The sequence below is a fragment of the Bufo bufo genome, chromosome 8 (genome assembly GCF_905171765.1).
Source record: "Bufo bufo chromosome 8, aBufBuf1.1, whole genome shotgun sequence".
Classification (NCBI taxonomy): domain Eukaryota; kingdom Metazoa; phylum Chordata; class Amphibia; order Anura; family Bufonidae; genus Bufo; species Bufo bufo.
Genome location: NC_053396.1, coordinates 205,070,170 through 205,190,124, shown reverse-complemented (window position 1 = coordinate 205,190,124; position 119,955 = coordinate 205,070,170). Strand labels below are relative to the sequence as shown.

The 119,955-nt window shown below is 43.3% G+C and overlaps 2 protein-coding genes across 2 annotated transcripts; both read left to right on the top strand.

Moving 5' to 3' along the window:
* Window positions 1–31,751: 31,751 nt before the first annotated feature.
* On the top strand, window positions 31,752–84,282 carry LOC120978194 (complement factor B-like). The gene is made up of 13 exons (XM_040406416.1): window positions 31,752–31,871; window positions 34,581–34,784; window positions 35,095–35,280; window positions 45,107–45,241; window positions 59,367–59,506; window positions 66,204–66,342; window positions 66,883–67,017; window positions 67,359–67,454; window positions 79,475–79,613; window positions 79,926–79,987; window positions 81,843–81,943; window positions 83,697–83,814; window positions 84,134–84,282. The coding sequence occupies exons 1-13, from the start codon at window positions 31,817–31,819 to the stop codon at window positions 84,280–84,282; spliced, it is 1,659 nt and encodes a 552-aa protein (XP_040262350.1). The 5' UTR covers window positions 31,752–31,816.
* A 6,884-nt stretch (window positions 84,283–91,166) lies between these two features.
* Window positions 91,167–109,951, top strand: LOC120977483 (complement factor B-like). The gene is made up of 5 exons (XM_040405447.1): window positions 91,167–91,265; window positions 97,360–97,492; window positions 98,840–98,889; window positions 109,632–109,830; window positions 109,864–109,951. The coding sequence occupies exons 1-4, from the start codon at window positions 91,197–91,199 to the stop codon at window positions 109,785–109,787; spliced, it is 408 nt and encodes a 135-aa protein (XP_040261381.1). The 5' UTR covers window positions 91,167–91,196; the 3' UTR covers window positions 109,788–109,830; window positions 109,864–109,951.
* Window positions 109,952–119,955: the final 10,004 nt, after the last annotated feature.

Sequence of the window (119,955 nt, the reverse complement as noted above, 5' to 3'; positions counted from 1 at the left end):
TTAGCCCCCAGTGCCTCTCACCAGCCCAGTGCCTCTCCATTGGCCCCCAGTGCCTCTCACCAGCCCCAGTGCCTCTCCATTGGCCCCCAGTGCCTCTCACCAGCCCCCAGTGCCTCTCACCAGCCCCCAGTGCCTCTCCATCAGCTCCCAGTGCCTCTCCATCAGCCCCCAGGTCAGAGCATCTCCATCAGCCCCCAGTGCCTCTCCATCAGCCCCCAGTGCCTCTCCATCAGCCCCCAGTGCCTCTCCATCAGCCCCCAGTGCGCCCTCCCCGGTATTAAAATCATTGGTGGGCAGTGCACCCTCTCCCCCCTCCCCAGTATTAAAATCATTGGTGGGCACTGCGCCCTCCCCGCCGGTATTAAAATCATTGGTGGGCACTGCGCCCTCCCCCCCCATCATTGGTGGCAGCGGCAGTTCTGATCGGAGTCCCAGCAGTGTAATGCTGGAGCTCCGATCGGTTACCATTGCAGCCAGGACTCTAGCGGTGAGTACAAAGCCTTCACCGCTTCCTGGTCCTTTTGCCCGGCGTTAAAGACGGGCGGCCCTAAAAGGGAACGGCGTTCCTGCTATGAAAAAAGTGCAGGAACGCCGTTCCCGCAGGACTCGAGCCCTGGTGGGCATCTACCTGCTCCCTGCCAAGAGGGTATTGAGAGAAAGCAACCTGCAGAGCTCCTGCTTCTGTTACCTAATCCTCAGATGATCAAAGATATAAAGTGTCAACTAAATCCTTGAGGATAAAGCCAGCAGAGTGAGCAGCTACAACAGCATTTACAGACAATGCTGTAAGGTGAGGGACTACGGCTAAGGCACCCATCACCCAGAATGTTACTAGACCAGTACTAGCTTAGTGTATAACTGCAACCTGCCTCCAGATTCCTTGCTGGTGCCAGAGAGTAAATTGCACTTGAAATCAGCTTCTATTGAATGTATGTTAAGTTCTACGTTGCACTTACTAAAAAAAAGACTTTGTAACGTTTAACTGTGGCCTCATTCTTCAGTACTTTGTTTTCACTGCATTGATCCCCAGGGAACAATGGCCTGAGGGAGTGCACTGTGCCACAACACTTCATCAGGGCCACTAACACTCCTATCCTCTACACCAGCTCCTTAGAAGGCTGGTGCAGATCCATTTTTCTTTCTACATGGCTCCCTCTCTTCACAGAAAACCATGCAAAGAGCATGCAACTCCAGGGACATCTCTCCATTCTATTCTACAAGGGGTGACTGATCAGGTGTCGTGCTCTCTCATGACATTGGTTCAATGTAAGGGTGCTACCACACGTTCAGGTTTTCTGATGCAGTTTTTTAAGTCAAAACCAGGAGTGGATTAAAAAAGAGAAAAAAACATATGTATCCTTAACCCCTTCAGGATATCTGCCGTACATGTAGTGGGTGCCATAACCACCAGGTTTGTACACAGTGGAGACCCAGGGCTAATGTCTGCGATTGGCAATAACACCAGCTGAGATTGTGGAAGTTGTTACATTGCAGTGATAGCCTGGAGTTTGCTTGAGGCTCCGATGCCTATCACTGGTATATTCAAATACAGGCCTGCAGTTGGCAGCACTTCATTGGAATATACTAAATGCTGTATTCTGTAATGGATAAAAATACAATGATTGCTTCTTATAGTCACTTACGGTGACTTAACCCCTTAAGGACCCTCGCTGTACATGTACGGCGCTGGTGGACGTGACTTAAGGACCGGCGCCGTACATGTACGGAAGGCTGATCGGGCGGCACGGACCCGGCAGTCACTGACAGCCGGGCCCCTGCTGCATATGCCGGCATCGGTGAAAACACAGAAGCCTGAGAGATGCAGCGATTAGGCTGACAGCTATTGCAGGTTGTATTGCAATGCATTTCAGAGGGGATCAGACCCCAGAAGTTGAAGTCCCAGAATGCGGCAAAAATAAAAAAAAGTTTAAAAAAGTGTTTTCCATAAAAAAAAGTTTCAAGTAAAAAAAAAAAAAAATCCCCAAAATAAAACACAGAAAATTTAAAAAGAAAATGGAAAAAAAATAAAACCAGACATATTGGGTATCGCTGCGTCTGTAACGACCTGCTTTACACAAATATTACATGAGCCACCCCCTCACCTGAACGCCGTAGAAAAAATAAAATTAAAACTGTGCTAAAACAATAATTTTTTTGTCACCCTACATCACAAAAAGTGCAACACCAAGCGATCAAAAAGGCATATGCCCCCAAAATAGTACCAATCAAACAGTCACCTCATCCCACAAAAAATTAGCCCCTACATAAAACAATCAGGCAAAAAACTATGGCTATCAGAATATGGAGACACTAAAGCATGATTTTTTTTGTTAAAAGTGAAAAAAATAGAAAAGAAGACATATTAGGTATCGCCGTGTCCGTAACAACCAGGTCTATTAAAATATCACATGACCTAACCCCTCAGGTAAACACCTTAAAAAAAAAAAAAAACGGTGTAAAAAACGCCATTTTTTGTCACCTTACATCAAAAAAAGTGTAATACCAAGCGATCAAAAAGTCATACGCACCTCAAAATCATACCAATCAAACCGTCATCTCATCCCGCAAAAAATTAGACCCTACCTAAGACAATCTCCCAAAATATAAAAAAAAACTATGGCTCTTAGAATATGGAGACACTAAAACATGTTTTTTGTGTAAAACTTAAATAAATAGAAAAAGTATACATATTAGGTACCGCTGTGTCCGTAAGAACCTGCTGTATAAAAATATTACATGAACTAACACCGCAGGTAAACACCATAAAAAAAAAAAAACTGTGTTAAAAAAGCTATTGTAATACCAAGCGATCAAAAAGTCATATGCACCCTAAAATAGTACCAATCAAACAGTCATCTCATACCACAAAAAATTTGACCCTACATAAGACAGTCACCCAAAAAAAAATAAAAAATATGGCTTTCAGAATATGGAGACACTAAAAAATATTTTTTTTTTCAAAAATGCTTTTATTATGTATAACTGAAACAAACAACGAAAAAAAGTCATATTTGGTATTGTCGCGTCCATAACAACCTGCTCTATAAAAATAGCACATGATTTGACCTGTCAGATGAACATTGTTAAAAAAAACAAAAGGCCAAAACAGCTATTTTTTGTTACCTTGCCTCACAAAAAGTGTAATATAGAGCAACTAAAAATCAGATGTACCCTAAAATAGTACCAACAACACTGCCACCTTATGCCGTAGTTTCCAAAATGGAGTCACTTTTTTGGAGTTTTTAATCTAGGGGTGCATCAGGGGGTCTTCAAATGTGACATGGCAACTTAAAATTATCCCAGTGAAATCTGCCCTTCAAAAACCATATGTCATTCCTTTCTTTCTGCGCCCTGCCGTGTGCCCATACAGCAGTTTACGACCACATATGGGGTGTTTCTGTAAACTACAGAATCAAGGTAATAAATATTGAGTTTTGTTTGGCTGTTAATCATTGCTTTGTTAGCGGGGAAAAAATGGATTAAAATGGAAAATCTGCCAAAAAAGTGAAATTCTGAAATTTCATCTACATTTTCCTTTAATTCTTGTGGAACACCTAAAGGCATAACAAAGTTTGTCAAATCAGTTTTGAATACCTTGAGGGTGTAGTTTCTAAAATGGGGCAATTTACGGGTGGTTTCTATTATGTAAGCCTCACAAAGTGACTTCAGACCTGAACTGGGTTTTGGAAATTTTCAAAAATAATTTAAGATTTGCTTCTAAACTTCTAAGCCTTCAAAAAAAAGAAAATGTCATTCACAAAATGATCCAGTAGACATATGGGAAATGTAAAGTAATAACTATTTAAGGAGGTATTACTATCTGTTTTAGAAGCAGAGAAATAAAAATTTTGAAAATCACTAAGTTTCTCAGATTTTTGGTACATTTTTTAATTTTTTATAAATAACAATGAAATATTTTTACTAAAATTTACCTTTGTCACGAAGTACAATATGTGACAAGAAAACAATCTCAGAATGGCTTGGATAAGTAAAAGCATTTTAAAGTTATCACCACATAAAGTGACACATGTCAGATTTGAAAAAAATGGCCTGGTCCTTAAAGGGGTTCTCCGGGAATTAAGAAAATGAAAATACGTAAATATAACTTTATTATAAATATATTCCCAAACACCTTTCATTAGTTATAATGGTTCGTTTTGTCTGGAGAGCAATGATTAGGAGAAACAAAACGGCCACTGTCCTATCAGTACACACAAAACCTGTCCTAATCACACAGGAGGACAAGTTACTTTACACTGAGCTAAAGAGCTGCCTCATCCTCCTCTCTGCTCTGCTTGTCAGGGATTATGATCCTGAATACAGTTTAATGTGATATTTAGCTGAATCTTTGTGGGAATGGAGTTCATGAGGAGACATGAAGTACAGAGAGGACAGACAGGACAGACTGTGATAATATGGGGCTGTGGTAATGGAGACTGCATACAAGAGCTGCTGCTCATTAGCCTTATCTGCTCATGAACTCCATTCCTACAGAGATTCAGCTGAAGATCTTATCTGTATTCAGGATTATAATACCCGACAGGAAAAGCAGAGAGGAGGCAGCTCTTTACCTCAGTGTTGTCAAGTAAAAGTCCTCCTGTGTGATTAGTACAGGTTCTGTGTGTACCAATAGGACAGCGGCCATTTTGTTTCCCCTAATGATTGCTCCCCAGACAAAACGAGCCATTATAACTAATGTAAGGTATTTGGGAATATATTTATAATGAAGTAATATTTAAGTATTTTCATTTTCTTATTTCCCGGAGAGCCCTTTTAAGGTGAAAAATGGCAGGGTCCTGAAGGGGTTAAAAAAGTAAAAATAAATATATGTGTATCTATACAGTAGTGTTGAGCGAATCTTTCGTGCTGGATCTTCAATCAAGATAGTGCCGCCTGCCTCTTAATGATCAAATGGATGAGGTAAGTATGATTTTATTTATTTTTTTATTATACACTTCAATATTAAACTCAGATGCAACGATCCGTTTGGTTGCATGGGCTCAACTAAACCTGCAGAATGCGGATTGTCGATGGTTGGTGCAGCGACCCGGTCCGCAGAGGCAACACATGAAGCTACGGTGGGCCGATGGGGGTAGTAGTCCATTTACTCATGGTTAGCAGAGCCTCCCCGGGCCGGCGTGCAGTGATGAGGAAGACGGCACTAAATCCTCCGGGGCACTCACTATTGCAGGGAACACCAGCCAGGTGAAAGTTGAGGTGCCCTTGATGGTATAGGGGTTTAAGGTGCTTTGGTGGCTGGGCCCCTGTGTCCTTGATGCCAGCACCGTAAGGTGCAAATGTTGAGAGTAGTAGAAAGGATGAGGAGTCAGTTGTAGTAGAAACAGTTGAACATTTACTGAATCAATCATCTCAGGGCAGTTGATACAGTTCATCAATACAGCAAAAGCAATAATCCAGATGTTGGTTTAACTGGAATTTACTTATAATGGGTCTGGCAATTGTCAGTTGAGGAGTTCTCTTAATGCTGTTACTTTACAGGCAAAGAATGGGTAAATTTGCACTAAGTCCACTTTCTAGCACTCAAGTACTGAATATAATGGTTTCCTTACTTTTATATTGAGCAATCCAATAAGGGCGTTCTTCCTCGTGGCAGGCAAACTCTCTGCTACATTATTTCCTGCAGGATGCTCTCCTGAAATATTCAGGTCCACTATGTCCCAGAAGGCGTTTTAGTGGAAAAGTATAATTCTGCGCACTAATTATCCTGTTGTGTCCAGGTACCTTTGAGTTCCCCCCAGTCATTGCTGCTGGTGAAGTCCCTTGGCTAGACTCAGCTCTAATCTTCACTAGACTTGCTTTATATTCATACTTAGACTTATTATCCTCTGCTGGGCTGCAGTAAACTCTTGGTTTGTCTTCAGGCTTGATCAGGGCCCAGAAGAAAGAAAGGCAGCTACATTGTGGAAGCTAGCACACCCCTGGTTATATACACTGCTCAAAAAAATAAAGGGAACACTTAAGCAACACAATGTAACTCCAAGTCAATCACACATCTGTGAAATCAAACTGTCCACTTAGGAAGCAACACTGAATGACAATCAATTTCACATGCTGTTGTGCAAATGGGATAGACAACAGGTGGAAATTATAGGCAATTAGCAAGACACCCCCAATAAAGGAGTGGTTCTGCAGGTGGTGACCACAGACCACTTATCAGTTCCTATGCTTCCTGGCTGATGTTTTGGTCACTTTTGAATGCTGGCGGTGCTTTCACTCTAGTGGTAGCATGAGACGGAGTCTACAACCCACACAAGTGGCTCAGGTAGTGCATCTTATCCAGGATGGCACATCAATGCGAGCTGTGGCAAGAAGGTTTGCTGTGTCTGTCAGCGTAGTGTCCAGAGCATGGAGGCGCTACCAGGAGACAGGCCAGTACATCAGGAGACGTGGAGGAGGCCGTAGGAGGGCAACAACCCAGCAGCAGGACCGCTACCTCCGCCTTTGTGCAAGGAGGAACAGGAGGAGCACTGCCAGAGCCCTGCAAAATAACCTCTAGCAGGCCACAAATGTGCATTTGTCTGCTCAAACTGTCAGAAACAGACTCCATGAGGGTGATATGAGAGCCCGACGTCCACAGGTGGGGGTTGTGCTTACAGCCCAACACCGTGCAGGACGTTTGGCATTTGCCAGAAAACACCAAGATTGGCAAATTCGCCACTGGCGCCCTGTGCTCTTCACAGATTAAAGCAGGTTCACACTGAGCACATGTGACAGACGTGACAGAGTCTGGAGACGCCGTGGAGAACGTTCTGCTGCCTGCAACATCCTCCAGCATGACCGGTTTGGCATTGGGTCAGTAGGTACCTCGCCAGAGGTAGCCTGACTGCCATTAGGTACCGAGATAAGATCCTCAGACCCCTTGTGAGACCATATGCTGGTGCGGTTAGCCCTGGGTTCCTCCTAATGCAAGACAATGCTAGACCTCATGTGGCTGGAGTGTGTCAGCAGTTCCTGCAAGACGAAGGCATTGATGCTATGGACTGGCCCGCCCGTTCCCCAGACCTGAATCCAATTGAGCACATCTGGGACATCATGTCTCGCTCTATCCACCACAGACTGTCCAGGAGTTGGCAGATGCTTTAGTCCAGGTCTGGGAGGAGATCCCTCAGGAGACCGTCCGCCACCTCATCAGGAGCATGCACAGGTGTTGTAGGGAGGTCATACAGGCATGTGGAGGCTACACACACTACTGAGCCTCATTTTGACTTGTTTTAAGGACATTACATCAAAGTTGGATCAGCCTGTAGTGTGTTTTTCCACTTTAATTTTGAGTGTGACTCCAAATCCAGACCTCCATGGGTTGAAAAATTTGATTTCCATTTTTTAATTTTTGTGTGATTTTGTTGTCAGCACATTCAACTATGTAAAGAACAAAGTATTTCAGAAGAATATTTAATTAACTCAGATCTAGGATGTGTTATTTTTGTGTTCCCTTTATTTTTTTGAGCAGTGTATATTATGTGGCGCCAGCACCAACTAGGGGTGAATACATTTAATGACAATGCCAGCCTGATATTAGGAAAATACAAGACATTAAATACATTAGGGTCCATTCACAAGTCCGTAATTTGGGTCCGCATTCGTTCCGCAATTTGCGGACCCATTCCCTTTCAATGGGGCTGGAACGGATGCAAATCCGCATTTTTTGGGATCTGCATTTTTTCGGGATCCACATCCGTTTTTTCGGGATCCGTTTTTTCGGGATCCGCAATTGCGGACCAGAAAAGGCATTTTCTATTACAGTGTCTGTGATGTGCGGATCGCACATTGCAGGTGTCCGTGTTTTGCCGACGTGTGAATGGACCCTAAATATGACAGTTAATAGCAAAAGTTTAAAGTGCCCACATATAGCACATGTTCATCTTTCAAAAGAACTGTCCCAGAACTAGAGGTCCACTTTAGAAACAAGGAAAATAAAGGGGTTATCCTGTGGTTGATGTAAAAAATTAAATTCAGGCATCATATAGCAAAGGTACAACCAGCGCTGTACCTCACATGGGTCCAGAGTTCTCCCCTTTGATTGCTTCAATTGCTCTGCTAGATTTGTTTCAGAATGGCAGCTTATGCGGCATGCACTTGCTCAGGTGGAGTGTCTTGTAACTATCATAGCTTCTATGAAGATATGGCTGCTGAAAGTTGGAGCTGAGCATGTCTGTTCGCCTCAGTGAGGTGGAAAGAGAGATGGGAAAAATAACAACCGCAGGAGGAGCTATAAAGATACATTTTATTGCATAACTTATTTTCAATTGTATTCAATTATAAAATAGTCAGATTCAGGAGCTGTTTTAAAAAATGAAGAATATTTTTTGTGGGACAACCCTATTAAATCAGCAAGGATCGTGGGTAGATGATGAGTAGAGATGAGTGAATTTTTCAAAAATTCGATTCGGACACTTCAATGAAGTTTGGCAAGAAATTTGATTCATTCCGAGTTGATTTGTCAGGGATCGCAATTTTGTATATCCAGCCCGCTGTGGCTAATTATACACATCCCACCTGGTGGCCCAATCTCAATGTAGAGGCTTGGCGAGATAAACGGGAAACAAGGCGCTCATAGGGTAGTAATTTTTAGTGAATAGTTTTAGAGAGAGTACTGAATTAGAAGTTACACTCACCTTCTGGTGTTGTGCTTGTGTCAGCACAACACTTGCAAAGGCGGGGGGAAGTAAAAGTTCAATCCAGATGAGGTATGCTGCCGGTATCTTTCTCAATCCTAGGAGTCGCCAGTACTCCAGAGGAGTGATGTAGAATACTGTGAAAGGGCTGTGTGCTAGCTTGTACACACTGTGATACCTTTTGGCGCAAAACCACAATAGCGAATGACGTCTTTTTTAGAAATATTTATTTGTTCAGGTGACAACGCGTTTCGGAGTAAAAATACTCCTTTATCAAGTCTTAGGGACCGGGTATACACAATTGGCAGGGCTGGTCCAATTACTGGTGCTGGGTCCTGTTTGTGTATAGCGCGGCAGCAGTAGTAGTGGCCCCATGACAGAGAGGTGATGGTGATGGCAGCAGTAGTAGTGGCCCCATGACAGAGTGGGGAGGGGGGGCAGCAGCAGTGGCAGTAAGGCTGTGTTCAAATCACTGTTTATGTTTCCTTTCTTCTGATCAGTCATTTTGAACATCCATCAGGCCTGTTTCAGCTGGTCAGTATTTCGTCAGTGTTTCGCATCAGTATTTGTAAGTCAAAAACAGGAATGGGTCCAAAACAGATATAAAATATAATGGAATTCTTTGTGTTTTGGACCCACTCCTGCTTTTGGCTTACAAATTCTGATCAAATACTGATGGAAAACGCTGACCAAACACTGACTAAAAGAACGTATTAGCTACGATGAACTTGGGTCAAGTTGGATGAGCGATTTATGTGGTTCATTCCCATAACCAACGAGACTCCCAGGCGGTCAAATAACCAGCAACATCCCCTGTTTTGTCACCATTTTATATTGCAGCTACTTTTCAGGCTCCTGTGTCTTATGGCAATAATCCAGCTGCCATCTTTGAGCCATCCAGCAAGTTCAGCCCATCTGGTTTTAACCCAAATATGAGTTATTTGACCCCAGGCGGTCCGCGTCCAACCTCCAATGATATGTCGCCCGGTAGCTTGCTATTAGGTTGACAGAATGTGTAGAAAGATAAGTGCTGTAACATTAAATCACAACAATTAACTCGTTAAAGGCTCATGCACACGAACATATTTTTTTCCATTTAGTTTTTTTACAGGTCCGTATGCGGAACTATTCATTTCAATGGGTCCGCAAAAACCCTGAAATGACTCCGTGTGCATTCCGTTTCCGTATGTCCTATTCTTGTCCATTTTGCAAAACATGGATGTCACATGGATGTCGTCCTTTTTTTTGCGGATCCGTGTTTTGCTGACCGCAAAATGCATACTGTTGTGTGCATGAGCCCTTAATGAAACCTTTTAGCTTTGGTTAACCCTTTGCAGTATTTGTATTTTTGTTCGTTTTTGTAAGGTTTAGGTGTTTTCTATTTGCACTGACTTCATTTCTTCTTTACCGTTTAGGTGGGTGTTATTAGTTGGGGGACGATCAACAGCTGTAGGGGGCGCAGAAGAAATAAAGGTCCGGTGCCGGCGCTGTCTCGGGACTTCCATACTGACCTGTTCCACATGATGGATTGGCTAAAGGAAAAGGTGGATGATTTGGAATTCTTGGAATAAAGCTTCCAGGCGATGGCGCCGTGCTTCAGAGAGCTTTCGGAAATGTTACGAGCAATCATCTGCACAAATACAATAAATGTACTAGTGAAATTATATGAAATTAGCTCTGACCCTATTGACCCTCTGACTTCCTAATGATATGTAAGATTTATGGCTCATGTATAATAAGCAGTGCAGTCAGTAGGTGGCGATGTTGCTCCCTTCTGATATCATATAAGAGCTGTAATCTGATTTGCTCCTGATGGTAATGCAATGTGCGCCTCCCCCCAGGGCCCTCTATATCGCGTCCCAGGTTTAGTAAGGAATGCTGAGTGGTGTAGTGCGGCCTAAATGTCTCTGTGTGTCACGGTGCTCCTACCTGGATAGCGCTGGACCGCAGGCTTTGGCTCCTAAGCAATAAAAGGGGGGCATAATTGAGGGATTTGAAAGAATACCTTGAGTCCAGACCTTGAGGTGAAGTTCAATGGCAGCTTTACTTGAATAAACGTTTCTCCAAACAGTTTTAGGCTTTATTTATAAAGGATAAAACAGGCACCCACCATCTGTATCATAAGCTCCAAAATTAAAATACATTTATTTAAAACATAAATAACCATTAAAATGCATACATTCAGACCAGATTTAGCCCAATAAAAACTCCCTGGGGGGAGTGGCCGGGAGCCGATGGTGCAGGACGGCTGAAAGCTGAGCTCCCTGTCGACCAGCTCCATAAAGCCTAGAATTGGCATCCCCCTCACTGCCATGGGGAAGAAGAGAACAGGGAAGCTGCCCAACCAGCACACAGACGCCCTAGAACTTCCAGCGTCCCTGACTATGGACGCGTTTGTGTGCAGGGACAGAGAGGACCTCGGAACCAAGATGGCGCCTTCCCGCCGTGCCGCACAGCTCAGGAGCGGGACTGCATTCACCTCCCAGCCGGCGTCCCTCACATCGCCCATTTTGCTCCCCGTGTGCAGTGGAGCACGGAATACACCTCAGCTGGGGCCTCCTTCAATGGAGAACGGAGTTCCTTCATCAAACATAGATGTGGGACAGCAGTCAGAGCTCGTGGAGCCAGGGATTGTGGGGGAGGGGCATGAATCTCACACAGCAGCGCTGCAGTCTCCTTCAGCCTCTGCTAGGAGTACTCTCCAGGGCCAACTTCTAAACCCCCACGTGCTTACTCAGCCGGCAGCTGCATTTTTATTGCTACAAGTGAGGTCTTTAAGCCCTCCTGTGCCGAACATGTCAGTGGACACTAATATTGTACGGGGACACATGTCCTCTCAAGGAGAGAAGCCGTGAAAAGCTCCCCCTTCAGAGGTTCTATCACCCCATATAACTTCTGGCTTTGAGACATCCCAGCAGGAGTCAGCTCCGCTGCCGTGGCGAGCTCCCAAGGCCACGAGGTTGACAGACCCTGTACCTGTGCAGATGCCCCTACTTCAACCGGCAGACTGTATAGATATTCCGCAGATCTTATGGTCTCGGCCTCCTTCTAGACGCCGGTCGTCCTCAACCTCCAGTTCTGCAGCCCCAGACCCCCTCCGGATTGGTGGTCCCACCTGCAACAGCTCCCAACAAAACAGGACTTTAAAGCCCTTTTATCAGAAGTTAAGGAGGCACTTAAAGCTGAGGTATCAGACATAATGTCCAAAGTATAGGACTTTGCCTCAACCTGCTGAAAGAAGACTACAATGCGGCTAGATCAGAGATACGCCATGTCCAAGACCGCGCTACCAAACATACCATTCTTCTGCGAGACCTGCAAAGACATGTCGAAGATCTAGATAATAGAGGTAGACGTCATAATATTAGGGTGAGGGGGGTCCCTGAAGCCCAAGAGAATGAAGATGTTACTGCAATACTACATCACCTTTTTAACACTATTCTTAAACGCCCAATCTCCCACCCCATCAGGATGGATCGGGTCCACAGGGCTCTTCGCCCTAAATCTATGGGTGGACCTCCACGGGACATAATATGCTACGTCAATGACTTTCTATTGAAGGAGGATATAATGTCTAAAGCCCGATCCTTGCGCAGCCTAGATTTCAAAGGCTCACAAGTTTCCATATTTCAAGACTTATCTTGGATAACTCTCCAGAAACACAAAGCATTGAAACCACCACTTGACGTGCTTCGCCAGAACGCTATTCCATTTTGGTGGGGATTCCCCTTCAACCTCTCAGCGAGGAAGAATGGATCTACAGTGGTTTTGCGCTCACCTGAGGACCTATGGGACTTCTGCATGCATCTGGGCATCTAATCTCCATCTTTGCCTATGCACAAATAAATTGATTCAAAAATCAAAAGAAAAAAGTCTCAAACCACAATCTTGTTTGGAGTGCAGCAGGTCTATGGTGAGGTAGGGTCACATTCACACTTAGTCCTGAATTTCATAGAAGAGACCGCACAGCTCCTAAACATCCATAGGAAAGATGGTGATGAAAAAGGTACGCAGAGAAAGTTCCTTCAATATGGTCAATCACTGGATCCAAGGTACGGGCTTTTCCCACAGTCAAGGATTCTCTTTTTTCCTAGATGTTATTCAAGAAAACTTGACATAGCGAAGCACCACCAGACTGGTATAATTCACGCTTGTTTTAATATACTTACAAAATAGAAATCACAAATCGCGTATAAAATCACATAAGTTCACTGGTTGTATCACCTGCCTGACCCGGGTTTCGCTTTTGCTTGCTTCGTCAGGGGCAACTCTATACTAAATTCACAACCTGCCCTTAAGTAATCAAATGGGCGTAACCTAAAATGGTTCTTAACCTATCTAGCTTAAAACTAATCTTTATCATAAATATACTAAAAGGATGACCCCTAAAACCATTTAAAACAAATAAAACATGTAAAACATTAGATAAACATTTATCCAACCAATATCACATATTAATTCTGCCTGTCTGTCTAAACAGACCTTCATGCCTGAGAAGAACCTCCCTCCTGCTGCTACACGCACACTTCCTTCTCTTGGGCGGTGTTCACACTGGCAGAACAAATAGTCATATCAAACTCCAACAAAGATGTTTTTGAAAAAAGCGCTACTTATTAGGTTTTATATAGTAATTAGTTTTAACCCTTTAGACAAGTCTTGATGTCAAATTCTACATTAAACCCCTCAGGCTGTAAAGTTCCCATACGGTAAATCCATTCCACCTCTTTTTTGTTTATCTGCATAATCGGATCTTCCCCTCTCCATTTTTTTCTCACTTTTTTTTCAAAACCGACAAATTTCAGACCCAGTGGATTTTTATTATGTGTATTCTTGAAGTGTGCTGAGCAGCCTGGAGATGGACCTGTTGGGACCCAAAATGCGAGGTGGACATCACATACCCCTCCTTCATTTGCAGTTCAGGTCATGTGTATTTCAGCATGGTGAGGTTTTTGTCTCCTGAATGTTAAGGTGCTGAACTCACCCTCCAAATGGAGACTCGCTCTTCAAGAAATGCGTAGGTCTGGGGCTGAGATAGTTTTTCTCCAAGAGACGCACTTATCAGAACGGGGTCGCTGGTGTTTACTAAACACTGGTTCCCCATATCCTACATGGCGAATGCCCCGACTAAAACTGTGGGAGTCGCCTATATTAGTAGCTAGGATGTGCCCTCTTCATATTAAGAAGACTGAGGTTGGTGCACAGGGCCGTTACCTTATCCTTTATGGCACCTTGTATGGCATGAAGGTAACTTTATGTAATGTATATTCACCCAACTCAGGTTCAGATCTCTTTTCTTTCCTCTGTCTTCTCAGTCTTGGAGAAGTATCATAATTCTGCCTTAATACTAGGGGGTGACTTCAATGTCCACCAGACAGGGCTGTCCCTTGTGCCCGCTTCTTTTTATACTGAGTATTGAGCCCCTGGCTTCTCAGATCAGGACAAACCCAGACATCACAGGCATTAAATTACGGGACAGGTCCTTCACCATTTCCCTATTTGCAGACGATGTCCTTTAACGTTAACGAACCCAAATATCTCGCTCCCGAACTTACACGCTACTATCGCTACATATAGTAGGGCCGGCTATCGGGTTTATAAAATAAATAATACAAAGACGGAAGCTTTACCCTTAAATATTCCCCCACAACTCTGTCAGCCCTTCAGCACTCGTTTAAATACGCCTGGCAATATAAAATACTTGGGAGTTCATATTACCCCTACCTACCCTGCCTTATATGGAGCTAACTTCCCTCCGGTCATAGCTAACATTAATACGCTCCTCAATAAGTGGAGACCACTGCATATATCCTTACTGGGTCGTACAGCAGCAATCAAGATGTCAGTCTTACCCAAATTGCTATACTTGTTTGAAACGCTCCCAGTTAGAGAACCGGCGGGAACTTTGCGCCAAATTCAATCTGACTTCCTAACTTTTGTGTGGCACAACAAACGACACCGTATTGCTAAATCAGTCCTGACCTCAAAGAAGTCTCAGGGCGGCTATTCCCTACCAGATATAGCCTTATACTACCAGGCCACACATCTCAGACACTCCTGGACTACATTAAATTCCTTTAATAAGTGGACAGAGATAGAGAGGCTCTGGTTAGCCCCGATACATATGGGAGCTATGATATGGGGCCATCCAGCGGACATAACTCCTCAGAGACTTCTTGGCCCCATGACATTTACCAAAAACCTATGGTTGACCTGCAAGATTAAATTTGGCCTCTCTACATTACACTCCTCTCTTACACCGTTTTTATTTACCCCACACCTGGGCAATAGTAGTGAATCAACTATGGCGGGCCCCTGGATCAGAAGTGGACTTTTTCGTCTTCATGACTTACGAAATCCCCTAACGAACCATCTTCTGTCTTTTACAGATCCTACACCCCTCCACTAAATTATCACTTCCACCAAATAGCCATTTCTGCCACTCGTCCATCAACTCGAGATCAACCTCTTACCCTCATTTGAGAAACTGTTTGTCCGAGGCCCATCAGTCAGAGGTCTCATTTCAGATATATATGATCTGCTTATCACCCAGACTTGCTTACTAGGGGGGGAAAACACTTGTATATGCTGAAATGGGAAAAAATGGCTAGATAAGGAAGTCCCGTTAAACTTTGGAAGGGTGGTGTGGTCCAGGGCTTTTACTAGTTCATCCTGCATAACTTATAAAGAAACTCAACTGAAATAACTGATGCACTGGTACCATACCCCAGAGGTGCTACTGTCGGGTGATAATAATTCAATTAAGAATTATTAATTATGGTCATAAAAATTATTAACCATAAAAAAATAAAATTTATAAAATTTGTCATAAATTCTTAAAATCATGACCTGGTGACTTGTAGACAACCTAATCAATACAATTTACATCTGAGTCAGACTATTTCCTCAGATAAATAAGTTATTTTGACGTGAAATGACGTTAATGATAAAATGTAGTCCTACATTATACAATAATACACAGGTATTATTAAAATATGCAAATGTATTGGTTATAAGGTTATAAACCTATATAAGTAAATAAACACAATGATACATGCAAATTAATATATATAGCATTGATATAAAGCATTACAAGCTTAACAATACATGTGAGTGGAAATAACTTGTCACAGTATAACAAAGCTCTTATTAGGTTAGGATATCAAAATAGGAACATAAGTTATATACATTACTTCTGTTCAGAGAAAACCTCATGCTATCAGGATGGGCATGTCTAATCCTAGACATCAATATAGAATGCTAAATACATTCCGCCTCCTTCTAACCAACTACACATCACATGACTTCAGGAATGGGCAAATCCATTCAAGGATATAACTTAGAAGAGATAATTGTATCCTTCCGCCCCATCCTGGACTATTTTCACACATATGACTTTGGTAAGAATATTAAGACAAATAACAGGGATCTAGGATCTTTGCTAGACCATATCTTAAATGAGAAGGACTTGAAATAAGTCTTTCCTGTGGGAACCCATCATTTAGCTTGGCAAATAATATTTTTAATATCAATATATATATCTATGTACGCAATCATTTAATGCTTTGCTTGATTATGAGTCTTGATTCTTCTGCAGGTAGAATGAAGTCTCACAATATCCTAAGACTACATCTCAATATGGAGATGATCAATTAATTTATTTATTTATTTTATTTGCCAATCCTAGATGGTATAATTTCACCCACACTATCCAATTAGTCTTAATAAATTAAATATCATTTTCTGTGTCTGTTACCAAGTCCTAGTAGGAATCTCACTTCTGCTCCTAGGAAAGCTGGGTGGTCAATCATAAGCGCATCTCACCATGGCTTTCATCTTGATAGACCCCTCTAGAGAGCTTTCACTTCTCCTTCCTTTTTCTCTCTCTCTCTCTGTGTGGTTTATGATCCCCAAACTTATCAGTTAGACACACCTTCCTAGTTTGGAACTTTCCAATCATTGTCGGATGGGTGTGACTATTGATAAGAAATATGACATCATAATCTTACCAGAATGCACTTTTGCTACTGTTGTAATGTCACCTACTCATACCTAGGTGGCACTGCTGTTTAAGCTATTTGCATCATAGTATAAAGAAGTTAACTTATGTAAGTCTGAATAAAACATATTTTATACATTTGACCTTAGAAGCTTTAATTCAAAGCTATAGGGATTAATTCTAACACTTGTAGCAATTAGAGACAGACCTCTAGGTGTCTCTTTGGATGTTTCTAGCACTGTTGATTTTATGGACCGTAATGATATGAAATGGCCTTGTTTTCTTACAGAGATATCCGTACCTCCTGTCATACCAAAGATGTGATTCATTGTTACAAAACACACATCTTTACAGACACTCTTTTAGAGACGAATATTCTCCTAATGAGAAATACACTGCTCAAAAAAATAAAGGGAACAAAAAAATAACACATCCTAGATCTGAATTAATTAAATATTCTTCTGAAATACTTTGTTCTTTACATAGTTGAATGTGCTGACAACAAAATCACACAAAAATTAAAAAATGGAAATCAAATTTTTAAACCCATGGAGGTCTGGATTTGGAGTCACACTCAAAATTAAAGTGGAAAAACACACTACAGGCTGATCCAACTTTGATGTAATGTCCTTTAAAACAAGTCAAAATGAGGCTCAGTAGTGTGTGTGGCCTGTATGACCTCCCTACAACCCTGTGCATGCTCCTGATGAGGTGGCGGACGGTCTCCTGAGGGATCTCCTCCCAGACCTGGACTAAAGCATCTGCCAACTCCTGGACAGTCTGTGGTGCAACGTGACGTTGGTGGATAGAGCAAGACATGATGTCCCAGATGTGCTCAATTGGATTCAGGTCTGGGGAACGGACGGGCCAGTCCATAGCATCAATGCCTTCGTCTTGCAGGAACTGCTGACACACTCCAGCCACATGAGGTCTAGCATGTCTTGCATTAGGAGGAACCCAGGGCCAACCGCACCAGCATATGGTCCTCACAAGGGGTCTGAGGATCTCATCTCGGTACCTAATGGCAGTCAGGCTACCTCTGGCGAGCACATGGAGGGCTGTGCGGCCCTCCAAAGAAAATGCCACCCCCACACCATTACTGACCCAATGCCAAACCGGTCATGCTGGAGGATGTTGCAGGCAGCAGAACATTCTCCACGGCGTCTCAAGACTCTGTCACGTCTGTCACATGTGCTCAGTGTGAACCTGCTTTCATCTGTGAAGAGCACAGGGCGCCAGTGGCAAATTTGCCAATCTTGGTGTTCTCTGGCAAATGCCAAACGTCCTGCACGGTGTTGGGCTGTAAGCACAACCCCCACCTGTGGACGTCGGGCCCTCATATCACCCTGCATGGAGTCTGTTTCTAACCGTTTTGAGCAGACACATGCACATTTGTGGCCTGCTGGAGGTCATTTTGTAGGGCTCTGGCCAATGCTCCTCCTGTTCCTCCTTGCACAAAGGCGGAGGTAGCGGTCCTGCTGCTGGGTTGTTGCCCTCCCTACGGCCTCCTCCACGTCTCCTGATGTACTGGCCTGTCTCCTGGTAGCGCCTCCATGCTCTGGACACTACGCTGACAGACACAGCAAACCTTCTTGCCACAGCTCGCATTGATGTGCCATCCTGGATAAGCTGCACTACCTGAGGCCACTTGTGTGGGTTGTAGACTCCGTCTCATGCTACCACTAGAGTGAAAGCACCGCCAGCATTCAAAAGTGACCAAAACATCAGCCAGGAAGCATAGGAACGGAGAAGTGGCCTGTTGTCACCACCTGCAGAACCATTCCTTTATCTGGGGTGTCTTGCTAATTGCCTATAATTTCCACCTGTTGTCTATCCCATTTGCACAACAGCATGTGAAATTGATTGTCATCAGTGTTGCTTCCTAAGTGGACAGTTTGATTTCACAGATGTGTGATTGACTTGGAGTTACATTGTGTTGTTAAGTGTTCCCTTTATTTTTTTGAGCAGTGTATATATAATATACTGGATTACATGTTGTCTTCATAACATATAACAATATAATATAAAGTTATTTTTATATATATATATATATATATATATATATATATGTGTGTCCTACTGATTGTCTTATGCTAAGGACTAACTAAGGCTCATTAAATTAATACATGAATATTATATATTTTGCTTTATTAATAAATACCTAATTGTATAGGTAATTATCACCAGCTGCATAGAGCTTATCTTTATCTCCAGTCATAAATTTATAAGTAGACAAGGAGGCCTCTTCTCAGACCGGTACATTAATGAGAAGAATAACACTGAAGAGTTAGAAACCTTTTTACACAGAAACCTTTGTGCGACCTTACTTTGGCCTACTCAAGACATACAAAATTGTAAATATAGTCGAGCATGGCTCTTAAAGGCAATGAACATCCATCTTGACTAGAATATTTGGATATCAATGCATTTACCTATGATAAGGCACAACACTACACACCTTAAACAGGAGTATCCCTAATGTCTGTTGGAGATGCTCAGCCAATGGTGCTTTCATATACCATATATTCTGGATGTGCCCTTCTGGAGGATAGTAGCTTCTGTGCTGCAGGACGTTCTGGGCCGTTTGGTGAGGTTGGACCTCCTTACATACCTATTGAATATCCTACCTAGGTCACGTCTCCAGGCTGCTCTTGCATCTTCTCACTGCGGCGAAAGGTTTGATTGCCCTCTTTTGGAAAAGAACCACTCCTCCATCTGGCGGATTATTATGCCCGCATCCAAGAGATTCGCTCATTAGAATATTATACAGCCGTATCACAGGGGACTGTAGACAAATTTCTGCAGATCTGGTCTGCTGGGATACCCACCATGATTGTGCTGCACTTGTAATGAAGGAGAGATCTCTGGGCTAACTACTTTCCTTTCCCTCCCCCTTACCCTTCTTTGTTTTCCCCCTTCTCTTTTTACTTTTATTATTTTTTTCTTTTATTTTTTCTTTTCTCTAAATGGAATATGGATCGGTTTTGTCTATTTTATATGGCTGCTGATATTCTGTTATTCTGTATTTTAGATGTAATACCAAAGACATGATGTCTGTAAAAGTTTTTCTTTTTCTCTTTTGTTGCATATGTTGCATATATGGAAAGTGAAAAATGTTTAATATACATAAAGTTGGGGGAAAAAAAAACTCCCTAGGAAAACATCCCTAGAAAAATATATACATAATCTATTTAGTACTATACTTCTTTTAAAAAAAAAAAAATTATATTCTTTATTTAAGCATATATGAATGACAAAAAGTGCATCAGAAAATTAGACAAAATACATTGCATACTTCTAAAACATTGCACTACAATGAGAGGTCATCATAATACAGTCATCATAATAATGTATAATAGTAACTGCAGTGTGGGGTGAGGTACCCCTCAAAATCGCATCTGATTTGTCTAAGCAGGTACCCTGCAGAAAGACACTGATGACTGACAATGATCACAAGAGGGAGGGGGGGAAGCACGGAAGAATAAAAAGATTGAAACGCCCAGCTTCTCACTACAAAAGGGTCCAAAATTCCTGGGATTCTGGAAGATAAACCACATGGGCCAAGCATCAAGAAAGCTTTATGTTTAGCTCGTAACTGCGAAGTAAGTTCCTCCATTCTCCGGATCTCCTCCACCTTTTGGATCCAGCAGCCAATTGTCGGAGGTAAAGAGAGCTACCACCTCGCAGGGATGCACGACCTAGCCGCTATCACTAGGGAGCACAGACAAGACTCACCAACCACTCTCATTGGCAGATCCGATAAGAATAATAAGAAAAAAACAGGAGTATTTGGTAGCGTAAACTGAAAAATTGAGGACAGCGCTTTATGGATCGACTGCCAAAAGGGGCTGAACAGATCTGGCAAATAGTATGCCTACTGCTCTCGACCCTGATCCCAGAAGGCAGCTATGATAGGTATCCGGATGCCTAGGGGATTTAAGCGATGGCATAGCATCCCTACGGAAGTGGGTCTCTTAAATAAAAGCTACTTGTACCTTCTTGCTCCATAGGAGCCAGAGAATGGAGGAGCGCCTCCCAGGAGTATTCAGCTCATTGGTGTTGAAGACGCTAACTGGACAGTAGTCATCGATTCAATCTGCGAAGAAAGGAGAGAGTGAAAATACAAAATGACAGACAGAGGAGACAAAAGGTAGGGGGGAAAGACAAGACAAACAGAGAAGACTTTACAATATAACCCTAACCGGCTACTCCAGAGAGGTAAAACAAAACCTGCAGAGTCGAACTCCGCAAAAAAGGTGGGAAAAAAACCCACTATGTGATTCTTGGGAGGCTCAGAGAGAGTCTACCAAGATTCGCTGACCTAGTTGGAGAGAGGGAGAGCAATCAGAAAATGCGTCCCAGTCCCTGGACCCAGGTCATATAAAATCAGAGTGGCCATTTAAGTGCAACACCGCTAATGGGTAACAATAACAGCATACCCTCACAACATGGGTGAGAGAGCAAAATTAGGAAAATCCCGCACAGTGGCTCTAGAAGAGCCAAATACTGGCTATGACAAGAAAGTCCTTCAAGACCCATCACAGGCTCACTAATCCGGAACAGAAGGGGGAGTACATTCACGTCCCCCCACTGCCACATCTTGAGGCAATGCCCGACTGTCACCATAAAACTGGAGACTAGATGAGACCGAGGCAGAAGATGTAGGGATCGGGATGTCCCACCAGTTCGGTAGTGATACAGTAGGTACATCCAAAAAGCGGGACAAGTCCTCTGCCTGGTCCGGCGAGAGAAGAGCAAATGGGGTTCCATTCCTGCGAACAATCAAGTGGAAGGGATGTCCCCATCGATACGTGGCCCCAGCATCAATGATAACTTGGAGGATCGGCTTCAGAGTACGCCTCATCATCAAGGTTCTCCTAGACACATCCGGTAAAATGCTGGAACAGGAGCGGCTGTACACCAGGTGGGAGGCCCCCGATGTCAGCCTGTATACAAAATAGTCTCCTGTGAGTAGAGACTTATAAGCTAAGTAACTAATAGACTCACCCTAACGATTAACCATACGGCTCACTAAACAGAAAACCGCACTATATTTCTTTGGAATTGGTTACCTCAAAACTTTTTATCACTAATCACAAAGTTTTTATGTAGTCAATCCTACACTCAGCCAATACAAAATTATATGTCGGTCACTTCAATCTGACAAAATATAAGAGGACATTGGTATTTTGTCAAAGCCACTTTTGAATATCTCTATGTACTCAGCCTTTATGTATTCAGCCAATATAAAGTTATATTTGCTTACTTCAGTCTGACAAAATATAAGAAGCCATTTCGTCACAGCCACCTCTGAATATTCAATATCACCTATAGAGTTTTTTTTCAGGATTTTTACTTTTTCTTTTGTGTCACTATCGCGTATTCCTATTTTAATATAAAGGTTATACAGGGAGAGCAGAATTATTAGGCAAGTTGTATTTTTGAGGATTAATTTTATTATTGAACAACAACCATGTTCTCAATGAACCCAAAAAACTCATTAATATCAAAGCTGAATATTTTGGAAGTAGTTTTTAGTTTGTTTTTAGTTTTAGCTATTTTAGGGGGATATCTGTGTGTGCAGGTGACTATTACTGTGCATAATTATTAGGCAACTTAACAAAAAACAAATATATACCCATTCTATTATTTATTTTTACCAGTGAAACCAATATAACATCTCAACATTCACAAATATACATTTCTGACATTCAAAAACAAAACAAAAACAAATCAGTGACCAATATAGCCACCTTTCTTTGCAAGGACACTCAAAAGCCTGCCATCCATGGATTCTGTCAGTGTTTTGATCTGTTCACCATCACATTGCCGTGCAGCAGCAACCACAGCCTCCCAGACACTGTTCAGAGAGGTGTACTGTTTTCCCTCCTTGTAAATCTCACATTTGATGATGGACCACAGGTTCTCAATGGGGTTCAGATCAGGTGAACAAGGAGGCCATGTCATTAGATTTTCTTCTTTTATACCCTTTCTTGCCAGCCACGCTGTGGAGTACTTGACGCGTGTGATGGAGCATTGTCCTGCATGAAAATCATGTTTTTTCTTGAAGGATGCAGACTTCTTCCTGTACCACTGCTTGAAGAAGGTGTCTTCCAGAAACTGGCAGTAGGACTGGGAGTTGAGCTTGACTCCATCCTCAACCCGAAAAGGCCCCACAAGCTCATCTTTGATGATACCAGCCCAAACCAGTACTCCACCTCCACTTGCTGGCGTCTGAGTCGGACTGGAGCTCTCTGCTCTTTACCATCCAGCCACGGGCCCATCCATCTGGCCCATCAAGACTCACTCTCATTTCATCAGTCCATAAAACCTTAGAAAAATCAGTCTTGAGATATTTCTTGGCCCAGTCCTTGACGTTTCAGCTTGTGTGTCTTGTTCAGTGGTGGTCGTCTTTCAGCCTTTCTTACCTTGGCCATGTCTCTGAGTATTGCACACCTTGTGCTTTTGGGCACTCCAGTGATGTTGCAGCTCTGAAATATGGCCAAACTGGTGGCAAGTGGCATCTTGGCAGCTGCACGCTTGACTTTTCTCAGTTCATGGGCAGTTATTTTGCGCCTTGGTTTTTCCCACACGCTTCTTGCGACCCTGTTGACTATTTTGAATGAAACGCTTGATTGTTCGATGATCACGCTTCAGAAGCTTTGCAATTTTAAGAGTGCTGCATCCTCTGCAAGATATCTCACTATTTTTGACTTTTCTGAGCCTGTCAAGTCCTTCTTTTGACCCTTTTTGCCAAAGGAAAGAAAGTTGCCTAATAATTATGCACACCTAATATAGGGTGTTGATGTCATTAGACCACACCCCTTCTCATTACAGAGATGCACATCACCTAATATGCTTAATTGGTAGTAGGCTTTCGAGCCTATACAGCTTGGAGTAAGACAACATGCATAAAGAGGATATGTGGTCAAAATACTCATTTGCCTAATAATTCTGCACTCCTGTATTGGTCCGTTATTCACTGTTTATTGAATGTAAAGCGTTCATTTTCAACATTAGTGCCTAACAACTGATTTTTTTGGGTGAACAAAACAGATATATTAACTTTGCGGTTTAGGGTGGGTTCACACTAGCGTTATGGAGTCCGTTATGGCTTTCCGTTATAACAGAGTTATAACGGAATCCATAGGATGGAATGCAAAACGGAAGCCTTTAAGAGGCATTCCGTTTTGCTCCGTCTTAATAGAAGTCTATGGGAAAACATAACTGATCCGTCTGGGTCCCGTTATGCAAGACGGAAAACAAAGTCCTGTCAACAGGACTTTGTTTTCCGTCTTGCATAACGGGAACCAGACAGATCCGTTTTGATTCCAATAGACTTCTATTAGGACGGAGAGCAAATGGAATGCCTTTTAAAGCAAGTCTATGGGCAGCAAAAACGGATCCGTCATTCCGTCTTATGGATTCCGTTATGTTCCGTATAACCCTGTTATAACGGAAAGCCATAACGGACTCCATACTGCTAGTGTGAACCCACCCTTAGAAGTATAGTACTAATAGATTTTGTATACTATTTTTTTAGGGATGTTTTCCTAGGGAGTATTTATTGGGCTAAATCTGGTCTGAATGTATGCATTTTAATGGATATTTATGTTTTAAATAAATGTATTTTATTTTTGAGCTTATGATACAGATGGTGGGTGCCTGTTTTTTCCTTTATAAAATATTTCTATTGATGTTTTGTGACGGGGTGAGTTACTAAAAAGCAGAGCACCTTATATCATAGTTTTAAAGAGGGGGTGAGCCACTATACAAATTTTTTGTATCTATAGTTTCAGGCTTTGTCTTGGTTCCAGCAGGCTTTGGCAATAAACTGGCAGGCAAACTCAACTCTGCTTTCTCTCTTTCTCTCTGCTGTACTGACAAGCCTGCTTCGTAACTTTGATTTCCTTCTTTATGCTGCTCTCCACTCTTTAGTCTTAGTTTCCTTAGTTTCAGCCAAGGAATCGGTTAGTGTCCCGTCAGCTCCAACATGGAGTCTAAACTGGAATAAACTAGGACTGCCACCCCCTCCTTCTGGTAGCAAGCAGGATTGGCCCACTTCTGCCCAAAGGGGAGGAGGATGGAATGGTGAGTTCCATTCTGTCTAAGATAGCTTTGCCAGAAATGCTGCCACCTGCTGGTGAACCCGTCATATTACATGTACACTGCGTGCAGAATTATTAGGCAAATGAGTATTTTGACCACATCATCCTCTTTATGCATGTTGTCTTACTCTAAGCTGTATAGGCTTGAAAGCCTACTACCAATTAAGCATATTAGGTGATGTGCATCTCTGTAATGAGAAGGGGTGTGGTCTAATGACATCAACACCCTATATCAGGTGTGCATAATTATTAGGCAACTTCCTTTCCTTTGGCAAAATGGGTCAAAAGAAGGACTTGACAGGCTCAGAAAAGTCAAAAATAGTGAGATATCTTGCAGAGGGATGCAGCACTCTTAAAATTGCAAAGCTTCTGAAGCGTGATCATCGAACAATCAAGCGTTTCATTCAAAATAGTCAACAGGGTCGCAAGAAGCGTGTGGAAAAACCAAGGCGCAAAATAACTGCCCATGAACTGAGAAAAGTCAAGCGTGCAGCTGCCAAGATGCCACTTGCCACCAGTTTGGCCATATTTCAGAGCTGCAACATCACTGGAGTGCCCAAAAGCACAAGGTGTGCAATACTCAGAGACATGGCCAAGGTAAGAAAGGCTGAAAGACGACCACCACTGAACAAGACACACAAGCTAAAACGTCAAGACTGGGCCAAGAAATATCTCAAGACTGATTTTTCTAAGGTTTTATGGACTGATGAAATGAGAGTGAGTCTTGATGGGCCAGATGGATGGGCCCGTGCTGGATTGGTAAAGAGCAGAGGAGCTCCAGTCCGACTCAGACGCCAGCAAGGTGGAGCGTGGAGTACTGGTTTGGGCTGGTATCATCAAAGATGAGCTTGTGGGGCCTTTTCGGGTTGAGGATGGAGTCAAGCTCAACTCCCAGTCCTACTGCCAGTTTCTGGAAGACACCTTCTTCAAGCAGTGGTACAGGAAGAAGTCTGCATCCTTCAAGAAAACATGATTTTCATGCAGGACAATGCTCCATCACACGCGGCCCAGTACTCCACAGCGTGGCTGGCAAGAAAGGGTAAAAAAGAAGAAAATCTAATGACATGGCCTCCTTGTTCACCTGATCTGAACCCCATTGAGAACCTGTGGTCCATCATCAAATGTGAGATTTACAAGGAGGGAAAACAGTACACCTCTCTGAACAGTGTCTGGGAGGCTGTGGTTGCTGCTGCACGCAATGTTGATGGTGAACAGATCAAAACACTGACAGAATCCATGGATGGCAGGCTTTTGAGTGTCCTTGCAAAGAAAGGTGGCTATATTGGTCACTGATTTGTTTTTGTTTTGTTTTGAATGTCAGAAATGTATATTTGTGAATGTTGAGATGTTATATTGGTTTCACTGGTAAAAATAAATAATTTAAATGGGTAATATTTGTTTTTTTGTTAAGTTGCCGAATAATTATGCACAGTAATAGTCACCTGCACACACAGATATCCCCTAAAATAGCTAAAACTAAAAACAAACTAAAAGCTACTTCCAAAAATATTCAGCTTTGATATTAAGGAGTTTTTTGGGTCATTGAGAACATGGTTGTTGTTCAATAATAAAATTAATCCTCAAAAATACAACTTGCCTAATAATTCTGCACTCCCTGTATAACAGTTGCATAACTATATTATAGATGCACATTGTGGTGAACCTGGAACAGAGTACCTCACTCTGGGTTTTTACAGTAAACTCCCCCACTTATTGCCTGAAACTAATATTTATACATGAGGCCCTTAGTTTTACCCGTATTTCTTAATAGAATACGTTTTCATCTACTTGTTTAACTTGTGAGAGATAATTTCTAACAAAAAATAAAAGTTCCGTTTTTCCTGGAACTTGAAGGGTTTGTATTTTAATCACCATCCCCCAGGTCAGAGCCGCCTTCAGAATCAGGGCCTTGTACAGCCAAAGAGTCTCCCCCTCGTCCGCTACCATACCATTACAACTTACCAACACTGAAGATGATAAATTCTGGAGGGTGTAATCTGGCCCCCAGGAACGCATTCAAAACCAGATGGGACCTCCCATTCATGGGCACGGCTTACATAAGCCCCACCCATTTTCAGATCGGGACAGACAGAATTTGTAGGGACTGTCTCAAAAATTATGGAGTCCCTACAAATTTGGGATTGTTGGGACTACGCAATTAAAAAAATGGAAGGGTTCTGAGGGCAGTGGATGGGTGGGGGGAAGCGCAAATCGGCAATTGACGCAACAGGGAGGACACAAACTGTAAGGGGGCTTCCTGGATGGTAAGAGATGATAACTGGCAGTGGCTTTGCATAAAGGGGGACAGGTGAACCAGCAGATGACATTAGCTCCCTGACCTCCCTGCAGGGTTGCCAAACAGAATTTTTCTTTTTTCTGGATAACTTATCTCAAAATCACTGACAGCCAACATTTTTTACGGACAGTTTGGAAAACCATAACTAATGATAAAGATTATACGTAATACATGTCCATAGCTCAATATACTGATAAGAACTCATTACCAGCGTTTACTATGGACTGTAAAATGATGATAATTACCACCAAAATAATCTAGTCAGGTACCACCAGCCTAAAAAAAAAATCATGAACACATCTATTTTTTTCACAGACACAAATTAAAAAGTCACCTTTGTACAGACTGTCCAGAAATTTCTGACAGTTGCAACCCTGTTTGCAGATAGTGGGCTCACAAAATTCCTACCATGATGATCCATGTGAGGGGAGAAGAGGACTCCTCTGTAATCTTGGCCTCCAGGAATGCACTCAAACCTACATGGGAGCACCCATTTATGGGCATGGCTTACATAGGCCCCATCCGTTTTCAGATCAGAACAGCCAGAATTTGAATGAACAGTGTCTGAAATGTACTGCAATAGTCATATGAATTAAGTTTAAAGGGAATCTGTCACCTATTTTGAGCCTATATTACTGTTAACATAGCAATGTGCAATAAAGTACCTCATTCCTGCATGTGTCCTCTTTCCTTTTATAAACTTTTCATTCAGATGAAAAAGCGATTTTTCTGATATGCTAATAAGTCTCAAGGTGCCCAGAGGGGCGTTATTACTCTGCTCTAGTGCCCAGTAACGCCCCCCTGCAGTGCCCAGCCCGCCTTTCTTCCAAGCCCAGCACGCATCCTAAGAAATAAATGTCCTCCCACATCCTTACCGAATGGCGCCGCCCCCTCCACTACATCATTTAATTTATTCACTGCACCATCCTTGCTTCCTCCTCTCTTGGCCTCCGAAATCCCGCGCAGGCGCAGTATCGCTGAGTGCCTGCGCCTGTACGATACGTCCTGCTCTCAGAGGCAAAAGCGCTCTGATACGTCACTGGGCTCGGCGCATGCCCAGTGACACTATTGAGGCTGTTGCCCTCTGGAGCAGGAGTATCGTACAGGCGCAGGCACTCAGCGATACTGATGAACCATTTTCTTTACCACTAAAAGTGCATAATTAGCATATATTAAAGAGGTTCTCCGGGCTTTTGATATTGATGACCTATCCTCAGGATTATAGGAGCCCCTGTAGTAACTTCCACAGGGCAGACTCCTAGGGAAAGAGGATACTGTCTCTCATACCTAGACGTCATCTCAGCCAACCAATGCCTCTGTACTAAAAAATTGGGTAGTCTGTTAACCTACTCCTTTTTTTTTTTTATACGAACATAAACTGGTTGAGATGCTGTGCATGTGGTGCAGTCAATGTGCTATGTCATGTGCAGGCGTGCACCTAGCCTTCCTGCTGCCTGAGGTGAAAACTGAAACGGTCCCCCCCCCATGCCAATTTCTTAACCTAACACCTTTGCCACCTTTGCCACAATGAAAGCGCTCATTGCCCATGGCCCTTCCACTGCCCCCCTCTTGCCCCTACCTGGTGGTGCCTGAGACGATCACCTCACTTGGCCTCATTGGTGGTGCACCCCTGGTCATGTGCCCCTCCTGCAGGTGGTCAGGGACTAGAGGCCTACCAGGGGCCAGTCCGAGGAGAGGCCATCAATATAGATTTATTACATGATATCTGGATTTGATTATGGTAGAGGGTCTCTTATCTTGATGCAGGGAATTTGTTGTGAAGCTCCAAGCTTCTCCAAGTCTCTCAGGGTATCAGGGTATGACCCCCATGGAGTGGCTGAGCTGTGCAAGGGATACGGTCATTACTAATGACAAGAAAAGAGACAATGTTAATAGAAAGCAGCTGCGATCCAGCGCCAGACCTGAAATTTCTAATACAGCGTTTGCCATGTTACATGTATTTCGCCCGTTTTAATACACGTGAACCAAAGTCTGGTGCAAGCTGGAAAAAAAAGTAATTTTTTTTGGCTGAGAATTGATTGCACAGAAGGGAAAGTCCATCAGAAGGAAACTAGCAAAAAATGACTGGTGATCAGAGGGGAGGGGAGGGGAAGTTCTGGCTGCAAGTGAAAAAAGCTGAAGGCATTTATTCCATAAAGTGAAGGAACCTCTTCCTCCTTAACCCATTGTGGCCACAGAGGGCACTGATAGGAGTCAAGTCAATTCATTTGAGCTCTGGAGCGAGGCCATCAGGAAATCACTATGTGAAAATAAGGGAACAATAGCCACCTCTTAGCTTCCCGGGAAACCTCAGTACACAACACAATCAGCCCACGCTACACCAGGGCAGAGCAGCTGCAGACTCTGGTATGCCAAGTCCGGGATTCATGCAACGTCTAAACGTAACAAGGTGCAAAGTGATCTGCAATCCAAACCTAATATTATGCAAATTCCAGATGCCTCACTTCAATCATTAAAGGGTGTTTTAATGGGGGTTTCCCATCTCAGACAATGGGGCATATCGCTTGCATATTTCTACATTGTTTGATAGGTGCAGGTCCTACCTCTGGGACCCGCACCTACACGAGAACTGAGCCCCAAAAGTGGTGGAGGGCGCACTGCGCATGTGCAGCCACCCTCTATTCATTTCTATGGGGCCGCCGGATATAGATGAGAGCTGGCTCGGCTATTTCCTTCAGCCCCATAGGAATGAATGGGAGTGGTGGCTGCGCGAGCGTGGTGTGCTCCCATTTACTACTATGGGAGAGCACCTGGGGTGGCTGGACCTGGGGAAACTGGGGTCCGCCGGCCACCACCTTTCCCACTTCCGTTCTCAGTGTAGGTGCAGGTCCAGAGGTGGGACCCGCATCTATCAGACAATGGGGGCATATTCTAGTGATATATATCCCCATTGTCTCAGATGGGAATACCCTTTTAATGATGACCTATCATCATTAAAAACTGTTGAAAAACCTCTTTGGTACCTCCAGCTTCCACTGGGGGGGAAGGGGGGGTAACTAAACAGATATTTATATACGAGCTATTGATGTCCACTGGGATAATATAAGTGCGTAGACTAATTAGCCAGATCATTAAATCTAATGAAAGAGCTGATTGCTGAATAAGTTCCTGCTGGAGATGATAGAACAGTTTCAGAACACACAGGACATTGCAGTGTATGGGCCTGTGTAGCTGCAGACTGGTCATAGTGGTCATGTTAAAGCCAGTGCACCACCATCAGCATCTACAATAGGTATCTCAGCATTGGAACTGGACAATGGAAGAAGGTGACCTTCTACGTCATTCGGCCATGTGCTTGTGCATCAGTTGGGGAGGAGATGGTGCAGTGCTCCAGAGGACGACTGCAAAAGGTTAATTATTGCTAAGAGAGTCAATTCCTTGTGTTCTGTATTGCATGTGATTCCAAGAGCTGTCTATAAGTAGCACTATTTAGTTAGTGTGCCATAACTCAGCAGAGGTAGGCTAGCTCTGCCGTCTCTTAGGGAGGAGCTGTGTAGTTGGATTGCATCAGCCAGTTGAGTCTAGCTCTGCCTGTGAGCTTGTGTGAAGCCAAAGCCAAAGGATGGAAGGATGGAAGCTGTCAGGGAACAGCAATTGTACTAGGAAACTAGCCCTGAGGGAAAGAGAACAGATACGGATGTAGTAGAGTTAACACTCATGATTTATGAGATATGTTATCTAAACTAAATGCGTTAAGCAAACACCTTCAATTGCTTTTCAATGGCTTTTGTCTCAAGATAACGCGATGAGTTAAGAAATTTGAGTTAAGAGCTTGAGTGCTAACCCTGCTACATCTGTATCTGCAGACTGGATCCCAAGGCCATGCGTGTATGGTTATTTATGGTTACAGACTTTGCTGCTTCGTGGAGAGGGTATGTGCCAGGAGCGCCCACCACACTTTCATACGGAATGGACATCTGGATCTTGAAATCTGTAGCCTGCAATGGGAACTGCAGTACTTAGTGTAGGAGTTTTGCACGCCTTTGGTCAATTTGAGAAGATTGTATAGTGTTTAGAGAGAGACTGAGGGACTACTACTACTACTACTACTACTATTACTACTACTACTACTACTACTACTACTACCATTGCTGCCTATTCACAGCTGTTGGGAAAAGCAACCTCAGAACTGTGCCTAATATATGTTTGTACTGCATCACCCATCATCTGCAGTAAAAAGACTGTTCTTTGCTATCATGAAACTGGACCTGGTTTTTGACTACCCCGTTTGTCCCTGTACTTGACCTCCTGAATTGCACACTGACAAATATCCACCATCAAGGGTAACAAACCTACCAGCAAGCAGAACCCTGAATACCAGGGTGTGATGGAGGATATGCAATAAAAGGCTAAGATGGGAATAATGCAGATAACGTGATGATGCTAGATACCAGAATAGATCTTCAGATGTCTTGTGCAGTTCCTCATCAGGTCAGAACTCTTTTGATGGCACAAGGTGGACCTACTCAGTGGTTTTAATATGGCTGACCAGTGCATACATCCAGCATTATAATGTTCTGATAACCCCTCGCCTGCAAATCTCAACGATTTTCAAAGTAAACTAGAAGGAATCTCCTTGTTTTCTGGTAAACTGGGCAACATGGCCGGCTCCACCTCTCTGCAAATACCTGTTGTGACATCTAATAGTTTTTTTTCTCATATATAGGAATTCACTTGTCATCAGCACCAGCTAGATACATAGCAACGATCCCTCAGCGAGGCTCAGATCACAGGAGGAGAGGGAAGCAGAAGGACGTGTATGGGAGACAACCGCTACAAGATGTTACCTCTGATTCTCCTCAGCCAAATGGCACGTAAGTAACAGGAGATCCCAGCAGGAGAAGGATGGGGGTTTACAGATGGAGCAGGCTTTATGGCAGCAAGAAATACATTATAGCAAGGGCAGAGTTTCCATACAATGGTGGCAGGGGTGCACCTAGCCTTTCTGCTGCCTGAGGTGAAAACTGAAATGGCACCCCTCCCTCCCCAATGTCAATTTCTTAACCTAACCACTTCCCTTCAACCCATGGCCCTTCCGCTGCCCCTCTCTTGCCCCTACCTGGTGCTGCCTGAGACGATCGCCTCACCTGGCCTCATTGGTGGTGCGCCCCGGAATGGTGGATGAAAGAAGTAACAGCGCGGTCACAACAGCGAGATGCAGGACCTGATTGAGAATTGCACATCCGGGTGATCTTGATATTAACAAGGATCATCTGAAAATCAATCAATAAATCAATTTTAATAATAATAAATTTTGATAATCCAGAATATCTGATAATCTACCACTAGAGATAAAAAAGTGACAAAATTTGCTTCCTCATCATCCATCGTCTTCTATGTAATAGGGAATTTGTGCCCAGTGCCTGTTAGGTCCTAGTGATGCCGAATTAAAGGACTTTTACAATAAATGATAGGAAATAGACCTGCAGCAATATGCGATGCAATAAGAGTGATTTTTAATTGAAGGTGCAGCAATTTTACATGTGATGTTTTGGCCATAAGAATAAGCCTTCATCAGACTAAAGCCTCTTTTTGGTACTGCCTGGGCGGTGGTGATCGTCGGGTAATGCGCCGAAAATATCCGCTGCTATGAGAAATCAGCAGCAGCGGCTGATTTCTCATAGCAGCGGATATTTTCTGAGCATTACCCGACGATAATTATAGTCAATGGGGACAGAGCGGCAGTCCGCGGGCACACGTGAACTAGCGGCAGGACGGATCCGACAGGCTGCTCACCTGCTGGAGTCCCCTGCCGCTAGTGTGAAAGTACCCTTATGTAGACACTATATTGTAGTATTATGCAGATACTAAATAGTGGTGTTATATAGGCATTATATGGAGATATTTTTATACGGTAATACTATTCATTATATAGCGGTATTTGAACACTTTTTGGGGCAGGGATGGTAGTATTGAGAGGTAAATCTATAAAAGCATGTGCATACTATATGGCAGTATTTTATTGAATTATATATAGATGTTATATGGAGGTACTCCTATTTAAAAAGCAAATGGCAGTATTGTGTTGGAAATAGTTGTGTTAGCGTTATACATCCTATACAGGGAGCTCTGCGCCAGAGACGTCTGCTAGCGGTATTTTATTATGTGACCACCGTATAGCGCTATGTAAACGGAAACAGGGGATTTGGAGCCATGAGTCATCAAAACCGAGCTCTGACCCGCAGAAGGAATTTTCAAATGATTTAGATTAAATAGAAATAATTTATAACATTTTCCTGTCGTAACTTACCCCCACTCAGCCCTGCACCAACCCAAACCACCCGGAATATCAGGAGGTATACACTGAAGTGATGAGCGAAGTTAACAAAAATTCGATTCAGCTGCTTCGCCAAATTTCATGAAGAAATTCAATTTGTTACAAATTACTTCCTCGTGAATCGCATTCCATAGTATCTATTGGACTAAATGACGGCCTGAGATGCCGCATTCATTGTTGATCGTGGCATCTGATTTTAAAATTGAGGCTTTTCAGGGGTTAATCAGGATTAAAAAAAATATACATAATCACCTTGTCCATTTGCTCTCAGAGAGGCGGTCACGGCCATCTTGATTGAAGAAACCGTGCAAAATCTTGTGTGGTGACGTAATTACATCATCCCGTCATCACATGTCACCGTGTGCAGGATTTCACGTGGTTTCTTCAATCAAGATGGCCGATACTGGCCTCTCCACAAGCAAATGGATGAGGTCAGTATGTATATTTTTTTACTGGCATATTTCAGGAAAAATAGATTCGTTACCACAAAGCGCAAGGAAATTCGGATTTACGGCAACTCAAATTTTTCCTGAACGTCAAAAACAGTACAGAATAGTGTAATTAGCACATTTTAAAATCACTTCATTTAAAAAAAAATCTGCCTGCAATCACCTGAAAAAAACGCCATGAAGTCATGGCCACTAGCAGTCTCCCGTCCACCTAATTTGCAGTCCACTGCCTGTTGTTAGGAAAGATCTGTCTCCAGTAAGAGACAGTTCATAGGAAATGGGGGGTGTCCGAACAAGCCGAACTTCTGAGCCTCATAAAAGCACTGCCTCTAAACAGCTTTTCAGGATCACAAGAGTGTCCTGTGTGTCTATAAGTTTTTTCTCCCTCCCCTCATCTGCTGTGTGCACCCCCTAGATGAAAACAAACATAATAGGAAGTAAGGGAAGAGAAGTCACTGCCACTATAGTACTGGCAGATTCCATAGAAGGGAGATGCCCCTACTTCTGAGAGAAATGCACCTAGTCATGCAGGTGAAACAATTATGAAATAATTTAGCTGAGGAAAACATTAGGGAAGCCCCAAAAAAACCTGCCCCTTCACAATTATTATTGTATAATAAAGCACTGCCATTATGCACACTTTGGAAACTCATGTAAGCTTTAAGATTGGGAGGTGTTATCATGTATATTGAGCAGAAATGGCCACAATTGTACAAATCTCTGTTCATATGAATTGATTTCTTCTGTTGCTCTTGGAATGTGTGTTCTTCATCACCGCCATGTCTCTTTGTTTTTAGTGTCCATCGCCGCCCCCGCCATTCAGTGTGATATTAGTAAAATAGCCATTGCTGGTGGTAAATATTGTCTGAACAATGGGACAAAAGTTGGCAGTAAGTTGGAGTACACCTGCCCTGAAGGAACATACCCGTACCCATTCCCGTCCCGAGAGTGCCTCTTCAATGGTCAATGGTCCAATGAGAACGTGAAGGCCCAATGCAGAAGTAAGTGACGATGTATCTGCTGACAGATCACTGATTTATAGGAAATAATCAGAGGCATATAGGGAGCGGAGAGGTAGGCGTAGCACCTGGGCCCTGGTGCCTGTTGGGGCCTGAAGGCTCCTCTGCCACATGAGATGACACCAGTATTATAAAGGACACATGGTAGGTGGGCTGCACAGGATTTATATTTGGGTCTAGAAGTTCCGAGTTATATTACTGGCATTAAAGAGTATAATATATGTCACTGTAATATTGTTAAGCAGGGCATCCATATTGAGCATCTTATTCTGTGTTCCCCCCACACCCACAGCCGTGCAGTGTACCACACCAGGCAGGTTTGAGAACGGAGAGTTCTATCCCAGGAAAGCAAAATATTTTATCGGAGACATCCTGTACTTTGAATGCTGGGGAGGATTTAAAATGTCTGGACCTGAAAACCGCATCTGTCAAGCAAATGGAAAATGGAGTGGAATTGATACGACATGTGACAATAAAGGTACAAGTATGAAAAGTGTAGAATAACATGATAGATAAGAAAAGGTTAACCCCTTCCTTCCCTCCTGTCCACTTTCACCAGATGCCAATCTTTTTTTTTTTTTTTTTTTTTCAGCTCTGCACTACATATTCTGTGTGCAAGCTGTGACCAAAATTAGTGTTGAGCAAAGCGCACTTCTGATCAAGATCCGAAGTTGCTTTGTTCAAAGCTTCATTTGAATGCAGTATGGTGTATGGGCTTCGCGAAGATAAAATTCATCTTGCGGAGACATTCGTTGAATAACTTCGCCATTCAATTATTCAACTTGAAAACCATTTTAAAACTGGAAGTGATAACAAGGGTGTTCTAGTGGTGATAGATAATCAGTTCTCACCTCTCTTGTGTTCTCTGTTGTACCTTATACTGTAAACAGTGATAATTAGGGTGTTCTAGTGGTAATAGAGAATAATTTATCACATCTCCTGTGTTGTCTCCTGTGCCTTATACTATTAACAGTGATATTCAGGGTGTTCCAGTGGTGATAGATAATCAGTTCTCACCTCTCCTCTGTTCTCCCCTGTCCTTATACCATAAAGAGTGATAAGTAGGGTGTTCTAGTGGTGATGGAAATCAGTTCTCACTTCTCCTGTGTTCTTTCCTGTCCTTATACTATAAACAGTGATATTCAAGGTGTTCTAGTGATAATAGATAATGAGTTCTCACTTCTCCTTTATTCGCCCCTGTCCTTGATACTATAAACAGTGATAAGCAGGGTGTTCTAGTGGTGATAGATAATCAGTTATCACTTCTCCTTTGTTCTTTCCTGTCCTTATAGTATTAACAGTGATAAGCAGGGTGTTCTAGAGGAGATAGATAATAAGCTCTCACCTATTCTGTGTTCTCTCCTGTCCTTATGCTATTAACAGTGATAGGCAAGGTGTTCTAGTGGTGATAGATAATCAGTTCTTATCTCACATGTGTTCTCTCCTGTTCTTATACTATATACAGTGATAAGCAGGGTGTTCTAGTGATGATAGATAATCAGTTCTCACCTCTCCTGTGTTCTCCCCTGTTCCTATACTATATAAAGTGATAAGCAGGGTGTGTACTATATACAGTGTATACTATATACAGTGATAAGCATGCTCAGTAATGAAGTTCTTCCTCTAAAGACCAGAGGAGGATGTTCACTACTGGACATGCTTGCAGTCATCTTAGAACTGCTAGACACACCAGGAGGACAGCATTAAATGGGTTGTCCTGGAATAAGTAACTTTTTAGAGGTGCCCACAGCCTGCCTCTACTATGGAAAGAATCATACTTACCTACTCCCTGCCGCTCTGGTCATGTATGCTCTCTCCTGTATGTTCATCTTCCAGTCTGCAGCTTGTTTTATTTAACCCCAGCACAGTTATGATTTGCGGTTCTGCTTCTGCCAATAACTGGCTTTAGCAGTGATTTGTCTGCGTGGACACTTCACCGCTAAATCCAGTCATGGGCTGCAGTGGAGCAGGTGATCATGCCAATGGCGGTGAGGAAATAAACCATAAGATAGACACATGGGAGTCAGTGTGCAGGAGCGGAGCTGCGGTCAGCAGTAAGTATGAATCTTTCCATAGCGGAGGCGGCTGCGGCACCTGTGAAACGTTATTTATTGCCAGACAACCTTTCTATGGCGAGCACTGAATATAGCAGCTCCACTTTTTACATGTTTCTTTTATTCCCATTTAGACTCGCACATGATTCTCTGCATTTCCAGGACATATATATAAAAGCTTTTCTAGCTTCTTCTTAGGACAAATTCATAGATTTCTTAAAATTTTTGTTTCCAGTTATTAAATGCATAGTGCGTTACATAATTACTTCAAAATTTTTTAGGAATTTCAGAAATTGTATTGCAATAAATATCTTAGTAGCCTGATTACTTACATGATAGCAGGAAAAAGCCCAATGATACCATCTTACTGCAGTCAATTTGTCATTGCTAAACCATTGGCCATTTATGAATGAGTCGGAAACAGAGTCGGAGTCAGAACTTTGGCTTACTGACTCCACAGCTACGGTGCTGCCCCAGCTATGGCTTATAATTCATATTACCATATTTTCCACTCCACAAGACAAACTTTTTATTCCCTAAAAGTAGGGGAAAATGGCAGTGCATCTTTTGAAGCGAATACCATGAGCACTTCCATTATGGAAGTGCTCACTAATACACAGTAGGACCTGGAAGCCGTGAATATAGCGGATGCTGGATGTGCTCACCACTCCCTAGTCTTCTCTGGGCACTGTGCTCTTAAAAAATACTGTAATTTGATTATGTTATATCTCTTATGCACTATGTTTAGCACTTTGCTGCTATATAATGCCCATTGTTGTATTTGGTATAAGTGGTCTGCAGTTGTCATTCATCCTGTAACTCCTCGTCTTCTGCGAGCTCATATCCTGTGTCCTGCAGTTCTTTGTCTGTCAAATATGCATCACAGAGCTGCAGAGAGGATTTTCACAGAGCTGCAGAGAGCTACCAGTCATGCTACAGACATCTATTCTGTACCAAACATAGTTGTCTATTTCATTTCTAATTCATTCTGCTGCAATTTCTGTATTCCTGTAGTTATTAGTTAGGCAACATCACCATCTAGCGGTGGTACAAAATGTATTGCACCTTGTTTTCTTGTTAATAAAAATGATTGCTTTGTTGGGAAATGCTAGGCATGGTGGGTAGTGCAAGGCATTGTGGGAAGAAGCAGCCAGTCTCCAATCTACATACAGACTACAGGACATCAGCAGAACTGTTCCATGTAGTTCTCCTTTTTAAACTCCACCATCTTTGTGCATGTATATCTGGTGAGTGACATTTACCTTTTTTTTCAGGGACAGTATGTTATCCAGAGCTGTTCAAGTAGTTGTAGTGTCACTCAGGGAGTTATTTCTGTTAGCTAACCATGCAATCTATGTATAGGCAACCATTTTGGACATGTACTCAGTGTTATGCAAATGTTATAATACAAACCGGATTCCAAAAAAGTTGGGACACTATACAAATCGTGAATAAAAACTGAATGCAATGATGTGGAGGTGCCAACTTCTAATATTTTATTCAGAATAGAACATAAATCACGGAACAAAAGTTTAAACTGAGAAAATGTACCATTTTAAGGGAAAAATATGTTGAATCAGAATTTCATGGTGTCAACAAATCCCCAAAAAGTTGGGACAAGGCCATTTTCACCACTGTGTGGCATCTCCCCTTCTTCTTACAACACTCAACAGACGTCTGGGGACCGAGGAGACCAGTTTCTAAAGTTTAGAAATAGGAATGCTCTCCCATTCTTGTCTAATACAGGCCTCTAACTGTTCAATCGTCTTGGGCCTTCTTTGTTGCACCTTCCTCTTTATGATGCGCCAAATGTTCTCTATAGGTGAAAGATCTGGACTGCAGACTGGCCATTTCAGTACCCGGATCCTTCTCCTACGCAGCCATGATGTTGTGATTGATGCAGAATGTGGTCTGGCATTATCTTGTTGAAAAATGCAGGGTCTTCCCTGAAAGAGATGACGTCTGGATGGGAAGCATATGTTGTTCTAGAACCTGAATATATTTTTCTGCATTGATGGTGCCTTTCCAGACATGCAAGCTTCCCATGCCACACACACTCATGCAACCCCATACCATCAGAGATGCAGGCTTCTGAACTGAGCGTTGATAACAACTTGGGTTGTCCTTGTCCTCTTTGGTCCGGATGACATGGCGTCCCAGATTTCCAAAAAGAACTTCGAATCGTGACTCGTCTGACCACAGAACAGTCTTCCATTTTGCCACACTCCATTTTAAATGATCCCTGGCCCAGTGAAAACGCCTGAGCTTGTGGATCTTGCTTAGAAATGGCTTCTTCTTTGCACTGTAGAGTTTCAGCTGGCAAACGGCGGATGGCACAGTGGATTGTGTTCACTGACAATGGTTTCTGGAAGTATTCCTGAGCCCATTCTGTGATTTCCTTTACAGTAGCATTCCTGTTTGTGGTGCAGTGTCGTTTAAGGGCCCGGAGATCACGGGCATCCAGTATGGTTTTACGGCCTTGACCCTTACGCACAGAGATTGTTCCAGATTCTCTGAATCTTTGGATGATGTTATGCACAGTTGATGATGATAGATGCAAAGTCTTTGCAATTTTTTCGCTGGGTAACACCTTTCTGATATTGCTCCACTATCTTTCTGCGCAACATTGTGGGAATTGGTGATCCTCTACCCATCTTGGCTTCTGAGAGACACTGCCACTCTGAGAAGCTCTTTTTATACCCAATCATGTTGCCAATTGACCTAATTAGTGTTAATTGGTCTTCCAGCTCTTCGTTATGCTCAAATTTATTTTTTCCAGCCTCTTATTGCTACTTGTCCCAACTTTTTGGGGATTTGTTGACACCGTGAAAATTGGAATCAACGTATTTTTCCTTTAAAATGATACATTTACTCGGATTTAAAACGTTGATCTGTCATCTACGTTCTATTACAAATAAAATATTGACATTTGCCATCTCCACATCATTGCATTCAGTTTTTATTCACAATTTGTTTAGTGTCCCAACTTTTTTGGAATCCGGTTTGTACATGCTGTTCTATGTTTTCTGCTGATACATGTTATATCTTATACTTATACAAACCATTTGTATTCTTGTAGTTTTACCAATTCACAATCCTGTTGACCAATAAACAAGTTAGACTACAGAAAACTGTTTTCTTATTTGGAAGACAGGGATGGTTTATGCTGAATGTCAGACTGCACCCTGTGTGAACGTGTATGAAGACAGAACAGTAAAACAGATACTAGTCACCAGCCATAGTGGATCTGACTATAGCGAACCACCATCACACATGCGATCCTGCGTACAAGATTGCAGCAGCTGCCATACAGTCACAAGAAGTGAGAGTGCAGCCACCAGCAAGTGCAGCATGATCCAGACCATGCTGAAGTCCTTTTCTACATAGACTGAGTCTGCACAGAGACATTAAGCAGCCAGCAAAAGGCACACAATGTCCGCTAGCCAAGCATCATCATACAGGACCAGGTCACGAGCAAGCTGCTCTTGCAAGTCCTCAATGAGAGAAAAGGCTGCTCTTGTCCGTGCAGAAGCTTAGGCTGCAAAAGTAAGGTCTTCCTTTGCTGCACAAGACATGCAACTAAAGAAAGAGAGAGCGTTAAGGGAAAAAGAGAGAGCATGCCTGCAAGCGTCAAAGGAAAAAGAGAGAGTGTTACTGGAGGAAGAGAGAGCATGCCTGCAAGCAGCGCTGGAAGAAGAGAGAACATGCCTGCACGCATCAAAGGAAAAAGAGAGAGCGTTACTGGAAGAAGAGAGAGTATGCCTGCAAGCGGCACTGGAAGAAGAGACAGCATGCCTGCAAGTGTCACTGGAAAAACTCACCGCAAAGAAAGAAGTGGAAGCCGCAGTGGCCAAAGCAGAGTTCCTATAAGCCTTGGAGTTTCCCGAACCCGAGAAACACAAACAAGTACTTGGGCCAGACCTAGATGAACAAGATCCAGCACAGCGCGTCTCAAAAAATGTCCATCAGCATCCCAAGACAGATGACAACTATGATCCAGCATATCAGCCAGCCTATGCAGAGTATCAATGATCCTACCTTGGTCCACAGTACCTCAAGCAGGACGGTATACGACAAGGCGATGCTGACCACAACTACCCTACATAACAAAAGCTACAACCTTCGCTTCAACGTAAATGGACACCCTTCGCGTCAGAATGGTATCATACAGACTGCCCTAAGCCAGAAACCCCTAAAAGGTATGGTGATACACCACACATGCAGCATACCAATAACACACTGGGTAGTATTGGTGCTAACCATGGACTTCACTAAGTTCTTTGCTAAACGGGAGCTGGTTACCAAAGGACTTATAAAGTTCACTGATCGCCCCGAGAACTACAGGGCATGGCGAGCCTCCTTCCAGAACGCCATAAGAGACTTAGATTTTTCCTATAGTGAAGAGTTAGATCTCTTGGTAAAGTGGCTCGGAAGTGAGTCTGCTGAACATGCCAAAAGAATCAGAGACATTAACATAAACTATCCAGGCAAATGCCTAAAGATGGTGTGGGAAAGACTTGATAAGTGCTATGGGTCAATGGAAGCTATAGAAAATGCTTTATTCAAGAGAATTGATAATTTTCCAAGAGTAGTGGATAGGGGTTACGAGAAGCTCAGGGAACTCAGTGACTTGTTAATAGAGGTACAGATTTCTCAGGCAGAAGCAGATCTGCCAGGGCTAGCATTCCTGGACACCGCCAGAGGTGTCAATGTGATTGTCCAAAAACTCCCTTACAATCTACAGGAGAAGTGGATCATGCATGGTTTCCATTATAAACAGGTTCATAATGTACCATTTCCCCCCTTTGTGGTGTTTGAAGACTTTGTTACTCAACAGGCGAGGATCAGAAACAATCCCAGTTTTGACTTGTCATTTTCCACTACCCCTGGTGTCAAACCTCATAACACACCAGTGGAAGTCCACAAAGCTAACGTTGCCTCCACAGGTTCTCCTTACAGGCCATTTAAGTCTTCTCAGGAAGAGAAAAAACTCAAAAGATCTTACCAAAAGAATGCCCCCTGCACAAGAAACCACATTTTCTACTAAAATGCAGAGCCTTCAGGGAGAAGTCTTTAGCGGACCGCAAATAATTCCTCAAAGAAAACATCATCTGCTTCAGGTGCTGCGCTACAACATCGCACTTCACCAGGAACTGTAAGGTCAGTATGACATGCACAGAATGTGGTAGCACAGAACACAACAAGGCTTTACACCCTGGACCACCCTCTCAGGTATCATCCCAAGTAGAGGAGCAAGACGGAAAACAGATAGACACTGACATAGACACTGAAGTAGTCACTTCTCACTGTACAAAGATCTGTTAAGGACTCGCAGGAGTGAAGTCATGCTCAAAAATCTGCCTTGTCAGAGTTTATTCAGTCGGTCACCGAGATAAGGCGATTAAAGTGTACGCAATCTTAGACGATCAAAGCAAGATGTTTTTAGCTAAATCCACCTTCTTCGACACCTTCAACATCGTAGAGCCCGGTTCTCCCTACTCCTTAATGACATGTGCAGGTACCGTTAAGACGGCAGGGAGGAAAGCAACTGGGTACAAGGTAGAGTCCATAGATGGTCAGACCTGCCTGTCACTACCAACCACACTGGAGTGCAATCACATTCCTGACAACCGGTCTGAGATACCTACACCAGAGGTAGCGGCATACCACTCCCACCTGAGGCATATAGCTCCCCTGATACCAGAACTGGACCCAAAATCCCAGATAAGTTTACTCCTTGGAAGAGACATACTATGAGTTCATAAGGCTAGAGTACAGATTAACGGCCCCCAAAACGCTCCATACGCCCAGAGACTTGACCTAGGATGGGTCATCATAGGAGACCTCTGTCTAGGAGGAGCACACAAGCTTTCCTGATAAAAGAATTGCAACACATCACTCCTGTGCATTGTCTTTTCGCAGATACCTCCTGTGAAGACCATGCCTGCGATGGTGAGCAAGATCACTTAGGGTGCACAGTTTTCCACAGGACAAGAGAAGACAACAGGGTTGCAAATTCACAATGTCCATAGAAGACAGGCTGTTCTTGGAGGAAGTAAAAGACAAGTAAAAAAGCTGGGTCGCACCGATACCGTTTAAACCCCAGAGACAACGCTTACCTAACAACAAAGAACTTGTCTTCAGCCGGTTTATCTCCCTCAAACACAAACTTCAGAGGACACCAGAGACGAGAGAAAATTTCTTTACCTTCATGGAAAGAATATTCCAGAACAACCATGCAGAAATGGCACCCACGCTCCAAGACTCCAAGGAGTGTTGGTACTTACCCATATTCAGCGTGTATCATCCTGAAAAACCAGGGCAGATACAAGTAGTATTCGATTCGTTAAAGGATGTCTTACTGTCTGGTCCAGACCTCAACAATATTTATGGCCGACATACAACAGATGTTCCACTGCTTCCTCATCAAGGAAGAACACAGAAACTACTTGAGGTTCTTCTGGTACCACAACAACGACCCAAATTAAGACATTATAGAGTACCGAATGAGAGTGCACATCTTTGGAAACAGTCCTTCCCCTGCAGTCGCTATCTATAGTCTCAGACATTCAGCCCAAGAGGGTGAAGCAAAGTATGGGTCAGATGTCAGATCCTTTGTGGAAAAAGATTTCTACGTGGACGAATGCTTGAAATCCACACCCACGAATGAGACCGCAGTCAGTCTCCTCAAAAGGACTCAAGAAATGCTTGCGCTATCTAATTTGAGGTTGCTCCAAATCGCCTCCAACGGTCGTAAGTTAATGCAGGCCTTCTCACCCCAAGACCATTCAAGTGAGCTAAAGGACATGGATCTTAGCACCAACTCCCTTCCCATGCAGCGGAGCCTCGGTTTGCTCTGGGATTTAAAGGCAGACACATTCACCTTCCAAATCAGCAAGGATTCTCCCCTTCACACGCAGAGGAGTCCTGTCCACCATAAACAGCTTATATGATCCTCTGGGATTTGTAGTGCCTGTTACCATCCAAGTTAAAATGATGTTAAGAGACTTCACCACAGAGACGTCTGATTGTGATTATCCACTTCCCACGGAGAAAAAAGACCTGTGGATAGGTTGGAAGAAGTCTCTCGAAGCTTTAACCAGCCTTCATGTGGCACGACCCTATGCTTCCGTGCCATCTAAGGAAGTCAACATGCAAAGACTATATATCTTTTGCAATGCTTCAGTCAAGGCAATTGCCGCTGTAGCATACCTAAAGACCATTGACGTCAAAGAACAATGCCATATAGGATTTGTCATGAGCCGGACCAAATTGGCGCCAGTCCGCGAACAAGATACCCAGACTGGAACTCTGTGCTGCTGTGTTTGCAGTGCAGTTGGCTGAACTGATAATTTCAGGAATGAACCTGGAAATCGAGGAAGTCGAGTTTTACTTGGACAGCAAGGAAGTCCTAGGATATATCTGCAACGAAACCAGACGTCTTTACGTCTACGTCTGCAATCAGGTGCTAAGGATCAGGAGATGCACTTGTCCTAAACAGTGGCACTATGTGCCTACACAGCATAATCCTGCGGACCACACAACTAGATCCATCGCAGCAAGCCACCTTAAAGACACAATATGGTTTACGAGTCCTGCATTCCTGTACCGTTCAACGTCTTGCAACATTGTATCCGAAACATTCGAATTGGTAGACCCAGATGCCGATGAAGAAATCTGACATGAAGTATCTGCTCTATGCATAGTGACTTAGAACCACCAACGCAAATCCCATTGTTTCAACAAATTCTCCACCTGGATGTTGCTCTTTTGTGCTATAGCCTGTGTAGTTCATACAGCTCAGACATTACCTATGAGCCATAAGCCCTGCAAAGGTTGGCATCACTGCAAACACTCCTTTACCGCTCCCAATCTGGAAAGGTCCAAGAACATAATAATTCGCACAATACAACGTGAAGGTCATGCTAAGGAAATAAACTACCTCAGCAAAAGCCAAACAGTCTCCAAAGACAACACTTTAGAAAAGCTTGGTCCCACCATTGACCAAAATAAGTTACTAAAAAGAAGGATTCAGTGGTGGCATCTGTTGACACCAGACAAGGAGTGTTCTGCCTCCAGCAGAGGGAGATTCATTTCAGTTCACGTCTATTTCATTTCTAAATCATTCTGCTGCAATTTCTGTATTCCTGTCGTTTTTAGTTAGGCAACAGCACAATCTAGAAGTGTTAAAAATTTATTGCACCTTGTTTTCTTGTTAATAAAGATTATTGCTTTGTTGGGAGGGGTTAGGCATTGTGGGTAGTGCAAGGCATTCTGGGAAGGAGAAGCCAGTCTCCAATCTACATACAGACTACAGGACATCAGCAGAGCTGTTCCATGCAGTTCTCCTTCTTAAACTCCACCATCTTTGTGCAAGTATATCTGGTGAGTGACATCTACCTTTGTTTCAAGGACAGTATGTTATCCAGAGCTGTTCAAGTAGTTGTAGTGTCACTCGGAGTTATTTCTGTTAGCTAACCATGCTATCTATGTATAGGCAGCTGAGTGTTATGCAAATGTTAAAATACATGCTGTTCTATGCTTTCTGCTGATATATGTTATGCGTTATACTTATACAAACCATTTGTATTCTTGTAGTTTTACCAATTCACAATCCTGTTGACCAATAAACAAGTTAGACTACAGAAAACAGTCCTCTTATTTGGAAGACAGGAACGGTTTATGCCAAATGTCAGACTGCACACTGTGTGAACGTGTATGAAGACCGAACAATTGGTATTGAAGGTTTAGAGGTGCAAGACAGAGTCCTGGTTGTCATGTTGCCTACACTTTGCGGCGTAAAAATAGTACAGGTTGCAATGATGAGACAGTTGTGCAGCAGAACAGCTCTTTACTGAAAAAAACTAATGGAAACAGCTCAGGACAGTTCTTAGGTTGCAATAGACTGGCTGATGTTTCACAGAATGCATTTTCCACAGATGCTACAAGTCTCACAGCTTCACAGGTGGCAATAGGAAACAGGTGTCTTTAGCCTAATTGAAGCAATCTTCCTTACTTCATACTTTGCTAGCTGAATACATGAGGTGTAATACTTTACTTTAGGCATTGCAACTAGGTATGAGTGAATCGACTTCGGATGAAACATTCAAAGTCAATTTGCATAAAAATTTGTTCTAATACTGTACGGAGCAGAAGCTCTGTACACTATTAGAATGTATTGGCTCCGATGAGCCGAAGTTATTGCTTCGCGAAGTCTCGCGAGACATCGCGCAATAACTTCATAAATTAATTTGTTCGGTTCCAAGGTACTTCGCAAAGCAAAAACTTTGGCTCAATACATTGTAATATTGTACGGAGCTCCTATACTGTACAGTATTATAACGAAGTTTCATCCGAAATCGATGATACCTTTGCTCCATTCTTTAACCACTTCCCAACAGTCCGATTATGTACTATTACGTCATGGAAGTCAGCGCGTTCCCGCATCTTGACATAATAGTACGTCTTGTTTAAGGATGTAGCGTGGTTACCGAAATAAGATCGCTGCACCAATCGGCAGGCAGCCATCTTAGCTGAGTGCGAGCAGGAGTTTATCCGCCCCCCTGCAGCCCCTGCAATTGGCCGGTCTTTTCAATTTTCTTTTTATTAAGTTTTAACATTTTCAAATAATACAGTGATGCAATGATACATTAATTCTTGTTACAAGGCGTTTGCACTTAAGTGAAGTAATCTATTATTCCAAACATGTGAAGCGATTATTCGGTTATCACTTATAGCCTGAGCAACTGATGAACATAGGTAGTTATAGGGAATCCCGAATTTGTAGAAAGAAAACTGGAGACTTCAGGTCGTGCTTCTAGGAACTAGACTTGTCTTCAGGCTTTTACCATGCTCTGTGGTGGTGGTCATTAGTGATGAACGGGAGGTGCCATATTCGATTTCGACAAAATTCGCAAATATTCGCTAGAATATTCGTCTCATATTCGTCGAAATCGAATATTCGGCATTATTCTAGTTATCGCGATTAATATGCGATTTAAATAATCGCGTATTGCGATTTTAACTTAAGGCAACTTTCCTATTGGTTTGATATCTAGAATTAGCGAAGATGAGGAATATGATGAATGTATTCGTCATATTCCTCAAAACGAAGATAACAAAATATTCTCCATCTTCGTTTTAGCTCCATATTCGTCAACTTCGCTAATTCTAGCAATCAAATAGGAAAGTTGACTATAGAGACAGCTGTGTTTAATTCGCTATGCGATTATATAACTTTGCTTTTTTTTTTATAAATAGAATAATTATAATAATTATCAAGTATATTATTCTATGTATTTAAAAAAAAAGCAAAGTAATATAATCGCATAGCGAATTAAACACAGCTGTCTCTATAGTCAACTTTCCTATTTGATTGCTAGAATTAGCGAAGTTGACGAATATGGAGCTAAAACGAAGATGGAGAATATTTCGTTATCTTCGTTTTGAGGAATATGACGAATACATTCGTCATATTCCTCATCTTCGCTAATTCTACCAAGCCAACCATAGTAAACCAGGTCTAAGTTGAAATCACAATGCGATTACTTCAAGTTATATTAATCGCATTGCGATTTCAACTTAGAGCTGTGTTTCTAATGGGTCAGCTTGCTAAAATTAACGAAGTTAACGAATATGGAATATAGCAGTGCTAAGTTGAAATCGCAATGCGATTAATATAACTTGAAGTAATCGCATTGCGATTTCAACTTAGCACTGCTATATTCCATATTCGTTAACTTCGTTAATTCTAGCAAGCTGACCCATTAGAAACCCAGCTCTAAGTTGAAATCGCAATGCGATTACTTCAAGTTATATTAATCGCATTACGATTTCAACTTAATTCTCACATCCGACAGTACATTCTAGTCTGGAGGCATTCCCATGGTGATAGGGGCGCTCCATGAGCACGGAAGTCGGCAGAAGGGGCAATGGGCACTGACTGGAGCAGCCAGGAAGCCAGGAATCCTAAGGACAGGTAAGAACTACTTTTGGGAGGTGGGAAAGAAAAAAATCTAATAAAAAAAATAAAAAAAAGAATATTCGAAAATAACGAATTTATAGCGCTATATTCGAAATATTCGCGAATTAGCGAAGTGCCGGTATTCGCAAAAAAATTCGCTATTCGAATATTCACGCTCAACAATAGTGGTCATCCAGGGTATCACGTTGATGAAAATAAGAAGATGAATCCAGCATCGAAGTTGACAACGTTGTAAGTTCCTTTATTCAAAATTGCACAGATCCGTACAGTGACAGCATCGCCTCAGTGTTCCCTAGAATCGTCTACGCGTTTCGAACAAATGTGTTCTTAATCATGACTGGCCAGAGATTCCCAGATGGCAGTACTTGTAGAGGTGAGCCTCAACCACTCCTCCCATCTCCAGGTGGTGATTGAAGGTAGTAAATTATGGCAAACCCCAATCAAAAAGTCACTGGGAAAATCTGAACCAAACATTGGTGTATATTAACAAACTATAAAAAGTGTATAAAACCTAATTTGTGCACTTAAAATACATGATGTTCAAGGCCTTAAGTCTAAATCAGGGATAGCAATACACAGAAGACAACTTCCCGCAGTAAAAACGGAAAGAATATATTTCCCAAAAAACCGCATGGTCTGAACAGTAATTCCCAATGTTAAAAGCAAAACAAAAAATACAGCTATGTATGGCAAATCTGTCTTCAAAACTGCTCTTCTGAGTAGAATAAACACATATGCACACCAGGAATGGACCCAATCCTAATATAGATCTGGCCCAGTGTATTGTTCTAGAAAGGTCTGCGGCTGAGTGGTACAGGGATAAATTTGGTGCGCCTAGTCCACCTAGCGTTTTGGGTAGTGTTAGTTTCTTAAAGTCTAACCTGGGTCGTTTGTTTTTCCATATATATTTTGAAAAAAGGGATCTAGCTTTTGTGAAATAAGACTTGGGTATCTTCTTAATCGGTAGCATCAAGAACAGGTAAATTAATTTGGGTAGAATGAGTCCTTTAATTAGGTTTTTCCTTCCTATCCATGATATGAAGGGAGCTGACCATGTTTCTATCTCTTGTAGGGTTTTTTGTATTAGTGGTAGATAGTTGAGCTTGGTCAGATCTGACCATCTTTCGCTGAGCTTAATCCCTAGATATTTTAGATGAGGGATGGCTCTATTGTTTGAGGAAATGGATACGGAGCACTAGTCGTGACTTAGCTCCCAGTCACTAAAAAGTAATTTTATAGTATTACAGACTGGCACTCGGCAACTGGTGTCACTGCAGAGTGAAATATTTTATTTCCGTAAAACACAAATATACATATAGATCACAGTAAGAAATCCAAACATTAAAAATTAACCTTCAAAGATGACCTTAAAAACATATAACAATCTGTGGTATATTATAGCTGGGTTGTCCGTCCAATATCCCGCAGATCGTCATACTCTTAGTTGTCTGGTTCTGGTATTACTATTGTCAGTGTGGCGCTCTCAGATCTGAGCAGTTCAAACCAGCCATAACCCACCAAGTAAGTAATGGTTAAAATTCGCTATTGGGTAACTTATATACACCTCACCCAAATTCGCTCACTATCTATATAGCAACGAACACTTATTCAGCATATAGAATTATAACACAGTTCCAGCATTAAAATATATAAAAGTTCCAGGGGTTTGAGGGAGACTTTTGCTCTTAAGGACTTCCTTCTGTTGCAAGATAAACAATAATCAACAGACCATTATCCGTCACAATGGGGTAACTTCATATCCTCCCCACTCGGGATTAAGTACAGACCGTTTAAATCCTCTATGCGAGGTTTTTCATCATTTGTTTGTGATGTTATTCAGTTAAGAAAGTAAGTGTAGTTCTTCCAGTACTTACTATTCGTAGAATCAGTGCAAGAGTACAGAGCTCCCAGTGGCGTCCCACTCGATAAATGGAGTAACGTCTTCTCTTACCTGCGCTTAGTTGTATACAGTAGTATAGTACACCAGATTCACTGCCGTCCTTTAATCACCACGTCCTTGGTGTTCATCCGCATTTAGTTGCAGCACTCCACGTGGTGAGACCAGTTTGTTCGTGTAACACCCAATCCACGAAATCTCCCAGGTCCCAGGTGCAGCAGTCTGGAGTAGTAGTTAACACTTGCTTTCACAGTTATAAAATAAAACAATTCTTTCATGAATTCTGCTAGCAGATAAAAAGTCACTCGTCACGGGTACTTGAAGGCTGAGTATATATTCTCATACGCGTTTCGAGGTCTAAATTATAACTGACCTCTTCCTCAGTGGTATCTCCTAGACATGTTATATGACTTTTTGGCCATTTAAATGGGAATTGGTTTTCAAGAGTATATCAAGGGGAGAAAAGCAGAACTGGATCGCACATCCACAATGCTATGCTTAGACCTAATTAAACTCACTTCTCAGCGTAATATAAAGTGTACAGCCCCCTATACTACATGCTGTACAAGAGGCATTAGTGTACGTTTTGAGCAAAAGGCATAAGCTCACTCACCACATCAAGGTCACCTCTTTGAGTGGGACCTACTCTGACAAATAGGCGCAGCACAATGCGGTGACAAAGCGGCACTGCCCTAGTAGGCGGCAGAACCCAGGAGTCAAACAGCAACCCTGCTGTCTGACAATGCCACCCACGGCACTGGGTCACCGACCCACCAACACAGCACCACAAAAAGGCCACCACGTAGTACTGCACCATCTGAACAGTTGTCTAACACAACTGGGTCCTGCCGCCTACTAGGGCAGTGCCAAGTTGTCACCGCGCTATGCTGCGCCTATTTGTCATATTCCACTAACTTGTGTCAAAAAATAAAATCTCACATGAACTCACCATACCCCTCATGGAATCTCACGCTTTAGGGCCCCTAAAATGCCAGGGCAGTATAAAAACCCCACATGTGACCCCATTTTGGAAAGAAGACACCCCAAGGTATTCCGTGAGGGGCATATTGAGTCCATGAAAGATTGAAATTTTTGTCCCAAGTTAGCGGAAAGGGAGACTTTGTGAGAATAAATAAATAAATCAATTTCCGCTAACTTGTGTCAAAAAAAAAAAATAATTCTATGAACTCGCCATGCCCCTCATTGAATACCTTGGGGTGTCTTCTTTCCAAAATGGGGTCACATGTGGGGTATTTATACTGCCCTGGCATTTTAGGGGCCCTAAAGCGTGATAAGAAGTCTGGGATCCAAATGTCTAAAAATGCCCTCCTAAAAGGAATTTGGGCCCCTTTGCGCATCTAGGCTGCAAAAAAGTGTCACACATCTGGTATCGCCGTATTCAGGAGAAGTTGGGCAATGTGTTTTGGGGTGTCATTTTACATATACATATGCTGGGTGAGATAAATATCTTGGTCAAATGCCAACTTTGTATAAAAAAATGAGAAAAGTTGTCTTTTGCCGAGATATTTCTCTCACCCAGCATGGGTATATGTAAAATGACACCCCAAAACACATTGCCCAACTTCTCCTGAGTACGGGGATACCAGATGTGTGACACTTTTTTGCAGCCTAGGTGGGCAAAGGGGCCCATATTCCAAAGAGCACCTTTAGGATTTCACCGGTCATTTTTTACACATTTTGATTTCAAACTACTTCCCACACATTAGGGCCCCTAAATTGCCAGGGCAGTATAACTACCCCACAAGTGACCCCATTTTGGAAAGAAGACACCCCAAGGTATTTCGTGATGGGCATAGTGAGTTCATGGAAGTTTTTATTTTTTGTCACAAGTTAGTGGAATATGAGACTTTGTAAGGAAAAAAAATAAATAAAAAAAATCATAATTTTCCGCTAACTTGTGACAAAAATAAAAAGTTCTATGAACTCACTATACCCATCAGCGAATACCTTAGGGTGTCTTCTTTCCGAAATGGGGTCATTTGTGGGGTGTTTGTACTGTCTGGGCATTGTAGAACCTCAGGAAACATGACAGGTGCTCAGAAAGTCAGAAATGCTTCAAAAAGCGGAAATTCACATTTTTGTACCATAGTTTGTAAACGCTATAGCTTTTACCCAACCCATTTTTTTTTTACCCAAACATTTTTTTTTTATCAAAGGCATGTAGAACAATAAATTTAGAGAAAAATTTATATATGGATGTCGTTTTTTTAAAAAAAAATTACAACTGAAAATGAAAAATGTCATTTTTTTGCAAAAAAATCAGTAAATTTCGATTTTAGGGATAATTGGACATCCAAAATCAGTGTACCTGATTGAAACAGTATATAGTGTGTCAAATCTCCTTATTGCTAGGAGAACATGCACAATACATAGTGTCAGGTTACACTGTGAGGATAGACCAACCCTAAACTGGTATCTATCTACACAGGAATGAACCACTGGGCTCCAAAACTATCGGCGAAAGTCAGTCTGCATATGTGACTACAGAAATGTATTGCTCGACGCGTTTCTCTATCCAACTAGTTGTTGGTTCATCAGGAGCAAATCACTAAGTCCACTGCTGCCGCTGAGTATCACCCCCTCACACTAGGTGTACAGCAAATGACAGAGAACTTAGGAGTGTCTGACTAAAAGTATGCTGACGCCACTGATGTCGTGCGTGCAGCAATGAGCCTCCGGCATATGTGGCCGGAGGCTCATTGCTGCACGCACGACATCAGTGGCGTCAGCATACTTTTAGTCAGACACTCCTAAGTTCTCTGTCATTTGCTGTACACCTAGTGTGAGGGGGTGATACTCAGCGGCAGCAGTGGACTTAGTGATTTGCTCCTGATGAACCAACAACTAGTTGGATAGAGAAACGCGTCGAGCAATACATTTCTGTAGTCACATATGCAGACTGACTTTCGCCGATAGTTTTGGAGCCCAGTGGTTCATTCCTGTGTAGATAGATACCAGTTTAGGGTTGGTCTATCCTCACAGTGTAACCTGACACTATGTATTGTGCATGTTCTCCTAGCAATAAGGAGATTTGACACACTATATACTGTTTCAATCAGGTACACTGATTTTGGATGTCCAATTATCCCTATTTGCTGGTAGAGGAATTATACCAACACAATACACTCCTTACTTATTGGAGTTCTAGTGGTAAGAGTGTTATTAGGGATCAGCATCATTAGTCTGAGACATCCCTTTTCACCCTATCAAGCCTATTTTGTGGAGACTTTTAATATAGAAAATAATAAACTGTTTTTAGCATACTTTATATAGGCAGTAAATATAATAACAAAAAAAGTAAAAAGGGCAGCAGCAATGAAATACCAACAAATGAAAGCTCTATTATTGAGAAGAAAAGGAGGTAAAATCCATTTGGGTGGTAAGTTGCATGACCGAGCAATAAACGGTGAAAGTAGTGTAGTGCCGATTTGTAAAAAAGGGCCTGGTCACTAGGGGGGTATAAACCTGTGGTCCTTAAGTGGTTAAAAGGGATATTGGTCTGTAATTACTACATAATTATGGGTCTTTCCCTTCTTTGTGTATGAGGGAAATATGTGCTTCAAGCGTTTGTCGCGGTAATGCCGAGCCCCCAAGCGCGTCTTTACAAAAGCGCAGGAGGAGGGGTTGGATAGTTTCTCCGAAGGATTTGTAGTATGAGATAGGGAGGCCATCAGGGCCTGGGCTCTTTGACAGTATGGACTGGACCTCCCATAGCATAAAAGGTCTGTTGATCTCTCTTTGTTGTTCGTCCGTTATTGCTGGGAGTCTCAGAGATGAGAGAAAATCTTTGCTATCTTCCTTTCTCTTGGCTGTTTGGTCTTTTGTGTCTTGTGCCCTTAGTTGGTATAGTGCTTTGTAGTAGTGACAGAATGCGTCAGATATGCCTTTGGCGTCTGTGACACGTGGGCCTGTGTGATGTTTTACTGAGAGTATTTATGTGCGTGCTTTCCGTCTTTTAATGAGGGACATCATCAATTTGGACACTTTGTCTCCATGTATGAAAATTCTATTTTTCCATGACATGTAATATTTCGCTGATTGTGCGTTTAGTATGTCTTTTAATTGTTGCCGTTTAGACATTAATGTTCGGAGGTGTCTCTGGAATTAGACGATTTATGTGTGAGTTCTAATTGTAGGATCTCATTATATAATTTCTTTACTGTTTCTTGTCTGGATTTGTTAAAGTGTGAGGCTATAATATGATATAAATTATAATATGATATAAATTCTCCTCTAATGACTGCTTTGTGTGCTTCCCAGATCGTTGTAAAAGGCAGTGTCTTCGTCGATGTTTTGATCAAAGTAAGCCTTCAGTTTGTTTTCTCTTCGGCTTTTGTGCTGTTGGTTGGAGAGAAGGGATTCATTCAATCTCCAGGTCCGCGTGGGCTTAGTGATATTACCTAGTGATGTGCGTAGTAGTAGGATTGAGTGGTCTGAGTGTACGCTGGGTATTATTTTTGTTTCGCTGTTGCAGCGTTTTGGTGTCCGCCTGACGATGCGGAGCCAAATGGATCCATCCTGACTTACAATGTAAGTCAATGGGGACGGATCCATTTTCACTGACACAATATGGTGCAATTGAAAACGGATCCATCCCCCATTGACTTTCAATGTAAGTCAGGACGGATCCATTTTGACTTAGACTTTTTTTTTTAAGAATAATGCAAACGGATACGTTCTGAACGGATACAAGCGTTTGCATTATAGGTGCGGATCCGTCTGTGCAGATACAAGACTGAACGCAGGTGTAAAAGTAGCCTAATCTATACGTCCATATCAATGTTGTACTGGTGAGAAATGAGTGTAATCTCTTGATGTGTCTCCACATATCTACAAGTTGGGCAGAATGCAGGGTTTTTGGATTCGCGTAAGAGCTCTTTTAGAAAGCGTTGAGCGCCCTGGGGATGTGTCCATGAACGGGTGTAAGGCCACGTTTAAATCTCCTCCCAAGAGGAAGGTTCCCTCTATAGATTGGCCGGTCTTCTTCACAAGAAGAAGAACAAAAACAACATCTGGAACAGCTGTAGTGATCTTTGGCTCATCTGCAGCAGTTTCAGATCCCCATTCACTGTTCGGGTCTGGGTACCAAACATGCAGATTTTTCTCACGCGCATCTAAAACGCATTAAAACGCTTTGCACTCGCGGGGAAAAATCGTGCATTTTTCCTTAATGCACCCGCATCTTTTCCCACACGTCACCCGCAACGCCCGTGTGAAGGAGGTCTAACTCCCCTTTCACACAAGCGAGTTTTCCACGTGGGTGCAATGCATGACGTGAATGCATAGCACCCGTCCTGAATCCTGACCCATTCATTTCAATAGGTCTGTGTACATAAGCGGTTTTTTTCACTCATCAGTTCTGCTTTGCGTGAAAAACGCAGCATGTTCTATATTCTGCGTTTTTCACGCAGCCCTGGCCCATTAGAAGTGAATGGGTCTTCAGTGAAAAACGCATTGCATCCGGAAGCAAGTTAAGTAAGGTTCCCTTTACAGGTCCAGCAAAGGAAGGGGGTTTGCCAAAACCCCTTCCCTATTCTTGCCTAACACCTTTAAAGATTACTTACGCATTTGTTTCTCTATGGTTACAGGCTACAAACAAGCCCTGTGTAGCCTGATCCTTTAGACTTGTTAATCCCTTATGGATCAGTCAAAGCAACTAGGGGCCAAATGTCCCTCATAGAATTCAACCTCTCACTAACATGCCCTGTTAAAACGTAACTTTTATTATTGTACTTAAAATCTGGTGCAAAAGATGTGCTAACTAAAGACACAGTGGTAGTGCTGGCATATGTCTAGTTGCTATTTAGTATCATTCACGAGCGGGCGCCATATTTGAATGGATGACCAGCATCATAGAGAAAGGTCTATTTTGAAACAGCGTTTTTAAACGCAAATAACACAGTAGGCAGAAATCTTACCAGTGCCAATACTGCATTATTCTAGGGCTGCAGTAAACGATTATTTTAGAAATAGAGTATTCTATCGATTATTTTTACGATTAATTGAGTATTCTAATTAGAAAAAATGAATTAATAAACTGTTTTCCTTTCTAAAAACTCAGACCCCCTGCCATCAGTTCCAAACACCCTTTGTTTTCCCCTGTGTGATCAGCCCAAGTACTTCAGTTTTCCCCAGTGCCATCAGCTCCACTATCCCCCAGTGCCATCAGATCCACTATCCCCCAGTGCCATCAGATCCACTATGCCCCAGTGCCATCAGATCTCCCCCCTTGTGCCAGCAGCTCTCCCACCTTGTGCCATCATCTCACCCCCTTGTTCCAGCAGCCCCCCCCCCCTTATGCCAGCAGCTCTCCCCCCTTGTGCCAGCAGCTCTCCCCCTTGTGCCAGCAGCTCTCCCCCCTTGTGCCATCATCTCACCACATTTTATGCCAGCAGCTCCCCCCCCTTGTGCCAGCAGCTTTCCCCCCTCTCCCCCTTGTGCCAGCAGCTATCCCCCTCTCCCCCTTGTGTAAGCAGCTCTCCCCCCTTGTGAAATCATCTCCCCCTGCTCCTCCTGACACCCAGAATGCACAGCATCATTGGTTGCTATGACGCTGTGCACTCCGGGAGCCTGGCTTTAGTCGCACCAACTTACCTTTCCAGCAGGGGCGCCGCCGACACTCAATCGTTCCACGCTGCTCTGCGTCTGATGTCATACAACGCGTCAGGTCACAGCGTGCGTATGTCAGGAGGTCAGTGCAGCGCGGGACCATGGACGTGCTGTGGAGTGTCCGGAGGACCCTGCTGGAAAGGACAGTATTGCGGGCCAGCGTGAGACCACGGAGCGGGAGTAATAGCAAGCGCTTGACTCCTGCTCCTTGGTCACGTGACACAAACAAATCTTTTTTTGTGTTGAATAATTAGATTTTAGCGAATACTCATTTCAGCCCTACATTATTCCCAAAGTAAATTGTCAATATCAGTATTCACTGTGTTTGTAGAAGGGGAAGGAGATTTAAACTGCGCCTCTTTCTTTAATTTATAGGAATACATTTTGTTATAACCGTTTAACTGACTGTGTACCAAACCCATGACTTTTCATTTAGGAAAATCGTGAATTTACATTAAGCCTCATTATAAAATGTGTGGAATACTGAAGAGTTCAAAATGAAAGACCTAGGCATTGAGGAGAAAGAGTAGGAGACTGTGGACTGGATGATTCACTCAGGATGGTGTGGAGATCACTTCTGAGTCTGACATCGTGCCTTGGAGCCAGGGGTCACAGCATTCCTCCTGCTCCTCCTCCTTGCAACCCAAGAGAATCCTTTCAGTGCTGTCTTTACTGCCCCTTCTTTTTCTCGAGAAGAGGCAACTAAATACCACTAAACTATGACAGACAGCCAAGAGAGTCTTGCAGTTGACTATTGTGAAAGCAGTCAGCAAATTGGATTGCCATGAGGAGAAGGATCACTGGGAGACAGGTTGGTTGTAGTGGTGATGGCACTTGTGGCCACAATGGTGACAAAGCAGTAGTGGTAGTAACAGTGGCATTCTGGGCAAATACATAGCAGGGAATTGGGAGGTAGGCAAAGGAGCCCCGCGTGGTTCATCACAATCTGATAAAAGTAAAGGGGAGGGTGAGGACTTGTGTGTTGGACAGGCGTTGCAGCTATTCCCCACAACAGTAACAGTCAAAAGGGTTCCATTATCAGTATCAGATGATCTCTCCTTAAACAGTGCTTCCATTACAGTGCCCCCCTCCCCATAAACAGAAATGTCCTTGCCTATGTACAGTGCAAGTGGGGTCACAGTTTCTTCATGTGATCAGCAATTCTAAGCTTCCCTGCTGTATGGGTATTTCAGAAAAGACACCTGGGATGATGCCCTCCCACCAAAAAACTTCCTTCTGGCCAAGGTTTCCAACTGTGCCAAACGCTGTGCCCTTAGCTCTAGGTACAAGTCTCAGCACAGGACCTGTTGGCCAACTTTTCCAACACCCAAATACAACTTTGGTGGGAAGACCCACTGTTACTGTATATAGGCTACTCTCTTCCTGTCCACATGAGTGACACAACACTTACACATCCTTGTGTCCTCCTCACGTTGGTTAAGGAGTTGTAAGCACCGGACTCCCCATCAGTCATCACATGTGGGGGGATTTTGCCCCAGCATCATGTTGGACAAGGCATGGTCAAAACCACTGTATTTTTACAATAAAATGCACCATCTCATGCTACCAGGACCCAATTATAATGTGATGGTCTAAATAAGGGGTGGCCTGTGAGTCTTTCAGCAAGGTAACTTATGTAACGCTTTCCAGACCCTGTTGCTGTGTAGGGTTAACACTTTAAGACACCATAAACACCTTAGGAACAACTTAACCAGTCTTATCGTTAGACCTGCATACCGCCATCCGAATTGCAGGTACTTTACTAATACTATTCTATCTTTAGTCTGGTTACCTGAGTTCTGCTACACTATATGCTGGCCTTTACACTTCTACTCCTCCTGCCCATACATCCAAAAAACATCAAGGGCACCCCGAACTACCATCAAATAGGAGCCCCAGGGGAAGAAAGGGTGTACCCTCCTTTCACTGCACCAGCCCTCAGGAGCAACGACGTGGGGAAAGGTCACTGTGACACATTCTACTGTATAGTCAGATCCACTACCACGCCCATGCACAAACACACAAAAAATGTATATCTAATTTTAACCAGGAGGTATCGCCCCACGTTACATAACCACCAGCACTGGACTCCTTAGGTGGATGTTCTGAGAGTGAATCAAGAATCGGAAGCGGGCACCATAACAGCATGGTTGTAACATCAATATCTACATAATGGAATATTTTTTTTTGCCTGACTGTTTTGCCTGATCTAACATAATAATTTAATGGTAGGAAAAAAAGTCGTACTGCTTTTTTGTCTTACTTTCTTAAAATTTGAACCCTAGCTTGCCCGTGGGAAAAAAAAATACTAATCTGCTCCCTGCTGTTCCTTTTCAGCTCCCCAGTTCCGGACATTGGTCCTCCAGTGTCCATCCTGCAAACCTCTGGACAGGGTCACATGTGCTGACTGGCCTCAGCGGTGACTTTTCCCCAGGTAGCACATCACTACTGGGTCACATGCCGCTTGGAGACACAGCTCCACTGAGATCAGTCATTGACTGAAGCAGCACATGTGACCCCGTCCATCCAAAGTTTACAGGACAGGGTCCTAAAGACTAGTTAAGAGAGTCAGAGAAACAGAACAGAGTGCAGCTGAATACCCCCTTATGGTATTGTGAAAAAATGAAAGTTTTTCCATGAATATGGGTGGTAGGCCGCATTGTGTATATCTACCAACAGTTTTGGTTTTGTGCAGGACTGTCCAAGGAATGTTCCTCAGAGGATTGCATTAAAATACTAATCTTTCGTTTTTGGAGGTTCCTGTAAATAAAAATAATAGTGCTTCCTACTGCCTGTGAGATGACGACTCAGGAACTACTACGACCGATACCCATGGATTACATTTACTGGTTCTGATGGCCAAAAAGGTCACTGGTCAGTGATGTTCTGGCGAGGAAACAGTCTGAACACCATTCTAATACAGGGTCCTTTATCACCATCACATGAAGTCAGATCTACAAATCCTGATACTTTCCTTTGTACATTTTCTCTCATGCTAGGCACATGGGGGATCAGTCCTTCAATAGAAGTGACAACAGGAGGTCTCATGAACATCTTCATTCTTCTTGATGCCTCTGAAAGTCTAGGAGAAGACAATTTCAACATCGCTAAAGAAGCAAGTAAAGTGTTCATAGAAAAGGTATGGAGAATATATACAATGTTATGACCTTTGTCCTCTAAGTGTAGTCTATGCACAAATGGCCTTGTACTTCATTGTGTATACCTTCTCTTAAAGGGGTTGTGTCATCTAGCACATTGGTGGCATATCGCTAGGATATGCCACCAATGTCACCTATCTCTAGATTGGAGCCTGCAAAGTGAACAAGACCGCACCTCACATGCGTGTCTGCCCTCTATTCATTGCCGAAAATAGTCGAGCACTGGCTATTTCTGGCAGTCCCGTAGAAGTGAATGAAGTGGTGCTTGTGAGCTGCAATCTCCATCCATTTTTAACGGGAGTATCAAAAGCTGAGCGCTCAGTATAGTAAGTATGTAACAGCGCTGCACAATGTAAATAGCGCCATACTTTCAGCAAGTTGGAAACAAATGACTAAATACTTTTTAGAGGAGTTGTCCCACGAAAGGTATCACTATGCAATAAATAGGGCATTTTATATGAAGTATTACTGCAATATACTTTACATGCAATAAAAATACTGTACGATTTTTTAATGTATATTACATATGTACATTTTCCTCTCTGGTAGCGCCCCCTGCTGTTTATTGCTTTCAGTGGTGGACTAATATGCTCAGTAGTCCCCTGCTCCCTTTCTCCTCTCATAATGAAGTGGTCTACACAACTTTCATTCATTCATCCCTACTTCTAAATTCACGGACCTGATTCTGAATACAGCTATATCTCTTTCTAGACAGAGGAAATTGTGGAGCAATTTCATATCATGTATCTCTGGGACTATATGTGAGGGAGTATTTTGTATTCAGAGAAGAAATGGGGTTATCAGGAGGTAATTGCTGTGCATCCTTGGTGATCAGGGTGCTTGATGAGCTGCTGCCTGCCCACAGAAAGAAAAAGAAACCCTCCAGATAAGTGAGTCTTTAGTACGAGAAATAACCTCTTTAAGAAACCAACTGTAACTATTGAACAAGCTGAAGTATGTCGAGTACTGACACTGGGAGGAACCAAATCCTTGTATCAGACTGTATAGGGAGAAAGCCTCCTGACAAAGAGAATAGTAACACCCAGTTGTCAATTAGCCAAGAGACTTTTTGTATTTTTTGGGAAACGAAGTACTTACTAAAACAGACAGAAGAGGTGATATCGCCTCTATAAATTCAGTGACTCACAGATGGCATTTTCTCTTTCATTTTCTTCTCCATCCAACCCAGAGCACTAGGACAACTTCTCCTGACTAAAGCAAAGCTCGCTCCCAGAAGATCTTTAACTCCCCTCTTCAGGTTCTATAGCAGCATAAATAAATACATTCAGATCTAAGTATAAAAACAAATACAAAGTCCAATCCCCTAAACTATTACCTGTAAACAGGATTTCATTACAAAGTGTGTGGATGAGATTTGTTTAAATCTCTGATCCACTTTGCTGCTACTGTAAAATGCAGGGGAATTTCGAACCACAATTCTTAGTTAAAAGTATAGCATATACACCCCTTATGGATGTACCTTTTGAAGGAGACCTGAATAAACACAGACTCCTCCAAATACAGATTAAGGCAGAACCCCTAAATAAATCCAGCCCCCCTAAATACAGCTCCTAGACCAAACTTCATACACTTAAGGTGAATTTACACATAGGGCAGATTATCGGGAACGAATGTTCCTGTGAACGTTCATTCCCGAAAATCTGCCTGTGTAAAGGTGCATCCAATCACCCAATGAACGTGCCAAAGGTTCGTTCATCGGGTGAAATTGTAGTACCCCAGAGTGGGCACTACCATTCCTACAACCGCCATGCCTTCTGTTTCCAGGTCTGGTCATTAAATGCTATGTAACTGTTATGTATTTTATTTCATGCAATGTGCCTGGCTGTCCATCAGGTGGCAGTGTATCTGGCAGAGAGTACCTTTAGATAGAATGAAACTTACCATTCCATCCCCCACCCCCTTGGGAAGAAGTGGCCTCTTCCTGCTTCCTACCAAGGGAAGGGTTGCAGGAAGCTGTAGTTGAATTGAGAGTTGGAAGGAGAGAGTGAAGCGGCATGGAGTGATGAGGGAGCATTTTCCCCTCACTGCTGCAGGAGCTTTGGGAAAGTAGCTCAGAGAGCAGCCCACTCCTGATATATAAAATGACTTAGTACCTCTGAGAGGGAAAACGGTGCCAAAGACAGCCTACTCTTTAAAACGGGTCACAGGATACCTCACTGTCATAAGAAACAGTAACTGAAACTCATAGGAAATAATCTAAAGCCAGAGATTAGCACAGCAGCAGAGAGAGAAAGCAAAGTATTCAAGTTTACCTACCAGATTACCCTTAGCCTGCTGGAGCCAACAGAAAGATCAAGTATTGTTTGGATGACACAAGTTTATTCAAGTAAAAACAGTTGAACTTCACCAAGTCTGGACTCTACTTACTCTAGCAACCACCACTCCTTTGTTGCTGCGGAGCCTAACCCCGGGGAGCAACAGTATGCAGATAGGAGCAACGAGATACAAACTATCAAGGCCGCATCACCACTCGGCTTTCCTAAATACTGGAACTCGATCGCCCCTGGGGGGCAGCCCCTTGCTAAATGATTGTTAGTGCAGACACCTAAATTATCATTTCTGGGCAGCAGATCGTACCATCTAAACAGCGATCTGCTACACAGAAACAGTGCAGCCGTATGAAGACAAGCGATAGCAGTAGCCGTCCTCATACTGTGGAGGTGATCGCTGCATGTACAGTTATTGCAGTGCTTCACCTCCGCTTAATGAGCAGCCAATTGTCGGGAAGGAATTAGTTGAAGTAGGAAGAGTGTGACTTTTGACCGCTGGGTCTGGCTTGTATAAGCAACATAGAATAGACAAACAGCCATCCCACATGAGCACCCCCACCCTGTACAGAGGGGTACATTAAGAAACCACATACAAATTAATATTCATCAGATTTTTGCCCTCAGAATTAAATACTGATTCAGAAGGGCAGCTCTGAAACCTGAGCTAAGGGATGAAATTATAAAACATATGAACAGTGTTACACATGTTTGAGTCAGCCAAAATCTGAGCTTTGTTTTTTTTCTTCCATTTTTTATTTTTCTTCCATTTATTGTATAACCCTTTTGCTCATTTTATGTCATTTAATTTGTCTCTTTTTATTCATTTTTTTTTTTTTTTTTAAGCACTGAACCCTTTTTGGTATTAAAGTGTTTTCTTTAATAGTAGTCCCTGTATTCCTTATGGTTGGCAAATTGTGCCTTGCCGTCTGACTGCCGGAGAGCAGTGAGCGCATGTGTTGTCCCGATATCAGAATTCAGTAGGTGCTGGACTGTATGCGAATTATGCTCAGTTTGCAGCCTGAGTGAAGGGAAGTGCAAGATTGAGCGAGTGGAGTCAATTAACCACTTGAAGTCCTAGCCGCATCATGTGCTAGGGCGATATGTACAGTCACGTGACAATGTGCAGGTCTTTATGAACGTCCTGAACAATTCTGGGTTAGTTTTATGGTTATCCATGGCAAAAACTTCAGTAACACCACAATGTGCATCAATCTTTGGCTTGCATGTTTTGACACAATTCACAACAAAAACTGCAATAAAACCACAATTTGCAGCAGGTTTTTGGCCAATTTGAGCAATTAAGGAACCCTGGGAAGCCTTGGTCTTAGAGTGGCCGCCTAAACTGCCCCTATCATAATCTGCCATTGGATGCAGAGGTACAGAAATAAACATTGATCAAAGGATCCTGCTTCTACGGCAATTGGGCTTCAGAAGAACTGGAGCACCCGATTTATTGTGTAGAGATTTCTATGTGGTGGAGCCTATACTACAACATCTTCACTCAGGAGGGCACTGCTCTCATGAGTCCTCCAAAATGAGTTCTTACTGTAGTTAACTCATCATCTCACATTTAACTTAAAGGGGTTATCCCATGACTAATGTAAAAAATGAAAATCAGACTTCTAGTAGATGACAATCACTTTCTAACAAAGCTAGAACCAGCCCTGTACCTCACATGGATCCAGAGATCTCCCCATTCATTGCTCTGCTAGATTTATATCAAGCTGGCAGCTCAAGGGGAGTGTCCTTTCTGCTGCATCTCATGAGGCGTGTCTCAGCTCTCCCTAACACAGCTCAGGAGGCAGTTGAAGGATGAAACTGAGCATGTGCGGCCATGGGTGTCCGCAGGGGCCAGCAGCACTGGCGGATCCAGGGGGGATCAACGGGGCAATTGCCCCTCCCCCCCCGAGCTGCTCAGAAGTGGGGGGGCGGCGGCGGGGCACAGGGAGATGAACGCTTCCATTGTGGAAGAGTTCATCTCCATAGTCATCTGTATCGCCGTCCTCAGGACAGCGATACAGATGACTGTGCTGAGGCAGGGGAGGGAGAAGCGTGTCCCTTTCCCTTCCTCTGATAGGCTGCAGGCACTAGGCTGGCAGCCTATCAGAAGCCGGCGCAGGCGGCGCGATGATGTCATCGCGCCGCCTGAGCCGTACAGCGCGGGACACAGGCCGGAAGAGGCCTGCATCGCATCACTGCCAAGGAGGTAAGTATAAGTGTTTATTTTTTTTGTGTACAATACTGGTGGCTACTGGCCTATAATGGGGGTCCTTGGCACATAATGGCGGTCGCTGGCTATTGGCACATAATGGGGGTCCCTGGCTACTGGCACATAATGGGGGTCTCTGGCTACTGGCACATAATGGGGGTCTCTGGCTACTGGCACATAATGGGGGTCTCTGGCTACTGGCACATAATGGGGGTCTCTGGCTACTGGCACATAATGGGGGCTCTGGCTACTGGCACATAATAGGGTGATCTGGCTACTGGCACATAATGGGGGGCTCTGGCTACTGGCACATAATGGGGGCTCTGGCTACTGGCACATAATGGGGGGTCTGTCATTACTGGCACATAATGGGGGGCTGTGATTACTGGCACAAAATGGGGGGCTGTCATTACTGGCACATAATGGGGGCTGTCATTACTGGCACATAATGGGGGCTGTCATTACTGGAACATAATAGGGGGCTGTCATTACTGGAACATAATAGGGGGCTGTTATTACTGGCACATAATGGGGGCTGTCATTACTGGCACAAGGGAGGGGCTATCATTACTGGCACATAATGGGGGGCTGTCATTACTGGCACATAATGGGGGCTGTCATTACTGACACAAGGGGGGGCTGTCATTACTGGCACATGATGGGGGGCTGTTATTACTGGCACATGATGGGGGCTGTTATTACTGGCACATGATGGGGGGGCTGTTATTACTTGCACATGATGGGGAGGCTGTTATTATTGGCACATGATGGGGAGGCTGTTATTACTGGCACATGATGGGGGGCTGTTATTACTGGCACATTATTGGGGGCACTATAGGGGCATCTACTGAGGCCACAAAGAAGGGGTGTTTTATATGGGGGGCTCTGTACAGTAGAATTTTATACTGGGACACATTATGGTGGGTACTATGAGGAAGGGGGGAGAGGAGTACTATGGGGTCATCTACGGGGGGCACTAAGAAAGGGTATTTTATACTTGCAAATTATAGGGGACACTGAGGGCATCTACTGGGGCATTTTATACTGGACATTATGGGGGGCACTAGGAGGAAGGGAAGAGGAGCACTATGGAGGCATTTACTGGGGGCACTATATAAGGGTATTTTATACTGGCACATTATGGGGGCACTATGGGGACATTAGCTCAACTGGGGGCATTACAAGGGGGTATTTTTTGCACTGTCACATTATAAAGAGAATTATTTCTACTGGGGGGGCATTATGGTGGGCTTTATTACTCCCCCATGGTATGACTCCCTAGTAGCAGCACCAGCCTCTCCCTGCTCTGTGACCCCTCTGCCCCTTCTCCAAATCCTTATTATGAAATCTTTCTCATTAGGATAAAACACAACATCAGCTCCGCCGAGCCCCCGGCCAAAGTGTGGAAGTGTCGTCCGAGATCCCCAAGGGCCAAGCCAAGTAATTGTAAGTTTTCATGTGAAATATCTTTGTTATACACAAATAGCCTACACTGTGCCACACAACATACAGTCTACCTCTACACTGTGCCACACAATGTACAGTATACCTCTACACTGTGCCCCACAATATACAGTATACCGCTACACTGTGTAGTCTGTTCTATAAGCACCATTGTTTTGTGGCGGCGGACAGAAAATAATCTGGAAGTGCCCCTCCCGAGACCAGGCTCTGGATCCGCCACTGCACAGCTCATGCGTTATTATACTTTGTGATAATGAATATGCCCCTCCCCTTCTATACATTCTCAGAAACAAGCAGAGCATGGATGGCAATAAAATTATGCCCCCCCCCCTGGAAAAATTTCTGCGGACGCCCATGTGTGCGGCCATCTCAGTGAGCAGGACAAAGAATAAGAAAAAAACAGCAGGTGGCGCTATATAGATACATTTTATTGAATTACACAGTGGCTATAACAGAAGTATTCAGATCCAGCTGCTGGTTTGAAAACAGTAAATTGCAACCTCATGAAAAAATGTGTTCTATGCTCTATTACATACCATGTAGTAGAGTTGTTGCCTACAGGAAACCTTCAGATTATTGCCGTCATTTTCCAAATTATTTTTCATAATTGATGGCTGCAAACTGGACATTGTGGGTCACATTATCATTCTCTTTTGTATTTGCTATATATGACCTGGTATGATGGATACAACATGGATATAATTATCTCCACAGATGAGCAGCTTTGATTTTTCACCTCGCTATGCTGTCATCTCGTACGATAGAGAGGCAAAACCCATCATTGAGCTCTCTGATGAAGACAGTAAAGAGGCTGACAAGGTCATTGACAGGATAAATGCGTTTCAATATTCAGGTAATGTAGTTCACGTGGCTTTCCCAATAATTTTGCCAATTATATAAGACAACAAAAACAATCACAGACCTTTAGACAACCACTATTTGATTAGAAATCCTAAGGTTAAAGGGGCTCTCCAGTTTAGAAAACTAATTTTCATTTACCCTATTAGGGAATTCTGAGGAGCGAGGGTACATACACTATTTCTCACTTTGGAGGACCTGCCCTGTCTTACTTTATACCATCAACTTATTAATTTGAATGGACAAGGTGTAATGCTTATTTTGCCCTGCAGTGGCACTGTAGCAAAACTGAACACTTCCCTACAGATTACAGCTGATTGCCGAGGGTTCTGGCAGGAGAACACTTTATTACCTTATTTTAAAGGAAGCCTTGTAAGTAGGGATAGTCTTAAGAAGATCTAAGTAGGGATTGCATACAGCACTTCACTGCTAAAGCCTTGAAACATTTAGCGTTGTCCTATATTATGTAAACACCTGAAGACTATCTGTGTTACCTCTTGCTTTCCTCAATGTTTAATCCTATGTTTTTTTACAGAACACACACAAGAACCATGGGGAAGGAATACTCGAGGAGCTTTGGCTAAAGTTTACGAAATGTTGTGTCTGCAAAATGCGAGAGATCCTGAACATTTCCTGAAAATGAAAAATGTTATCCTACTCATCACAGAGGGCAAGTATTAGGTCATAGTTGGTCCTTAAGATCACTCCTCAAAATCTTCCTTGCCCTCACAAATATCATCTCATCCTTGTTTACTCTTTAATTCATAGCCAGTGCTCTATCAGATTCTTAGACCAGCCCTTTGTAACACTAGATGCTCATTTGGTGTGCCAGGCTCTTGCAATACAAGAGGTCCTACATTTCCAGCAGCTCCATCTTGAGTTGTTGGATCCAATAACTTGCCACTTGGGTCTATTTTTTTTTTGTTTGTTTATTCACAAATAACATATTGGATCTTACTGATGATATGTCCTGTATATGTATTGATAGCAAGATGCCTTTCACCTCCTTAGGAAAACATAATATGGGTGGAGACCCTACTGTGGAGGTGAAGAGGATCAGAGAAATTCTGGACATCAGGAAGAACAATAAACGGGAAAATTATCTGGGTATGTGGTGTATAATTCAAATTGTGCCTCGTTTAAAGAGAATCAGTCCCCTCTCCTGAAATGTCTGTTTTAGTAACTACTTGAGTTCCCCATGTAATAACAATTCTCGAAGATCCATTCTTATGGCTCTATGTTGTGCCATTCCTTTATTATTCCCACCAGAAGTAGGAACAACACCAAAAGCTGGCCATACACAGTAGATGAGTGTTGGATGAATGGAGTGTTAGGTTCGGCTGTTTGTCAAATGTGTATATGTCTTCCCAAATCTCCGCCAATGGCTGATGTCAGGAGAGAAAAGTATTGGGTATGTTGGATTTTAACTTCTGATCCTTTTGTGAGCAGGTAGATAAGAGGAATCTGGCAGTGGCTTTTTTCCTTCTCCCATTCATTACAACTACAAGCTTGGCCGAACCAATCATGTATGTGTATAGGAGGATAGGGAGAGATCGGTGTCGGCCGAACGAGCGTTATATCATGCGTATGTCCAGCTTTAGATCTAACTTATGCAGTTTGCTTACACCTTTCTAAGGCCTAGAGTGGCTGATGTTGTATAGTGAAATTTCAGCAAAAAGACAATCTGAAAAGAAAATGTAGATATGTAGATATATGTTTATATAATTATTGGATGAGTCATAAAAAACAGACCATTCTCTCCTTTGTGTGGTCTGTACAGGATAATGCTTACTGGGCTTATCAATACTGTCAGAGCTCAGCTTTAAGAGTAAAAAATCAGAGCTCAGCTTTATGAGCAACCAATAAGAGCTCAGCTTTAAGAGCAACAAATAAGAGCTCAGCTTTGAGAGCAACCAATAATAGATCAGCTGTCAGAGTAGCCAATCAGAGCTCAGCTTTAAGAGCAACAAATAAGAGCTCAGCTTTGAGAGCAACCAATAATAGATCAGCTGTCAGAGTAGCCAATCAGAGCTCAGCTTTAAGAGCAACCAGTCAGAGCTCAGCTTTAAGAGCAACCAATAAGAGCTCAGCTGTCACGGACGTACAGAAACAAACGGACGTCCCCGCGACAGTGGGTGACAGAAGATCTGTGATACTGGCAACACGTGCTTTGATCTGACAGGTTTCCTTGTGGATCAATAGGCATCTGTGTTGTTTCTGATTCTGGCCACACCCTTAACCTGTAGGTGTTGCTATTGTGGTCATTTAACTTTCCTTATTTATAGTCGCTTCTCCAAAAATGCTGTGCGGTTTATAGCTTCAGTGGTATCTGTGGTCTGCTGGTGTTTGGTTCTCGGCTGAGTTCCTGTTGCTGCTATAACTACTGCAAGGTTAAGTGTTTCCTTTCCCTTTTGCATATTGTTTTGGTTTATCTGTGTGTTGTTTTTCCCAGCCCTTTGTTGTAGGCCTGAGGGAGACTCCTGTTTGTCCTTCCTTTCTGGAGGAACCGGTAGTCTCAGTCCTGTCACTATTGCCAGGGTATTATAGGATGAGTTAGGACTCTAAGTACTCCTGCGTATGAACTCACCAACCTTTGGGGTCTGTTCATACTGATAGCCAGTCAGGACTGTTACTAGGGATTTGACTAGGAGGTGTCCTTCATTCTTCCCTAGCTTTTAGGTCTTGTTCCTTGTTCCCTCTCCTTCTTCGTCCGGTGTTGTGTCTCCCTCCCACACATGGGCGTGACATCATCTTTAAGAGCAACCAATAAGAGCTCAGCTTTAAGAGCAACCAATCAGAGCTCAGCTTTAAATGGATTCTGTCACCTCGTTTTAGCTTATAGAGATGCGGACATGCACAGCTAGATCGCCGCTAGCATATCTGCAATATATTGTCCTATAGGGCTGTGTGCTTTTATTGTGTTTAAAAAATGATTTTATATATATGTAAATGACCCTGGTAAGGTGCCCAAGGGGCTGTACTAACCTTGGAGTCCAGCCACACCCCCCTGTGAAGGAGCCCAGCACCTCCTGCGTCCTCCGAATCTCCTCCTTGCTCACAGTTAGATCGCCGTAATCTCGCGATGTGCAGTTCCTTCCCTGAGGCTGATGCCAGCACAGGGAAGGAACACTATATCGGCACTGCGCATGCGCGACCTCTCGCATCGCAAGTTTATGGCGATCTAACTGTGAGCAAGGAGGAGATTCGGAGGACGCAGGCAGTGCTGGGCTCCTTCACAGGGGGCGTGGCTGAGCTCCAAGAAGGTTAGTACAGCCCCTTGGGCACCTTACCAGGGTCATTTACATATATATAAAATCATTTTTTAAACACAATAAAAGCACACAGCCCTATAGGACAGGTTCAAAAGATACTGCAAGAGATTGGCTTAGAGTCTCCAACTGGCTCATCTGTGTTGTTTTTGCTGATCATTGATTGAGAAGAGGTAAGGAATTCGGTCAGCTGTTTGCTATTGTGCGTTTGCTAATGAGCCTAGCTCACTAAGGTGTTACATTTGTTGCTGGGGGAGGAGTTTGGGAAGGAGTGTGTGTATATATAGAGACAGACTCATTAGCTGGCCTAATTCATTAGCTGAAAGTACTAGCTTCAAGTACTACATTAAGTACTAGTAAAGAGATATTGCAGCAGACTGAAGAGATTCAAAAGATACTGCAAGAGATTGGCTTAGAGTCTCCAACTGGCTCATCTGTGTTGTTTTTGCTGATCATTGATTGAGAAGAGGTAAGGAATTCGGTCAGCTGTTTGCTATTGTGCGTTTGCTAATGAGCCTAGCTCACTAAGGTGTTACATTTGTTGCTGGGGGAGGAGTTTGGGAAGGAGTGTGTGTATATATAGAGACAGACTCATTAGCTGGCCTAATTCATTAGCTGAAAGTACTAGCTTCAAGTACTACATTAAGTACTAGTAAAGAGATATTGCAGGAGATAGTCAGGAGGTAGGCTGGAAGGTGGAAACAATACAAAAAAAAAAAAGGTAAGATTTGTTTGATTTAAAGTTACAAATTTATTTTTTTATTTTTTTATTTTTTTCTCCTCTTTAAAATGGCAGACTTGGTTCAGTGCAGGAATTGTTGTGCATTTATTTCATGTTCCACTCTTTGGAGATTCGGATGCTGTCAGATCTGTAGACAGTTCTCCTTACTGCAGCAGGAAATTGCATTTTTGAAAGCTGAAATATTTAAATTATCTGTTAAACAAACTCCAGCTAGGACTGCTGCAATGCCACTGCCACAGAGGACCCACAGAAATGGCAGATGGGTTAATGTAGGTTCTGGAAGTCTTAGAGTGGTGGATAGAAGACATGTCCCACAGTCGGTGGTTCTCCATAATTCATTTGCAGCACTCTCAGAATGTAAGGACAACATGGATATGGACTCAAGCACAGAGGGTGAGAAACCATCGACTCCTATGTCTAATGTATGCAACAAAAAAGATAAAGTGAAGTCTCAAAGGAAGCAGCTGTTGCTGGGTGATTCAATCATAAGAAGTGTGGAGCTTAAAGAAAATGGTTTTGTGAGATGTCTCCCTGGGGCTACTGCTAGAAGAGATAGAAGACGTATTATTAATATTGTTAAGCAAGCAAAGCAGGAAGGGGACGTGGATGTTCTTGTCCATCTAGGGACAAATGACCTGGCTTGCAATGAAGTGTCAGAGGTGAAAAAATATTTTATCACACTTGGTAATGACGTACAGGATTTTGCATCCACCATTTCATTTTCTGAAGTTCTGCCTGTGCATAATGTTCAGAACGATAGGCAGAGGCGCATAAAGGAGTTCAACATATGGCTTGGTAAATGGTGTCAAGAGCAAGGATTTGGCTTTGTTTCTCATGATAGCTCTACTTGGAATAGAAAGGAACTGTACAAAAAAGATGGTTTGCATCTTTCTCTCAAAGGAACAAATGTACTTAGTGAACAACTCCAAGAATTTGCGAAAGAGTATTTAAACTAGGAAGGGGGGGCAAAAGAGTGAAAATAAAAGAGTCCAATTGCCCCCCGAAACAATGCCAGAACAGGTCAGAAGCACAGAGGTTAAGAAATGATAAGCTCAGAGTCCTGTCTACAAATGCTCGCAGTTTAGGTAAAAAAATCAATGAACTTGGGTCAATAATGGCATCTGAGAATGTAGATTTAGTGGCTGTTACGGAGACATGGTTTAATGAAAGAAATGACTGGGACATAACCATACCAGGGTACTCTTTATACAGAAGAGACAGAGAAGGCAAGAAAGGAGGAGGAGTGGCCCTGTATGTGAAAGATAGCATTAAATCTAACCTAATACAAGTTGGTGAGGCCAACATAGAGTCAGTTTGGGTTACGCTGCAGTTTGCTAACCATGCAGTAACTCGTGTAGGTGTGATATATAGACCACCTGGTCAAGTTAAAGAACTAGATGATCTACTAGTTGAAGAAATAGCTAAAATGACAATGAAAGGAGAAGTTATCATTATGGGAGATTTCAATCTTCCAGATATAAACTGGAAAACCAAAATAGCAAGTTCTACCAGGAGTACAGATATTCTAAATTCCCTACTGGGGTTATCTCTACAACAAGTGGTTGAGGAGCCAACCCGGAGGGAGGCCATTTTGGATTTGGTATTCACAAACGGGGATTCGGTATATGATGTCATTGTAGGCGAAACCTTGGGATCTAGTGATCACCAGTCAGTGTGGTTTAATATAAGAACTGTGAAAGAGTCCCACCACACAAAAACAAAAGTTTTAGATTTTAGAAAAACAGACTTTTCAAAAATGAAATTAGTCATAAATGAGTCCTTATCAGACTGGAACGGATTACATGGAGTCCAGGAGAAATGGGACTACTTAAAAGGTGCATTATTGAAGGCAACAGAAAATTGCATTAGACTTGTCAGTAAAAGCAAAAAAAGGAGGAGACCAATGTGGTACTCAGCAGAAGTGGCCCAAATCATTAAAAATAAAAAGCTAGCATTTTGTAATTATAAAAAAAACCCAGAGCAATGAAGATAAGGAAATCTACAAGATTAGGCAGAGAGAGGCCAAGCAAATTATAAGAACTTCTAAAGCGCAGGCAGAAGAAAAACTAGCTCAGTCTATGAAAAAAGGGGATAAGACATTCTTCAGATATATAAATGAAAAAAGGAAATTAAAACAAGGAATAACTAAATTAAAAACAAAGGACGGAAGGTATGTAGAAGAGAATAAAGGGCTAGCCGACTGCCTTAATGAATACTTCTGTTCAGTTTTTACAAAAGAAAAAGGAGAAGGACCTCCACTAGAAAGAATGACTATTAAATCGTTTGATGCATGTATCTTTACAGAGGAAGATGTTCTAAGTTTGCTGTCTAAGGTGAAGACAGATAAGTCACAGGGGCCTGATGAGATACACCCAAAATTATTAAAAGAGCTTAGTGGTGAGCTGGCAAAACCGTTAACAGATTTATTTAACCAATCATTAGTAACAGGAGTCGTCCCGGAAGATTGGAAATTGGCAAATGTCGTGCCCATTCACAAGAAAGGTAGTAGGGAGGAATCGAGCAACTATAGACCAGTGAGTCTGACATCAATAGTAGGCAAATTAATGGAAACCCTATTAAAGGATAGGATTGTGGAACATCTAAAATCCCACGGATTGCAAGATGAAAAACAACATGGGTTTACTTCAGGGAGATCATGTCAAACAAATCTTATAGATTTTTTTGACTGGGTGAATAAAATAATAGACGGTGGAGGTGCAGTAGACATCGCATATCTAGATTTTAGTAAGGCTTTTGACACTGTCCCACATAGAAGACTTATCAATAAACTGCAGTCATTGAGCATGGACTCCCATATTGTTGAGTGGATTAGGCAGTGGCTGAGTGACAGACAACAGAGGGTTGTAGTCAATGGAGAACATTCAAAACAAGGTAATGTTACCAGTGGGGTTCCACAGGGATCTGTACTGGGACCGATTTTGTTTAATATCTTCATAAGTGATATTGCAAAAGGCCTCGCTGGTAAGGTTTGTCTTTTTGCTGATGACACAAAGATATGTAACAGGGTTGATGTTCCTGGAGGGAAACGCCAAATGGAAAAGGATTTAGGAAAACTAGAAGAATGGTCAGAACTCTGGAAACTGAAATTTAATGTGGATAAGTGCAAGATAATGCACCTGGGGCGTAAAAACCCAAGGGCAGAATATAGAATATTTGACACAGTCCTGACCTCAGTATCTGAGGAAAGGGATTTAGGAGTAATTATTTCAGAAGACTTAAAGGTGGGAAGACAATGTAATAGAGCAGCACGAAATGCCAGCAGAATGCTTGGATGTATAGGGAGAGGTATAAGCAGTAGAAAGAGTGAAGTGCTTATGCCGCTGTACAGAACACTGGTGAGACCTCACTTGGAGTATTGTGCGCAGTACTGGAGGCCATATCTCCAGAAGGATATAGATACTCTAGAGAGAGTTCAGAGAAGAGCTACTAAACTAGTACATGGATTGCAGGATAAAACTTACCAGGAAAGGTTAAAGGACCTTAATATGTATAGCTTGGAAGAAAGAAGAGACAGAGGGGATATGATAGAAACTTTTAAATACATAAAGGGAATCAACTCGGTAAAGGAAGAGAGCATATTTAAAAGAAGAAAAACTACCACAAGAGGACACAGTTTTAAATTAGAGGGGCAAAGGTTTAACAGTAATATAAGGAAGTATTACTTTACTGAGAGAGTAGTGGATGCATGGAATAGCCTTCCTGCAGAAGTGGTAGCTGCAAATACAGTGAAGGGGTTTAAGCATGCATGGGATAGGCATAAGGCCATCCTTCATATAAGATAGGGCCGGGGGCTATCCATAGTATTCAGTATATTGGGCAGACTAGATGGGCCGAATGGTTCTTATCTGCCGACACATTCTATGTTTCTATGTTTCTATGTTTCTATGTTTCTATATTGCGGACATGCTAGCGGCGATCTAGCCGTGCCTGTCCCCAGCTCTATAATCTAAAACGAGGTGACAGAATCCCGTTAAGAGCAATAAATAAGAGCTCAGCTTTAAGAGCAATAAATAAGAGCTCAGCTTTAAGAGCAACCAATCAGAGCATTTTACTAAATGATAGAGGCCCATGGTATCCTTCCCTGACAGTCGGGTGGTCTTCTTGTGTAGGACAGTAGTTTTGTGCATGAGTGCGTACAATATGTGCAATACCCCAGACCTGGAGATATCTACAATTGTACATAGATATACAGTGTAATGTTTTGCATTTTATTGTTTTGGCCATGTGTTCAAGCAAGAGTAAGGTGTGGTTGGCAATGCTTGGCAGGGACAGTCCCTGTCCCTCCCCTTTTGGTAGGAGTGGGCTGGTTCTGCTTACTGCCAGGAGAGAGAGTTCCAGCTCAGCTACAGAGTAGAGAGGAAGCACATGCCAGAGCTCCTACTTCTGGGAAGTAATTCTTCACTGTGAGACCAATACTCCAAAGAGATCAGCAAATTCAGCTTTAAAAAAGCATATGTATGAGACAGCAGAGTGATCAATTAAATACAGTTTTACAGACACTGCTGCAAGGTGAGGGACTAAGGCTCAGACACCCATCACCTATACCAATACTAGGCCAGACAAAGCTCCAGTCTGAATCTTACAGTGGATACCTGTCCCCTTAATTGCCAATCTATAGTCACTTCAACCAACACCATACCACTTCACCTGGTGCCAGAAACTACAGTTTGTATTTATTGCTGCTGGATGTACCACAAATCATATTTTGAACTCAGTAAAAACCAACTACTGTCCTGATTCTTCAAACTACCTTTTGTCGCTGCAATTTAGGACAAGTTCCAAACTAGGGCACTACACTCTCTTGTCTGTGGGATTCAAATTGGTTAATAAGTTTTCCCCAGGTGCCAGGGAATGCGGTCGACCTAAAGAATCAAACAGCCAGCCAGACAGGTTTTCTGGTTAAGGGATTCTCTGCCAGTCAGCGCCCAACAAGCCAATTTTATTAGATGTAAATGTTAGATCTAGCCACCCCTCTTTAGCCATTAATTTTAATATGTTCAATAACAAGCATTTGTCAAAGTAACCAAGCAGAAAGCTGATGGTATGAAAAATGACACGTAGACACTGGCATTATTCATATATATCATGGGCATGAGTCATCTATCTGCAAAAGTCCCCCTATCTGTATATACTGTATCACATTCTGCCAAGCGGTTTCCTATTTGTGGTATCCATCTAGCTTCTTTTAACGAATCAAGTCATGGTGACTCATATTTCTCAATCATAGATTTTAAGCATAAAACTCAGAAAATGGAGATTTGACAATTTATGTACAATTAGCACCATTCATGTGCTGCTACGCAGTAAAAATCTATATAGTTTAATTAAGTGAACCATTCATATATTCTATATTTGGTTATATGCTCCATCTAGTGGCCGTTTTTGGTATTGCACTTGTTTTTCTGTTCGTGATATCTGTGATTCTTCTGTGTACTTCACTTCCTGTTTCTTCATACTGCTCCAGGCATTTGCACAGGTACACATGTATTCTCATGTAAGCTTTCAAACGCATCATCTTTTGACCGCACAATTCCGGAATCCATCTGTTCTGCTGTACTCTGTTATCTGGCTTACAGAATAAAGCAACTTACATGGATAAACTTGGTGTTGGTGAGTTCAAGCTATCTAATAAGGATTGTCCGCAGTGATTATATCTGCTTATACAGGTCAGGCACAGAGGTCTCACTAGGGATAAATCGCTATTACAACAATCGGAGTCAGAATAATCAAAAGATGCATAGGATTCTTACAGCCTGCTGTGTATATGTGTGTGCCTAATCTGCAATCAAGCTCAGTGCCATCCGCCATCTTGTGAAAGCACATGTCGCATGAAGCTTACTGCACTTCAAGTGAATGTTGAAAACTGTTTCTCTACATTGCACTGTGTTACCTCACATGTCTAAGCTGCTGTTCGTCTTCTTAAAGAGACAGTACCATTTTTCGCAAAACCGTAAAAAATGTCTAGACAAGGCTCTGAACACTCTTTTATGGCTGAACCAACACAGATACATCATGCCTCTGAACCAGAGACGTACAGGGAGCAGATTCTGCAGATATTGCCGAACAGAGTGTAGGACCCAAACGTACAATAAAACCAACACAGAAACTCAGAGAAAACTATGAAGCCACTAGAGATGAGTTCTCCAGTAATCTGTCAGACCTCTGGGACAGAACCTCACACCACATGTCAGTTTTGTCACACTCTAATGATCAACCAGCTGAAATAAGAGACTCTATAAATCACCTATTTGCTGTGTATGTACGCTACCAGCAGTTGTCTGCAAAATACTCAGCCTTCTTGCAGGACTCGAATATAGAGGATTCTTCAGCAGAACTGACTAGGACTGATGCACTGAACCAACAAAGGGCTCTTGCAGTGCAAAATGCTAAGCTTAAGGCAGATCTCACAGATCCACCACAACCAAACACACTGCACTTTCTTCCAGATCCTCTCGTTCCAGAAGATTAACATTAAGCGACAGGTTAATAGAGGCCCACGCTGATGCCGAATCAAAAAAGGCGCAAAGCTTCTTTACCAGAAAGCAAGCAGAGAGGAGGCTCAAACGGCAGCTCAACAAGCAGAGAAGGCAGCTCGCCAAGCAGAGATGGCAGCTTGCCAAGCAGAGATGGTAGCTCATCAAGCAGAGATAGAAGCTCAAAGGGCAGCTCAACAAGCAGAGATGGCAGCTTAAAAGGCAGCTCAATAAGTAGAGATGGCAGCTCATCAAGCCAAGATGGAAGCTCAAAGCAAAGCTCTCAAAGCAGAGGCAGATTCACAAATAAAGATTCTGCAAATGGAAGGGGAGGAAGAAGCTTCCCTAGCAAGGCTGAAGGTCCTTGAACAAGCAATGGGACAAAGTACTAATTCAGACTGCCTTATCCCAGTTGAACTGGAAGATCCAGCTTAACACACCAGTGAATACGTTCTAAAGCATATTATCTGCAAAGATACAGAGTCATCTCCTGTACCTCCTACTAACAACACTGTTCTGACTCCCAACGCAGAGACCTCTCAGCTCTATATGTCTGAGCCTCTTCAAGTCTACAACGCAAGTACATCTATGCAGCATACCAGATCAACTCATGTCAACAACAAGGTGACTTCCGGGGATAAGCCGCAGCTCAAACCAAAGCCAGCACAAGCCTTAGAGACTACACCACAGTTAAACGGTCATGCAACATCATTTTACCCTGGTAAACCTCACTCTACATCACCAGAGAACTTTCACACCCAAGGGGTTCCACAAGTTACTTTGAGACCAAGGAGTGAGAGACCAGATATGAATGACTGTGCCAGACACATGGTACGTCATGAGCTTATTAACACCCGCCCTCTCAAGGTTTGACGACTGTCTAGAAAGCTACAGGGTATGCAAGGTGGAGGTGAAAGTTGCAAGTGAAGGGACTGTAAAGACTTTTATCAGGCCTATCACAGAACTTGTTCTGCTCTTGCCCTTTGGAGAATGAACTTATTTGTCTAGGCTGCTGAATCCTACTTGAAACTTCAAGCAAGAAGTGTTTGAACTTTACTTGACACACTTGAAGCCTTAAATTTTAGTTGTTGCATTATATGCCTGTTCTCTTTATGTTTTTCAGGTCCTTGGACATCAAGCAAATTGCACTCTTGTTTATTTGCAATTATATAACTACCGTTATGGTTTAAATAGTGACATTTTCAATGCCAGTCGGGGAGTGTGCTGCTACGCAGTTAAAATCTATATACTTTAATTCATTGAACCATTCATATATTCTATATTTGGTTATATGCTCCCAATTAGTGGCCGTTTTTAGTATTGCACTTGTTTTTCTGTTTGTGATATCTGTGATTCATTTCATTGCTCCAAGCTATCTGATAGGGATTGTCCACAGTGATTATATCTGCTTATACAGGCCAGGCATAGAGGTCTCACTAGGGTTAAATCGCTATTACATCAATCAGAGTCAGAATAATTAATGTTCATTAACCACTTAATTTCTTTCACTGCACCGTTCCCAAGGGAGCAATGGCCTGAGGGAGTACACCGTAACACAGCACCTCAACAGTGCCACTACCACTCCTATCCTCTGCATGGGCTCCTCGGGTGTTTGCTGCATTAAATTGGCATCTGTAACGGTCACGTCCACACACACACAGGGGGAAGGATAGTGACCACTGCGCTCCACCCTCACCCCTGGCCCTGCCTACTTGCCTCACGAGTCCTGATGACAGGGGACAACTGGACGACAGTCCCTAACTTAGGATACGTGCAGGGAAGACAGACAAGACAAAATACGGAACATGAACGGACCGGGTCAGAACCAAGAGAGCTACGCAGTACAAAGGGTTAAGCAAAGAATGGTCATGAGAAGCCGGGGTCAAATACCAGGAGAGTAGAGAAGTACAAGAGGAGTCCTAAGAGAGTAGTTAGGTGGGAGCGAGGTCACAATACCAGGATGGATGCGCAGTACAGGAGGAGCAGGCAAAGGATCGTCAAGGAACGGAATCAGGTAAGTATTCAGTAGTCCAACAAATAGCCAGGAACCGAGAAATTAACAGGCAACCTGTGGCTAGCAGGCTGCCTGTATTTATAGTGGGGAGTGAGGGTCATGTGACGTGGCCAGCGTCACATGACCGACAGACCAACCAGTTGAGCACCGAGTGATCAGCACGGCGCTCAAGGTAGACTTAGGAGCAGGGAGCCACCCAGCAGTAAAGCCGCCCTGGGAATGAGGTCAAACACAGATCCTCATTCCTAAAGCTAAGCAACAGGTCAATGGGGGACCGAGTGCACCTTCGGAACCCCGTTACAGCATCACAAACAGGATTGTGCCTCTGCGCATTATTCCGCAGAGCGTGAGGTCGCAGAACACATGTTCTCACATTGCACGCTGGACGCAGCACAGCAAGCGGCCGAGGAAGACCAGCGAGCAGTGAGTACAGAGTCCGCACTGCATTCACCGCTCCCTGGTCCTCCTGTACTGATGAGCGCTTCGACTTTGGAGGGAAAATTATCTGACTATAACTTTTATTACATAGCAATATATATATATATGTTCTCAGTGTTCCTCGACATTTTACATGATCCCACATTCAATCTCTTTTCTGCCACTTACAGATATCTATGTCTTTGGTCTGGGTGAAGAGATAAGCGATAATGAAATCAATGATATTGCATCCAAGAAAACTAGTCAGCATGTCTTCAGTATGGAAACAGTAGAGGATATGAAGAAAGCCTTTGATGAAATGATAGGTAGGTAAACTTAGATTTATTCCTTGCCTATTGTTGCGATGTGATGCCTTGCTCCGGCTAGTGTCGAGCTGCAGGAAGCCCGGGCTACATGTCTGTGGTCTGGAATGGGCCTGTGATCTGCACCTCTGTATGCCGATGTGGGAAAGACAACAGCATAGTGATGACTATTCGGGGGGTGCCATGTAAACCTCAATGGCGATGGCCACGGGCATGTACCTCTCCCTTATATGCCTGTGGGGATATATAGATATACTTTAGTGGGGTTTGAGCCTCGTGGGTAGAATGAAATCAATGATATTCCATCCAAGAAAACTAGTCAGCATGTCTTCAGTAAGGAAACAGCAGACGATATGAAGAAAGCCTTTAATCTAATGATAGGTAGGTGAACTTCCATTTCTTCCTTCCCTGTATGCCAATATGAGAAAGACAACAGACTTTGTCAGCGCTCAGCTATTTTCGGCGGCCTCGTAGAAAATGAATAGAGGGCGGCTGCGCATACGCAGTGCGCCCGACAACACTTTCGGGGCTCCGTTCTCAATATAGGTGCGGGTCCCAGTGTGTCACATTTAAGGAGTTGGAGTGCTGTGGAGGTCATTGTTAATGGAGTAGGGCACTATAGAGGTCACTGTTAAGGGGCAGGATGCTGTGAAGGTCACTACTGTTACTGAGAAGGGCGTTGTGGAGGTCACTGTTAAGAAATAGGTCACTGTTAAGGGGGCAGTGTGCTGTTGAGGTCACTGTTAAGGGGCAGTGCGCTGTGAAAATCACTGTTAAGAGGGTGGGGGCTGTTCAGGTCATTGACAAGGGAGTGGGGTGCTGTGGAGATCACAAAGGGGGAAGGTCACTCTTAAGAAGTTGGGGTGCTTGTCATTGTTAAAGGGGAAGGGCACTATAGAGGTCACTACTGTTAAGGGGGCGGGCACTGTGGAGGTCACTACTGTTAAGGGGCAAGGCACTGTGGAGGTCATTGTTAAGGAAGAGGCCACTGTTAAGGGGACAGTGTGCTGTTGAGGTCACTGTTAAAGGGGCAGTGCGCTGTGAAAGTGTTGGGTGTGACACTGTTGGGTGTGATGCTGTGGAGGTCATTGTTAAGGGGGTGGGGTGCTGTGGAGATCACATAAGGGGGAGGTCAAGGTTAAGGAGTGGGGTGCTGTGGAGGTCACTGTTAAGGAGGGAGGTCACTATTAAAGGGGTAGGGTGCTGTGCAGGTCATTGTTAAGAAGGTGAGGTGCTGTGGAGATCATTTAAGGAGAGAGGTGGGGTGCTGTGGAGATCATTTAAGGAGGAGGTCACTGTTAAGGGGCGGGGTGCTGTGGAGGTTACTGTTAATGGGGGGTCACTTTTAAGTGTGTGGGGTGCTGTGGAAGTCACTATTAAGAGGGCGGAATGCTGTAAAAAGTCACTGTTAAGGAAGGGGGTGGGGCGCTGTGGAGGTCATTGTTAAAGGGGTTATCCCATGATTAATATAAAAGATTTAAGTGAGAGTACATGACAATATATTTCTAACAAAGCTAGAACCAGCCCTGCACCTCACATGGATCCAGAGATCTCCACATTCATTGCTCTGCTAGATTTATATCAAACTGGAAGCTCAAGGGGCGTGTCCTTTCTCCGGGGGCATGTGTTTCTTGAGTAGCTCTATCACAGCTTAGGAAACAGCTGAAAGATGAAGGTGAGCATGTGCGGCTTCCTCAGTAAGTAGGACAAGAAAATGAAAAAAGAACAGGCAGCAGGTGACGCTGTACAGATAGATTTTATTGAATAGCTCAGTGGCTATACTAAATTGTTAATTACATACAATTACAAAAGTATTCAGATCCAGGTGCTGGTTTCAAAACTGTAAAATATTTTTGTGGGACAACCCCTTTAAGGTAGTGTGGTGCTGTGGAGGTCGCTGTTAAGGGGGCGGGCACTGTGGAGATCACAGTTAAGGGGGTGGGCATTGTGGAGGTCACAGTTAAGGGGGTGGGCATTGTGGAGGTCACAGTTAAGGGGGTGGGCATTGTGGAGGTCACAGTTAAAGGGACAGTTAAAAAAGAGGGGAATGGATCGGCCTCCTGGGCACCTTTGGAACAAATCCAATAAACACAAAAACAGACCAACACTTCATACTCGGGCAGCGCTGGGTACTTTTTCTAGTCTATAGATATACTTTAGGTGGGGTTTGGGTCTCGTGGGTAAGATGGTGTCTGTTTTGTTAAAAAGTATGTCTCTTCTTAAACTTTACTTTTAGACGAGGCAGGAACTGTTGACATGTGTGGACTTGCCTATGAGCCATCTGAAAATGAAGGAGTAGAAGGAAAGTATCCCTGGATTGCTAAAATTACCATCACTGTAAGTGGCCATCACCTACCTATCTCTTAAGAAGTAAATGCGTAATTATTTTTTTTTTCATAACTTAAGTCCATTTCTGATCAGTGTCACAAAACCATACAAGTATACTGTAAAAGGGCCTTAAAGGGTTCGTGCAGGGGTTTTATATTGATGACCTATGCTCAGATAGGTCATCAATATCTGATCGGTGGGGATCCGATACCCGGCACCCCTGCGTATCAGCTGTTTGAAGAGGCGAGCGCTGCTTCCTCTTCATTACACTGTGTGTTGTCTCCCCTGCAGCAGTAGCCTAGTGCACTTAAAGGGGCTCTCCAGGTGGGCAGTGCACATGTGCCGTCTCCCGTCTCCCTTCCTGTTCGATGCTGCTTTGCAATAGACAGAAGCCGTGAGCAGGAATAGAGAAGCGAGACGACGCGGTGCACACTGCGTGCTCCGTCTCCTCATACAACCGAGCGGCGAGGGTGCCGGGTGTCGGACCCCCGCAGATCTGATATTGATGACCTATCCAGACTTTTTTACTTGTCATAAAGTGATAGATCTGAAAGGGGACAATGGCGTAAACATACACGTATACAGTCCAAAAGATGTAGATCCACTAAAGGTACATTTTTGGTTGGCTTTAAATAGCTTAGAAAATTTCACAAAAAGATGTAATGGCTTCAGAAGCCTTTGAGAGGCTCATTGATATAATTTGAGATAATTGGAGGTGTAACAATCTAATAACAAGGACAGGTGCACTCTGCGGTCTTACTAAGCCCTCAAACTGATGTTAAAATTGAGAGATTAGCCAACATGTCCTACGGTGTAGGACATGTCTGAGCCCGAGCACCGCGCCAAGGTTTCTCAAGTAGCTCGTTTATCACATCCACATAATTGCTATCTTGTGTAGGATGTCTATTGTGGTAAGCCTACTTGTCTTGCTTGACATCGTTTGAGAATCAAAAGAATTCAGCCAAGAATTGTGGACCTCCACAAGACTAGTAACTCCTTGGGAGCAACTTCCAAACGTGTGAAGGTACTACGTTCATCTATTCAAATGATAATATGCTAGTTTAAACAACACGGGACCTCTACCCATCATATCGTTCAGGAAGGAGAAGCGTACTGTCTCCTAGAGATTAATGTACTTTGGTGTGAAAATTATAAATCAATCCGAAGCAAAGAAGATAATGGAGAAATGGGTACACACGTATCTAAAGTAAAACGTGTCCTATATCGAAATGACCTGAAAGATGCCTTAGCATGGAAGAAACAATGGCTCCAAAACCACTGTAAAAAAACAGGTTACAGTTTCCGATGGATAAAAAAGGCCTTAACTGAGAATTCTCCAGGTTGTCTTGGTCAGACAGTTTTTTTTATTTCTACCTCAATCAGTTGAGCAGACAATAGCTTAGCTATTGTGTGTGAAACTAACCTTAGACAATCTAAAATCTATAAATCAAAATGTATGAATGAATCCTTGTCTCTAGTATTATTCTGACATTTCATATTCTTGAAATATAGTAGTGATGTGAACTGACCAAAGAGAGGGAATGTGTACTAGGAGAAAAACTTAAGGAATCCTGAAAACTGAAGTTTAATGAATTTGTCGAAGGTGGATGGAAACTTATGACTCTAGCTGGAAAACAAACACATGTTCTAGGGCCAGAAGACTGTAAACATGACGTGTCAGCATCAGGTCCCATAATTATGATATATTCAGAGAAACTGTCATGAATCACTATTTTTGTCACTTTATTTTTTTTTATTATAGAGCCCTGGTTCTGAAGTAACATGTAAAGGCTCTATCATAAGCAGAGATTTTATCTTGACCGCTGCTCACTGCTTTAATCTAGATGAAAAACTCCATGCTATTAGTGTAGAAGTCGGAGGTAAGTGCTCCCATTGATTTCATTCAATCTCCGGCTGTTGTCCATCTACAACAGACATCCTCAAACTGCAGCCCTCCAGCTGTTGTAAAACTACAACTCCCACAATGCCCTGCTGTAGGCTGATACCTGTAGGCTGTTCGGGCATGCTGGGAGGTGTAGTTTTGCAACAGCTGGAGGGCCGCAGTTTGAGGATGCCTGATCTACAACCTCCAACGTGTTCTCCAACAGCAATATGAGCAGATGGAGGGGGTGCTGAATTCTACAAATGTGAGGAGCACAGGACTGCGCATGTTACCCTATTTTCTTCCATCTATTGTAGGTAAGGAATTCAAAGTGAAGAACCTCCACCGTCATAATAAGTACAACCCACTGGGCAAACAGGAAAAGAAAGTGGAGAAATCTTTTGATTATGATTTGGCTCTCATTGAACTGAAAACTAAGATTGAATTTTCCAGAAAAATCAGGTAAAATAAGCGAAGACTTCTCTTTACACTTGGTTCCTCTGAACATCCACATTTTCAAGAGACGTTGACGTGATCACCAAATCATGGGGCATATAATGGCAGAAAGCTGCATATAAAGTGGATTTAGGCTGCCAGAAAGCCATATCTCTCTGTGGTGGAAAAATGTAGACAAGAAGGTATGGGCCTTAGCCGATGCATTTTGTTGCATTGGTTGTCTAAACCAGTGGTGCCCAACCATTTTTTTCGTCTGAGGGCCGCACTAGACATGGTATAAATTTTGCGGGCCAGAACCTGGTAGCTTTGCCAGAAAGAAATGCAAACACTGTGAGGGGGCACATGTGAGCATTACTAAAATACATAATAGGTAGGCCTTCAAATCTGTGTTGGAGGCTGTTTTTAGAGCCTCTGTTGCAGATTCTGTCGAAAGACCAGACAAAAAAGCCTTGTATGCAGCACTTTTGTGTCCGGTAAAAAGACAGGATCCTGAACTGAAACTGAACGGATCCCATCATAGTTGGTGGAGTCTGTTCAGCTTCTTCCCTGTGGGGTGACAGGAGGAGGGGGGAGTAGGGTCACTAGTGGGTTGACAGGAGGAGGGGGAAGCAGGGTAACTAGTGGGGTGACTGAAGGAGGGGGGAGCAGGGTCACTAGTGGGGTGACAGAAGGAGGGGCAAGCAGGGTCACTAGTGAGGTGACAGGAGGAGGGGGAAGCAGGGTCACTAGTGAGGTGACAGGAGGAGGGGGAGCAGGGTCACGAGTGGGGTGACAGGAGGGGGGAGCAGGGTCACTAGTGGGGTGACAGGAGGAGGGGAAGCAGGGTCACTAGTGGAGTGACAGGAGGAGGGGGAGCAGGGTCACTAGTGGGGTGACAGGAGGAGGGTCACTAGTGGGGTGACAGGAGGAGGGTCACTAGGGGGTGACAGGAGGAGGGGGGAGCAGGGTCACTAGTGGGGTGACAGGGGGAGGGGGAGCAGGGTCACTAGTGGGGTGACAGGAGGAGGCGGGAGCAGGGTCACTAGTGGGGTGACAGGAGGAGGGGGGAGCCGGGTCACCAGGGACCAGTCACAGGAATCCGCAGCTCCTTACCTCTCCAGCGGCCCTGTCATGTTTCCCAAAGTCCTCGGGCAGCGCTCCCCGCTCTCCTTACAACAGCCACCCCTGGAGCCGGCCCCTCTTCCTTCCAGCTCCCGCCGGCTTCCCCTGCTGCAGCACCTGTATCGCTTGCTTGCTGTAAGGAGCTTTGCTATTAGTTATTTCATGCACAGGCAGCATCGCTGCGCTGCCTGTGCCATTCACAGTGCTCACTGCGCTGATAAATGTTGGGTTGAAAGTCTAAGGCGTATGGCGAGCCGTAGGTTGGGCATCATTGGTCTAAACTAAGAGTGCAATTGTTGCACATATGCTGAAAGTATGGTCAATAATTCTAATGTGCGAATGGAGCGGGCTGGGCGAAACCAGAAGTGCTTTTATTGAAACATTTTCTGCAATGACAAGCATAACCTTCAGTCGGGTAGTCAGAAGAGCAACTGCATATTCTGTCCGCACATATTAATACACATCTGTCCATTTAATAATAACATTCTTATATACAGGTATAACGTCCTTATGTAAAATAATAAATGATTAACCATGTGCAGATCTATTATTACTCAATCTGCATCACAGTAGGCAAATAGTGCATTATACTATAATATACTAACATAAGATCCTATAACAATCACAATACACTGGCGCCATGGGACACGTCAGTGCAATCCACTAACATTTGTGCAGTGTGTTATTTACTCACACAGCATCACTAGCAGCCTTTGCTGATTACAGGGATGTAAATTAAATCACTTTTGCCCTGTTTATTGCCCTAAATGTGTTCTCTTACCTGCAATGACAAGCATGACCTTCAGTCGGGTAGTCAGAAGTTTGACTTTTCTATTGCCACAGCTATACTCCTGGATTGCTGAAGCTGGAAATGTAATATGTATTAGTTTATTTTTATGGGGTACCTGGTTTTGACATACCTTACACAATAGTAGGTTGTCCTGTCACATACTGTATTAACAGTACTGCAGTTACTTGACTTCCATTGCGGATTGCTAGACCCCATATAGCCAGATATTTAGACTGTAAGTCAAGCCAATGCAGATATAAACACTGCAGTACATGAAGGTGGTCATAGAGACTTTTTATTCAGACTGTAAAGGAAGAAGAGTGCAGGATTTAGATGTTCTCTGGTCCAGGAGCATCCACTAAAGGTCAAGATAGTATAGATCTGATTATCAATGATGCTCAGTAGTGTTGAGCGAATCGAGCTTCAGATCATAGATCTGAAGTCAATTTACTCAAAACTTCATTTTAATGCTGTACAGCATTAAAATGTATGGGCTCCGGCGTGTTGAAATTGGTTATCACCGAAATCTTGTGAGTCTTCGGTAAATAACTTCTGCGATTGATTTTTAAACTTGAAAACAGGACTCCAAAGTTGGCTTTGGTATTGGTTGGTACCGAAGCCGACTTCAGATCCAAGTTTTAAAATGGTTTTCAAGTTCAAAAATCCCTCGAGACCTCAGTGATAACGAATTTCCCTCCCCGGAGCCTATACATTTGAATGCTGTACGAAGATAAATCTCCATACGGCATGCAAAAAAAGTTTTGAGAGAATTAACTTCGGATCTATGATCCGAAGCTCGATTCGGTCAACACTAATGCTCAGCATAAGATTATGATTAAATCTGTTCTCAAGAAAAAGTAGAATGCTTTGTTCTTCTGAGACCAACTAGAGTAAAATCTCTCCAAAAGACTACCTCTCAAAATAACGCACCCAGAGAAAGATGTCGGATTGCTGCAAAACTCAGCATGCAGTTACTGTATGTCTGCGGCAGATACAGTACAGACCAAAAGTTTGGACACACCTTCTCATTCAAAGAGTTTTCTTTATTTTCATGACTATGAAAATTGTAGATTCACACTGAAGGCATCAAAACTATGAATTAACACATGTGGAATTATATACATAACAAACAAGTGTGAAACAACTGAAAATATGTCATATTCTAGGTTCTTCAAAGTAGCCACCTTTTGCTTTGAATACTGCTTTGCACACTCTTGGCATTCTCTTGATGAGCTTCAAGAGGTAGTCCCCTGAAATGGTTTTCACTTCACAGGTGTGCCCTGTCAGGTTTAATAAGTGGGATTTCTTGCCTAATAAATGGGGTTGGGACCATCAGTTGCGTTGAGGAGAAGTCAGGTGGATACACAGCTGATAATCCTACTGAATAGACTGTTAGAAATTGTATCATGGCAAGAAAAAAGCAGCTAAGTAAAGAAAAACGAGTGGCCATCATTACTTTAAAAAATGAAGGTCAGTCAGTCAGCCGAAAAATTGGGAAAACTTTGAAAGTAAGGGCTATTTGACCATGAAGGAGAGTGATGGGGTGCTGCGCCAGATGACCTGGCCTCCACAGTCACCGGACCTGAACCCAATCGAGATGGTTTGGGGTGAGCTGGACCGCAGAGGGAAGGCAAAAGGGCCAACAAGTGCTAAACATCTCTGGGAACTCCTTCAAGACTGTTGGAAGACCATTTCAGGGGACTACCTCTTGAAGCTCATCAAGAGAATGCCAAGAGTGTGCAAAGCAGTAATCAAAGCAAAAGGTGGCTACTTTGAAGAACCTAGAATATGACATATTTTCTGTTGTTTCACACTTGTTTGTTATGTATATAATTCCACATGTGTTAATTCATAGTTTTGATGCCTTCATAGTCATGAAAATAAAGAAAACTCTTTGAATGAGAAGGTGTGTCCAAACTTTTGGTCTGTACTGTATGTAAATGATTAAAGTCTAGACACTGAATATTGCCTAAAGAGGGTGTAAAAGTGCTTCTCCCAATGTCCTATAAAAAGGCTCTCAGAGGCTTATTTGGGGTAGTGTACCTCTAGGTGACTGATCATTGACTGCTAGACATGCTTATACAGACTAGACATGCTAGACAGACTTTAAGAGGCGATGCATCATTAGACTGTTAGGAGGTGTTAAGGGCAGTGGTTACATCAGGGCATGCACGTACAGTGAACAGGCTTTGGACACCCAGACAGCCTACCAATAGAGATGACTGTTTGGTCCACTGACAAGCACGAGTGCATTGGTCTTTTTTGTGGTGGCCCCCGCAATACTCTGGGTCCCCCGGACACAATCGAGATGTCACCACGTGTTGCTGCTCTCCAGAGGGGATCGTGAGACGTGATGCACCCATGTTCTGCCATTGACAGCCAGCCACTGTCACCTTCATTTGCAGTGGCATTGTGAACAAAAGACCTGGACCGTTACAGACTGAATTTTTTTCATTTTTACCGGTTGGTTGCAGGTTCTCTGGTTAAGCCCATGGACTTATTTTTCTCACGAGGGATCTGTCTTGCTTTTTCTGCAGACCCATCTGCCTTCCGTGTACATCGGGCACATCCTGGGCTTTAAGGCAACTAGGGAAATGTGTAACATGTAGAGATCACGGTGAGTGTTGGAGGGAAGGATTTACCATGGTCAATTTGTGTAGTTCCAGCTATGTACATGATTCCACATTTAGGTCTAATAATAATCTGTTCTGATTAATTTTATAATATATTAATAGGATTCAGAATTCATTTTCATGATACAAAGTTCCAAGCCCTAGAATAAAATAATCTGGTTGTGGAGCTGACTAAACCACTAGGGGTAGCTGACTAAACCACTAGGGGGAGCTAACTGAAGACAGATTTATCATTGACTTCAGTGGGAGTTGTATTAATCTGTCTTCTGCCACCCACCATTATGGGGAGCTGACTGAAGACAAGATCACTTGGTCTATAGAATATAGGGCCATTGAGTACAATGGAAGCATAGTACAGTCTTTTGCAAAAGTTTAAGACCACCCGTCCATATTAGTCGATGTATGCAAATTGCATGATAGGCTGTCTATATTACAGAACTTCCTATGGTTATTGCGTCATATGAGAGCCGCAGGTGATGACACTAAGTGAAAGCTTTCCAGTACAGTTTGCTTCTAGTGTTTCTGTTGAGGCGTTATATACACATTGTCGCTATGGGTAAAAAAGTCATTAAGTGGGGCACAAATAGTGACTTTACACAGTGAGGGATACTCTAAACGTGACATAAGGAGGAAGACGAGAGTGACCAGGACTGCTATCCATAACTCAGGAAATACTGGGATTCAGTTGATTTGAGTGATGGAAAGAGGAGGTGTTGTCCTAGGAAAACCAGCACAAGTGATGATGGCGCCATAAAGCTCATTGTTACGTGGTCTCCAAAGAGTTCTTTGCCGAAAATCAAGGCTCATCTACGTTCACAATAGTTGGATCTTAGTGTCGGCTCACCAAAGAATTTGTATTACATTCACGTAAACTGATACTAACCCCAGCCATGAAAAAGAAGAGACTCAATTTTGTGAAACGTCATCAGTCGTGGACTGTTCAAGACGGCAGTAGATTTCTCTTTTCTGAAGCAACTTTGTATCAATTTGCGTCAACAACTCGTTCAATGACCAAAAGTAAAACGGTATGATGAAATATACATCGTGATCACTGTGAAACATCTGTCAAGTCAGGACACTGATATGTCCTCTAATGGAACTGCTGCCCTGGGGGACGACCATGAATGGTCCTGTTTATTTGGAGTTGTTACAGGAAAGGTACGTCATATGGAAGTGCACAGATGCACAATCTTTATACATGATGGTGATCCATGAGACAGATAAAAGCCAGTGAAGGACAACATCAATGTTGACTGGCTGGGTATCAGTCCTGGACCAAATTGAAAGACAAGGTTGCAGAAATGCAACCATCAGATTCTCAAACTTTGGTTACTGCGATAAAGAATGTAGGGTTCAAAGATATTTTGCATGGATACTGCAAGTCCCTCATTAACAGTGTGACACGGCACAATCTATCCATTCTAAAAAGTAAAGGTGGCCACACGAAGTACTAATTTCAGACAGTAGGTCTTAATATGTAACGTCATTTGTAGAAATATCTCTGACAAACAAGTGGTGGTGCTTGTGAAATATGTAATTTTAAATAAAATGACAGGTGGTCTTAAAGGGGTTCTCCAGGAATTAAGAAAATGAAAATACGTTAATATTACTTTATTATAAATATATTCCCAAATACATTTCATTAGTTATAATGGCTAGTTTTGTCTGGGGAGCAATGATTAGGAGAAACAAAATGGCCGCCGCCCTATTAGTACACACAAAGCCTGTCCTAATCACACAGGAGGACAACACTGAGCTAAAGAGCTGCCTCATCCTCCTCTCTGCTTGTCAGGAATTATTATCCTGAATACAGCTGATAAGATCTTCAGCTGAATCTCTGTAGGAATGGAGGTCATGAGGAGACATGAAGTAAAGAGAGTATGGACAGGACAGACTGTGGTAATGGAGACTGCATACAAGTTCTGCTGCTCATTACCACATCCCCACCTCCTCTCTGTACTTCATGTCTCCTCATGAACTCCATTTCTACGGAGATTCAGCTAAAGTTCTTATCATCTGTGTTCAGGATCACAATCCCTGACATGTAGGAGGAGGATGAGGCAGCTCTTTAGCTCAGTGTTGTAAAGTAACTTGTCCACCTGTGTGATTAGGACAGGTTTTGTGTGCATTAATAGGACAGCGGCCATTTTATTTTGCCTAATGACTGCTCCCTAGACAAAACGAGCCATTATAACTAATGAAAGGTATTTGGAAATATATTTATAATGAAGTAATATTTAAGTACTTTCCTTTTCTTAATTCCTGTAGAACCCCTTTAAACTTGTGCAAATGACTGTAATTTGAGGTACAAAAAATGTTTAAAAAAAAGAAAGTTTTTGAACCAATAAGATTTTTTGTTTTCTAGAAAAGGCAATCCTCTCGTCAGAAGTAGTGAAGGCCATGTTTGTTGCGGAGGAAAGACCAAATGAATTTCAGAGGAAGAATGTGTTGATAAAGCGAGGGAGTAAGGTAAGGAGTAGGAGTAATGAACATAGCACACATTAGGGGATGTTCACACAACATTTTTTACTTTGTGTTTCTGCGTGGAATACGGCCACAAACAACATCCTACAGATATTTTATACCGCTGCTCTGAAATTCTCATTGCAGAAGTGTCAGTTCTTGGCTTGTCAGTGCATCAAAAACAGATTGAAATACGTACATAAAATTGAAAATTGCATGCATTTCTCACACTGAATTCTCTAGAAATCACCATCATATTTTTCAGCCTGTAGAACAAATCCTTCAGTAGATTCCTCATGAGCATAACCCTGCTGCACTTTAGCGTTCGTATTATGGCTGAAGCATAAAGAGGTGATATCAGTCAGTAAAGCTGCATATATATTGGGGTCCTAAACCCTAAATTATGGCCACGACACGACAGTGGAAAAAAACGTCAGTTAAAAATGGGCACACTGTCAGTTTTTCGGTAGGCATTTTTCAATCACTTGTGCATCCATTTTCTGACCGTCTGTCTGTTTTTCATGACCGTTAAAAATGGCCATGAAAAATGGATGAATCCTTTTTTTTAAAAAATCCAAACCCCTACAGTGCCCTCAGTATACATAATAGTTTGGACACACCTTCTCATTTAAAGAGTTTTCTTTATTTTCATGACTATGAAAATTGTAGATTCACACTGAAGGCATCAAAACTATGAATTAACACATGTGGAATTATATACATAACAAACAAGTGTGAAACAACTGAAAATATGTCATATTCTAGGTTCTTCAAAGTAGCCACCTTTTGCTTTGATTACTGCTTTGCACACTCTTGGCATTCTCTTGATGAGCTTCAAGAGGTAGTCCCCTGAAATGGTTTTCACTTCACAGGTGTGCCCTGTCAGGTTTAATAAGTGGGATTTCTTGTCTTATAAATGGGGTTGGGACCATCAGTTGCGTTGAGGAGAAGTCAGGTGGATACACAGCTGATAGTCCTACTGAATAGACTGTTAGAATTTGTATTATGGAAAGAAAAAAGCAGCTAAGTAAATAAAAACGAGTGGCTATCATTACTTTAAGAAATGAAGGTCAGTCAGTCAGCCGAAAAATTGGGAAAACTTTGAAAGTAAGGGCTATTTGACCATGAAGGAGAGTGATGGGGTGCTGCGCCAGATGACCTGGCCTCCACAGTCACCGGACCTGAACCCAATCAAGATGGTTTGGGGTGAGCTGGACCGCAGAGTGAAGGCAAAAGGGCCAACAAGTGCTAAGCATCTCTAGGAACTCCTTCAAGACTGTTGGAATACCATTTCAGGGGACTACCTCTTGAAGCTCATCAAGAGAATGCCGAGAGTGTGCAAAGCTGTAATCAAAGCAAAAGGTGGCTACTTTGAAGAACCTAGAATATGACATATTTTCAGTTGCTTCACACTTGTTTGCTATGTATATAATTCCACATGTGTTAATTCATAGTTTTGATGCCTTCATAGTCATGAAAATAAAGAAAACTCTTTGAATGAGAAGGTGTGTCCAAACTTTTGGTCTGTACTGTATATATATATATATATATATACACTGCTCAAAAAAATAAAGGGAACACTTAAACAACACAATGTAACTCCAAGTCAATAACACTTCTGTGAAATCAAACTGTCCACTTAGGAAGCAACACTGAGTGACAATCAATTTCACATGCTGTTGTGCAAATAGGATAGACAACAGGTGGAAATTATAGGCAATTAGCAAGACACCCCCAATAAAGGAGTGGTTCTGCAGGTGGTGACCACAGATCACTTCTCAGTTCCTATGCTTCCTGGCTGATGTTTTGGTCACTTTTGAATGTTGGCGGTGCTTTCACTCTAGTGGTAGCATGAGACGGAGTCTACAACCCACACAAGTGGCTCAAGTAGTGCAGCTTATCCAGGATGGCACATCAATGCGAGCTGTGGCAAGAAGGTTTGCTGTGTCTGTCAGCGTAGTGTCCAGAGCATGGAGGCGCTACCAGGAGACAGGCCAATACATCAGGAGACGTGGAGGAGGCCGTAGGAGGGCAACAACCCAGCAGCAGGACCGCTACCTCTGCCTTTGTGCAACGAGGAACAGTCGGAGCACTGCCAGAGCCCTGCAAAATGACCTCCAGCAGGCCACAAATGTGCATGTGTCTGCTCAAACGGTCAGAAACAGACTCCATGAGGGTGATCTGAGGGCCCGACGTCCACAGGTGGGGGTTGTGCTTACAGCCCAACACCGTGCAGGACGTTTGGCATTTTCCAGAGAACACCAATATTGGAAAATTCGCCACTGGCGCCCTGTGCTCTTCACAGATGAAAGCAGGTTCACACTGAGCACATGTGACAGACGTGACAGAGTCTTGAGACGCCGTGGAGAACGTTCTGCTGCCTGCAACATCCTCCAGCATGACCGGTTTGGCATTGGGTCAGTAATGGTGTCGGGTGGCATTTCTTTGGAGGGCCGCACAGCCCTCCATGTGCTCGCCAGAGGTAGCCTGACTGCCATTAGGTACCGAGATGAGATCCTCAGACCCCTTGTGAGACCATATGCTGGTGCGTTTGGCCCTGGGTTCCTCCTAATGCAAGACAATGCTAGACCTCATGTGGCTGGAGTGTGTCAGCAGTTCCTGCAAGACGAAGGCATTGATGCTATAGACTGGCCCGCCCGTTCCCCAGACCTGAATCCAATTGAGCACATCTGGGACATCACGTCTCGCTCTATCCACCAACGTCACGTTGCACCACAGACTGTCCAGGAGTTGGCAGATGCTTTAGTCCAGGTCTGGGAAGAGATCCCTCAGGAGACCGTCCGCCACCTCATCAGGAGCATGCACAGGCGTTGTAGGGAGGTCATACAGGCACGTGGAGGCCACACACACTACTGAGCCTCATTTTGACTTGTTTTAAGGACATTACATCAAAGTTGGATCAGCCTGTAGTGTGTTTTCCCACTTTAATTTTGAGGGTGACTCCAAATCCAGACCTCCATGGGTTGAAAAATTTGATTTTCATTTTTTTATTTTTGTGGGATTTTGTTGTCAGCACATTCAACTATGTAAAGAACAAAGTATTTCAGAAGAATATTTAATTAATTCAGATCTAGAATGTGTTATTTTTGTGTTCCCTTTATTTTTTTGAGCAGTGTATATATATATATATATATACACACACATATTAGTGTTGATCGAGCACCGTAGTGCTCGGATGCTCTGGCCGAGCACATCGGGATGCTCGGGTGCTCTACTGAGCACCCTAGTATAATGGAAGTCAATGGTAGAACCCGAGCATTGAACCAGGCACCCCCTTCTCTGAAGAGGGGAGGGTGCCTGGTTCATAGGAAAATGTCAGAAATTGATGGAAACACCACTGAAATGGTTCGGGAACAGCATGGGGAGGATGTCTGAATGCATCTTGGACTCCCAGGTCGCTGCTGGGAATGATGTTGTCCGATTAGTACGCCACTTTTACAGACTGACAATAATACGCATCAAACTGAAGATAAAATCAATTTTAGAGGAAAAATTGTTAAGAAACTTTGTTAAGATTCTTTCCTGTATATTTACTTGCATATAAAGTGCAAGTTCAGGCCAAAATTTTGTTGATTTTCGAAACTGGGGCCATGATTAAGAGGGACGGCCGGTGGCATCCGTATTGCGCCGCTAGAGGTGAAATTCGTGGACCGGCGCAAGACGAACCACAGTGAAAGCATTTGCCAAGAATGTTTTTATTAATCAACAACGAAAGTCAGAGGTTCGAAGACGATCCGACAGGCGATTCGACGGTGTTATTCCCATGACCCGCCGAGCAGCTTCCGGGAAACCAAAGTCTTTGGGTTCCGGAGGGAGAATGGTTGACTTAAACTAATTGACGGAAGGGCACCACCAGGAGTGGAGCCTGCTGCTTAATTTGACTCAACACGGCAAGCCTCACCCGGCCTGGACACAGAAAGGATTGACAGATTGATAGGTCTTTCTCGATTCTGTGGGTGATGGTGCATGGCCGTTCTGAGTTGGTGGAGCGATTTGTCTGGTTAATTCCAATAACCAACGAGACTCCTCCGTGCTAATTAGTTACGTGACCCCGGAGGTGAGGATTGTGTTGACCAGACTCTTATGGGAGAGTGCCTGCTGCTTAGCTGACCATCGAAAAAATTATAGTTGAGGGCCTGCAGGTGAGCTGACCATCGCAAACATGGGCGAGGGCCTGCTGCCGCTTTGTTGACTCTAGATAACCGATCGCACGTCCCCGTGACTTCGATGATCCATTTGGATGTTTGCTCTATCAACTTTCGATGTTCTTTTATGCGCCTAACATGGTGACCACGGGTAACTGGGAATCAGTGTTCGACTCCGGAGAGTGAGCCTGAGAAACGGCTACAACATCCAAGGAAGGCAAGCGGGGGGCACGCAAATTACCCACTCCCGACTGTCAGATTTAAATTTTATTTTATGTAAAAAAAATATATGTTATAAGCGCACACGTTACACAGCAGATGTGGGCCTGTTCAGGTCACTGTCAGAAGCGGACACCGTCTACGGAAAAACTGCACTGGATGTCACTGATATTTTAGGGGTGCGCACAATTTAAACAGGAGATATGGCGCGGATAATTTAACTGTCCGCAGCTGACACCGTCTACAGAAAAAGTGCACTGGATGTCACAGATATTTTAGGGATGGTCACACTTTACACAGGAGATGTGGCACGGATAATTTAACTGTCCGCAGCGGCCTATTACACAGTATTTAGTGCAGGATGCGCTAAAAATATATATTGTTTCTGTCACACACAATAGTTCTTAAAAGGACTTTTGGGTTTCCGAAACGTTTTTGTATAAAAATCTTCCTATTACACTCCCTACACTGTCTGTCCCTTCCGATGCACAGCTCTCCCTAACACTGAGCAATTTAGCGCAGGTTGCGCTACAAACCTATATTGCTGCTGTCACACACAATAGTCGTAACAAAGGACTTTTGGGTCTCTGAAACGTTTTTGTACACTTATAATATTCGATTACACTCCCTACACTGTCTGTCCCTTCCTAAGCGCAGCTCTCCCTGACTTAGAATAAGCCGAACACGTGTCATCGGGTGCTATATAGAACCCGATGACGCGGTCCGGCCAGCCAATCACTGTAATGCCAGTAGTCAACATGGCTACTGGCATTACAGTGAGGGCAGTGCTTACCTGCACGTTTATTGGCCGCTTATTGGCCGTTTATTGGGGAGGAGACTGTAGCATTGCGCTCGAGCACATGCGGTACTCGGCCGAGTACCGCCATGTGCCGAGCACAACGATGCTTGAGCCGAACTAGTATTCGGCCGAGCATGCTCACGCAACACTAATATATATATACTACAAAGAAAAAAATAAGGGGTTGGGTCAGCACAACCTGCCTGTAGGTGCAGATCACTATGGCGAAATACATATACCAACGGAAAATGCAAATGTGATCGCACACTACATCCAGCACTCTGCCCTCCATGCTGGATGAGACATTGGTTTATATTTTGGCCAAAGCATAGTAAGCCACTCACCACGTCAAGGTCGTCTCATGAGTGGTCCCTAACTCTTGTTCCTACCTGTTCATGGGCCATGACAGCCACATAAAATCCAGGGAATGCAGGTCAGCATGCAAGCCAAGTACACTTTGCTTGTAACCCCGTCCGGTGCCATTACAGCTTTCATCGGATCCAGGGATGCAAGTACCAACATGCATGCTGAACCCACCGTTACTAATTTTCCGTTACTAATATATATATATTTATTGATTTTAGTTGCACATTATACAAATAACAAAAAAAGTTACAAATGTGAAAAGCAGAATACTTTCCCTCTTTTTTTCTTTCTTCCTTTTTATAAGTAATAAAACCAAAAACACTAAATTAAAATGATGCAAAAGTAAAGCACCATGTATCACCCCAAAAAAGCCTCAAAAGTTATACTCAATCAAACAGGAAAAAAAAGTAATGGCTTTCAAAGATTCATGTACTAAAAAAAAAAAAAACGGAAATGTGCCCGGTCAGGAAGAAGGTAAATGACCCGGTAATTTGCTTTGTACAATAAACAGTTTCCTTTTTGCAATGGCAACTTCTCTTCTCCTCCACAGAGACAAGCCTGTCTAGATGATACCAAAAAATTAGATAAATTCAAGGATATTCCAGACATTAGAGACGCTGTGACTGACAATTTCTTATGTACGGGGGGAATGGAACCTCAGGTGGATCCACAAACCTGCAAAGGTAAACATTCATAGTCATTTGTTTTAGAACTTCCTTTGGGTGCGTTCATGACCACAACCCACCAGTAATTTAGTATTATGGTTACCAACTGCATCCCGCATCACCTCCCTACGGCATTAGGGGGAAGGGGATGAGGGGCTTCAAGAGCATGAATAGCAGCTTGAGGGCTCATGTATATGAAAATGTGCCGCCCATGCCCAGTGCACCGTCCATGTGGCCTGCGCTGACAGATGCAGACCCATTCAACCTGAACGGGTCCGCAATCTGTCGGCACCACAAAAAAATAAAGCATGTTCTATTTTCTTGCTGGTGCCCGTGCAGCAGGCGAGGCGCTCGGCAAGGGGTCCCTTAAGGGAAAAGTATTTTTCGTGATGCCAGTTGCATTTCATCAACGAGGGACGGAGTCCCCCTTTTAGTAGATATGGTGGTACACAGGTCAGGAATGCCAGAGTGGTAAACTTGCATCAGGCAACAATCTTCAAGCTTTATCTTGGTCACCAGCGAGCTTTGGCATAAATTCTGGCAGGCAAACACACTCAGCACTGCTACATCTGTCACTTTGTCTGGCTCTGCTGTGCTGATAGGATTAAATAGGGACTTTTCCTTTCTGCTGTACTTAACTTGCTGAAGGCTGACATTGTCTTTAACTTTATCTGTATCTTTATCTTTGTCTTTATCTTTATCCAAGGAACTATACTTCAGGAGTGTGAGGCTTGTAGCTTAGGCCTCCAGGTCCCACAGAACTAATGGTGCTCTGCAGGCCAAGGCAGGGCTTGCCCAGCAGGGACGAGTTCCCCTGCTTCTTTCCCCTAAGAGTGGGTATTTGGGACTCTGCACACAACCTCTCCCCTAGAAGGGGAAGGCTAGACTGACCTTCACTAACTAAACTTTTCCCTCTCTAGAGAGGGCTGGATTAGACAAAAAGGTTCCATTCCAGGTAAAGTAGCTCTGCCATTATTGCCGCCATCTGCTGGTAAACCAGGCACATTACATATAACATAACAGTTACACAGGAATAAATACACATTTTTTGCAGGATCAGGAAATGAATACATAAGATTACATTGGGTCAGCCCTAGAAGATAGTAGGGGGTGAAAAGAGGTGGATATACCACTCTGGGGTATTACACCCATACATATTGTGGACCCGCTGTTTGCGGGCCAAAGTACGGGCACGTTAGCACATGTTTATGTGCATGAGCCATAAGGGAGACGAGACCCCCTGACGCCAAGGCTTCTGGATATCAATTGAGAATTAAGAAATACTTGGTCATTATTGGGAAGGGCCTAGTACAACCATGTGGCCAGCTTTCAAAGCATCCAAGCCTCCTTTTCTTCTTATTTCAGGTGACCATGGAGGTCCTCTTATTGTGCAATACAAGCAACGCTACATTCAGGTAAGTGACTGTCATATAGAACATCATCTCATTGCTCCTCAGGTTTTTGGGCTGGATTTGGAAGAGCAGGCAGCATGACAACATGAACCATCATGGAAAACTGGTCTACTACCACCAAGACAGTAGAGAATCATTGGGCAGGAGGCAAATATGGTACGACATCCACAGAAAATTCAGACTAGGGTTCTTTAGAAATGGGTCAAAGCTGGAGGAGACCTAGGGGTGCTTGCTGAGACCACAAACTCCCTAACTTCTTGCCCCCAACCTGGCCACCAATAGAACCATGCAAGTAGCTTACCAGTGTTCATGTGGGACAACACCCAATGGCTGAGCTCTGGGTATACAAAGGAGTGTTCCGAAACTGGAATTTTGGTTGAGACAGCGATAGTAGCCAGGATGCAGTATGGGTCAGTGGTTTCAGAAGGGTCTTTGAGAAATGAGTGGATGGAGGATCACTGAGATGTGCAGTGTTAAAACTTAATCTTTAATCTATTTAAAGAGGTTTTCAGGGAATTCAGAAAATACTTAAATATTACTTTAGTATAAATATATTTCCAAATACATTTCATTAGTTATAATGGCTCATTTTGTCTGGGGAGCAATCATTAGGAGAAATAAAATGGCTGCTGTCCTATTAGTGCACACAAAACCTGTCCTAATCACACAGCAAGACAAGTTACTTCACAACACTGAGGTAAAGAGCTGCCTCACCCTCCTCTCTGCTCTGCTCATTAGGGATTATGATCCTAAATACAGCTGATAAGATCTTCAGCTGAATCTCTGTACGAATGGAGTTCATGAGGAGACATGAAGTACAGAGAGGACAGACAGGACAGACTGTGGTAATGGAGACTGCATACAAGAGCTGCTGCTCATTATCTACACCCCACCTCCTTTCTGTACATCATGTCTCTTAATGAGCTCCATTCCTACAGAGATTCATCTGAAGATCATATTAAACTGTATTCAGGATCATAATCCCTGACAAGTAAGAGAGGAAGATGGCGCAGCTCTTTAACTTGTCCTCCTGTGTAATTAGGGCAGGTTTTGTGTGGACTAGTAGGATGGCGGCCATTTTATTTCTCTTGATGATTGCTCCCCTGACAAAATGAGCCATTATAACTAATGGAAGGTGTTTGGTAATATATTTATAATGAAGTAATATTTAAGTATTTTCCTTATTCCCGGAGAACCCCTTTAAGCTACTTAAATAGAATAGTAATAGTAGGGACAAGATATCCCAGTGTGAGAAAAATTGGCGACCGTGTGAAACATGAAACCCTGTACGGGAAAATGTGACAGACCCTTGGGGAATATCTTTCTGACGGACCCAGATGGCCCCCGTACAGTGTAAAGTGCAATGGGTCCAGGATGAGCCAATCACAGTGTATCCATAGGTCAGATATACCTAGGCTCATATAATAATCATGGATCCATCTATTGAACGGCGCTGTGGTGCTTTGCTCCAGCAGGGCCTACGGGCCCCTGCACAATGTTGGAGCTGTACTGTCGAGCAGAGGGTCAATGCTAGGATACTGGTAGAACCCAACAGCTAATGAGACAGCTGGGAGTAGAATCCTGCCCCAACCCTAGGCTCCCTGCTGGAGTGAACAACCCGAAGTACCACTACAGCAGGAACACTGAAGCCCACATGCTATGGAAAAGCTGGGCTAAAGTGGGGTTAATGCCAAAGTAGCATCTTGTCAGGACAGCAGCTCAATGTTAAAATGTGGATAAGGTTTTCGTATCTTTTTTTTTTTTTTACTAACGTATACGTCAAATAGAGGCATAAAACGATGATGAGAACCCAGCCCAACTAGACTCTCTTAGGCTCCATTCACACGTCCGCAAAATGAGTCCGTATCCGTTCCGCAATTTTGCGGAACGGGTGCGGACCCATTCATTCTCTATGGGGACGGAATGGATGCGGTGCGCGGCCCCGATCTTTGGGTCCGCAGCTCCGCAAAAAGATAGAGCATGTCCTATTCTTGTCCGCAGCTTGCGGACAAGAATAGGCATTTCTATTGGGGTGCCGGGCTGGTGTGTTGCGGACCCGCAATTTGCGGGTCCGCAACACACCACGCGTTTCTGTGTCCGTTATTGACACTGACTTGTCATCAGGAGCAGTAGTAGCAGGATACAATAATGAAGACAGCACTGTGGCGTACCACAACTGGTGGCGTGGCTGCTCCAACGCCAAGTATTTAAGAGATAAGTCCCTCCCCCAATGACGCATCTCACGTTGGCCAGCCAATAGGAAGAGCAAGTGTGTTAGACAAGCTCCACCCTTCCATTAATGAGTCTTGTACTAGTATTATAAGATGCATGAGCGGGAGGCACCGAGGCGACTGTGAGTTAGGAAACCAGGAGCGGCTTGAACAGAACAATGTAAAGGCAGGTGAATGGAGCAAAAGACGGCAAGGTTGAGCACCACACACTCATTACTGCTACACTGCAGCCAGTTCAGTGTGGGGAAACATGGTATCGTATATACAGATAGCAGAGGACTGAATATATAAATGCAGGAGTGATGTTATATGCAGCATAATGAGCCAGCCTGAGGCAAAATTGTGGTAAGAGGCAGTTCAGGGTCAGGAAAGGTAGAGGTGAAATCCAGAAAACAGGCAGAAGTTGGTACACAGGCAGACTACGTTTAACAGCACACTTAGCAGGATACTAGAGAACTTGGAATGTAATGATCAGTCACCTTCCCGCAGGATAAGGTACTTGAAGGCCCTTTAAGAGCCTGAGGGAGAGTGCGCATCTCCTATGGGCAGACAGAGAGAAGCTGAGACAGCAAGCAGGCCACAGACTGCGTGGAGGGGCCAATGGTAAGAGAAGGGGAGCCAGAGGTGGGTCCATGCCACCAGGACAGGGGCAGATGGCCAGAGCACCAATGGCCATGGACCGTCACTGTTACATGGAGAAGTGGAATGGCATGGGAATGATGTTTAGGTAGAGTTTCCACATTTTGTGTAAAAAATTCACCCCAAAAGTCCGGATAAGGAGGTGGAATTGTGAATACAGCCCCTAATGAAAAAGAAGGACGATGACAAGCTGAGGAGGCAACTGATAGGTGTCAAGAAAAATAAAAAAATGGAGACAGCACGTTCAAAAGGTGGAATTTATTCCAGATGCAACGTTTTGGCTGTGTGGTAGCCTTTTTCAAGCATGCATATACATCAGAAGGTGGGGATTAAATACCCACATACAAAACATGTGAGGGGGTGTGACCTGCGATACAATTAGCTTCATTGACATCATCAGTTAGAGATAACATAACATACCTTATCCATAATGTGCAGGTGAGGTTGGGCGGGTAGCCTGTAGTATTGGGGCTATGAGAAACGCCATGCGGGACGCCAAGGGAAGTCAAATGTAGGTGGAACGCATCTGCGTTCCAACAACGTGCTTCCGAGGTCGTCACTTCCGGTGCCGAACCCTCGTGGAACGCATTTGCGTTCCAAATCCGCACTTCCGGTTAAGTGACATCCGGATACAGGTGCCGGTCACACGTGGACCGCACCTGCGTTCCAACTCGGCTCTTCCGGTAGTGTCAAAACGCCCTGTTACTAATAAAATGCCACAACAATCGCTGTATTTGCATAAAGGCTCGGTGTTGGGCGCACTTTGTGGGGGAGGTAATCAAAAAGTAACAATAGTATTCCGCGGCACCCGATCCGGAGTGGAGGCTCCAATATTGTGTGGCGCGCATGCGCAATAACGTTTGGTGCGTATACCTGGGGTATATCTATATGCAGAATGGAGGGCTGGGAATAAGGAGTGGAATTGGCGCATGTGCAATGGAATAAACGTGCATCAATGCATCAATTGAGTATATCTGAGCGCAACTAATATGCTCCGCCAACGCGCAGAGATTGGACACTGCGTGTGCCTCAGCCACCTGCAAATTAGATTTTGACTATGTCCCGAGGCGCTCCGTCTCTATGTTTGATGTTTTAGTGTGCAAAACCGACGAGAATACCCTAACTACGGATCTCTTTACTAAAGTAACGGATAGAAACAATCTATTGCGATTTAAAAGTTACCACCCGAGGAGTATGGTGAACACATTACCTCGATCGCAACTAATGAGAGTAAGACGGATAGTCGGTGAGGAAACACTCTGCACACATAGAATGGAGGACATGAAAAACAAATTTCTTGCCAGAGGATACCCGGCTCCGCTGTTGAATGAACATGAAAAGGACGTTTTGAAAATACAGAGAGAACAGCTACTAACCAGCACCCGCAAGAAAGACATATCCAGAATACCATTTGTTAGCACCTATGGGCACCATAGCAACAAGATCGGACAGATCATACGCGATAATTGGGATATCATCCGTAGAGGCCATCCAGATATAGACACATTAAAGGAGCCCCCGATCATGGCCTTCAAGAGACCAAAAAACCTAAAAGATTTCCTTGTGAAATCTGATTTAGGTCCCTTAGGGGGTCTCACGCAGACCTTTTTAGCACCCCAGAAGAAGGGTTGCTACCCATGTCTCAATTGTAGCAACTGTAATGCCATGATGAAAGGCCCACACTTCTCTCACCCCAGAACAGGTAAACAGTATGAGATCAGACACTTTCTAACCTGTCAGTCGTCATATGTCATCTACACCCTACAGTGTCCATGTGGCCTCCTTTATGTAGGAGAAACTACTATGGAATGCAAAGAACGAATTACAAAACACAAATCCACCATCAGAAAAAAGAATGTGGAACAACCAGTTCCAAGGCATTTCTTGGAGGCCAAACACAATATCAGCCAATTACGGTTTCGCATTATAGATCACATACCGAGGCAAAGAAGAGGTGGCGACCGAGAAAAACTTTTGAAAAGGTGTGAACTAAAGTGGATAGATGAGTTGGACACTTTAACACCGAAGGGCATGAACATTGACTTTGCAATAACCCCCTTTCTCTGAATTACATGTATTTACTTTTTACGCACCATCGGATTTCTTTGCGCTTAACCTTTGTTTTTATCTTTTAGGTTTTTTCTCTGATACATTTGCACTGGGACTTATGGACTCTTCACATACTCACCCCCCCCCCCCCCCCCCCCCCCAATTTTCTTCACCATTATACGTGGGTAGGGTAAGAAACCCATAGAATATTTAGCCTATCAGAAATCGCCTTAATATACAGATTTGTGTACACGCCATGTCATGTCAGACCACAGCATCTGTCTATACTTATTTATTATGCAACAGTATTTAAGGAAATTAATCTGTTTGTGTTGGTGCATTATGTGAGTGTCACATAGAGACGGAGCGCCCTGGGACATAGTCAAAATCTAATTTGCAGGTGGCTGAGGCACACGCAGTGTCCAATCTCTGCGCGTTGGCGGAGCATATTAGTTGCGCTCAGATATACTCAATTGATGCATTGATGCACGTTTATTCCATTGCGCATACGCCAATTCCACTCCTTATTTCCAGCCCTCCATTCTGCATATAGATATACCGCAGGTATACGCACCAAACGTTATTGCGCATGCGCGCCACACAATATTGGAGCCTCCACTCCGGATCGGGTGCCGCGGAATACTATTGTTACTTTTTGATTATCTCCCCCACAAAGTGCGCCCAACACCGACCCTTTATGCAAATACAGCGATTGTTGTGGCATTTTATTAGTAACAGGGCGATTAGTAACAGGGCGCTTTGACACTACCGGAAGAGCAGAGTTGGAACGCAGGTGCGGTCCACGAGGGTTCGGCACCGGAAGTGACGACCTCGGAAGCACGTTGTTGGAACGCAGATGCGTTCCACCTACATTTGACTTCCCTTGGCGTCCCGCATGGCGTTTCTCATAGCCCCAATACTACAGGCTACCCGCCCAACCTCACCTGCACATTATGGATAAGGTATGTTATATTATCTCTAACTGATGATGTCAATGAAGCTAATTGTATCGCAGATCACACACCCTCACATGTTTTGTATGTGGGTATTTAATCCCCACCTTCTAATGTATATGCATGCTTGAAAAAGGCTACCACACAGCCGAAACGTTGCATCTGGAATAAATTCCACCTTTTGGACGTGCTGTCTCCATTTTTTTATTTTTCTTGACACCTATCAGTTGCTTTGTTAGGGGCTTTTTACCACCCCTCCTGGAGACAAGCACCCGAAGCAGTATTACCAAGGAGTGCTGTCCACCCGTATTTTCGAAGCTGAGGAGGCATTGATGGAAGCACAAGGAACCTCAGGGAATGGGATTGATCTAGGTGGATAACCAATCAACAGATGGTGAATGACGTCTGACCCAGGACATACCCTAGAGTACTGGACTGCTGGTGTGAGGTAAGATCTTTAGAATCAAGAAATCACTCCAGAATAAAGTACAGCCACTTGGAGATGGACTGGAATCATTTGGTGGAAAACATGACCCAGTGAAAATAAAGATCTATCAATAATTATGTTTAATTAGATTAAACAAACAGGATTCTGAAGAAACAGCAATCAATTTTGTTACAATCAATGAGATTTTCAAAAAAATTAACATGGGTCTTGTCTGTCTGTAGAATGCAGTAGTTAGATACAAGGCGATTTCCCCACAGTCACCTAGTCCCAGTAGTTTTCTGACATCTTTGGTCATACAAGACATTTGGAACACTGGTGATGCTCTTTTCCACAAAACAGAAAGAGTCTGGGGGTCAGCTCATCGGCCCTTTCTTGTGGAGTTAGGGCAGATAAACCCAATTGCATGGGCTCAAGTGTACCCACAGAAGGTGGATTGTTGAAGGTTAGCACAGGGAGAGAATATAGGCAGACAGGTTCCATTTCAGAAGACATTTCCCATGAGGCAGGTATTGGCTATCGCGTTAAATTCCATGCCCACACCCCAGTCCTGCCATGTCCCAGAAATAATGACACGGAAACCAGGTTGGATTGAATCAGCCACAGCAGCAGTTTAATTATTAAATATTAAAATTTCCCCCAAAAACTACAACTAACCCATATGCAGCGGCATATGACAACACACCCACCAAACATATGTATAACATATAATAATGACGAGGGAGGTCCTTGAAGCCCCAACTGTTTTAGGTTAAACCCTCCTCTGCGGGGTACTCCATCTTGCCCCCAGCCGATGAGCGCTAGCTCGGAGGCACCACTGATGGACCTAAAACCCTGTCCTGAAAATACCAACCATGGGAGTCCAACCATGGAGCCCTTCCATCCTCCAGAACCTGTTTCCACCAACTCTGAGGACCTCCCGGTGCCATGACTGCCGTGACAAGAACTTCACCCATCCGCTAGCTGTGACCTGAAAAACAAAACAATCGGCACCACAAACAATTCATAATTGCAAAACAAGGGGGAGGATGGGTGGGAGCTGTCTGCACTTCACTGTGCTCCGTGTCTGGCTAACTTCTTTTTTCTAAAATGGCCCTCTTTCCTGCCTCCTGCCAACCTATTTAAGACCCCCTTGGCACTCCGCCCCTACCTTTAAACACACGAATCCCTGCCTAACCTATCTCGCTGACGCCTTCTCTCGTCATGCTGGCCTCCCCCCATGCTTTGCATTCTAGTCCGGCCACACTTAACTGGAGGTCCACTGTAGAAATAAGGAAAATTAAGCAATCAAGTGTCATGGAGAGATCATGACCCACCAACTCATCCATAATGTGGTTACACAATCTTTTATAGACTATTGCTAGCAAGGAAGAATCAAGCTGCAGCAGAAATCCAACTGGGTTCTTCAAAAAAGGAGGACAGTAAAGACATGGTCAGACCCATGAGGGGTGATGCCCAAGCCAAAGCCTTTATGGGCTGTAATGATGCTGTATAACCCAATTTAGCGAAACTGATGTGGGTGTAATGATTCAGCTCGCCTCTTATAAAATAGAGCTTCCACAATCAGACTTTGCGCTGACTAGTCTGGTTAGCAGAATCTAAGGGACCCCAGAAGAGCAGGCAAATGGAAAGTCACACAGTCCATGGTCAATGCCAATTCAGATAAGGAACACAGTGACATGTAGATGTGTGGCATATGATTGTAATGTCATGCTAATATATCGCACCCAATGATGGCGAATGTGGCCACGTTGCGATATACAGCTGCAACATGAAAGAAATCCCACCCTGCTTGATTTCCACCCTACCACATTCACTGGCAAGTGTGACACACTTGCAATCTAAGTGTTACAGGGCCACTAGCCGTTGCCAAGATATGGACTGTGAGTGTGCCAGCCCAGAGCTGAAAATGAAAATGGATAGAGCGAGACTGGTTGCCATTGTCGAAAGCCCCTGAGGAGCCAGAGCAGAGGATGGGAGTGGTAGTGGCTCTGGCTGTTACAGTCAATTACGGCAGCTATCCTCACACTGTTGCTCCCTAGGGCCTGTGCGGTGGAAGGAGCACGCACCCTTTCAGCTCTTAGGGCACTCCCTGATTCTGGGGCACGTGCCTGATGGTGGTCATAGTGCACCATGACGTTAAGTGTTTGTATGGGTGCAAGGCATGGTGTGTAGAGTGCAGTAGCCAGAGTATTGTGCAGGAGTTAGTAATGAAGCGAAATGTAGCAGAACAAATGTTCCCACTGTACAATTCGTCCCAGATAACAACGTACGGATTTCGGCAAGGATGGGAGTTATGGCCTTCTTTCCTCTCTATCATTCTCAAGTCTCTTTCTGCAGAATGTATGGCAGGCATTTATATTCTTGTAATGGCGGCTCTATTGTCCACTGAGGGATGCAGGGTTTTAGAGGCACAAGTGACCAGGTCATGTCCAGATGTGAAGGGTGTCTTAATGGTGTCCCTCACAGCAGTAAAGTCTTAACAGCTTTAGTAGCAAGTTATCTTACTGACTCCAATGCTCGGGCCATGTAGACTCCAAATTCTCAAGTTCCCCACTTTGTCTTTCTTTCTCTTTCTGAGTATTTCAAGTTTTTCAACATAACAATATCTCTCGATAAATCATGCTGAACTGGTTAGTCCATGTAGCTTGAGGTCTTGCCCTGAGGAGTGAGGCAAAACACAACCCCTCACTTCCTCTGCAAAGTGTGAACTAACTCACAGTTATTAGTGGGACCAGCCCATACCTAACCTCCTACAATGGCTGAGACATGATTGTTAATATCCACTGAGCCATCCATACCTAGTTATGCGCAAAAGGAAGTGATGTATTGACAATGAGAACCTGTGGAGACACAGGGTAATGCAACGTGCCAGCCCATAGGGGTAAAACACGTGAGGTTCACGGTGGGCCGAAGTGTACAAACAGTTCATCGGTTACTCACGGTTTAGCAGACGCCTCCCTGGGCCAGCAGTGCAGTGAAGGGGAGAACAGCACTGGATTCTCCGGGGCACACTCTATTACAGGGGACACCGGCCAGGTGGTGATCGAGGTGCCCTTGATGGTAATTGTGTTTCTGAGTGCTTGTGGGGCTGGGCCCCTGACTTAGGTAATGTCGTGACGCCGGCACCTTGATGGGGCAAGATGATGAGAGTAGTGGTAGTATGGAGATAGAAGAATGAGGCAGGTTTGAATCCAACTGAGAACTTTACTGTAACCAGGTTCTTGATAACAGTTTACATCCAGTTATGAAACAGTCTCTGATACACATGCAAGTTGGATGTGATAAATCCCAGTAACAGGCTGTACTTGTAGTTAGGCTTCAGGCTATAGTAGGTAGTTGTGTACTCACTGAAATTCAGCTCCTTGCCTTGCTTCAGTCTCAGTAGAGGTAGTTCAAGTCTTTTTCTTCTACACACAAGTGATGCAACAGAAATCTTATCTGCCCTTAAAATAACGGTGAGGCTGCCAGAAGCTAATAAATTCTTCACCTAGATACAAAGGCGCCTAGAGCCAAGAATAATGGCTTTGTCCTTCCTTTGTATTTTCCACAATAAACTTGGCAAATCCACTTGCTACTCCGGAAGAGTGAATCGTAGAATACAGACTTCACCTCTGCCTATCTTTCTGGCTTAACACTGAGATACAAGTTGGCTCCTCTGGGCCGTGGAGCCCAAGAGAGAGCTGAGAGGAGAGGAGACCTCTCCTTCCCCCTTGCTCCTCACTCCATCTCCTTCTTCGTCCAACACCTTCTCAACTCACTAACTAGGCCTGAACTGTGCTATATATACTGTGGTGCTACCCCCATCTAGGGGTGGGATGTATGTAGTGCACCTGACAGCCTGGTAATAGGGATTTCACATAAGAATGTAATACAGCATGATATAACATGTGACACAATAAGCTTTTGCAGTGCCCACGTACAATAGTGGGATGCTGCAGTAATATCTTAATTAAGTTCCAGGTGCAAACCTGGGTGTGGCTCCAGACAGAGCATGGTATGATAACTTCTTAGAGACCCATGGAGGAAGAGTGTAAGTTGGAATGATAGGTGGCAGTCACTTTGACAGTTTTAATACTTTTGTGTCATCATCATGAATGTCATCTAATGGAGAGGTCTGCTTAAAGCCTAGCAACTTCTTGTCCCTAATGTAAAATCTGTAACAGGGCCCCTACTTACCATGTTGAATTTGTAATACTAGCGTCCTCTAATGTAGCAGAGGAGCCTTTGGGGAGGCATCAGGGACCAGCCATAACTGCTACCACTGCACCCTCTGTAGAAGTGATCCTGGCTGTCTTCATACGCACATTGAAAGGTCTAACATTTAGTAACCCATATTACACTATCCTCTCTTTGTACTTTTGTTAGTTTTTGTAAGGTTCAGGTGTTTTCTATTTGCACTGACTTAATTTCTTCTTTACCGTTTAGGTGGGTGTTATTAGCTGGGGGACGATCAACAGCTGTAAGGGACCCAAAAGAAATCCAGGTCCGGTGCCGGCGCTGTCTCTGGACTTCCATACTGACCTGTTCCACATGTTGGATTGGCTAAAGGAAAAGGCGTATGAGTTGAAATTCTTGGAATAAAGCTTCCAGGCGATGGCGCTGTGCTTCAGAGAGCTTTCAGAAAGTGACCATAATACAAATCACCACCAATGCTAAATGTTATGAGCAATCATCTGCACAAATACAATAAATGTACTACTGAAATTATATGAAATTACCTCTGACCCTATTGACCCTCTGACTTCCTAATGATATTATGTAAAATTGATGCTCATGTATAATAACTAATGCAGCCAGTAGGTGGCGATGTTGCTTCCTTCTGATATGATATCAGAAAGCTGTAATCTGATTGGCTCCTGATGGTAACACCCCCACTTATTGTCTGAACTAATATTTATACATGAAGTCCTATTTTACCTGTTTTAAATCATTTTCATCTAGTTTTTTAACTTGAGAGGGGCCAATTTCGGACAAGAAAAAAAGTTCAGTTTTGCCCAGAATCTCCCAGTCAGAGTCACCATCAGGAATCAGGGCCCTGTACAATGAAATATTCCCACCTCTCTTCTGTTACCATACCATTACAATTTACCAACATTGTAGTTGGTAAATTCGGGACCTGTAATCCCGCCCCCGAGGAACACATCCAAATCCAGATAGGGCCACTAATTTGTGGTCCTGCATCAATGGCAAGGAGATTGGTGAATGAATTAGATTTTTGGTGGTGGTTTGGTGGCAGTACAAAACTAAACAGTTTACATTATCTTTCAGAGCTATGAATATATTGTAAATAGACTTAAATATAATGTAATAAATTATAACTAACATGATTTCCTTTACCGAAAGGCACTGGGTAATCTGACAATTTTGACAATCCGTCATATTTAAAGCAGTTGTCTTCTCGACCTATGTTCAAAACTATTCTTCTAAAAGTGATTAAAAGTCAAATTATACTGCTTCAAAACTGTATAAATCTGAGTTCCTTATTACCCTTATTTCTGGTCTTCAGTTTTCCCCCCATCTCAGCACTGACTAACCACGTTGTAGGCAGGCAGAGGAGGCAGGACATGTCACTGCTCTGACACTGCATTTTCACTGTTTCCCTACCTGCTGTCTCCTAACACAGTGTATCCCTCCACCTGGTCCCACAAGGCCACCTTAATTACATAGAACATAAACCTATGGAGATCACTGTCTGGAACCATGGCCATCAAACTCAGTCTTTCTACATCATTCTGGTTCGTAAAAACTAAGAATACCCCTAGGTGTTTACCAGAGCTTGCCATGAGTCCAGATGGACTTGTCTGCCAAGGACCCAGCCACCCAAGTTACATATGTGAAGTAAGGTGACAGTGCAAGCTCACAGGTAGAAGACAGATGAGAGGCCCAAAAGAGAAACAGAAGAGCATTCAGCTAGAAGGGGTCAAAACCAGGAAAGTCAGTAGAAGCCATATCACTAGACAAGAGGTTAATCAGGAGCCAAGCCAAAGTCAGTACATAGAGGATATCTAAACAGGAACGGGGCATGAGCACTAAGCACAGATAGACAACCAGGAGCCAGGACACATACGAAATCAAAGGCAATAACCATGGTCAGTGCACACAGGGCAGTGACTTCCTGCTCCACTGTAGAGTCGTTTATTTACATCAAGGTATTAATCTCAGAAATAAATTAACTAAACGCCAAAATAATGAACAAATCAAACAAAATGAACCATATCTCAGGCGTGGTTATCAGGCAATCAGATAGCACTGGTTAGATGGGAGTAGTAGAACTACAGGTAACAGCACACTGCTAGTCAATTGCACGAAGATATAAGCAAATACTGAATAAAAAATAACTGCTTGGTGGCCATACTTACTGCAAGGGCAGTTAGAAGCTCTTTGCGCATATAATTGATCAAAAATATGTCGGGCCCATCTACCAGACGACAAGGTGGCTTCTAATCAGATGGGGCCTACTCTAACATGCCTCTCCTGGGCTTACAGCCTACAATCTGGGCAAAGTAGCACCCAGCTATATCCTACACATGCCTCTCCCAGGCTGTCAGCCTGCAATATGGGCAAAGTAGAATACAGCTGTACAATCTATCTAATTAAATGGGCGGTGGTGCACGGTTCAAACTCACCACCAGGGGGCGCCACCTTCCCCAGTGGCAGTGACAATAGGTTAGATGAACTCTGTCCAAGCCTTCCACGGTTTCACATATTTTGCAAAGATGTGGTCTTTAAAGGCCAGCAATTTTTCATATAGGCAAGTAGAGTTAACCTTTGACACAACTTCTGTCACACATGGGACATTTGTACTCTTCCAATTCTTGGTAATTGCCAGTTTCGTTGACAGAAATAGATGGGTTATGGGAATACAGTGAGAAGGGGAGATCGAGTACATACCCATGAAGAACAATGCCTAAAATGGTGACTTGTTGATGGTAATGCAACAAAATTGAGAGGCTAGTTGGAAAACTTCCGACCACAAGTATTTTAAATGTGGACAGGACCATTATATATGGATCAAGGTCCACTTAGCTCTGCAGTTCCTCCAACATTGGTAGGAAAACCCTGGGTATATAAGGCTCAACCTCTCCGGCGTAGAATACCACCGTAGGCAGGTCTTAATAGCTGCTTCATAATGAGTGACAATGTCAAAAGTGTAGAAGCAAGGGGTGAAGTCAATGGGAATAATTATCACAATGAACCATCACCCATCACATAAAAAAAGGAAAAAAAATGAAAAGTGGTGAGCGCCACTGCGTTAGTGAATACAATATAATAAATAAATATTTGTGCACTTGGACGGTAATATGTGAAACACCCAATAATGCTAGCAAGAAGATGTTATCAATATTGTTATTAAAAAAACGTTTGGTAAATCTAAAATGAATTAAAAATTGGTAATTATTATATTAAGATAATAAAAAGTAAATTATTCACTCACTTCACTGGGGGGGGTGGTCGTCAGGATAAGCACATGACACCTGGGACCTAAAGAACCCCCCCGGCCAGGATCGCAGGTAGAATAGTAGTGACAGACGGCAGCACCACAGGAGGGCTTCAGGTCAAACACTTTATTCGGTATAATATATGGCTCAACGCGTTTCGGGACATAAGTTCCCCTTCCTCAGGAGCAAATGTAGAATCCATTCTACATTTGCTCCTGAGGAAGGGGAACTTATGTCCCCGAAACGCGTTGAGCCATATATTATACCGAATAAAGTGTTTGACCACCCCCCCAGTGAAGTGAGTGAATGATTTACTTTTTATTATCTTAATATAATAATTACCAATTTTAACAATAACAATATTGATAACATCTTCTTGCTAGCATTATTGGGTATTTCAACATATTACCGTCCAAGTGCACGAATATTTATTTATTATATTGTATTCACTAACGGAGTGGCGCTCACCACTTTTCATTTCTTTTCCTTTTTTTATGTGATGGGTGATGGTTCATGGTGATAATTATTCCCATTGACATCACCCCTTGCTTCTACACTTTTGACATTGCCACTTGAGAGTGTTCTGGGTCTCTCTGAACACTATATATAGAGCTGCCTTCCAGTACTTCGCTGTCCTCTACTCTTTTTAACATCTACTCCTTACCGCCCAGCTTTTTTTCATACTGTGGTGGGATTCATTGATTTCTCTGGGTTTGAAGTAACTTCCGATATTTTCTTTCTCTTTATTGCTATTATGTTATAATGAGTGACACAGTGGAAGGTACAGGACCTAAATCGGAGTGATAGAGACCATGTGTGAGCTGGGATAACCGTGTGTAATTCCTTGTCCCAAGCTAAAACTGAGCAGACTTGCAAAGTGTCTGTTTAGTCCCCAAAGCCATATAAAGTGGGTGGGTTCCAGATAAGGCTTTTGGTAGGTTGGGTCTCGCCCAATGTGCAATAGGATCTTTATAGGCCCGCATTTGGCAAGGGTCCTGATCTGCTATTTAAATCATACAACCATGTGGTTCCAAATAAAACATGGAAGCAGAAACAGCCCATTTTTTGCGGACCCATTGAAATGAATGGGTCCACATCCTATCCACAAAAAAATTAATATTGGATGCGGACCAAAAATAAGGTCGTGTGAATGGGGCCTTATTTTGAGCCAAAACCAGGTGTGGATCAAAACAGGTGAACAGATGAATGTCTTTCCATTACACCTGATCTCTGAGGAGGCTTCTCTACTGGTTTTGGCTCACAATAACTGATGGTAATCACTGACCAAATAACTGAAGTGTGAACTCAGCCTAACACATGTTTTATATCGCTCTATTTTCTAAGGCAAGTTCCTGAAACCTTTGGTTGAATTATTATGGATGTTAATGAAATGCTTAGCCGCATTAGAGAAACTTAATTGATTAGGGTTTTCAGTATAATTAATATGCTGGAGAATCCTGGTCTTATATTTCCTGGTGGTGCCCATATTCATTAAATTGCAATCTGTGCATAAAATTGCATATGCAACGCGCCGCACCCCAGGGCCGATCGTGTCATAGGTTTATAGGAATGCAGAGTGGTGTGGTGCAGCCCCAATAGTTTTCTGTATGTGTCACGGTGCTCCTACCGGGATACAGCCGATCCCCAGGGTTAGGCTCCGAAGCAATAAAGGGGATGAGTAATGGTGGAGGTGGAGAATAATTCGAGTCCAGACGTTCAACAGCTTTGCTTCCATAAACATGCATCCGGACAATATTCAGGCTTTCTCTTGGTTCCAGCAGGCTTTGGCATAAACTGGCAGGCAAACTTGAGTACTCTGCTTTCTCTGTCTGCTGTGCTAAACTAAGCTTTAGCCTGGTCGCTGGACTTTAGGAAGGTTCTGGTACCTTTGGAAAGGGGTGCCTTTGGCTGTTGGCCCCCTCGCAACATTCTGTCTGTAAATCTGTAAGGAGTTTTTTTTTTTGCCTTCCTCTGGATCAACTTGCAGGATAACAGGCCGAACTGGATGGACAAATGTCTTTTTTTGGCCTTATATACTACACTCACCTAAAGAATTATTAGGAACACCTGTTCTATTTCTCATTAATGCAATTATCTAGTCAACCAATTACATGGCAGTTGCTTCAATGCATTTAGGGATGTGGTCCTGGTCAAGACAATCTCCTGAACTCCAAACTGAATGTCAGAATGGGAAAGAAAGGTGATTTAAGCAATTTTGAGCGTGGCATGGTTGTTGGTGCCAGACGGGCCGGTCTGAGTATTTCACAATCTGCTTAGTTACTGGGATTTTCACGCACAACCATTTCTAGGGTTTACAAAGAATGGTGTGAAAAGGGAAAAACATCCAGTATGCGGCAGTCCTGTGGGCAAAAATGCCTTGTGGATGCTAGAGGTCAGAGGAGAATGGGCCGACTGATTCAAGCCGATAGAAGAGCAACGTTGACTGAAATAACCACTCGTTACAACCGAGGTATGCAGCAAAGCATTTGTGAAGCCACAACACACACAACCTTGAGGCGGATGGGCTACAACAGCAGAAGACCCCACCAGGTACCACTCATCTCCACTACAAATAGGAAAAAGAGGCTACAATTTGCACGAGCTCACCAAAATTGGACTGTTGAAGACTGGAAAAATGTTGCCTGGTCTGATGAGTCTCGATTTCTGTTGAGACATTCAAATGGTAGAGTCCGAATTTGGCGTAAACAGAATGAGAACATGTATCCATCCTCTGATGGCTACTTCCAGCAGGATAATGCACCATGTCACAAAGCTTGAATCATTTCAAATTGGTTTCTTGAACATGACAATGAGTTCACTGTACTAAAATGGCCCCCACAGGCACCAGATCTCAACCCAATAGAGCATCTTTGGGATGTGGTGGAACGGGAGCTTCGTGCCCTGGATGTGCATCCCTCAAATCTCCATCAACTGCAAAATGCTATCCTATCAATATGGGCCAACATTTCTAAAGAATGCTATCAGCACCTTGTTGAATCAATGCCACGTAGAATTAAGGCAGTTCTGAAGGCAAAAGGGGGTCCAACACTGTATTAGTATGGTGTTCCTAATAATTCTTTAGGTGAGTGTATGTTACTAGTCAGGGTGCTTCCCTTTTGAGAGACACCTGCCGCAGCCGGAGAACTTTTTCCCCTTACTACTACATCTTCCACCAATGGTAAGTTCCATTCTGTCTAAAGATAGTTCTGCCACACACGCTTCCACCTGCTTGTGAACCAGGCACATTTCATGTACAAAACAATTTCATGGCAACATTATGAATGCACCATGTAGGAGGACCTGGAACAAATACAAAGATGACAATATTGTTAGACCATTAGAGACTGTAGCAGAGTGAAGAAATGGTAACACCACTCTGGGGTATTACACATACACCGCATATTGAAAGGTGCAATGAATGTATTATTTCATAGAAAAGGTGGCAGCACGTTCTGAATTGTGAAAGGTTTTGTTTGGTAAGGTAAGGTCAGCTCTCTGACATTTTGATAAAAGCCTTAGATGATAAATTGATCAGTAAATCTGAATTTTCCTTTTTATTACCGGAATACTCCATTTTGGCTACATTTTATAGTTTACCAAAAATCCATAAATGGGTAAATCCGTTAAAAGGCACACTACTCGTGTTGGGGTAGGCAGCCTTACGACCAATGTGAGTACATACGTGGACACCATCCTACGGCCTTTTGTAGTGAGCCTACCCTCTTATGCCAGGGACACGATTGGATGGTATCCATTGTGATAGGTGGACACTTCTGGCTAGCCTTGATGTGGAGGCACTCTACAGCTCTGTTTCACACCATCTAGGCTGTAGGGCAGTGCATGCCTTTATACAACAAAGGGGCGAGCATCTCTCTAGGCGTAATGCATTTGTCGATGATTTTATTCAGTTTATTCTTGTGCACAAAGTCTTTGTAGTCAATAAACAGATTTTCCAACAGCTCAGGGGAGTTGCTATGGGCAATCCCTGTGACCCTACTTATGCCATTCTCTTCCTGGGCTAGTGGGAGAAGAAATTAGTTTTCTGTGACACCATGGATCACTGGACATCGTGGATCCTATTATAGACCCGATACATAGATGATATTTTCATACTATGGAACGGTGACCGGAATGAGTTTAAGGAGTTTATCTCCATATTGAACCATAACCAGTTGGGTCTGTTTCTTACATCAGAAATTGATGAGGTCAACATCTAATTTGTGGACCTATCTGTCATGATCGACAGTAGTGGCAAAATTGCTACAAACATGTACCTAAAAAAAATGCAACAAATAGCCTGTTACTCTGGGAAAGTGGACACCCCATGAACCTCAAGCGTGGTATACCTAAGGGCCAATATCTAAGAGCTCGGAGAAACTGCTCCGAATTTGCGGACTTTAGAATAGCCACTAGAAAGCTTCAAGAACGGCTAAGCAGGGGCGGTGTACCCTCAGGAAACCATTAGAAAAACTTATCAATTCTCCATAAACAGACACTGAGACGATTTTCTGAGACCCAAAGTAATAGCAACAGCTGAGGGAAGGGAACAATTGGTACTTTTGACAGGGCACACAGAGAGACAGATACTTGATACTTATTGGAATATCTTGAAATCAGATCCGGACATCGGTCATCTTGTTTCGGATTACCCAGCTATCACCTATAAAAGGAGCAGTAATCTGCAGGACAGATTGGTCCATAGCTTTTACCAAGCATCGCAGCAGGGGACTTGGTTAAACCACAAAACCAAGGGGACCTTCAAATACGGTACATGTATTGCAAGCAAGTAGTGGGAGTGGGACTTTATGAGTTCCACCTCAGGGCTATGTTACCAGATTTGTTTGTCATCAGTTGTAAAACGGTAGGGGTAGTTTACCTAATGACCTGATGACGTATGTGGAATCTAATAGGTAGGGAAAACCCAAAGAGAACTGAGGAGGAGGATTTGGGAGCATAAGTCAGATGTGAGGAACAAGAAGGATACACCTATTGCCCGTCACGTCCATACTACCCACAGAATTGATACCAAGGCCCTGAGATTTCAGAGCATTGAGCATGTACGCAATTCCTCACGAGGGGGTTACATGGACACTCTGTTATTAAGAAAGTAGCCCAGTGGATTTTCAGGTTGGGCACGGTGAAACCTGAAGGTCTGAATAACACCATTTCATATGCCCGTTTCATTGAAAAGAGGTTGAGACCATTACCCCTCATCTGTACCCTCTTGGACCCCTAGACTATACGTTTGGAGGTGACAGCAATCTCCTTTGTCTTGGAGATATTGGTTTCTGGGGTCCACACATATTAGTAATCTCACTACCCCATCTCCATTACGATCTCTACTGTGGGGACTGTTATATGACATCTATCGTTCTGGTATAGCATGCACCATTGGGACTTTTTCTTTATTGACACCTTACGGTTTAGTGGACATCAGGTTGGATATATTGCATATATGTTCCTGGTTATGCTTCAGTATGATCAATATGTGGATACATGAATGGGGGTAGCTCGTTGTATGGTGACATTAGCTACTGTCACCATATGTGACTGTTGGTTTTTGAGGCGTCTGTGTCGGCATCGCTGATGTAACACAATGTGGGGCGCTAATATCGTAATATCCACATTGTGTTGATGTCTGGACTGTAATGAGGTATCAATGAACATGGACACTATATTATCTACTATGGCTGTTTCTGGCCGTGCCCTTGGACCTATGGGCCATGTTATTAATTATATGATCCCACATTAAGGGGGCATTCTTATCTGACCTGCTACCTTCACATCCATAATTAATCACATAGTAGCCGCCCAGGAATGCGTATAATCCAACATTTATATGTGCATTTAGTCTGTCCATGATCTATCACGTCCATCGTTCACCTGACTTGCATGTGTTGTATTACCAGTTCTACATGACACTCCGTAATATACGGGATGCTGACTCAGTGTCTCCAGTGACCTCTGCCGCTTCCAGGCTCCTCCCTTTACCTTAGAGTTTTGCACGTCCCCCAGAGTAGTACCAGTTATTTTTTATCTGCTTCTCATTCAGGGGGGCTGCAGTGTCCTTACTGTCTTCCCCAATTGGCTGGGCAGCAAACACACGCCACTGACGGAGGGGTCATCTTCCCCTTCGAAAAGCCGCTACATTGGTGACGATTACTAGCCAAACACACACCATCAGTTGCAGCCGGCGTTGAACCGACTCTTTAGATAAGGTAGGTCCTGATGACAAGCGGGGTAACAACCACTATAGAAACGTGTTGAGCGTGTAGGGGAGACTGTCAGTCCTACACTGGGCTGACTGCTGGAATTTCTCTCCTATTCACATAGCGGTACTGCACTGCCGAGAGGCTTTTCCCGCGGCGGTGTTGTTATCCCGGCATTTATTTTTTCATCCCTCATTGCATTAAGACATTTCTGTAAGAGGGTAATTATCCAGTAGCACCGGGAACAACTCTAACCCGGGTGTCGGCATTGCAGAGAGGTCGCTCCTGCAGTACTATCCGCGGTCATTCTGACACACCATTGATCATTGTTTCTTAGATGGGGTCACTTTTATGGAGTTTCTACTCTAGGGGTGCATCAGGGGGGCTTCAAATGGGACATGGTGTAAATAAAACAGTCCAGCAAAAATCTGCCTTCCAAAAACCATACAGTGATCCTTTCCCTCTACGCCCTACCGTGTGCCCGTACAGTAGTTTACGACCACATATGGGGTTTTTCTGTAAATTACATAATCAGGGCAATAAATATTGAGTTTGGTTTGGCTGTTAACTCTTGCTTTGTTACTGGAAAAAATTGATTAAAATAGAAAATTTGCCCAAAAATCAAAATTCGGAAATTTTACCTCTATTTGCCATTAACTCTTGTGGAACACCTAAAGGGTTAATGACGTTTGTAAAATCAGTTTTTAATACCTTGAGGGGTGTAGTTTCTAGAATGGGGTCATTTTTGGGTGGTTTATATTATGTAAGCCTCATAAAGTGACTTCAGACCTGAACTGGTCCTTAAAAAGTGGGTTTTTGAAAATTTCAGAAAAATTTCAAGATTTGCTTCTAAACTTCTAAGCCTTGTAACGTCCCCAAAAAATAAAATGTCATTCCCAAAATTATCCAAACATGAAGTAGACATATGGGGAATGTAAAGTAATAACTATTTTTTGAGGTATTACTATGTATTATAGAAGTAGAGAAATTAGCAAATAAAAATGAATTTTTTTTACTCCATTTTACCAGTGTCATGAAGTACAATATGTGACGAAAAAACTTTCTCAGAACGGCCTGAATAAGTAAAAGCGTTTTAAAGTT

What these genes read in the sequence shown, in the direction of transcription:
- LOC120978194 (XM_040406416.1), top strand. Translation starts at nt 31,817, where the DNA reads ATGGGAGACAACCGCTACAAGATGTTACCTCTGATTCTCCTCAGCCAA. An exon ending in TCTTTGTGCAAGTATATCTG is followed by an intron (nt 45,242 to 59,366) that starts GTGAGTGACATC and finishes CTCTCATGCTAG; the next exon opens with GCACATGGGGGATCAGTCCT. An exon ending in TATTAGTGTAGAAGTCGGAG is followed by an intron (nt 83,815 to 84,133) that starts GTAAGTGCTCCC and finishes CATCTATTGTAG; the next exon opens with GTAAGGAATTCAAAGTGAAG.
- LOC120977483 (XM_040405447.1), top strand. Translation starts at nt 91,197, where the DNA reads ATGTTTGTTGCGGAGGAAAGACCAAATGAATTTCAGAGGAAGAATGTG. An exon ending in TGATAAAGCGAGGGAGTAAG is followed by an intron (nt 91,266 to 97,359) that starts GTAAGGAGTAGG and finishes TCTCCTCCACAG; the next exon opens with AGACAAGCCTGTCTAGATGA. An exon ending in GGATCCACAAACCTGCAAAG is followed by an intron (nt 97,493 to 98,839) that starts GTAAACATTCAT and finishes TTCTTATTTCAG; the next exon opens with GTGACCATGGAGGTCCTCTT.